Source organism: Diuraphis noxia, unplaced genomic scaffold (genome assembly GCF_037042655.1).
Source record: "Diuraphis noxia isolate RWA-SAM2 unplaced genomic scaffold, SU_Dnox_SAM2 contig0002, whole genome shotgun sequence".
Lineage (NCBI taxonomy): Eukaryota > Metazoa > Arthropoda > Insecta > Hemiptera > Aphididae > Diuraphis > Diuraphis noxia.
The window spans coordinates 1,157,398-1,301,576 of record NW_028301712.1 but is presented as its reverse complement, the minus strand read 5'-3'; positions in this window follow the sequence as shown (position 1 = coordinate 1,301,576).

The following is a 144,179-nucleotide window of genomic DNA, read 5'->3' as shown; positions in this document are numbered from 1 at the left end:
CATCTAAAACACGTCTTTACAATACATTTGGGTGAATATAAAAGGTCGTAAAAAAATTTTGAAATACAGGTGATGAATCCGCTAAATATCGTCTTAAGTCATTTCTATTAAACTAATCATACTTTTTATATTTTTAATGTTAAGTTCACATTATTTTACATCTAAAACACGTGTTTACAATACATTTGGGTGAATACAAAAAATAGAAAAAAAATTTGGTAAAAAATGGTGATAATTCCGCTAAATATCGTTTAAAGTCATTTGTATTGAACTAATCATACTTTTTATATTTTTTTCGTTAAGTTCACATTATTTTACATCTAAAACACGTATTTACAATACATTTGGGTGAATACAAAAAATAGAAAAAAAATTTGGTAAAAAATGGTGATAATTCCGCTAAATATCGTTTAAAGTCATTTGTATTGAACTAATCATACTTTTTATATTTTTATCGTTAAATTCACATAATTTTACATCTAAAACACGTCTTTACAATACATTTGGGTGAATATAAAAGGTCGTAAAAAAATTTTGAAATACAGGTGATGAATCCGCTAAATATCGTCTTAAGTCATTTCTATTAAACTAATCATACTTTTTATATTTTTAACGTTAAGTTCACATTATTTTACATCTAAAACACGTCTTTACAATACATTTGGGTGAATACAAAAAATAGAAAAAAAATTTGGGAAAAAATTGGGTAAAAAATGGTGATAATTCCGCTAAATATCGTTTAAAGTCATTTGTATTGAACTAATCATACTTTTTATATTTTTATCGTTAAGTTCACATAATTTTACATCTAAAACACGTCTTTACAATACATTTGGGTGAATATAAAAGGTCGTAAAAAAATTTTGAAATACAGGTGATGAATCCGCTAAATATCATCTTAAGTCATTTCTATTAAACTAATCATACTTTATATATTTTTAACGTTAAGTTCACATTATTTTACATCTAAAACACGTGTTTACAATACATTTGGGTGAATACAAAAAATAGAAAAAAAATTTGGGAAAAAATTGGGTAAAAAATGCTGATAATTCCGCTAAATATCGTTTAAAGTCATTTGTATTGAACTAATCATACTTTTTATATTTTTATCGTTAAGTTCACATAATTTTACATCTAAAACACGTCTTTACAATACATTTGGGTGAATATAAAAGGTCGTAAAAAAATTTTGAAATACAGGTGATGAATCCGCTAAATATCGTCTTAAGTCATTTCTATTAAACTAATCATACTTTTTATATTTTTAACGTTAAGTTCACATTATTTTACATCTAAAACACGTGTTTACAATACATTTGGGTGAATACAAAAAATAGAAAAAAAAATTTGGGAAAAAATTGGGTAAAAAATGGTGATAATTCCGCTAAATATCGTTTAAAGTCATTTGTATTGAACTAATCATACTTTTTATATTTTTATCGTTAAGTTCACATTATTTTACATCTAAAACACGTATTTACAATACATTTGGTTGAATACAAAAAATAGAAAAAAAATTTGGTAAAAAATGGTGATAATTCCGCTAAATATCGTTTAAAGTCATTTGTATTGAACTAATCATACTTTTTATATTTTTATCGTTAAGTTCACATTATTTTACATCTAAAACACGTATTTACAATACATTTGGGTGAATACAAAAAATAGAAAAAAAATTTGGGAAAAAATTTGGTAAAAAATGGTGATAATTCCGCTAAATATCGTTTAAAGTCATTTTTATTGAACTAATCATACTTTTTATATTTTTATCGTTAAGTTCACATTATTTTACATCTAAAACACGTGTTTACAATACATTTGGGTGAATACAAAAAATAGAAAAAAAATTTGGGAAAAAATTGGGTAAAAAATGGTGATAATTCCGCTAAATATCGTTTAAAGTCATTTGTATTCAAACTAATCATACTTTTTATATTTTTATCGTTAAGTTCACATAATTTTACATCTAAAACACGTCTTTACAATACATTTGGGTGAATATAAAAGGTCGTAAAAAAATTTTGAAATACAGGTGATGAATCCGCTAAATATCATCTTAAGTCATTTCTATTAAACTAATCATACTTTATATATTTTTAACGTTAAGTTCACATTATTTTACATCTAAAACACGTGTTTACAATACATTTGGGTGAATACAAAAAATAGAAAAAAAATTTGGGAAAAAATTGGGTAAAAAATGCTGATAATTCCGCTAAATATCGTTTAAAGTCATTTGTATTGAACTAATCATACTTTTTATATTTTTATCGTTAAGTTCACATAATTTTACATCTAAAACACGTCTTTACAATACATTTGGGTGAATATAAAAGGTCGTAAAAAAATTTTGAAATACAGGTGATGAATCCGCTAAATATCGTCTTAAGTCATTTCTATTAAACTAATCATACTTTTTATATTTTTAACGTTAAGTTCACATTATTTTACATCTAAAACACGTGTTTACAATACATTTGGGTGAATACAAAAAATAGAAAAAAAAATTTGGGAAAAAATTGGGTAAAAAATGGTGATAATTCCGCTAAATATCGTTTAAAGTCATTTGTATTGAACTAATCATACTTTTTATATTTTTATCGTTAAGTTCACATTATTTTACATCTAAAACACGTATTTACAATACATTTGGGTGAATACAAAAAATAGAAAAAAAATTTGGTAAAAAATGGTGATAATTCCGCTAAATATCGTTTAAAGTCATTTGTATTGAACTAATCATACTTTTTATATTTTTATCGTTAAGTTCACATTATTTTACATCTAAAACACGTATTTACAATACATTTGGGTGAATACAAAAAATAGAAAAAAAATTTGGGAAAAAATTTGGTAAAAAATGGTGATAATTCCGCTAAATATCGTTTAAAGTCATTTTTATTGAACTAATCATACTTTTTATATTTTTATCGTTAAGTTCACATTATTTTACATCTAAAACACGTGTTTACAATACATTTGGGTGAATACAAAAAATAGAAAAAAAATTTGGGAAAAAATTGGGTAAAAAATGGTGATAATTCCGCTAAATATCGTTTAAAGTCATTTGTATTGAACTAATCATACTTTTTATATTTTTATCGTTAAGTTCACATAATTTTACATCTAAAACACGTCTTTACAATACATTTGGGTGAATATAAAAGGTCGTAAAAAAATTTTGAAATACAGGTGATGAATCCGCTAAATATCATCTTAAGTCATTTCTATTAAACTAATCATACTTTATATATTTTTAACGTTAAGTTCACATTATTTTACATCTAAAACACGTGTTTACAATACATTTGGGTGAATACAAAAAATAGAAAAAAAATTTGGGAAAAAATTGGGTAAAAAATGGTGATAATTCCGCTAAATATCGTTTAAAGTCATTTGTATTCAAACTAATCATACTTTTTATATTTTTATCGTTAAGTTCACATAATTTTACATCTAAAACACGTCTTTACAATACATTTGGGTGAATATAAAAGGTCGTAAAAAAATTTTGAAATACAGGTGATGAATCCGCTAAATATCATCTTAAGTCATTTCTATTAAACTAATCATACTTTATATATTTTTAACGTTAAGTTCACATTATTTTACATCTAAAACACGTGTTTACAATACATTTGGGTGAATACAAAAAATAGAAAAAAAATTTGGGAAAAAATTGGGTAAAAAATGCTGATAATTCCGCTAAATATCGTTTAAAGTCATTTGTATTGAACTAATCATACTTTTTATATTTTTATCGTTAAGTTCACATAATTTTACATCTAAAACACGTCTTTACAATACATTTGGGTGAATATAAAAGGTCGTAAAAAAATTTTGAAATACAGGTGATGAATCCGCTAAATATCGTCTTAAGTCATTTCTATTAAACTAATCATACTTTTTATATTTTTAACGTTAAGTTCACATTATTTTACATCTAAAACACGTGTTTACAATACATTTGGGTGAATACAAAAAATAGAAAAAAAAATTTGGGAAAAAATTGGGTAAAAAATGGTGATAATTCCGCTAAATATCGTTTAAAGTCATTTGTATTGAACTAATCATACTTTTTATATTTTTATCGTTAAGTTCACATTATTTTACATCTAAAACACGTATTTACAATACATTTGGGTGAATACAAAAAATAGAAAAAAAATTTGGTAAAAAATGGTGATAATTCCGCTAAATATCGTTTAAAGTCATTTGTATTGAACTAATCATACTTTTTATATTTTTATCGTTAAGTTCACATAATTTTACATCTAAAACACGTCTTTACAATACATTTGGGTGAATATAAAAGGTCGTAAAAAAATTTTGAAATACAGGTGATGAATCCGCTAAATATCGTCTTAAGTCATTTCTATTAAACTAATCATACTTTTTATATTTTTAACGTTAAGTTCACATTATATTACATCTAAAACACGTGTTTACAATACATTTGGGTGAATACAAAAAATAGAAAAAAAATTTGGGAAAAAATTGGGTAAAAAATGCTGATAATTCCGCTAAATATCGTTTAAAGTCATTTGTATTGAACTAATCATACTTTTTATATTTTTATCGTTAAGTTCACATAATTTTACATCTAAAACACGTCTTTACAATACATTTGGGTGAATATAAAAGGTCGTAAAAAAATTTTGAAATACAGGTGATGAATCCGCTAAATATCGTCTTAAGTCATTTCTATTAAACTAATCATACTTTTTATATTTTTAATGTTAAGTTCACATTATTTTACATCTAAAACACGTGTTTACAATACATTTGGGTGAATACAAAAAATAGAAAAAAAATTTGGTAAAAAATGGTGATAATTCCGCTAAATATCGTTTAAAGTCATTTGTATTGAACTAATCATACTTTTTATATTTTTTTCGTTAAGTTCACATTATTTTACATCTAAAACACGTATTTACAATACATTTGGGTGAATACAAAAAATAGAAAAAAAATTTGGTAAAAAATGGTGATAATTCCGCTAAATATCGTTTAAAGTCATTTGTATTGAACTAATCATACTTTTTATATTTTTATCGTTAAGTTCACATAATTTTACATCTAAAACACGTCTTTACAATACATTTGGGTGAATATAAAAGGTCGTAAAAAAATTTTGAAATACAGGTGATGAATCCGCTAAATATCGTCTTAAGTCATTTCTATTAAACTAATCATACTTTTTATATTTTTAACGTTAAGTTCACATTATTTTACATCTAAAACACGTGTTTACAATACATTTGGGTGAATACAAAAAATAGAAAAAAAATTTGGGAAAAAATTGGGTAAAAAATGGTGATAATTCCGCTAAATATCGTTTAAAGTCATTTGTATTGAACTAATCATACTTTTTATATTTTTATCGTTAAGTTCACATAATTTTACATCTAAAACACGTCTTTACAATACATTTGGGTGAATATAAAAGGTCGTAAAAAAATTCTGAAATACAGGTGATGAATCCGCTAAATATCATCTTAAGTCATTTCTATTAAACTAATCATACTTTATATATTTTTAACGTTAAGTTCACATTATTTTACATCTAAAACACGTGTTTACAATACATTTGGGTGAATACAAAAAATAGAAAAAAAATTTGGGAAAAAATTGGGTAAAAAATGCTGATAATTCCGCTAAATATCGTTTAAAGTCATTTGTATTGAACTAATCATACTTTTTATATTTTTATCGTTAAGTTCACATAATTTTACATCTAAAACACGTCTTTACAATACATTTGGGTGAATATAAAAGGTCGTAAAAAAATTTTGAAATACAGGTGATGAATCCGCTAAATATCGTCTTAAGTCATTTCTATTAAACTAATCATACTTTTTATATTTTTAACGTTAAGTTCACATTATTTTACATCTAAAACACGTGTTTACAATACATTTGGGTGAATACAAAAAATAGAAAAAAAAATTTGGGAAAAAATTGGGTAAAAAATGGTGATAATTCCGCTAAATATCGTTTAAAGTCATTTGTATTGAACTAATCATACTTTTTATATTTTTATCGTTAAGTTCACATTATTTTACATCTAAAACACGTATTTACAATACATTTGGGTGAATACAAAAAATAGAAAAAAAATTTGGTAAAAAATGGTGATAATTCCGCTAAATATCGTTTAAAGTCATTTGTATTGAACTAATCATACTTTTTATATTTTTATCGTTAAGTTCACATTATTTTACATCTAAAACACGTATTTACAATACATTTGGGTGAATACAAAAAATAGAAAAAAAATTTGGGAAAAAATTTGGTAAAAAATGGTGATAATTCCGCTAAATATCGTTTAAAGTCATTTTTATTGAACTAATCATACTTTTTATATTTTTATCGTTAAGTTCACATTATTTTACATCTAAAACACGTGTTTACAATACATTTGGGTGAATACAAAAAATAGAAAAAAAATTTGGGAAAAAATTGGGTAAAAAATGGTGATAATTCCGCTAAATATCGTTTAAAGTCATTTGTATTGAACTAATCATACTTTTTATATTTTTATCGTTAAGTTCACATAATTTTACATCTAAAACACGTCTTTACAATACATTTGGGTGAATATAAAAGGTCGTAAAAAAATTTTGAAATACAGGTGATGAATCCGCTAAATATCATCTTAAGTCATTTCTATTAAACTAATCATACTTTATATATTTTTAACGTTAAGTTCACATTATTTTACATCTAAAACACGTGTTTACAATACATTTGGGTGAATACAAAAAATAGAAAAAAAAATTTGGGAAAAAATTGGGTAAAAAATGCTGATAATTCCGCTAAATATCGTTTAAAGTCATTTGTATTGAACTAATCATACTTTTTATATTTTTATCGTTAAGTTCACATAATTTTACATCTAAAACACGTCTTTACAATACATTTGGGTGAATATAAAAGGTCGTAAAAAAATTTTGAAATACAGGTGATGAATCCGCTAAATATCGTCTTAAGTCATTTCTATTAAACTAATCATACTTTTTATATTTTTAACGTTAAGTTCACATTATTTTACATCTAAAACACGTGTTTACAATACATTTGGGTGAATACAAAAAATAGAAAAAAAAATTTGGGAAAAAATTGGGTAAAAAATGGTGATAATTCCGCTAAATATCGTTTAAAGTCATTTGTATTGAACTAATCATACTTTTTATATTTTTATCGTTAAGTTCACATTATTTTACATCTAAAACACGTATTTACAATACATTTGGGTGAATACAAAAAATAGAAAAAAAATTTGGTAAAAAATGGTGATAATTCCGCTAAATATCGTTTAAAGTCATTTGTATTGAACTAATCATACTTTTTATATTTTTATCGTTAAGTTCACATTATTTTACATCTAAAACACGTATTTACAATACATTTGGGTGAATACAAAAAATAGAAAAAAAATTTGGGAAAAAATTTGGTAAAAAATGGTGATAATTCCGCTAAATATCGTTTAAAGTCATTTTTATTGAACTAATCATACTTTTTATATTTTTATCGTTAAGTTCACATTATTTTACATCTAAAACACGTGTTTATAATACATTTGGGTGAATACAAAAAATAGAAAAAAAATTTGGGAAAAAATTGGGTAAAAAATGGTGATAATTCCGCTAAATATCGTTTAAAGTCATTTGTATTGAACTAATCATACTTTTTATATTTTTATCGTTAAGTTCACATAATTTTACATCTAAAACACGTCTTTACAATACATTTGGGTGAATATAAAAGGTCGTAAAAAAATTTTGAAATACAGGTGATGAATCCGCTAAATATCATCTTAAGTCATTTCTATTAAACTAATCATACTTTATATATTTTTAACGTTAAGTTCACATTATTTTACATCTAAAACACGTGTTTACAATACATTTGGGTGAATATAAAAGGTCGTAAAAAAGTTTGAAATACAGGTGATGAATCCGCTAAATATCGTCTTAAGTCATTTCTATTGAACTAATCATACTTTTTATATTTTTATCGTTAAGTTCACATTATTTTACATCTAAAACACGTGTTTACAATACATTTGGGTGAATACAAAAAATAGAAAAAAAATTTGGGAAAAAATTTGGTAAAAAATGGTGATAATTCCGCTAAATATCGTTTAAAGTCATTTTTATTGAACTAATCATACTTTTTATATTTTTATCGTTAAGTTCACATTATTTTACATCTAAAACACGTGTTTACAATACATTTGGGTGAATACAAAAAATAGAAAAAAAAATTTGGGAAAAAATTGGGTAAAAAATGGTGATAATTCCGCTAAATATCGTTTAAAGTCATTTGTATTGAACTAATCATACTTTTTATATTTTTATCGTTAAGTTCACCTTATTTTACATCTAAAACACGTATTTACAATACATTTGGGTGAATACAAAAAATAGAAAAAAAATTTGGTAAAAAATGGTGATAATTCCGCTAAATATCGTTTAAAGTCATTTGTATTGAACTAATCATACTTTTTATATTTTTATCGTTAAGTTCACATTATTTTACATCTAAAACACGTATTTACAATACATTTGGGTGAATACAAAAAATAGAAAAAAAATTTGGGAAAAAATTGGGTAAAAAATGGTGATAATTCCGCTAAATATCGTTTAAAGTCATTTGTATTGAACTAATCATACTTTTTATATTTTTATCGTTAAGTTCACATAATTTTACATCTAAAACACGTCTTTACAATACATTTGGGTGAATATAAAAGGTCGTAAAAAAATTTTGAAATACAGGTGATGAATCCGCTAAATATCATCTTAAGTCATTTCTATTAAACTAATCATACTTTATATATTTTTAACGTTAAGTTCACATTATTTTACATCTAAAACACGTGTTTACAATACATTTGGGTGAATACAAAAAATAGAAAAAAAATTTGGGAAAAAATTGGGTAAAAAATGCTGATAATTCCGCTAAATATCGTTTAAAGTCATTTGTATTGAACTAATCATACTTTTTATATTTTTATCGTTAAGTTCACATAATTTTACATCTAAAACACGTCTTTACAATACATTTGGGTGAATATAAAAGGTCGTAAAAAAATTTTGAAATACAGGTGATGAATCCGCTAAATATCGTCTTAAGTCATTTCTATTAAACTAATCATACTTTTTATATTTTTAACGTTAAGTTCACATTATTTTACATCTAAAACACGTGTTTACAATACATTTGGGTGAATACAAAAAATAGAAAAAAAAATTTGGGAAAAAATTGGGTAAAAAATGGTGATAATTCCGCTAAATATCGTTTAAAGTCATTTGTATTGAACTAATCATACTTTTTATATTTTTATCGTTAAGTTCACATTATTTTACATCTAAAACACGTATTTACAATACATTTGGGTGAATACAAAAAATAGAAAAAAAATTTGGTAAAAAATGGTGATAATTCCGCTAAATATCGTTTAAAGTCATTTGTATTGAACTAATCATACTTTTTATATTTTTATCGTTAAGTTCACATTATTTTACATCTAAAACACGTATTTACAATACATTTGGGTGAATACAAAAAATAGAAAAAAAATTTGGGAAAAAATTTGGTAAAAAATGGTGATAATTCCGCTAAATATCGTTTAAAGTCATTTTTATTGAACTAATCATACTTTTTATATTTTTATCGTTAAGTTCACATTATTTTACATCTAAAACACGTGTTTACAATACATTTGGGTGAATACAAAAAATAGAAAAAAAATTTGGGAAAAAATTGGGTAAAAAATGTTGATAATTCCGCTAAATATCGTTTAAAGTCATTTGTATTGAACTAATCATACTTTTTATATTTTTATCGTTAAGTTCACATAATTTTACATCTAAAACACGTCTTTACAATACATTTGGGTGAATATAAAAGGTCGTAAAAAAATTTTGAAATACAGGTGATGAATCCGCTAAATATCATCTTAAGTCATTTCTATTAAACTAATCATACTTTATATATTTTTAACGTTAAGTTCACATTATTTTACATCTAAAACACGTGTTTACAATACATTTGGGTGAATATAAAAGGTCGTAAAAAAGTTTGAAATACAGGTGATGAATCCGCTAAATATCGTCTTAAGTCATTTCTATTGAACTAATCATACTTTTTATATTTTTATCGTTAAGTTCACATTATTTTACATATCTAAAACACGTGTTTACAATACATTTGGGTGAATACAAAAAATAGAAAAAAAATTTGGGAAAAAATTTGGTAAAAAATGGTGATAATTCCGCTAAATATCGTTTAAAGTCATTTTTATTGAACTAATCATACTTTTTATATTTTTATCGTTAAGTTCACATTATTTTACATCTAAAACACGTGTTTACAATACATTTGGGTGAATACAAAAAATAGAAAAAAAAATTTGGGAAAAAATTGGGTAAAAAATGGTGATAATTCCGCTAAATATCGTTTAAAGTCATTTGTATTGAACTAATCATACTTTTTATATTTTTATCGTTAAGTTCACATTATTTTACATCTAAAACACGTATTTACAATACATTTGGGTGAATACAAAAAATAGAAAAAAAATTTGGTAAAAAATGGTGATAATTCCGCTAAATATCGTTTAAAGTCATTTGTATTGAACTAATCATACTTTTTATATTTTTATCGTTAAGTTCACATTATTTTACATCTAAAACACGTATTTACAATACATTTGGGTGAATACAAAAAATAGAAAAAAAATTTGGGAAAAAATTGGGTAAAAAATGGTGATAATTCCGCTAAATATCGTTTAAAGTCATTTGTATTGAACTAATCATACTTTTTATATTTTTATCGTTAAGTTCACATAATTTTACATCTAAAACACGTCTTTACAATACATTTGGGTGAATATAAAAGGTCGTAAAAAAATTTTGAAATACAGGTGATGAATCCGCTAAATATCATCTTAAGTCATTTCTATTAAACTAATCATACTTTATATATTTTTAACGTTAAGTTCACATTATTTTACATCTAAAACACGTGTTTACAATACATTTGGGTGAATACAAAAAATAGAAAAAAAATTTGGGAAAAAATTGGGTAAAAAATGCTGATAATTCCGCTAAATATCGTTTAAAGTCATTTGTATTGAACTAATCATACTTTTTATATTTTTATCGTTAAGTTCACATAATTTTACATCTAAAACACGTCTTTACAATACATTTGGGTGAATATAAAAGGTCGTAAAAAAATTTTGAAATACAGGTGATGAATCCGCTAAATATCGTCTTTAGTCATTTCTATTAAACTAATCATACTTTTTATATTTTTAACGTTAAGTTCACATTATTTTACATCTAAAACACGTGTTTACAATACATTTGGGTGAATACAAAAAATAGAAAAAAAAATTTGGGAAAAAATTGGGTAAAAAATGGTGATAATTCCGCTAAATATCGTTTAAAGTCATTTGTATTGAACTAATCATACTTTTTATATTTTTATCGTTAAGTTCACATTATTTTACATCTAAAACACGTATTTACAATACATTTGGGTGAATACAAAAAATAGAAAAAAAATTTGGTAAAAAATGGTGATAATTCCGCTAAATATCGTTTAAAGTCATTTGTATTGAACTAATCATACTTTTTATATTTTTATCGTTAAGTTCACATTATTTTACATCTAAAACACGTATTTACAATACATTTGGGTGAATACAAAAAATAGAAAAAAAATTTGGGAAAAAATTTGGTAAAAAATGGTGATAATTCCGCTAAATATCGTTTAAAGTCATTTTTATTGAACTAATCATACTTTTTATATTTTTATCGTTAAGTTCACATTATTTTACATCTAAAACACGTATTTACAATACATTTGGGTGAATACAAAAAATAGAAAAAAAATTTGGTAAAAAATGGTGATAATTCCGCTAAATATCGTTTAAAGTCATTTGTATTGAACTAATCATACTTTTTATATTTTTATCGTTAAGTTCACATAATTTTACATCTAAAACACGTCTTTACAATACATTTGGGTGAATATAAAAGGTCGTAAAAAAATTTTGAAATACAGGTGATGAATCCGCTAAATATCGTCTTAAGTCATTTCTATTAAACTAATCATACTTTTTATATTTTTAACGTTAAGTTCACATTATTTTACATCTAAAACACGTGTTTACAATACATTTGGGTGAATACAAAAAATAGAAAAAAAATTTGGGAAAAAATTGGGTAAAAAATGCTGATAATTCCGCTAAATATCGTTTAAAGTCATTTGTATTGAACTAATCATACTTTTTATATTTTTATCGTTAAGTTCACATAATTTTACATCTAAAACACGTCTTTACAATACATTTGGGTGAATATAAAAGGTCGAAAAAAATTTTGAAATACAGGTCATAATTCCGCTAAATATCGTTTAAAGTCATTTGTATTGAACTAATCATACTTTTTATATTTTTATCGTTAAGTGTACATTATTTTACATCTAAAACACGTATTTACAATACATTTGGGTGAATACAAAAAATAGAAAAAAAATTTGGTAAAAAATGGTGATAATTCCGCTAAATATCGTTTAAAGTCATTTGTATTGAACTAATCATACTTTTTATATTTTTATCGTTAAGTTCACATTATTTTACATCTAAAACACGTGTTTACAATACATTTGGGTGAATACAAAAAATAGAAAAAAAAATTTGGGAAAAAATTGGGTAAAAAATGGTGATAATTCCGCTAAATATCGTTTAAAGTCATTTGTATTGAACTAATCATACTTTTTATATTTTTATCGTTAAGTTCACATTATTTTACATCTAAAACACGTATTTACAATACATTTGGGTGAATACAAAAAATAGAAAAAAAATTTGGGAAAAAATTGGGTAAAAAATGGTGATAATTCCGCTAAATATCGTTTAAAGTCATTTGTATTGAACTAATCATACTTTTTATATTTTTATCGTTAAGTTCACATAATTTTACATCTAAAACACGTCTTTACAATACATTTGGGTGAATATAAAAGGTCGTAAAAAAATTTTGAAATACAGGTGATGAATCCGCTAAATATCATCTTAAGTCATTTCTATTAAACTAATCATACTTTATATATTTTTAACGTTAAGTTCACATTATTTTACATCTAAAACACGTGTTTACAATACATTTGGGTGAATACAAAAAATAGAAAAAAAATTTGGGAAAAAATTGGGTAAAAAATGCTGATAATTCCGCTAAATATCGTTTAAAGTCATTTGTATTGAACTAATCATACTTTTTATATTTTTATCGTTAAGTTCACATAATTTTACATCTAAAACACGTCTTTACAATACATTTGGGTGAATATAAAAGGTCGTAAAAAAATTTTGAAATACAGGTGATGAATCCGCTAAATATCGTCTTTAGTCATTTCTATTAAACTAATCATACTTTTTATATTTTTAACGTTAAGTTCACATTATTTTACATCTAAAACACGTGTTTACAATACATTTGGGTGAATACAAAAAATAGAAAAAAAAATTTGGGAAAAAATTGGGTAAAAAATGGTGATAATTCCGCTAAATATCGTTTAAAGTCATTTGTATTGAACTAATCATACTTTTTATATTTTTATCGTTAAGTTCACATTATTTTACATCTAAAACACGTATTTACAATACATTTGGGTGAATACAAAAAATAGAAAAAAAATTTGGTAAAAAATGGTGATAATTCCGCTAAATATCGTTTAAAGTCATTTTTATTGAACTAATCATACTTTTTATATTTTTATCGTAAGTTCACATTATTTTACATCTAAAACACGTATTTACAATACATTTGGGTGAATACAAAAAATAGAAAAAAAATTTGGTAAAAAATGGTGATAATTCCGCTAAATATCGTTTAAAGTCATTTGTATTGAACTAATCATACTTTTTATATTTTTATCGTTAAGTTCACATAATTTTACATCTAAAACACGTCTTTACAATACATTTGGGTGAATATAAAAGGTCGTAAAAAAATTTTGAAATACAGGTGATAATTCCGCTAAATATCGTTTAAAGTCATTTGTATTGAACTAATCATACTTTTTATATTTTTATCGTTAAGTGTACATTATTTTACATCTAAAACACGTATTTACAATACATTTGGGTGAATACAAAAAATAGAAAAAAAATTTGGTAAAAAATGGTGATAATTCCGCTAAATATCGTTTAAAGTCATTTGTATTGAACTAATCATACTTTTTATATTTTTATCGTTAAGTTCACATTATTTTACATCTAAAACACGTATTTACAATACATTTGGGTGAATACAAAAAATAGAAAAAAAATTTGGGAAAAAATTTGGTAAAAAATGTTGATAATTCCGCTAAATATCGTTTAAAGTCATTTGTATTGAACTAATCATACTTTTTATATTTTTATCGTTAAGTTCACATTATTTTACATCTAAAACACGTCTTTACAATACATTTGGGTGAATATAAAAGGTCGTAAAAAAATTTTGAAATACAGGTGATGAATCCGCTAAATATCGTCTTAAGTCATTTCTATTAAACTAATCATACTTTTTATATTTTTAACGTTAAGTTCACATTATTTTACATCTAAAACACGTGTTTACAATACATTTGGGTGAATACAAAAAATAGAAAAAAAATTTGGGAAAAAATTGGGTAAAAAATGGTGATAATTCCGCTAAATATCGTTTAAAGTCATTTGTATTGAACTAATCATACTTTTTATATTTTTATCGTTAAGTTCTCATTATTTTACATCTAAAACACGTATTTACAATACATTTGGGTGAATACAAAAAATAGAAAAAAAATTTGGGAAAAAATTTGGTAAAAAATGGTGATAGTTCCGCTAAATATCGTTTAAAGTCATTTGTATTGAACTAATCATACTTTTTATATTTTTATCGTTAAGTTCACATTATTTTACATCTAAAACACGTATTTACAATACATTTGGGTGAATATAAAAGGTCGTAAAAAAATTTTGAAATACAGGTGATGAATCCGCTAAATATCGTCTTAAGTCATTTCTATTAAACTAATCATACTTTTTATATTTTTAACGTGAAGTTCACATTATTTTACATCTAAAACACGTGTTTACAATACATTTGGGTGAATACAAAAAATAGAAAAAAAATTTGGGAAAAAATTGTGTAAAAAATGGTGATAATTCCGCTAAATATCGTTTAAAGTCATTTGTATTGAACTAATCATACTTTTTATATATTTATCATTAAGTTCACATTATTTTACAGTCTAAAACACGTATTTACAATACATTTGGGTGAATACAAAAAATAGAAAAAAAATTTGGGAAAAAATTTGGTAAAAAATGGTGATAATTCCGCTAAATATCGTTTAAAGTCATTTGTATTGAACTAATCATATTTTTTATATTTTTATCGTTAAGTTCACATTATTTTACATCTAAAACACGTCTTTACAATACATTTGGGTGAATATAAAAGGTCGTAAAAAAATTTTGAAATACAGGTGATGAATCCGCTAAATATGGTCTTAAGTCATTTCTATTAAACTAATCATACTTTTTATATTTTTAACGTTAAGTTCACATTATTTTACATCTAAAACACGTATTTACAATACATTTGGGTGAATACAAAAAATAGAAAAAAAATTTGGGAAAAAATTTGGTAAAAAATGGTGATAATTCCGCTAAATATCGTTTAAAGTCATTTGTATTGAACTAATCATACTTTTTATATTTTTATCGTTAAGTTCACATAATTTTACATCTAAAACACGTCTTTACAATACATTTGGGTGAATATAAAAGGTCGTAAAAAAATTTTGAAATACAGGTGATGAATCCGCTAAATATCGTCTTAAGTCATTTCTATTAAACTAATCATACTTTTTATATTTTTAACGTTAAGTTCACATTATTTTACATCTAAAACACGTGTTTACAATACATTTGGGTGAATACAAAGAATAGAAAAAAAATTTGGGAAAAAATTGGGTAAAAAATGGTGATAATTCCGCTAAATATCGTTTAAAGTCATTTGTATTGAACTAATCATACTTTTTATATTTTTATCGTTAAGTTCACATTATTTTACATCTAAAACACGTATTTACAATACATTTGGGTGAATACAAAAAATAGAAAAAAAATTTGGTAAAAAATGGTGATAATTCCGCTAAATATCGTTTAAAGTCATTTGTATTGAACTAATCATACTTTTTATATTTTTATCGTTAAGTTCACATAATTTTACATCTAAAACACGTCTTTACAATACATTTGGGTGAATATAAAAGGTCGTAAAAAAATTTTGAAATACAGGTGATGAATCCGCTAAATATCGTCTTAAGTCATTTCTATTAAACTAATCATACTTTTTATATTTTTAACGTTAAGTTCACATTATTTTACATCTAAAACACGTGTTTACAATACATTTGGGTGAATACAAAAAATAGCAAAAAAATTTGGGAAAAAATTGGGTAAAAAATGCTGATAATTCCGCTAAATATCGTTTAAAGTCATTTGTATTGAACTAATCATACTTTTTATATTTTTATCGTTAAGTTCACATTATTTTACATCTAAAACACGTCTTTACAATACATTTGGGTGAATATAAAAGGTCGTAAAAAAATTTTGAAATACAGGTGATGAATCCGCTAAATATCGTCTTAAGTCATTTCTATTAAACTAATCATACTTTTTATATTTTTAACGTTAAGTTCACATTATTTTACATCTAAAACACGTGTTTACAATACATTTGGGTGAAAACAAAAAATAGAAAAAAAATTTGGTAAAAAATGGTGATAATTCCGCTAAATATCGTTTAAAGTCATTTGTATTGAACTAATCATACTTTTTATATTTTTATCGTTAAGTTCACATAATTTTACATCTAAAACACGTCTTTACAATACATTTGGGTGAATATAAAAGGTCGTAAAAAAATTTTGAAATACAGGTGATAATTCCGCTAAATATCGTTTAAAGTCATTTGTATTGAACTAATCATACTTTTTATATTTTTATCGTTAAGTTCACATTATTTTACATCTAAAACACGTATTTACAATACATTTGGGTGAATATAAAAGGTCGTAAAAAAATTTTGAAATACAGGTGATGAATCCGCTAAATATCGTCTTAAGTCATTTCTATTAAACTAATCATACTTTTTATATTTTTAACGTTAAGTTCACATTATTTTACATCTAAAACACGTATTTACAATACATTTGGGTGAATACAAAAAATAGAAAAAAAATTTGGGAAAAAATTGGGTAAAAAATGCTGATAATTCCGCTAAATATCGTTTAAAGTCATTTGTATTGAACTAATCATACTTTTTATATTTTTATCGTTAAGTTCACATTATTTTACATTTAAAACACGTCTTTACAATACATTTGGGTGAATATAAAAGGTCGTAAAAAAATTTTGAAATACAGGTGATGAATCCGCTAAATATGGTCTTAAGTCATTTCTATTAAACTAATCATACTTTTTATATTTTTAACGTTAAGTTCACATTATTTTACATCTAAAACACGTATTTACAATACATTTGGGTGAATACAAAAAATAGAAAAAAAATTTGGGAAAAAATTTGGTAAAAAATGGTGATAATTCCGCTAAATATCGTTTAAAGTCATTTGTATTGAACTAATCATACTTTTTATATTTTTATCGTTAAGTTCACATAATTTTACATCTAAAACACGTCTTTACAATACATTTGGGTGAATATAAAAGGTCGTAAAAAAATTTTGAAATACAGGTGATGAATCCGCTAAATATCGTCTTAAGTCATTTCTATTAAACTAATCATACTTTTTATATTTTTAACGTTAAGTTCACATTATTTTACATCTAAAACACGTGTTTACAATACATTTGGGTGAATACAAAGAATAGAAAAAAAATTTGGGAAAAAATTGGGTAAAAAATGGTGATAATTCCGCTAAATATCGTTTAAAGTCATTTGTATTGAACTAATCATACTTTTTATATTTTTATCGTTAAGTTCACATTATTTTACATCTAAAACACGTATTTACAATACATTTGGGTGAATACAAAAAATAGAAAAAAAATTTGGTAAAAAATGGTGATAATTCCGCTAAATATCGTTTAAAGTCATTTGTATTGAACTAATCATACTTTTTATATTTTTATCGTTAAGTTCACATAATTTTACATCTAAAACACGTCTTTACAATACATTTGGGTGAATATAAAAGGTCGTAAAAAAATTTTGAAATACAGGTGATGAATCCGCTAAATATCGTCTTAAGTCATTTCTATTAAACTAATCATACTTTTTATATTTTTAACGTTAAGTTCACATTATTTTACATCTAAAACACGTGTTTACAATACATTTGGGTGAATACAAAAAATAGAAAAAAAATTTGGGAAAAAATTGGGTAAAAAATGCTGATAATTCCGCTAAATATCGTTTAAAGTCATTTGTATTGAACTAATCATACTTTTTATATTTTTATCGTTAAGTTCACATTATTTGACATCTAAAACACGTCTTTACAATACATTTGGGTGAATATAAAAGGTCGTAAAAAAATTTTGAAATACAGGTGATGAATCCGCTAAATATCGTCTTAAGTCATTTCTATTAAACTAATCATACTTTTTATATTTTTAACGTTAAGTTCACATTATTTTACATCTAAAACACGTGTTTACAATACATTTGGGTGAAAACAAAAAATAGAAAAAAAATTTGGTAAAAAATGGTGATAATTCCGCTAAATATCGTTTAAAGTCATTTGTATTGAACTAATCATACTTTTTATATTTTTATCGTTAAGTTCACATAATTTTACATCTAAAACACGTCTTTACAATACATTTGGGTGAATATAAAAGGTCGTAAAAAAATTTTGAAATACAGGTGATAATTCCGCTAAATATCGTTTAAAGTCATTTGTATTGAACTAATCATACTTTTTATATTTTTATCGTTAAGTTCACATTATTTTACATCTAAAACACGTATTTACAATACATTTGGGTGAATATAAAAGGTCGTAAAAAAATTTTGAAATACAGGTGATGAATCCGCTAAATATCGTCTTAAGTCATTTCTATTAAACTAATCATACTTTTTATATTTTTAACGTTAAGTTCACATTATTTTACATCTAAAACACGTGTTTACAATACATTTGGGTGAATACAAAAAATAGAAAAAAAATTTGGGAAAAAATTGGGTAAAAAATGGTGATAATTCCGCTAAATATCGTTTAAAATCATTTGTATTGAACTAATCATACTTTTTATATTTTTATCGTTAAGTTCACATTATTTTACATCTAAAACACGTATTTACAATACATTTGGGTGAATACAAAAAATAGAAAAAAAATTTGGGAAAAAATTTGGTAAAAAATGGTGATAATTCCGCTAAATATCGTTTAAAGTCATTTGTATTTAACTAATCATACTTTTTATATTTTTATCGTTAAGTTCACATTATTTTACATCTAAAACACGTATTTACAATACATTTGGGTGAATATAAAAGGTCGTAAAAAAATTTTGAAATACAGGTGATGAATCCGCTAAATATTGTCTTAAGTCATTTCTATTAAACTAATCATACTTTTTATATTTTTAACGTTAAGTTCACATTATTTTACATCTAAAACACGTATTTACAATACATTTGGGTGAATACAAAAAATAGAAAAAAAATTTGGGAAAAAATTGGGTAAAAAATGCTGATAATTCCGCTAAATATCGTTTAAAGTCATTTGTATTGAACTAATCATACTTTTTATATTTTTATCGTTAAGTTCACATTATTTTACATCTAAAACACGTCTTTACAATACATTTGGGTGAATATAAAAGGTCGTAAAAAAATTTTGAAATACAGGTGATAATTCCGCTAAATATCGTTTAAAGTCATTTGTATTGAACTAATCATACTTTTTATATTTTTATCGTTAAGTTCACATTATTTTACATCTAAAACACGTCTTTACAATACATTTGGGTGAATATAAAAGGTCGTAAAAAAATTTTGAAATACAGGTGATGAATCCGCTAAATATTGTCTTAAGTCATTTCTATTAAACTAATCATACTTTTTATATTTTTAACGTTAAGTTCACATTATTTTACATCTAAAACACGTATTTACAATACATTTGGGTGAATACAAAAAATAGAAAAAAAATTTGGGAAAAAATTGGGTAAAAAATGCTGATAATTCCGCTAAATATCGTTTAAAGTCATTTGTATTGAACTAATCATACTTTTTATATTTTTATCGTTAAGTTCACATTATTTTACATCTAAAACACGTCTTTACAATACATTTGGGTGAATATAAAAGGTCGTAAAAAAATTTTGAAATACAGGTGATAATTCCGCTAAATATCGTTTAAAGTCATTTGTATTGAACTAATCATACTTTTTATATTTTTATCGTTAAGTGTACATTATTTTACATCTAACACACGTATTTACAATACATTTGGGTGAATACAAAAAATAGAAAAAAAATTTGGGAAAAAATTGGGTAAAAAATGGTGATAATTCCGCTAAATATCGTTTAAAGTCATTTGTATTGAACTAATCATACTTTTTATATTTTTATCGTTAAGTTCACATTATTTTACATCTAAAACACGTATTTACAATACATTTGGGTGAATACAAAAAATAGAAAAAAAATTTGGTAAAAAATGGTGATAATTCCGCTTAATATCGTTTAAAGTCATTTGTATTGAACTAATCATACTTTTTATATTTTTATCGTTAAGTTCACATTATTTTACATCTAAAACACGTATTTACAATACATTTGGGTGAATATAAAAGGTCGTAAAAAAATTTTGAAATACAGGTGATGAATCCGCTAAATATTGTCTTAAGTCATTTCTATTAAACTAATCATACTTTTTATATTTTTAACGTTAAGTTCACATTATTTTACATCTAAAACACGTATTTACAATACATTTGGGTGAATACAAAAAATAGAAAAAAAATTTGGGAAAAAATTGGGTAAAAAATGCTGATAATTCCGCTAAATATCGTTTAAAGTCATTTGTATTGAACTAATCATACTTTTTATATTTTTATCGTTAAGTTCACATTATTTTACATCTAAAACACGTCTTTACAATACATTTGGGTGAATATAAAAGGTCGTAAAAAAATTTTGAAATACAGGTGATAATTCCGCTAAATATCGTTTAAAGTCATTTGTATTGAACTAATCATACTTTTTATATTTTTATCGTTAAGTTCACATTATTTTACATCTAAAACACGTCTTTACAATACATTTGGGTGAATATAAAAGGTCGTAAAAAAATTTTGAAATACAGGTGATGAATCCGCTAAATATTGTCTTAAGTCATTTCTATTAAACTAATCATACTTTTTATATTTTTAACGTTAAGTTCACATTATTTTACATCTAAAACACGTATTTACAATACATTTGGGTGAATACAAAAAATAGAAAAAAAATTTGGGAAAAAATTGGGTAAAAAATGCTGATAATTCCGCTAAATATCGTTTAAAGTCATTTGTATTGAACTAATCATACTTTTTATATTTTTATCGTTAAGTTCACATTATTTTACATCTAAAACACGTCTTTACAATACATTTGGGTGAATATAAAAGGTCGTAAAAAAATTTTGAAATACAGGTGATAATTCCGCTAAATATCGTTTAAAGTCATTTGTATTGAACTAATCATACTTTTTATATTTTTATCGTTAAGTTCACATTATTTTACATCTAAAACACGTATTTACAATACATTTGGGTGAATACAAAAAATAGAAAAAAAATTTGGGAAAAAATTTGGTAAAAAATGGTGATAATTCCGCTAAATATCGTTTAAAGTCATTTGTATTTAACTAATCATACTTTTTATATTTTTATCGTTAAGTTCACATTATTTTACATCTAAAACACGTATTTACAATACATTTGGGTGAATATAAAAGGTCGTAAAAAAATTTTGAAATACAGGTGATGAATCCGCTAAATATTGTCTTAAGTCATTTCTATTAAACTAATCATACTTTTTATATTTTTAACGTTAAGTTCACATTATTTTACATCTAAAACACGTATTTACAATACATTTGGGTGAATACAAAAAATAGAAAAAAAATTTGGGAAAAAATTGGGTAAAAAATGCTGATAATTCCGCTAAATATCGTTTAAAGTCATTTGTATTGAACTAATCATACTTTTTATATTTTTATCGTTAAGTTCACATTATTTTACATCTAAAACACGTCTTTACAATACATTTGGGTGAATATAAAAGGTCGTAAAAAAATTTTGAAATACAGGTGATAATTCCGCTAAATATCGTTTAAAGTCATTTGTATTGAACTAATCATACTTTTTATATTTTTATCGTTAAGTTCACATTATTTTACATCTAAAACACGTCTTTACAATACATTTGGGTGAATATAAAAGGTCGTAAAAAAATTTTGAAATACAGGTGATGAATCCGCTAAATATTGTCTTAAGTCATTTCTATTAAACTAATCATACTTTTTATATTTTTAACGTTAAGTTCACATTATTTTACATCTAAAACACGTATTTACAATACATTTGGGTGAATACAAAAAATAGAAAAAAAATTTGGGAAAAAATTGGGTAAAAAATGCTGATAATTCCGCTAAATATCGTTTAAAGTCATTTGTATTGAACTAATCATACTTTTTATATTTTTATCGTTAAGTTCACATTATTTTACATCTAAAACACGTCTTTACAATACATTTGGGTGAATATAAAAGGTCGTAAAAAAATTTTGAAATACAGGTGATAATTCCGCTAAATATCGTTTAAAGTCATTTGTATTGAACTAATCATACTTTTTATATTTTTATCGTTAAGTTCACATTATTTTACATCTAAAACACGTATTTACAATACATTTGGGTGAATACAAAAAATAGAAAAAAAATTTGGGAAAAAATTTGGTAAAAAATGGTGATAATTCCGCTAAATATCGTTTAAAGTCATTTGTATTGAACTAATCATACTTTTTATATTTTTATCGTTAAGTTCACATAATTTTACATCTAAAACACGTCTTTACAATACATTTGGGTGAATATAAAAGGTCGTAAAAAAATTTTGAAATACAGGTGATGAATCCGCTAAATATCGTCTTAAGTCATTTCTATTAAACTAATCATACTTTTTATATTTTTAACGTTAAGTTCACATTATTTTACATCTAAAACACGTGTTTACAATACATTTGGGTGAATACAAAAAATAGAAAAAAAATTTGGGAAAAAATTGGGTAAAAAATGGTGATAATTCCGCTAAATATCGTTTAAAGTCATTTGTATTGAACTAATCATACTTTTTATATTTTTATCGTTAAGTTCACATTATTTTACATCTAAAACACGTATTTACAATACATTTGGGTGAATACAAAAAATAGAAAAAAAATTTGGTAAAAAATGGTGATAATTCCGCTTAATATCGTTTAAAGTCATTTGTATTGAACTAATCATACTTTTTATATTTTTATCGTTAAGTTCACATTATTTTACATCTAAAACACGTCTTTACAATACATTTGGGTGAATATAAAAGGTCGTAAAAAAATTTTGAAATACAGGTGATGAATCCGCTAAATATGGTCTTAAGTCATTTCTATTAAACTAATCATACTTTTTATATTATTAACGATAAGTTCACATTATTTTACATCTAAAACACGTGTTTACAATACATTTGGGTGAATACAAAAAATAGAAAAAAAATTTGGGAAAAAATTGGGTAAAAAATGGTGATAATTCCGCTAAATATCGTTTAAAATCATTTGTATTGAACTAATCATACTTTTTATATTTTTATCGTTAAGTTCACATTATTTTACATCTAAAACACGTATTTACAATACATTTGGGTGAATACAAAAAATAGAAAAAAAATTTGGGAAAAAATTTGGTAAAAAATGGTGATAATTCCGCTAAATATCGTTTAAAGTCATTTGTATTGAACTAATCATACTTTTTATATTTTTATCGTTAAGTTCACATAATTTTACATCTAAAACACGTCTTTACAATACATTTGGGTGAATATAAAAGGTCGTAAAAAAATTTTGAAATACAGGTGATGAATCCGCTAAATATCGTCTTAAGTCATTTCTATTAAACTAATCATACTTTTTATATTTTTAACGTTAAGTTCACATTATTTTACATCTAAAACACGTGTTTACAATACATTTGGGTGAATACAAAAAATAGAAAAAAAATTTGGGAAAAAATTGGGTAAAAAATGGTGATAATTCCGCTAAATATCGTTTAAAGTCATTTGTATTGAACTAATCATACTTTTTATATTTTTATCGTTAAGTTCACATTATTTTACATCTAAAACACGTATTTACAATACATTTGGGTGAATACAAAAAATAGAAAAAAAATTTGGTAAAAAATGGTGATAATTCCGCTAAATATCGTTTAAAGTCATTTGTATTGAACTAATCATACTTTTTATATTTTTATCGTTAAGTTCACATAATTTTACATCTAAAACACGTCTTTACAATACATTTGGGTGAATATAAAAGGTCGTAAAAAAATTTTGAAATACAGGTGATGAATCCGCTAAATATCGTCTTAAGTCATTTCTATTAAACTAATCATACTTTTTATATTTTTAACGTTAAGTTCACATTATTTTACATCTAAAACACGTGTTTACAATACATTTGGGTGGATACAAAAAATAGAAAAAAAATTTGGGAAAAAATTGGGTAAAAAATGCTGATAATTCCGCTAAATATCGTTTAAAGTCATTTGTATTGAACTAATCATACTTTTTATATTTTTATCGTTAAGTTCACATTATTTTACATCTAAAACACGTCTTTACAATACATTTGGGTGAATATAAAAGGTCGTAAAAAAATTTTGAAATACAGGTGATGAATCCGCTAAATATCGTCTTAAGTCATTTCTATTAAACTAATCATACTTTTTATATTTTTAACGTTAAGTTCACATTATTTTACATCTAAAACACGTGTTTACAATACATTTGGGTGAATACAAAAAATAGAAAAAAAATTTGGTAAAAAATGATGATAATTCCGCTAAATATCGTTTAAAGTCATTTGTATTGAACTAATCATACTTTTTATATTTTTTTCGTTAAGTTCACATTATTTTACATCTAAAACACGTATTTACAATACATTTGGGTGAATACAAAAAATAGAAAAAAAATTTGGGAAAAAATTTGGTAAAAAATGGTGATAATTCCGCTAAATATCGTTTAAAGTCATTTGTATTGAACTAATCATACTTTTTATATTTTGATCGTTAAGTTCACATTATTTTACATCTAAAACACGTATTTACAATACATTTGGGTGAATATAAAAGGTCGTAAAAAAATTTTGAAATACAGGTGATGAATCCGCTAAATATGGTCTTAAGTCATTTCTATTAAACTAATCATACTTTTTATATTTTTAACGTTAAGTTCACATTATTTTACATCTAAAACACGTGTTTACAATACATTTGGGTGAATACAAAAAATAGAAAAAAAATTTGGGAAAAAATTGGGTAAAAAATGGTGATAATTCCGCTAAATATCGTTTAAAGTCATTTGTATTGAACTAATCATACTTTTTATATTTTTATCGTTAAGTTCACATTATTTTACATCTAAAACACGTATTTACAATACATTTGGGTGAATACAAAAAATAGAAAAAAAATTTGGGAAAAAATTTGGTAAAAAATGGTGATAATTCCGCTAAATATCGTTTAAAGTCATTTGTATTGAACTAATCATACTTTTTATATTTTTATCGTTAAGTTCACATTATTTTACATCTAAAACACGTATTTACAATACATTTGGGTGAATATAAAAGGTCGTAAAAAAATTTTGAAATACAGGTGATGAATCCGCTAAATATTGTCTTAAGTCATTTCTATTAAACTAATCATACTTTTTATATTTTTAACGTTAAGTTCACATTATTTTACATCTAAAACACGTATTTACAATACATTTGGGTGAATACAAAAAATAGAAAAAAAATTTGGGAAAAAATTGGGTAAAAAATGGTGATAATTCCGCTAAATATCGTTTAAAGTCATTTGTATTGAACTAATCATACTTTTTATATTTTTATCGTTAAGTTCACATTATTTTACATCTAAAACACGTCTTTACAATACATTTGGGTGAATACAAAAAATAGAAAAAAAATTTGGGAAAAAATTTGGTAAAAAATGGTGATAATTCCGCTAAATATCGTTTAAAGTCATTTGTATTGAACTAATCATACTTTTTATATTTTTATCGTTAAGTTCACATTATTTTACATCTAAAACACGTATTTACAATACATTTGGGTGAATACAAAAAATAGAAAAAAAATTTGGTAAAAAATGGTGATAATTCCGCTAAATATCGTTTAAAGTCATTTGTATTGAACTAATCATACTTTTTATATTTTGATCGTTAAGTTCACATTATTTTACATCTAAAACACGTATTTACAATACATTTGGGTGAATATAAAAGGTCGTAAAAAAATTTTGAAATACAGGTGATGAATCCGCTAAATATGGTCTTAAGTCATTTCTATTAAACTAATCATACTTTTTATATTTTTAACGTTAAGTTCACATTATTTTACATCTAAAACACGTGTTTACAATACATTTGGGTGAATACAAAAAATAGAAAAAAAATTTGGGAAAAAATTGGGTAAAAAATGGTGATAATTCCGCTAAATATCGTTTAAAGTCATTTGTATTGAACTAATCATACTTTTTATATTTTTATCGTTAAGTTCACATTATTTTACATCTAAAACACGTATTTACAATACATTTGGGTGAATACAAAAAATAGAAAAAAAATTTGGGAAAAAATTTGGTAAAAAATGGTGATAATTCCGCTAAATATCGTTTAAAGTCATTTGTATTGAACTAATCATACTTTTTATATTTTTATCGTTAAGTTCACATTATTTTACATCTAAAACACGTATTTACAATACATTTGGGTGAATATAAAAGGTCGTAAAAAAATTTTGAAATACAGGTGATGAATCCGCTAAATATTGTCTTAAGTCATTTCTATTAAACTAATCATACTTTTTATATTTTTAACGTTAAGTTCACATTATTTTACATCTAAAACACGTATTTACAATACATTTGGGTGAATACAAAAAATAGAAAAAAAATTTGGGAAAAAATTGGGTAAAAAATGGTGATAATTCCGCTAAATATCGTTTAAAGTCATTTGTATTGAACTAATCATACTTTTTATATTTTTATCGTTAAGTTCACATTATTTTACATCTAAAACACGTCTTTACAATACATTTGGGTGAATACAAAAAATAGAAAAAAAATTTGGGAAAAAATTTGGTAAAAAATGGTGATAATTCCGCTAAATATCGTTTAAAGTCATTTGTATTGAACTAATCATACTTTTTATATTTTTATCGTTAAGTTCACATTATTTTACATCTAAAACACGTATTTACAATACATTTGGGTGAATACAAAAAATAGAAAAAAAATTTGGTAAAAAATGGTGATAATTCCGCTAAATATCGTTTAAAGTCATTTGTATTGAACTAATCATACTTTTTATATTTTTTTCGTTAAGTTCACATTATTTTACATCTAAAACACGTATTTACAATACATTTGGGTGAATACAAAAAATAGAAAAAAAATTTGGGAAAAAATTTGGTAAAAAATGGTGATAATTCCGCTAAATATCGTTTAAAGTCATTTGTATTGAACTAATCATACTTTTTATATTTTGATCGTTAAGTTCACATTATTTTACATCTAAAACACGTATTTACAATACATTTGGGTGAATATAAAAGGTCGTAAAAAAATTTTGAAATACAGGTGATGAATCCGCTAAATATGGTCTTAAGTCATTTCTATTAAACTAATCATACTTTTTATATTTTTAACGTTAAGTTCACATTATTTTACATCTAAAACACGTGTTTACAATACATTTGGGTGAATACAAAAAATAGAAAAAAAATTTGGGAAAAAATTGGGTAAAAAATGGTGATAATTCCGCTAAATATCGTTTAAAGTCATTTGTATTGAACTAATCATACTTTTTATATTTTTATCGTTAAGTTCACATTATTTTACATCTAAAACACGTATTTACAATACATTTGGGTGAATACAAAAAATAGAAAAAAAATTTGGGAAAAAATTTGGTAAAAAATGGTGATAATTCCGCTAAATATCGTTTAAAGTCATTTGTATTGAACTAATCATACTTTTTATATTTTTATCGTTAAGTTCACATTATTTTACATCTAAAACACGTATTTACAATACATTTGGGTGAATATAAAAGGTCGTAAAAAAATTTTGAAATACAGGTGATGAATCCGCTAAATATTGTCTTAAGTCATTTCTATTAAACTAATCATACTTTTTATATTTTTAACGTTAAGTTCACATTATTTTACATCTAAAACACGTATTTACAATACATTTGGGTGAATACAAAAAATAGAAAAAAAATTTGGGAAAAAATTGGGTAAAAAATGGTGATAATTCCGCTAAATATCGTTTAAAGTCATTTGTATTGAACTAATCATACTTTTTATATTTTTATCGTTAAGTTCACATTATTTTACATCTAAAACACGTCTTTACAATACATTTGGGTGAATACAAAAAATAGAAAAAAAATTTGGGAAAAAATTTGGTAAAAAATGGTGATAATTCCGCTAAATATCGTTTAAAGTCATTTGTATTGAACTAATCATACTTTTTATATTTTTATCGTTAAGTTCACATTATTTTACATCTAAAACACGTATTTACAATACATTTGGGTGAATACAAAAAATAGAAAAAAAATTTGGTAAAAAATGGTGATAATTCCGCTAAATATCGTTTAAAGTCATTTGTATTGAACTAATCATACTTTTTATATTTTTATCGTTAAGTTCACATAATTTTACATCTAAAACACGTCTTTACAATACATTTGGGTGAATATAAAAGGTCGTAAAAAAATTTTGAAATACAGGTGATGAATCCGCTAAATATCGTCTTAAGTCATTTCTATTAAACTAATCATACTTTTTATATTTTTAACGTTAAGTTCACATTATTTTACATCTAAAACACGTGTTTACAATACATTTGGGTGAATACAAAGAATAGAAAAAAAATTTGGGAAAAAATTGGGTAAAAAATGGTGATAATTCCGCTAAATATCGTTTAAAGTCATTTGTATTGAACTAATCATACTTTTTATATTTTTATCGTTAAGTTCACATAATTTTACATCTAAAACACGTCTTTACAATACATTTGGGTGAATATAAAAGGTCGTAAAAAAATTTTGAAATACAGGTGATGAATCCGCTAAATATCGTCTTAAGTCATTTCTATTAAACTAATCATACTTTTTATATTTTTAACGTTAAGTTCACATTATTTTACATCTAAAACACGTGTTTACAATACATTTGGGTGAATACAAAAAATAGAAAAAAAATTTGGTAAAAAATGGTGATAATTCCGCTAAATATCGTTTAAAGTCATTTGTATTGAACTAATCATACTTTTTATATTTTTATCGTTAAGTTCACATTATTTTACATCTAAAACACGTATTTACAATACATTTGGGTGAATACAAAAAATAGAAAAAAAATTTGGGAAAAAATTTGGTAAAAAATGTTGATAATTCCGCTAAATATCGTTTAAAGTCATTTGTATTGAACTAATCATACTTTTTATATTTTTATCGTTAAGTTCACATTATTTTACATCTAAAACACGTCTTTACAATACATTTGGGTGAATATAAAAGGTCGTAAAAAAATTTTGAAATACAGGTGATGAATCCGCTAAATATCGTCTTAAGTCATTTCTATTAAACTAATCATACTTTTTATATTTTTAACGTTAAGTTCACATTATTTTACATCTAAAACACGTGTTTACAATACATTTGGGTGAATACAAAAAATAGAAAAAAAATTTGGGAAAAAATTGGGTAAAAAATGGTGATAATTCCGCTAAATATCGTTTAAAGTCATTTGTATTGAACTAATCATACTTTTTATATTTTTATCGTTAAGTTCTCATTATTTTACATCTAAAACACGTATTTACAATACATTTGGGTGAATACAAAAAATAGAAAAAAAATTTGGGAAAAAATTTGGTAAAAAATGGTGATAGTTCCGCTAAATATCGTTTAAAGTCATTTGTATTGAACTAATCATACTTTTTATATTTTTATCGTTAAGTTCACATTATTTTACATCTAAAACACGTCTTTACAATACATTTGGGTGAATATAAAAGGTCGTAAAAAAATTTTGAAATACAGGTGATGAATCCGCTAAATATCGTCTTAAGTCATTTCTATTAAACTAATCATACTTTTTATATTTTTAACGTTAAGTTCACATTATTTTACATCTAAAACACGTGTTTATAATACATTTGGGTGAATACAAAAAATAGAAAAAAAATTTGGGAAAAAATTGGGTAAAAAATGGTGATAATTCCGCTAAATATCGTTTAAAGTCATTTGTATTGAACTAATCATACTTTTTATATATTTATCATTAAGTTCACATTATTTTACAGTCTAAAACACGTATTTACAATACATTTGGGTGAATACAAAAAATAGAAAAAAAATTTGGGAAAAAATTTGGTAAAAAATGGTGATAATTCCGCTAAATATCGTTTAAAGTCATTTGTATTGAACTAATCATACTTTTTATATTTTTATCGTTAAGTTCACAGTATTTTACATCTAAAACACGTCTTTACAATACATTTGGGTGAATATAAAAGGTCGTAAAAAAATTTTGAAATACAGGTGATGAATCCGCTAAATATTGTCTTAAGTCATTTCTATTAAACTAATCATACTTTTTATATTTTTAACGTTAAGTTCACATTATTTTACATCTAAAACACGTATTTACAATACATTTGGGTGAATACAAAAAATAGAAAAAAAATTTGGGAAAAAATTGGGTAAAAAATGCTGATAATTCCGCTAAATATCGTTTAAAGTCATTTGTATTGAACTAATCATACTTTTTATATTTTTATCGTTAAGTTCACATTATTTTACATCTAAAACACGTCTTTACAATACATTTGGGTGAATATAAAAGGTCGTAAAAAAATTTTGAAATACAGGTGATAATTCCGCTAAATATCGTTTAAAGTCATTTGTATTGAACTAATCATACTTTTTATATTTTTATCGTTAAGTGTACATTATTTTACATCTAAAACACGTATTTACAATACATTTGGGTGAATACAAAAAATAGAAAAAAAATTTGGTAAAAAATGGTGATAATTCCGCTAAATATCGTTTAAAGTCATTTGTATTGAACTAATCATACTTTTTATATTTTTATCGTTAAGTTCACATTATTTTACATCTAAAACACGTATTTACAATACATTTGGGTGAATACAAAAAATAGAAAAAAAATTTGGGAAAAAATTTGGTAAAAAATGTTGATAATTCCGCTAAATATCGTTTAAAGTCATTTGTATTGAACTAATCATACTTTTTATATTTTTATCGTTAAGTTCACATTATTTTACATCTAAAACACGTATTTACAATACATTTGGGTGAATATAAAAGGTCGTAAAAAAATTTTGAAATACAGGTGATGAATCCGCTAAATATTGTCTTAAGTCATTTCTATTAAACTAATCATACTTTTTATATTTTTAACGTTAAGTTCACATTATTTTACATCTAAAACACGTGTTTACAATACATTTGGGTGAATATAAAAGGTCGTAAAAAAATTTTGAAATACAGGTGATAATTCCGCTAAATATCGTTTAAAGTCATTTGTATTGAACTAATCATACTTTTTATATTTTTATCGTTAAGTGTACATTATTTTACATCTAAAACACGTATTTACAATACATTTGGGTGAATACAAAAAATAGAAAAAAAATTTGGTAAAAAATGGTGATAATTCCGCTAAATATCGTTTAAAGTCATTTGTATTGAACTAATCATACTTTTTATATTTTTATCGTTAAGTTCACATTATTTTACATCTAAAACACGTATTTACAATACATTTGGGTGAATACAAAAAATAGAAAAAAAATTTGGGAAAAAATTTGGTAAAAAATGGTGATAATTCCGCTAAATATCGTTTAAAGTCATTTGTATTGAACTAATCATACTTTTTATATTTTTATCGTTAAGTTCACATTATTTTACATCTAAAACACGTCTTTACAATACATTTGGGTGAATATAAAAGGTCGTAAAAAAATTTTGAAATACAGGTGATGAATCCGCTAAATATCGTCTTAAGTCATTTCTATTAAACTAATCATACTTTTTATATTTTTAACGTTAAGTTCACATTATTTTACATCTAAAACACGTGTTTATAATACATTTGGTGAATACAAAAAATAGAAAAAAAATTTGGGAAAAAATTGGGTAAAAAATGCTGATAATTCCGCTAAATATCGTTTAAAGTCATTTGTATTGAACTAATCATACTTTTTATATATTTATCATTAAGTTCACATTATTTTACAGTCTAAAACACGTATTTACAATACATTTGGGTGAATACAAAAAATAGAAAAAAAATTTGGGAAAAAATTTGGTAAAAAATGGTGATAATTCCGCTAAATATCGTTTAAAGTCATTTGTATTGAACTAATCATACTTTTTATATTTTTATCGTTAAGTTCACATTATTTTACATCTAAAACACGTCTTTACAATACATTTGGGTGAATATAAAAGGTCGTAAAAAAATTTTGAAATACAGGTGATGAATCCGCTAAATATTGTCTTAAGTCATTTCTATTAAACTAATCATACTTTTTATATTTTTAACGTTAAGTTCACATTATTTTACATCTAAAACACGTATTTACAATACATTTGGGTGAATACAAAAAATAGAAAAAAAATTTGGGAAAAAATTGGGTAAAAAATGCTGATAATTCCGCTAAATATCGTTTAAAGTCATTTGTATTGAACTAATCATACTTTTTATATTTTTATCGTTAAGTTCACATTATTTTACATCTAAAACACGTCTTTACAATACATTTGGGTGAATATAAAAGGTCGTAAAAAAATTTTGAAATACAGGTGATAATTCCGCTAAATATCGTTTAAAGTCATTTGTATTGAACTAATCATACTTTTTATATTTTTATCGTTAAGTGTACATTATTTTACATCTAAAACACGTATTTACAATACATTTGGGTGAATACAAAAAATAGAAAAAAAATTTGGTAAAAAATGGTGATAATTCCGCTAAATATCGTTTAAAGTCATTTGTATTGAACTAATCATACTTTTTATATTTTTATCGTTAAGTTCACATTATTTTACATCTAAAACACGTATTTACAATACATTTGGGTGAATACAAAAAATAGAAAAAAAATTTGGGAAAAAATTTGGTAAAAAATGTTGATAATTCCGCTAAATATCGTTTAAAGTCATTTGTATTGAACTAATCATACTTTTTATATTTTTATCGTTAAGTTCACATTATTTTACATCTAAAACACGTCTTTACAATACATTTGGGTGAATATAAAAGGTCGTAAAAAAATTTTGAAATACAGGTGATGAATCCGCTAAATATCGTCTTAAGTCATTTCTATTAAACTAATCATACTTTTTATATTTTTAACGTTAAGTTCACATTATTTTACATCTAAAACACGTATTTACAATACATTTGGGTGAATACAAAAAATAGAAAAAAAATTTGGGAAAAAATTGGGTAAAAAATGCTGATAATTCCGCTAAATATCGTTTAAAGTCATTTGTATTGAACTAATCATACTTTTTATATTTTTATCGTTAAGTTCACATTATTTTACATCTAAAACACGTCTTTACAATACATTTGGGTGAATACAAAAAATAGAAAAAAAATTTTGAAATACAGGTGATGAATCCGCTAAATATGGTCTTAAGTCATTTCTATTAAACTAATCATACTTTTTATATTTTTAACGTTAAGTTCACATTATTTTACATCTAAAACACGTGTTTACAATACATTTGGGTGAATACAAAAAATAGAAAAAAAATTTGGGAAAAAATTTGGTAAAAAATGGTGATAATTCCGCTAAATATCGTTTAAAGTCATTTGTATTGAACTAATCATACTTTTTATATTTTTATCGTTAAGTTCACATTATTTTACATCTAAAACACGTCTTTACAATACATTTGGGTGAATATAAAAGGTCGTAAAAAAATTTTGAAATACAGGTGATGAATCCGCTAAATATGGTCTTAAGTCATTTCTATTAAACTAATCATACTTTTTATATTTTTAACGTTAAGTTCACATTATTTTACATCTAAAACACGTGTTTACAATACATTTGGGTGAATACAAAAAATAGAAAAAAAATTTGGGAAAAAATTTGGTAAAAAATGGTGATAATTCCGCTAAATATCGTTTAAAGTCATTTGTATTGAACTAATCATACTTTTTATATTTTTATCGTTAAGTTCACATTATTTTACATCTAAAACACGTATTTACAATACATTTGGGTGAATACAAAAAATAGAAAAAAAATTTGGGAAAAAATTTGGTAAAAAATGGTGATAATTCCGCTAAATATCGTTTAAAGTCATTTGTATTGAACTAATCATACTTTTTATATTTTTATCGTTAAGTTCACATTATTTTACATCTAAAACACGTATTTACAATACATTTGGGTGAATATAAAAGGTCGTAAAAAAATTTTGAAATACAGGTGATGAATCCGCTAAATATTGTCTTAAGTCATTTCTATTAAACTAATCATACTTTTTATATTTTTAACGTTAAGTTCACATTATTTTACATCTAAAACACGTATTTACAATACATTTGGGTGAATACAAAAAATAGAAAAAAAATTTGGGAAAAAATTGGGTAAAAAATGCTGATAATTCCGCTAAATATCGTTTAAAGTCATTTGTATTGAACTAATCATACTTTTTATATTTTTATCGTTAAGTTCACATTATTTTACATCTAAAACACGTCTTTACAATACATTTGGGTGAATATAAAAGGTCGTAAAAAAATTTTGAAATACAGGTGATAATTCCGCTAAATATCGTTTTAAGTCATTTGTATTGAACTAATCATACTTTTTATATTTTTATCGTTAAGTTCACATTATTTTACATCTAAAACACGTCTTTACAATACATTTGGGTGAATATAAAAGGTCGTAAAAAAATTTTGAAATACAGGTGATGAATCCGCTAAATATTGTCTTAAGTCATTTCTATTAAACTAATCATACTTTTTATATTTTTAACGTTAAGTTCACATTATTTTACATCTAAAACACGTATTTACAATACATTTGGGTGAATACAAAAAATAGAAAAAAAATTTGGGAAAAAATTGGGTAAAAAATGCTGATAATTCCGCTAAATATCGTTTAAAGTCATTTGTATTGAACTAATCATACTTTTTATATTTTTATCGTTAAGTTCACATTATTTTACATCTAAAACACGTCTTTACAATACATTTGGGTGAATATAAAAGGTCGTAAAAAAATTTTGAAATACAGGTGATAATTCCGCTAAATATCGTTTAAAGTCATTTGTATTGAACTAATCATACTTTTTATATTTTTATCGTTAAGTGTACATTATTTTACATCTAAAACACGTATTTACAATACATTTGGGTGAATACAAAAAATAGAAAAAAAATTTGGGAAAAAATTTGGTAAAAAATGTTGATAATTCCGCTAAATATCGTTTAAAGTCATTTGTATCGAACTAATCATACTTTTTATATTTTTATCGTTAAGTTCACATAATTTTACATCTAAAACACGTCTTTACAATACATTTGGGTGAATATAAAAGGTCGTAAAAAAATTTTGAAATACAGGTGATGAATCCGCTAAATATGGTCTTAAGTCATTTCTATTAAACTAATCATACTTTTTATATTTTTAACGTTAAGTTCACATTATTTTACATCTAAAACACGTGTTTACAATACATTTGGGTGAATACAAAAAATAGAAAAAAAATTTGGTAAAAAATGGTGATAATTCCGCTAAATATCGTTTAAAGTCATTTGTATTGAACTAATCATACTTTTTATATTTTTTTCGTTAAGTTCACATTATTTTACATCTAAAACACGTATTTACAATACATTTGGGTGAATACAAAAAATAGAAAAAAAATTTGGTAAAAAATGGTGATAATTCCGCTAAATATCGTTTAAAGTCATTTGTTTTGAACTAATCATACTTTTTATATTTTTATCGTTAAGTTCACATTATTTTACATCTAAAACACGTATTTACAATACATTTGGGTGAATATAAAAGGTCGTAAAAAAATTTTGAAATACAGGTGATGAATCCGCTAAATATTGTCTTAAGTCATTTCTATTAAACTAATCATACTTTTTATATTTTTAACGTTAAGTTCACATTATTTTACATCTAAAACACGTATTTACAATACATTTGGGTGAATACAAAAAATAGAAAAAAATTTGGGAAAAAATTGGGTAAAAAATGCTGATAATTCCGCTAAATATCGTTTAAAGTCATTTGTATTGAACTAATCATACTTTTTATATTTTTATCGTTAAGTTCACATTATTTTACATCTAAAACACGTCTTTACAATACATTTGGGTGAATATAAAAGGTCGTAAAAAAATTTTGAAATACAAGTGATAATTCCGCTAAATATCGTTTTAAGTCATTTGTATTGAACTAATCATACTTTTTATATTTTTATCGTTAAGTTCACATTATTTTACATCTAAAACACGTCTTTACAATACATTTGGGTGAATATAAAAGGTCGTAAAAAAATTTTGAAATACAGGTGATGAATCCGCTAAATATTGTCTTAAGTCATTTCTATTAAACTAATCATACTTTTTATATTTTTAACGTTAAGTTCACATTATTTTACATCTAAAACACGTATTTACAATACATTTGGGTGAATACAAAAAATAGAAAAAAAATTTGGGAAAAAATTGGGTAAAAAATGCTGATAATTCCGCTAAATATCGTTTAAAGTCATTTGTATTGAACTAATCATACTTTTTATATTTTTATCGTTAAGTTCACATTATTTTACATCTAAAACACGTCTTTACAATACATTTGGGTGAATATAAAAGGTCGTAAAAAAATTTTGAAATACAGGTGATAATTCCGCTAAATATCGTTTAAAGTCATTTGTATTGAACTAATCATACTTTTTATATTTTTATCGTTAAGTTCACATAATTTTACATCTAAAACACGTCTTTACAATACATTTGGGTGAATATAAAAGGTCGTAAAAAAATTTTGAAATACAGGTGATGAATCCGCTAAATATGGTCTTAAGTCATTTCTATTAAACTAATCATACTTTTTATATTTTTAACGTTAAGTTCACATTATTTTACATCTAAAACACGTGTTTACAATACATTTGGGTGAATACAAAAAATAGAAAAAAAATTTGGGAAAAAATTGGGTAAAAAATGGTGATAATTCCGCTAAATATCGTTTAAAGTCATTTGTATTGAACTAATCATACTTTTTATATTTTTATCGTTAAGTTCACATTATTTTACATCTAAAACACGTATTTACAATACATTTGGGTGAATACAAAAAATAGAAAAAAAATTTGGGAAAAAATTTGGTAAAAAATGTTGATAATTCCGCTAAATATCGTTTAAAGTCATTTGTATTGAACTAATCATACTTTTTATATTTTTATCGTTAAGTTCACATTATTTTACATCTAAAACACGTCTTTACAATACATTTGGGTGAATATAAAAGGTCGTAAAAAAATTTTGAAATACAGGTGATAATTCCGCTAAATATCGTTTTAAGTCATTTGTATTGAACTAATCATACTTTTTATATTTTTATCGTTAAGTTCACATTATTTTACATCTAAAACACGTCTTTACAATACATTTGGGTGAATATAAAAGGTCGTAAAAAAATTTTGAAATACAGGTGATGAATCCGCTAAATATTGTCTTAAGTCATTTCTATTAAACTAATCATACTTTTTATATTTTTAACGTTAAGTTCACATTATTTTACATCTAAAACACGTATTTACAATACATTTGGGTGAATACAAAAAATAGAAAAAAAATTTGGGAAAAAATTGGGTAAAAAATGCTGATAATTCCGCTAAATATCGTTTAAAGTCATTTGTATTGAACTAATCATACTTTTTATATTTTTATCGTTAAGTTCACATTATTTTACATCTAAAACACGTCTTTACAATACATTTGGGTGAATATAAAAGGTCGTAAAAAAATTTTGAAATACAGGTGATAATTCCGCTAAATATCGTTTAAAGTCATTTGTATTGAACTAATCATACTTTTTATATTTTTATCGTTAAGTGTACATTATTTTACATCTAAAACACGTATTTACAATACATTTGGGTGAATACAAAAAATAGAAAAAAAATTTGGTAAAAAATGTTGATAATTCCGCTAAATATCGTTTAAAGTCATTTGTATTGAACTAATCATACTTTTTATATTTTTATCGTTAAGTTCACATAATTTTACATCTAAAACACGTCTTTACAATACATTTGGGTGAATATAAAAGGTCGTAAAAAAATTTTGAAATACAGGTGATGAATCCGCTAAATATGGTCTTAAGTCATTTCTATTAAACTAATCATACTTTTTATATTTTTAACGTTAAGTTCACATTATTTTACATCTAAAACACGTGTTTACAATACATTTGGGTGAATACAAAAAATAGAAAAAAAATTTGGTAAAAAATGGTGATAATTCCGCTAAATATCGTTTAAAGTCATTTGTATTGAACTAATCATACTTTTTATATTTTTATCGTTAAGTTCACATTATTTTACATCTAAAACACGTCTTTACAATACATTTGGGTGAATATAAAAGGTCGTAAAAAAATTTTGAAATACAGGTGATAATTCCGCTAAATATCGTTTAAAGTCATTTGTATTGAACTAATCATACTTTTTATATTTTTATCGTTAAGTGTACATTATTTTACATCTAAAACACGTATTTACAATACATTTGGGTGAATACAAAAAATAGAAAAAAAATTTGGGAAAAAATTTGGTAAAAAATGTTGATAATTCCGCTAAATATCGTTTAAAGTCATTTGTATTGAACTAATCATACTTTTTATATTTTTATCGTTAAGTTCACATAATTTTACATCTAAAACACGTCTTTACAATACATTTGGGTGAATATAAAAGGTCGTAAAAAAATTTTGAAATACAGGTGATGAATCCGCTAAATATGGTCTTAAGTCATTTCTATTAAACTAATCATACTTTTTATATTTTTAACGTTAAGTTCACATTATTTTACATCTAAAACACGTGTTTACAATACATTTGGGTGAATACAAAAAATAGAAAAAAAATTTGGTAAAAAATGGTGATAATTCCGCTAAATATCGTTTAAAGTCATTTGTATTGAACTAATCATACTTTTTATATTTTTTTCGTTAAGTTCACATTATTTTACATCTAAAACACGTATTTACAATACATTTGGGTGAATACAAAAAATAGAAAAAAAATTTGGGAAAAAATTTGGTAAAAAATGGTGATAATTCCGCTAAATATCGTTTAAAGTCATTTGTATTGAACTAATCATACTTTTTATATTTTTATCGTTAAGTTCACATTATTTTACATCTAAAACACGTATTTACAATACATTTGGGTGAATATAAAAGGTCGTAAAAAAATTTTGAAATACAGGTGATAATTCCGCTAAATATCGTTTAAAGTCATTTGTATTGAACTAATCATACTTTTTATATTTTTATCGTTAAGTGTACATTATTTTACATCTAAAACACGTATTTACAATACATTTGGGTGAATACAAAAAATAGAAAAAAAATTTGGGAAAAAATTTGGTAAAAAATGTTGATAATTCCGCTAAATATCGTTTAAAGTCATTTGTATTGAACTAATCATACTTTTTATATTTTTATCGTTAAGTTCACATAAATTTACATCTAAAACACGTCTTTACAATACATTTTGGTGAATATAAAAGGTCGTAAAAAAATTTTGAAATACAGGTGATAATTCCGCTAAATATCGTTTAAAGTCATTTGTATTGAACTAATCATACTTTTTATATTTTTATCGTTAAGTTCACATTATTTTACATCTAAAACACGTCTTTACAATACATTTGGGTGAATATAAAAGGTCGTAAAAAAATTTTGAAATACAGGTGATAATTCCGCTAAATATCGTTTAAAGTCATTTGTATTGAACTAATCATACTTTTTATATTTTTAACGTTAAGTTCACATTATTTTACATCTAAAACACGTGTTTACAATACATTTGGGTGAATACAAAAAATAGAAAAAAAATTTGGGAAAAAATTGGGTAAAAAATGGTGATAATTCCGCTAAATATCGTTTAAAGTCATTTGTATTGAACTAATCATACTTTTTATATTTTTATCGTTAAGTGTACATTATTTTACATCTAAAACACGTATTTACAATACATTTGGGTGAATACAAAAAATAGAAAAAAAATTTGGGAAAAAATTTGGTAAAAAATGTTGATAATTCCGCTAAATATCGTTTAAAGTCATTTGTATTGAACTAATCATACTTTTTATATTTTTATCGTTAAGTTCACATTATTATACATCTAAAACACGTCTTTACAATACATTTGGGTGAATATAAAAGGTCGTAAAAAAATTTTGAAATACAGGTGATGAATCCGCTAAATATCGTCTTAAGTCATTTCTATTAAACTAATCATACTTTTTATATTTTTAACGTTAAGTTCACATTATTTTACATCTAAAACACGTGTTTACAATACATTTGGGTGAATACAAAAAATAGAAAAAAAATTTGGGAAAAAATTGGGTAAAAAATGGTGATAATTCCGCTAAATATCGTTTAAAGTCATTTGTATTGAACTAATCATACTTTTTATATTTTTATCGTTAAGTACTCATTATTTTACATCTAAAACACGTATTTACAATACATTTGGGTGAATACAAAAAATAGAAAAAAAATTTGGGAAAAAATTGGGTAAAAAGTGTTGATAATTCCGCTAAATATCGTTTAAAGTCATTTGTATTGAACTAATCATACTTTTTATATTTTTATCGTTAAGTTCACATTATTTTACATCTAAAACACGTCTTTACAATACATTTGGGTGAATGTAAAAGGTCGTAAAAAAATTTTGAAATACAGGTGATGAATCCGCTAAATATCGTCTTAAGTCATTTCTATTAAACTAATCATACTTTTTATATTTTTAACGTTAAGTTCACATTATTTTACATCTAAAACACGTGTTTACAATACATTTGGGTGAATACAAAAAATAGAAAAAAAATTTGGGAAAAAATTGGGTAAAAAATGGTGATAATTCCGCTAAATATCGTTTAAAGTCATTTGTATTGAACTAATCATACTTTTTATATTTTTATCGTTAAGTGTACATTATTTTACATCTAAAACACGTATTTACAATACATTTGGGTGAATACAAAAAATAGAAAAAAAATTTGGGAAAAAATTTGGTAAAAAATGTTGATAATTCCGCTAAATATCGTTTAAAGTCATTTGTATTGAACTAATCATACTTTTTATATTTTTATCGTTAAGTTCACATAATTTTACATCTAAAACACGTCTTTACAATACATTTGGGTGAATATAAAAGGTCGTTAAAAAATTTTGAAATACAGGTGATGAATCCGCTAAATATGGTCTTAAGTCATTTCTATTAAACTAATCATACTTTTTATATTTTTAACGTTAAGTGTACATTATTTTACATCTAAAACACGTATTTACAATACATTTGGGTGAATACAAAAAATAGAAAAAAAATTTGGTAAAAAATGGTGATAATTCCGCTAAATATCGTTTAAAGTCATTTGTATTGAACTAATCATACTTTTTATATTTTTTTCGTTAAGTTCACATTATTTTACATCTAAAACACGTATTTACAATACATTTGGGTGAATACAAAAAATAGAAAAAAAATTTGGGAAAAAATTTGGTAAAAAATGGTGATAATTCCGCTAAATATCGTTTAAAGTCATTTGTATTGAACTAATCATACTTTTTATATTTTTATCGTTAAGTTCACATTATTTTACATCTAAAACACGTATTTACAATACATTTGGGTGAATATAAAAGGTCGTAAAAAAATTTTGAAATACAGGTGATAATTCCGCTAAATATCGTTTAAAGTCATTTGTATTGAACTAATCATACTTTTTATATTTTTATCGTTAAGTGTACATTATTTTACATCTAAAACACGTATTTACAATACATTTGGGTGAATACAAAAAATAGAAAAAAAATTTGGGAAAAAATTTGGTAAAAAATGTTGATAATTCCGCTAAATATCGTTTAAAGTCATTTGTATTGAACTAATCATACTTTTTATATTTTTATCGTTAAGTTCACATAAATTTACATCTAAAACACGTCTTTACAATACATTTTGGTGAATATAAAAGGTCGTAAAAAAATTTTGAAATACAGGTGATAATTCCGCTAAATATCGTTTAAAGTCATTTGTATTGAACTAATCATACTTTTTATATTTTTATCGTTAAGTTCACATTATTTTACATCTAAAACACGTCTTTACAATACATTTGGGTGAATATAAAAGGTCGTAAAAAAATTTTGAAATACAGGTGATAATTCCGCTAAATATCGTTTAAAGTCATTTGTATTGAACTAATCATACTTTTTATATTTTTAACGTTAAGTTCACATTATTTTACATCTAAAACACGTGTTTACAATACATTTGGGTGAATACAAAAAATAGAAAAAAAATTTGGGAAAAAATTGGGTAAAAAATGGTGATAATTCCGCTAAATATCGTTTAAAGTCATTTGTATTGAACTAATCATACTTTTTATATTTTTATCGTTAAGTTCACATTATTTTACATCTAAAACACGTATTTACAATACATTTGGGTGAATACAAAAAATAGAAAAAAAATTTGGGAAAAAATTTGGTAAAAAATGGTGATAATTCCGCTAAATATCGTTTAAAGTCATTTGTATTGAACTAATCATACTTTTTATATTTTTATCGTTAAGTTCACATTATTTTACATCTAAAACACGTATTTACAATACATTTGGGTGAATATAAAAGGTCGTAAAAAAATTTTGAAATACAGGTGATGAATCCGCTAAATATTGTCTTAAGTCATTTCTATTAAACTAATCATACTTTTTATATTTTTAACGTTAAGTTCACATTATTTTACATCTAAAACACGTATTTACAATACATTTGGGTGAATACAAAAAATAGAAAAAAAATTTGGGAAAAAATTGGGTAAAAAATGCTGATAATTCCGCTAAATATCGTTTAAAGTCATTTGTATTGAACTAATCATACTTTTTATATTTTTATCGTTAAGTTCACATTATTTTACATCTAAAACACGTCTTTACAATACATTTGGGTGAATATAAAAGGTCGTAAAAAAATTTTGAAATACAGGTGATAATTCCGCTAAATATCGTTTAAAGTCATTTGTATTGAACTAATCATACTTTTTATATTTTTATCGTTAAGTGTACATTATTTTACATCTAAAACACGTATTTACAATACATTTGGGTGAATACAAAAAATAGAAAAAAAATTTGGGAAAAAATTTGGTAAAAAATGTTGATAATTCCGCTAAATATCGTTTAAAGTCATTTGTATTGAACTAATCATACTTTTTATATTTTTATCGTTAAGTTCACATTATTATACATCTAAAACACGTCTTTACAATACATTTGGGTGAATATAAAAGGTCGTAAAAAAATTTTGAAATACAGGTGATGAATCCGCTAAATATCGTCTTAAGTCATTTCTATTAAACTAATCATACTTTTTATATTTTTAACGTTAAGTTCACATTATTTTACATCTAAAACACGTGTTTACAATACATTTGGGTGAATACAAAAAATAGAAAAAAAATTTGGGAAAAAATTGGGTAAAAAATGGTGATAATTCCGCTAAATATCGTTTAAAGTCATTTGTATTGAACTAATCATACTTTTTATATTTTTATCGTTAAGTGTACATTATTTTACATCTAAAACACGTATTTACAATACATTTGGGTGAATACAAAAAATAGAAAAAAAATTTGGGAAAAAATTTGGTAAAAAATGTTGATAATTCCGCTAAATATCGTTTAAAGTCATTTGTATTGAACTAATCATACTTTTTATATTTTTATCGTTAAGTTCACATAATTTTACATCTAAAACACGTCTTTACAATACATTTGGGTGAATATAAAAGGTCGTAAAAAAATTTTGAAATACAGGTGATGAATCCGCTAAATATGGTCTTAAGTCATTTCTATTAAACTAATCATACTTTTTATATTTTTAACGTTAAGTGTACATTATTTTACATCTAAAACACGTATTTACAATACATTTGGGTGAATACAAAAAATAGAAAAAAAATTTGGTAAAAAATGGTGATAATTCCGCTAAATATCGTTTAAAGTCATTTGTATTGAACTAATCATACTTTTTATATTTTTATCGTTAAGTTCACATTATTTTACATCTAAAACACGTATTTACAATACATTTGGGTGAATACAAAAAATAGAAAAAAAATTTGGGAAAAAATTTGGTAAAAAATGGTGATAATTCCGCTAAATATCGTTTAAAGTCATTTGTATTGAACTAATCATACTTTTTATATTTTTATCGTTAAGTTCACATTATTTTACATCTAAAACACGTATTTACAATACATTTGGGTGAATATAAAAGGTCGTAAAAAAATTTTGAAATACAGGTGATGAATCCGCTAAATATTGTCTTAAGTCATTTCTATTAAACTAATCATACTTTTTATATTTTTAACGTTAAGTTCACATTATTTTACATCTAAAACACGTATTTACAATACATTTGGGTGAATACAAAAAATAGAAAAAAAATTTGGGAAAAAATTGGGTAAAAAATGCTGATAATTCCGCTAAATATCGTTTAAAGTCATTTGTATTGAACTAATCATACTTTTTATATTTTTATCGTTAAGTTCACATTATTTTACATCTAAAACACGTCTTTACAATACATTTGGGTGAATATAAAAGGTCGTAAAAAAATTTTGAAATACAGGTGATAATTCCGCTAAATATCGTTTAAAGTCATTTGTATTGAACTAATCATACTTTTTATATTTTTATCGTTAAGTGTACATTATTTTACATCTAAAACACGTATTTACAATACATTTGGGTGAATACAAAAAATAGAAAAAAAATTTGGGAAAAAATTTGGTAAAAAATGTTGATAATTCCGCTAAATATCGTTTAAAGTCATTTGTATTGAACTAATCATACTTTTTATATTTTTATCGTTAAGTTCACATTATTATACATCTAAAACACGTCTTTACAATACATTTGGGTGAATATAAAAGGTCGTAAAAAAATTTTGAAATACAGGTGATGAATCCGCTAAATATCGTCTTAAGTCATTTCTATTAAACTAATCATACTTTTTATATTTTTAACGTTAAGTTCACATTATTTTACATCTAAAACACGTGTTTACAATACATTTGGGTGAATACAAAAAATAGAAAAAAAATTTGGGAAAAAATTGGGTAAAAAATGGTGATAATTCCGCTAAATATCGTTTAAAGTCATTTGTATTGAACTAATCATACTTTTTATATTTTTATCGTTAAGTGTACATTATTTTACATCTAAAACACGTATTTACAATACATTTGGGTGAATACAAAAAATAGAAAAAAAATTTGGGAAAAAATTTGGTAAAAAATGTTGATAATTCCGCTAAATATCGTTTAAAGTCATTTGTATTGAACTAATCATACTTTTTATATTTTTATCGTTAAGTTCACATAATTTTACATCTAAAACACGTCTTTACAATACATTTGGGTGAATATAAAAGGTCGTAAAAAAATTTTGAAATACAGGTGATGAATCCGCTAAATATGGTCTTAAGTCATTTCTATTAAACTAATCATACTTTTTATATTTTTAACGTTAAGTGTACATTATTTTACATCTAAAACACGTATTTACAATACATTTGGGTGAATACAAAAAATAGAAAAAAAATTTGGTAAAAAATGGTGATAATTCCGCTAAATATCGTTTAAAGTCATTTGTATTGAACTAATCATACTTTTTATATTTTTTTCGTTAAGTTCACATTATTTTACATCTAAAACACGTATTTACAATACATTTGGGTGAATACAAAAAATAGAAAAAAAATTTGGGAAAAAATTTGGTAAAAAATGGTGATAATTCCGCTAAATATCGTTTAAAGTCATTTGTATTGAACTAATCATACTTTTTATATTTTTATCGTTAAGTTCACATTATTTTACATCTAAAACACGTATTTACAATACATTTGGGTGAATATAAAAGGTCGTAAAAAAATTTTGAAATACAGGTGATAATTCCGCTAAATATCGTTTAAAGTCATTTGTATTGAACTAATCATACTTTTTATATTTTTATCGTTAAGTGTACATTATTTTACATCTAAAACACGTATTTACAATACATTTGGGTGAATACAAAAAATAGAAAAAAAATTTGGGAAAAAATTTGGTAAAAAATGTTGATAATTCCGCTAAATATCGTTTAAAGTCATTTGTATTGAACTAATCATACTTTTTATATTTTTATCGTTAAGTTCACATTATTATACATCTAAAACACGTCTTTACAATACATTTGGGTGAATATAAAAGGTCGTAAAAAAATTTTGAAATACAGGTGATAATTCCGCTAAATATCGTTTAAAGTCATTTGTATTGAACTAATCATACTTTTTATATTTTTATCGTTAAGTTCACATTATTTTACATCTAAAACACGTCTTTACAATACATTTGGGTGAATATAAAAGGTCGTAAAAAAATTTTGAAATACAGGTGATAATTCCGCTAAATATCGTTTAAAGTCATTTGTATTGAACTAATCATACTTTTTATATTTTTATCGTTAAGTGTACATTATTTTACATCTAAAACACGTATTTACAATACATTTGGGTGAATACAAAAAATAGAAAAAAAATTTGGGAAAAAATTTGGTAAAAAATGGTGATAATTCCGCTAAATATCGTTTAAAGTCATTTGTATTGAACTAATCATACTTTTTATATTTTTATCGTTAAGTTCACATAATTTTACATCTAAAACACGTCTTTACAATACATTTGGGTGAATATAAAAGGTCGTAAAAAAATTTTGAAATACAGGTGATGAATCCGCTAAATATGGTCTTAAGTCATTTCTATTAAACTAATCATACTTTTTATATTTTTAACGTTAAGTGTACATTATTTTACATCTAAAACACGTATTTACAATACATTTGGGTGAATACAAAAAATAGAAAAAAAATTTGGTAAAAAATGGTGATAATTCCGCTAAATATCGTTTAAAGTCATTTGTATTGAACTAATCATACTTTTTATATTTTTTTCGTTAAGTTCACATTATTTTACATCTAAAACACGTATTTACAATACATTTGGGTGAATACAAAAAATAGAAAAAAAATTTGGGAAAAAATTTGGTAAAAAATGGTGATAATTCCGCTAAATATCGTTTAAAGTCATTTGTATTGAACTAATCATACTTTTTATATTTTTATCGTTAAGTTCACATTATTTTACATCTAAAACACGTATTTACAATACATTTGGGTGAATATAAAAGGTCGTAAAAAAATTTTGAAATACAGGTGATAATTCCGCTAAATATCGTTTAAAGTCATTTGTATTGAACTAATCATACTTTTTATATTTTTATCGTTAAGTTCACATTATTTTACATCTAAAACACGTATTTACAATACATTTGGGTGAATATAAAAGGTCGTAAAAAAATTTTGAAATACAGGTGATGAATCCGCTAAATATTGTCTTAAGTCATTTCTATTAAACTAATCATACTTTTTATATTTTTAACGTTAAGTTCACATTATTTTACATCTAAAACACGTATTTACAATACATTTGGGTGAATACAAAAAATAGAAAAAAAATTTGGGAAAAAATTGGGTAAAAAATGCTGATAATTCCGCTAAATATCGTTTAAAGTCATTTGTATTGAACTAATCATACTTTTTATATTTTTATCGTTAAGTTCACATTATTTTACATCTAAAACACGTCTTTACAATACATTTGGGTGAATATAAAAGGTCGTAAAAAAATTTTGAAATACAGGTGATAATTCCGCTAAATATCGTTTAAAGTCATTTGTATTGAACTAATCATACTTTTTATATTTTTATCGTTAAGTGTACATTATTTTACATCTAAAACACGTATTTACAATACATTTGGGTGAATACAAAAAATAGAAAAAAAATTTGGGAAAAAATTGGGTAAAAAATGGTGATAATTCCGCTAAATATCGTTTAAAGTCATTTGTATTGAACTAATCATACTTTTTATATTTTTATCGTTAAGTACTCATTATTTTACATCTAAAACACGTATTTACAATACATTTGGGTGAATACAAAAAATAGAAAAAAAATTTGGGAAAAAATTGGGTAAAAAGTGTTGATAATTCCGCTAAATATCGTTTAAAGTCATTTGTATTGAACTAATCATACTTTTTATATTTTTATCGTTTAGTTCACATTATTTTACATCTAAAACACGTCTTTACAATACATTTGGGTGAATGTAAAAGGTCGTAAAAAAATTTTGAAATACAGGTGATGAATCCGCTAAATATCGTCTTAAGTCATTTCTATTAAACTAATCATACTTTTTATATTTTTAACGTTAATTTCACATTATTTTACATCTAAAACACGTGTTTACAATACATTTGGGTGAATACAAAAAATAGAAAAAAAATTTGGGAAAAAATTGGGTAAAAAATGGTGATAACTCCGCTAAATATCGTTTAAAGTCATTTGTATTGAACTAATCATACTTTTTATATTTTTATCGTTAAGTTCACATTATTTTACATCTAAAACACGTATTTACAATACATTTGGGTGAATACAAAAAATAGAAAAAAAATTTGGTAAAAAATGGTGATAATTCCGCTAAATATCGTTTAAAGTCATTTGTATTGAACTAATCATACTTTTTATATTTTTATCGTTAAGTTCACATTATTTTACATCTAAAACACGTATTTACAATACATTTGGGTGAATATAAAAGGTCGTAAAAAAATTTTGAAATACAGGTGATGAATCCGCTAAATATTGTCTTAAGTCATTTCTATTAAACTAATCATACTTTTTATATTTTTAACGTTAATTTCACATTATTTTACATCTAAAACACGTGTTTACAATACATTTGGGTGAATACAAAAAATAGAAAAAAAATTTGGGAAAAAATTGGGTAAAAAATGGTGATAACTCCGCTAAATATCGTTTAAAGTCATTTGTATTGAACTAATCATACTTTTTATATTTTTAACGTTAAGTGTACATTATTTTACATCTAAAACACGTATTTACAATACATTTGGGTGAATACAAAAAATAGAAAAAAAATTTGGTAAAAAATGGTGATAATACCCGCTAAATATCGTTTAAAGTCATTTGTATTGAACTAATCATACTTTTTATATTTTTTTCGTTAAGTTCACATTATTTTACATCTAAAACACGTATTTACAATACATTTGGGTGAATACAAAAAATAGAAAAAAAATTTGGGAAAAAATTTGGTAAAAAATGGTGATAATTCCGCTAAATATCGTTTAAAGTCATTTGTATTGAACTAATCATACTTTTTATATTTTTATCGTTAAGTTCACATTATTTTACATCTAAAACACGTCTTTACAATACATTTGGGTGAATATAAAAGGTCGTAAAAAAATTTTGAAATACAGGTGATAATTCCGCTAAATATCGTTTAAAGTCATTTGTATTGAACTAATCATACTTTTTATATTTTTATCGTTAAGTGTACATTATTTTACATCTAAAACACGTATTTACAATACATTTGGGTGAATACAAAAAATAGAAAAAAAATTTGGGAAAAAATTTGGTAAAAAATGTTGATAATTCCGCTAAATATCGTTTAAAGTCATTTGTATTGAACTAATCATACTTTTTATATTTTTATCGTTAAGTTCACATTATTATACATCTAAAACACGTCTTTACAATACATTTGGGTGAATATAAAAGGTCGTAAAAAAATTTTGAAATACAGGTGATGAATCCGCTAAATATCGTCTTAAGTCATTTCTATTAAACTAATCATACTTTTTATATTTTTAACGTTAAGTTCACATTATTTTACATCTAAAACACGTGTTTACAATACATTTGGGTGAATACAAAAAATAGAAAAAAAATTTGGGAAAAAATTGGGTAAAAAATGGTGATAATTCCGCTAAATATCGTTTAAAGTCATTTGTATTGAACTAATCATACTTTTTATATTTTTATCGTTAAGTGTACATTATTTTACATCTAAAACACGTATTTACAATACATTTGGGTGAATACAAAAAATAGAAAAAAAATTTGGGAAAAAATTTGGTAAAAAATGTTGATAATTCCGCTAAATATCGTTTAAAGTCATTTGTATTGAACTAATCATACTTTTTATATTTTTATCGTTAAGTTCACATAATTTTACATCTAAAACACGTCTTTACAATACATTTGGGTGAATATAAAAGGTCGTAAAAAAATTTTGAAATACAGGTGATGAATCCGCTAAATATGGTCTTAAGTCATTTCTATTAAACTAATCATACTTTTTATATTTTTAACGTTAAGTGTACATTATTTTACATCTAAAACACGTATTTACAATACATTTGGGTGAATACAAAAAATAGAAAAAAAATTTGGTAAAAAATGGTGATAATTCCGCTAAATATCGTTTAAAGTCATTTGTATTGAACTAATCATACTTTTTATATTTTTTTCGTTAAGTTCACATTATTTTACATCTAAAACACGTATTTACAATACATTTGGGTGAATACAAAAAATAGAAAAAAAATTTGGGAAAAAATTTGGTAAAAAATGGTGATAATTCCGCTAAATATCGTTTAAAGTCATTTGTATTGAACTAATCATACTTTTTATATTTTTATCGTTAAGTTCACATTATTTTACATCTAAAACACGTATTTACAATACATTTGGGTGAATATAAAAGGTCGTAAAAAAATTTTGAAATACAGGTGATAATTCCGCTAAATATCGTTTAAAGTCATTTGTATTGAACTAATCATACTTTTTATATTTTTATCGTTAAGTGTACATTATTTTACATCTAAAACACGTATTTACAATACATTTGGGTGAATACAAAAAATAGAAAAAAAATTTGGGAAAAAATTTGGTAAAAAATGTTGATAATTCCGCTAAATATCGTTTAAAGTCATTTGTATTGAACTAATCATACTTTTTATATTTTTATCGTTAAGTTCACATTATTATACATCTAAAACACGTCTTTACAATACATTTGGGTGAATATAAAAGGTCGTAAAAAAATTTTGAAATACAGGTGATGAATCCGCTAAATATCGTCTTAAGTCATTTCTATTAAACTAATCATACTTTTTATATTTTTAACGTTAAGTTCACATTATTTTACATCTAAAACACGTGTTTACAATACATTTGGGTGAATACAAAAAATAGAAAAAAAATTTGGGAAAAAATTGGGTAAAAAATGGTGATAATTCCGCTAAATATCGTTTAAAGTCATTTGTATTGAACTAATCATACTTTTTATATTTTTATCGTTAAGTGTACATTATTTTACATCTAAAACACGTATTTACAATACATTTGGGTGAATACAAAAAATAGAAAAAAAATTTGGGAAAAAATTTGGTAAAAAATGTTGATAATTCCGCTAAATATCGTTTAAAGTCATTTGTATTGAACTAATCATACTTTTTATATTTTTATCGTTAAGTTCACATAATTTTACATCTAAAACACGTCTTTACAATACATTTGGGTGAATATAAAAGGTCGTAAAAAAATTTTGAAATACAGGTGATGAATCCGCTAAATATGGTCTTAAGTCATTTCTATTAAACTAATCATACTTTTTATATTTTTAACGTTAAGTGTACATTATTTTACATCTAAAACACGTATTTACAATACATTTGGGTGAATACAAAAAATAGAAAAAAAATTTGGTAAAAAATGGTGATAATTCCGCTAAATATCGTTTAAAGTCATTTGTATTGAACTAATCATACTTTTTATATTTTTTTCGTTAAGTTCACATTATTTTACATCTAAAACACGTATTTACAATACATTTGGGTGAATACAAAAAATAGAAAAAAAATTTGGGAAAAAATTTGGTAAAAAATGGTGATAATTCCGCTAAATATCGTTTAAAGTCATTTGTATTGAACTAATCATACTTTTTATATTTTTATCGTTAAGTTCACATTATTTTACATCTAAAACACGTATTTACAATACATTTGGGTGAATATAAAAGGTCGTAAAAAAATTTTGAAATACAGGTGATAATTCCGCTAAATATCGTTTAAAGTCATTTGTATTGAACTAATCATACTTTTTATATTTTTATCGTTAAGTTCACATTATTTTACATCTAAAACACGTATTTACAATACATTTGGGTGAATATAAAAGGTCGTAAAAAAATTTTGAAATACAGGTGATGAATCCGCTAAATATTGTCTTAAGTCATTTCTATTAAACTAATCATACTTTTTATATTTTTAACGTTAAGTTCACATTATTTTACATCTAAAACACGTATTTACAATACATTTGGGTGAATACAAAAAATAGAAAAAAAATTTGGGAAAAAATTGGGTAAAAAATGCTGATAATTCCGCTAAATATCGTTTAAAGTCATTTGTATTGAACTAATCATACTTTTTATATTTTTATCGTTAAGTTCACATTATTTTACATCTAAAACACGTCTTTACAATACATTTGGGTGAATATAAAAGGTCGTAAAAAAATTTTGAAATACAGGTGATAATTCCGCTAAATATCGTTTAAAGTCATTTGTATTGAACTAATCATACTTTTTATATTTTTATCGTTAAGTGTACATTATTTTACATCTAAAACACGTATTTACAATACATTTGGGTGAATACAAAAAATAGAAAAAAAATTTGGGAAAAAATTGGGTAAAAAATGGTGATAATTCCGCTAAATATCGTTTAAAGTCATTTGTATTGAACTAATCATACTTTTTATATTTTTATCGTTAAGTACTCATTATTTTACATCTAAAACACGTATTTACAATACATTTGGGTGAATACAAAAAATAGAAAAAAAATTTGGGAAAAAATTGGGTAAAAAGTGTTGATAATTCCGCTAAATATCGTTTAAAGTCATTTGTATTGAACTAATCATACTTTTTATATTTTTATCGTTTAGTTCACATTATTTTACATCTAAAACACGTCTTTACAATACATTTGGGTGAATGTAAAAGGTCGTAAAAAAATTTTGAAATACAGGTGATGAATCCGCTAAATATCGTCTTAAGTCATTTCTATTAAACTAATCATACTTTTTATATTTTTAACGTTAATTTCACATTATTTTACATCTAAAACACGTGTTTACAATACATTTGGGTGAATACAAAAAATAGAAAAAAAATTTGGGAAAAAATTGGGTAAAAAATGGTGATAACTCCGCTAAATATCGTTTAAAGTCATTTGTATTGAACTAATCATACTTTTTATATTTTTATCGTTAAGTTCACATTATTTTACATCTAAAACACGTATTTACAATACATTTGGGTGAATACAAAAAATAGAAAAAAAATTTGGTAAAAAATGGTGATAATTCCGCTAAATATCGTTTAAAGTCATTTGTATTGAACTAATCATACTTTTTATATTTTTATCGTTAAGTTCACATTATTTTACATCTAAAACACGTATTTACAATACATTTGGGTGAATATAAAAGGTCGTAAAAAAATTTTGAAATACAGGTGATGAATCCGCTAAATATTGTCTTAAGTCATTTCTATTAAACTAATCATACTTTTTATATTTTTAACGTTAATTTCACATTATTTTACATCTAAAACACGTGTTTACAATACATTTGGGTGAATACAAAAAATAGAAAAAAAATTTGGGAAAAAATTGGGTAAAAAATGGTGATAACTCCGCTAAATATCGTTTAAAGTCATTTGTATTGAACTAATCATACTTTTTATATTTTTAACGTTAAGTGTACATTATTTTACATCTAAAACACGTATTTACAATACATTTGGGTGAATACAAAAAATAGAAAAAAAATTTGGTAAAAAATGGTGATAATTCCGCTAAATATCGTTTAAAGTCATTTGTATTGAACTAATCATACTTTTTATATTTTTTTCGTTAAGTTCACATTATTTTACATCTAAAACACGTATTTACAATACATTTGGGTGAATACAAAAAATAGAAAAAAAATTTGGGAAAAAATTTGGTAAAAAATGGTGATAATTCCGCTAAATATCGTTTAAAGTCATTTGTATTGAACTAATCATACTTTTTATATTTTTATCGTTAAGTTCACATTATTTTACATCTAAAACACGTATTTACAATACATTTGGGTGAATATAAAAGGTCGTAAAAAAATTTTGAAATACAGGTGATAATTCCGCTAAATATCGTTTAAAGTCATTTGTATTGAACTAATCATACTTTTTATATTTTTATCGTTAAGTGTACATTATTTTACATCTAAAACACGTATTTACAATACATTTGGGTGAATACAAAAAATAGAAAAAAAATTTGGGAAAAAATTTGGTAAAAAATGTTGATAATTCCGCTAAATATCGTTTAAAGTCATTTGTATTGAACTAATCATACTTTTTATATTTTTATCGTTAAGTTCACATTATTATACATCTAAAACACGTCTTTACAATACATTTGGGTGAATATAAAAGGTCGTAAAAAAATTTTGAAATACAGGTGATGAATCCGCTAAATATCGTCTTAAGTCATTTCTATTAAACTAATCATACTTTTTATATTTTTAACGTTAAGTTCACATTATTTTACATCTAAAACACGTGTTTACAATACATTTGGGTGAATACAAAAAATAGAAAAAAAATTTGGGAAAAAATTGGGTAAAAAATGGTGATAATTCCGCTAAATATCGTTTAAAGTCATTTGTATTGAACTAATCATACTTTTTATATTTTTATCGTTAAGTGTACATTATTTTACATCTAAAACACGTATTTACAATACATTTGGATGAATACAAAAAATAGAAAAAAAATTTGGGAAAAAATTTGGTAAAAAATGTTGATAATTCCGCTAAATATCGTTTAAAGTCATTTGTATTGAACTAATCATACTTTTTATATTTTTATCGTTAAGTTCACATAATTTTACATCTAAAACACGTCTTTACAATACATTTGGGTGAATATAAAAGGTCGTAAAAAAATTTTGAAATACAGGTGATGAATCCGCTAAATATGGTCTTAAGTCATTTCTATTAAACTAATCATACTTTTTATATTTTTAACGTTAAGTGTACATTATTTTACATCTAAAACACGTATTTACAATACATTTGGGTGAATACAAAAAATAGAAAAAAAATTTGGTAAAAAATGGTGATAATTCCGCTAAATATCGTTTAAAGTCATTTGTATTGAACTAATCATACTTTTTATATTTTTTTCGTTAAGTTCACATTATTTTACATCTAAAACACGTATTTACAATACATTTGGGTGAATACAAAAAATAGAAAAAAAATTTGGGAAAAAATTTGGTAAAAAATGGTGATAATTCCGCTAAATATCGTTTAAAGTCATTTGTATTGAACTAATCATACTTTTTATATTTTTATCGTTAAGTTCACATTATTTTACATCTAAAACACGTATTTACAATACATTTGGGTGAATATAAAAGGTCGTAAAAAAATTTTGAAATACAGGTGATAATTCCGCTAAATATCGTTTAAAGTCATTTGTATTGAACTAATCATACTTTTTATATTTTTATCGTTAAGTTCACATTATTTTACATCTAAAACACGTATTTACAATACATTTGGGTGAATATAAAAGGTCGTAAAAAAATTTTGAAATACAGGTGATGAATCCGCTAAATATTGTCTTAAGTCATTTCTATTAAACTAATCATACTTTTTATATTTTTAACGTTAAGTTCACATTATTTTACATCTAAAACACGTATTTACAATACATTTGGGTGAATACAAAAAATAGAAAAAAAATTTGGGAAAAAATTGGGTAAAAAATGCTGATAATTCCGCTAAATATCGTTTAAAGTCATTTGTATTGAACTAATCATACTTTTTATATTTTTATCGTTAAGTTCACATTATTTTACATCTAAAACACGTCTTTACAATACATTTGGGTGAATATAAAAGGTCGTAAAAAAATTTTGAAATACAGGTGATAATTCCGCTAAATATCGTTTAAAGTCATTTGTATTGAACTAATCATACTTTTTATATTTTTATCGTTAAGTGTACATTATTTTACATCTAAAACACGTATTTACAATACATTTGGGTGAATACAAAAAATAGAAAAAAAATTTGGGAAAAAATTGGGTAAAAAATGGTGATAATTCCGCTAAATATCGTTTAAAGTCATTTGTATTGAACTAATCATACTTTTTATATTTTTATCGTTAAGTACTCATTATTTTACATCTAAAACACGTATTTACAATACATTTGGGTGAATACAAAAAATAGAAAAAAAATTTGGGAAAAAATTGGGTAAAAAGTGTTGATAATTCCGCTAAATATCGTTTAAAGTCATTTGTATTGAACTAATCATACTTTTTATATTTTTATCGTTTAGTTCACATTATTTTACATCTAAAACACGTCTTTACAATACATTTGGGTGAATGTAAAAGGTCGTAAAAAAATTTTGAAATACAGGTGATGAATCCGCTAAATATCGTCTTAAGTCATTTCTATTAAACTAATCATACTTTTTATATTTTTAACGTTAATTTCACATTATTTTACATCTAAAACACGTGTTTACAATACATTTGGGTGAATACAAAAAATAGAAAAAAAATTTGGGAAAAAATTGGGTAAAAAATGGTGATAACTCCGCTAAATATCGTTTAAAGTCATTTGTATTGAACTAATCATACTTTTTATATTTTTATCGTTAAGTTCACATTATTTTACATCTAAAACACGTATTTACAATACATTTGGGTGAATACAAAAAATAGAAAAAAAATTTGGTAAAAAATGGTGATAATTCCGCTAAATATCGTTTAAAGTCATTTGTATTGAACTAATCATACTTTTTATATTTTTATCGTTAAGTTCACATTATTTTACATCTAAAACACGTATTTACAATACATTTGGGTGAATATAAAAGGTCGTAAAAAAATTTTGAAATACAGGTGATGAATCCGCTAAATATTGTCTTAAGTCATTTCTATTAAACTAATCATACTTTTTATATTTTTAACGTTAAGTTCACATTATTTTACATCTAAAACACGTATTTACAATACATTTGGGTGAATACAAAAAATAGAAAAAAAATTTGGGAAAAAATTGGGTAAAAAATGCTGATAATTCCGCTAAATATCGTTTAAAGTCATTTGTATTGAACTAATCATACTTTTTATATTTTTATCGTTAAGTTCACATTATTTTACATCTAAAACACGTCTTTACAATACATTTGGGTGAATATAAAAGGTCGTAAAAAAATTTTGAAATACAGGTGATAATTCCGCTAAATATCGTTTAAAGTCATTTGTATTGAACTAATCATACTTTTTATATTTTTATCGTTAAGTGTACATTATTTTACATCTAAAACACGTATTTACAATACATTTGGGTGAATACAAAAAATAGAAAAAAAATTTGGGAAAAAATTTGGTAAAAAATGTTGATAATTCCGCTAAATATCGTTTAAAGTCATTTGTATTGAACTAATCATACTTTTTATATTTTTATCGTTAAGTTCACATTATTATACATCTAAAACACGTCTTTACAATACATTTGGGTGAATATAAAAGGTCGTAAAAAAATTTTGAAATACAGGTGATGAATCCGCTAAATATCGTCTTAAGTCATTTCTATTAAACTAATCATACTTTTTATATTTTTAACGTTAAGTTCACATTATTTTACTTCTTTAACACGTGTTTACAATACATTTGGGTGAATACAAAAAATAGAAAAAAAATTTGGGAAAAAATTGGGTAAAAAATGGTGATAATTCCGCTAAATATCGTTTAAAGTCATTTGTATTGAACTAATCATACTTTTTATATTTTTATCGTTAAGTACTCATTATTTTACATCTAAAACACGTATTTACAATACATTTGGGTGAATACAAAAAATAGAAAAAAAATTTGGGAAAAAATTGGGTAAAAAGTGTTGATAATTCCGCTAAATATCGTTTAAAGTCATTTGTATTGAACTAATCATACTTTTTATATTTTTATCGTTTAGTTCACATTATTTTACATCTAAAACACGTCTTTACAATACATTTGGGTGAATGTAAAAGGTCGTAAAAAAATTTTGAAATACAGGTGATGAATCCGCTAAATATCGTCTTAAGTCATTTCTATTAAACTAATCATACTTTTTATATTTTTAACGTTAATTTCACATTATTTTACATCTAAAACACGTGTTTACAATACATTTGGGTGAATACAAAAAATAGAAAAAAAATTTGGGAAAAAATTGGGTAAAAAATGGTGATAACTCCGCTAAATATCGTTTAAAGTCATTTGTATTGAACTAATCATACTTTTTATATTTTTATCGTTAAGTTCACATTATTTTACATCTAAAACACGTATTTACAATACATTTGGGTGAATACAAAAAATAGAAAAAAAATTTGGTAAAAAATGGTGATAATTCCGCTAAATATCGTTTAAAGTCATTTGTATTGAACTAATCATACTTTTTATATTTTTATCGTTAAGTTCACATTATTTTACATCTAAAACATGTATTTACAATACATTTGGGTGAATATAAAAGGTCGTAAAAAAATTTTGAAATACAGGTGATGAATCCGCTAAATATTGTCTTAAGTCATTTCTATTAAACTAATCATACTTTTTATATTTTTAACGTTAAGTTCACATTATTTTACATCTAAAACACGTATTTACAATACATTTGGGTGAATACAAAAAATAGAAAAAAAATTTGGGAAAAAATTGGGTAAAAAATGCTGATAATTCCGCTAAATATCGTTTAAAGTCATTTGCATTGAACTAATCATACTTTTTATATTTTTATCGTTAAGTTCACATTATTTTACATCTAAAACACGTCTTTACAATACATTTGGGTGAATATAAAAGGTCGTAAAAAAATTTTGAAATACAGGTGATAATTCCGCTAAATATCGTTTAAAGTCATTTGTATTGAACTAATCATACTTTTTATATTTTTATCGTTAAGTGTACATTATTTTACATCTAAAACACGTATTTACAATACATTTGGGTGAATACAAAAACTAGAAAAAAAATTTGGGAAAAAATTTGGTAAAAAATGTTGATAATTCCGCTAAATATCGTTTAAAGTCATTTGTACTGAACTAATCATACTTTTTATATTTTTATCGTTAAGTTCACATTATTTTACATCTAAAACACGTCTTTACAATACATTTGGGTGAATATAAAAGGTCGTAAAAAAATTTTGAAATACAGGTGATGAATCCGCTAAATATTGTCTTAAGTCATTTCTATTAAACTAATCATACTTTTTATATTTTTAACGTTAAGTTCACATTATTTTACATCTAAAACACGTATTTACAATACATTTGGGTGAATACAAAAAATAGAAAAAAAATTTGGGAAAAAATTGGGTAAAAAATGCTGATAATTCCGCTAAATATCGTTTAAAGTCATTTGTATTGAACTAATCATACTTTTTATATTTTTATCGTTAAGTTCACATTATTTTACATCTAAAACACGTCTTTACAATACATTTGGGTGAATATAAAAGGTCGTAAAAAAATTTTGAAATACAGGTGATAATTCCGCTAAATATCGTTTAAAGTCATTTGTATTGAACTAATCATACTTTTTATATTTTTATCGTTAAGTGTACATTATTTTACATCTAAAACACGTATTTACAATACATTTGGGTGAATACAAAAAATAGAAAAAAAATTTGGTAAAAAATGTTGATAATTCCGCTAAATATCGTTTAAAGTCATTTGTATTGAACTAATCATACTTTTTATATTTTTATCGTTAAGTTCACATAATTTTACATCTAAAACACGTCTTTACAATACATTTGGGTGAATATAAAAGGTCGTAAAAAAATTTTGAAATACAGGTGATGAATCCGCTAAATATGGTCTTAAGTCATTTCTATTAAACTAATCATACTTTTTATATTTTTAACGTTAAGTTCACATTATTTTACATCTAAAACACGTGTTTACAATACATTTGGGTGAATACAAAAAATAGAAAAAAAATTTGGTAAAAAATGGTGATAATTCCGCTAAATATCGTTTAAAGTCATTTGTATTGAACTAATCATACTTTTTATATTTTTATCGTTAAGTTCACATTATTTTACATCTAAAACACGTCTTTACAATACATTTGGGTGAATATAAAAGGTCGTAAAAAAATTTTGAAATACAGGTGATAATTCCGCTAAATATCGTTTAAAGTCATTTGTATTGAACTAATCATACTTTTTATATTTTTATCGTTAAGTGTACATTATTTTACATCTAAAACACGTATTTACAATACATTTGGGTGAATACAAAAAATAGAAAAAAAATTTGGGAAAAAATTTGGTAAAAAATGTTGATAATTCCGCTAAATATCGTTTAAAGTCATTTGTATTGAACTAATCATACTTTTTATATTTTTATCGTTAAGTTCACATAATTTTACATCTAAAACACGTCTTTACAATACATTTGGGTGAATATAAAAGGTCGTAAAAAAATTTTGAAATACAGGTGATGAATCCGCTAAATATGGTCTTAAGTCATTTCTATTAAACTAATCATACTTTTTATATTTTTAACGTTAAGTTCACATTATTTTACATCTAAAACACGTGTTTACAATACATTTGGGTGAATACAAAAAATAGAAAAAAAATTTGGTAAAAAATGGTGATAATTCCGCTAAATATCGTTTAAAGTCATTTGTATTGAACTAATCATACTTTTTATATTTTTTTCGTTAAGTTCACATTATTTTACATCTAAAACACGTATTTACAATACATTTGGGTGAATACAAAAAATAGAAAAAAAATTTGGGAAAAAATTTGGTAAAAAATGGTGATAATTCCGCTAAATATCGTTTAAAGTCATTTGTATTGAACTAATCATACTTTTTATATTTTTATCGTTAAGTTCACATTATTTTACATCTAAAACACGTATTTACAATACATTTGGGTGAATATAAAAGGTCGTAAAAAAATTTTGAAATACAGGTGATAATTCCGCTAAATATCGTTTAAAGTCATTTGTATTGAACTAATCATACTTTTTATATTTTTATCGTTAAGTGTACATTATTTTACATCTAAAACACGTATTTACAATACATTTGGGTGAATACAAAAAATAGAAAAAAAATTTGGGAAAAAATTTGGTAAAAAATGTTGATAATTCCGCTAAATATCGTTTAAAGTCATTTGTATTGAACTAATCATACTTTTTATATTTTTATCGTTAAGTTCACATAAATTTACATCTAAAACACGTCTTTACAATACATTTTGGTGAATATAAAAGGTCGTAAAAAAATTTTGAAATACAGGTGATAATTCCGCTAAATATCGTTTAAAGTCATTTGTATTGAACTAATCATACTTTTTATATTTTTATCGTTAAGTTCACATTATTTTACATCTAAAACACGTCTTTACAATACATTTGGGTGAATATAAAAGGTCGTAAAAAAATTTTGAAATACAGGTGATAATTCCGCTAAATATCGTTTAAAGTCATTTGTATTGAACTAATCATACTTTTTATATTTTTAACGTTAAGTTCACATTATTTTACATCTAAAACACGTGTTTACAATACATTTGGGTGAATACAAAAAATAGAAAAAAAATTTGGGAAAAAATTGGGTAAAAAATGGTGATAATTCCGCTAAATATCGTTTAAAGTCATTTGTATTGAACTAATCATACTTTTTATATTTTTATCGTTAAGTGTACATTATTTTACATCTAAAACACGTATTTACAATACATTTGGGTGAATACAAAAAATAGAAAAAAAATTTGGGAAAAAATTTGGTAAAAAATGTTGATAATTCCGCTAAATATCGTTTAAAGTCATTTGTATTGAACTAATCATACTTTTTATATTTTTATCGTTAAGTTCACATTATTATACATCTAAAACACGTCTTTACAATACATTTGGGTGAATATAAAAGGTCGTAAAAAAATTTTGAAATACAGGTGATGAATCCGCTAAATATCGTCTTAAGTCATTTCTATTAAACTAATCATACTTTTTATATTTTTATCGTTAAGTACTCATTATTTTACATCTAAAACACGTATTTACAATACATTTGGGTGAATACAAAAAATAGAAAAAAAATTTGGGAAAAAATTGGGTAAAAAGTGTTGATAATTCCGCTAAATATCGTTTAAAGTCATTTGTATTGAACTAATCATACTTTTTATATTTTTATCGTTAAGTTCACATTATTTTACATCTAAAACACGTCTTTACAATACATTTGGGTGAATGTAAAAGGTCGTAAAAAAATTTTGAAATACAGGTGATGAATCCGCTAAATATCGTCTTAAGTCATTTCTATTAAACTAATCATACTTTTTATATTTTTAACGTTAAGTTCACATTATTTTACATCTAAAACACGTGTTTACAATACATTTGGGTGAATACAAAAAATAGAAAAAAAATTGGGGAAAAAATTGGGTAAAAAATGGTGATAATTCCGCTAAATATCGTTTAAAGTCATTTGTATTGAACTAATCATACTTTTTATATTTTTATCGTTAAGTGTACATTATTTTACATCTAAAACACGTATTTACAATACATTTGGGTGAATACAAAAAATAGAAAAAAATTTGGGAAAAAATTTGGTAAAAAATGTTGATAATTCCGCTAAATATCGTTTAAAGTCATTTGTATTGAACTAATCATACTTTTTATATTTTTATCGTTAAGTTCACATAATTTTACATCTAAAACACGTCTTTACAATACATTTGGGTGAATATAAAAGGTCGTAAAAAAATTTTGAAATACAGGTGATGAATCCGCTAAATATGGTCTTAAGTCATTTCTATTAAACTAATCATACTTTTTATATTTTTAACGTAAAGTGTACATTATTTTACATCTAAAACACGTATTTACAATACATTTGGGTGAATACAAAAAATAGAAAAAAAATTTGGTAAAAAATGGTGATAATTCCGCTAAATATCGTTTAAAGTCATTTGTATTGAACTAATCATACTTTTTATATTTTTTTCGTTAAGTTCACATTATTTCACATCTAAAACACGTATTTACAATACATTTGGGTGAATACAAAAAATAGAAAAAAAATTTGGGAAAAAATTTGGTAAAAAATGGTGATAATTCCGCTAAATATCGTTTAAAGTCATTTGTATTGAACTAATCATACTTTTTATATTTTTATCGTTAAGTTCACATTATTTTACATCTAAAACACGTATTTACAATACATTTGGGTGAATATAAAAGGTCGTAAAAAAATTTTGAAATACAGGTGATAATTCCGCTAAATATCGTTTAAAGTCATTTGTATTGAACTAATCATACTTTTTATATTTTTATCGTTAAGTGTACATTATTTTACATCTAAAACACGTATTTACAATACATTTGGGTGAATACAAAAAATAGAAAAAAAATTTGGGAAAAAATTTGGTAAAAAATGTTGATAATTCCGCTAAATATCGTTTAAAGTCATTTGTATTGAACTAATCATACTTTTTATATTTTTATCGTTAAGTTCACATAAATTTACATCTAAAACACGTCTTTACAATACATTTTGGTGAATATAAAAGGTCGTAAAAAAATTTTGAAATACAGGTGATAATTCCGCTAAATATCGTTTAAAGTCATTTGTATTGAACTAATCATACTTTTTATATTTTTATCGTTAAGTTCACATTATTTTACATCTAAAACACGTCTTTACAATACATTTGGGTGAATATAAAAGGTCGTAAAAAAATTTTGAAATACAGGTGATAATTCCGCTAAATATCGTTTAAAGTCATTTGTATTGAACTAATCATACTTTTTATATTTTTAACGTTAAGTTCACATTATTTTACATCTAAAACACGTGTTTACAATACATTTGGGTGAATACAAAAAATAGAAAAAAAATTTGGGAAAAAATTGGGTAAAAAATGGTGATAATTCCGCTAAATATCGTTTAAAGTCATTTGTATTGAACTAATCATACTTTTTATATTTTTATCGTTAAGTTCACATTATTTTACATCTAAAACACGTATTTACAATACATTTGGGTGAATACAAAAAATAGAAAAAAAATTTGGGAAAAAATTTGGTAAAAAATGGTGATAATTCCGCTAAATATCGTTTAAAGTCATTTGTATTGAACTAATCATACTTTTTATATTTTTATCGTTAAGTTCACATTATTTTACATCTAAAACACGTATTTACAATACATTTGGGTGAATATAAAAGGTCGTAAAAAAATTTTGAAATACAGGTGATGAATCCGCTAAATATTGTCTTAAGTCATTTCTATTAAACTAATCATACTTTTTATATTTTTAACGATAAGTTCACATTATTTTACATCTAAAACACGTATTTACAATACATTTGGGTGAATACAAAAAATAGAAAAAAAATTTGGGAAAAAATTGGGTAAAAAATGCTGATAATTCCGCTAAATATCGTTTAAAGTCATTTGTATTGAACTAATCATACTTTTTATATTTTTATCGTTAAGTTCACATTATTTTACATCTAAAACACGTCTTTACAATACATTTGGGTGAATATAAAAGGTCGTAAAAAAATTTTGAAATACAGGTGATAATTCCGCTAAATATCGTTTAAAGTCATTTGTATTGAACTAATCATACTTTTTATATTTTTATCGTTAAGTGTACATTATTTTACATCTAAAACACGTATTTACAATACATTTGGGTGAATACAAAAAATAGAAAAAAAATTTGGGAAAAAATTTGGTAAAAAATGTTGATAATTCCGCTAAATATCGTTTAAAGTCATTTGTATTGAACTAATCATACTTTTTATATTTTTATCGTTAAGTTCACATTATTATACATCTAAAACACGTCTTTACAATACATTTGGGTGAATATAAAAGGTCGTAAAAAAATTTTGAAATACAGGTGATGAATCCGCTAAATATCGTCTTAAGTCATTTCTATTAAACTAATCATACTTTTTATATTTTTAACGTTAAGTTCACATTATTTTACATCTAAAACACGTGTTTACAATACATTTGGGTGAATACAAAAAATAGAAAAAAAATTTGGGAAAAAATTGGGTAAAAAATGGTGATAATTCCGCTAAATATCGTTTAAAGTCATTTGTATTGAACTAATCATACTTTTTATATTTTTATCGTTAAGTACTCATTATTTTACATCTAAAACACGTATTTACAATACATTTGGGTGAATACAAAAAATAGAAAAAAAATTTGGGAAAAAATTGGGTAAAAAGTGTTGATAATTCCGCTAAATATCGTTTAAAGTCATTTGTATTGAACTAATCATACTTTTTATATTTTTATCGTTAAGTTCACATTATTTTACATCTAAAACACGTCTTTACAATACATTTGGGTGAATGTAAAAGGTCGTAAAAAAATTTTGAAATACAGGTGATGAATCCGCTAAATATCGTCTTAAGTCATTTCTATTAAACTAATCATACTTTTTATATTTTTAACGTTAAGTTCACATTATTTTACATCTAAAACACGTGTTTACAATACATTTGGGTGAATACAAAAAATAGAAAAAAAATTTGGGAAAAAATTGGGTAAAAAATGGTGATAATTCCGCTAAATATCGTTTAAAGTCATTTGTATTGAACTAATCATACTTTTTATATTTTTATCGTTAAGTTCACATTATTTTACATCTAAAACACGTCTTTACAATACATTTGGGTGAATATAAAAGGTCGTAAAAAAATTTTGAAATACAGGTGATGAATCCGCTAAATATGGTCTTAAGTCATTTCTATTAAACTAATCATACTTTTTATATTTTTAACGTTAAGTTCACATTATTTTACATCTAAAACACGTGTTTACAATACATTTGGGTGAATACAAAAAATAGAAAAAAAATTTGGGAAAAAATTGGGTAAAAAATGGTGATAACTCCGCTAAATATCGTTTAAAGTCATTTGTATTGAACTAATCATACTTTTTATATTTTTATCGTTAAGTTCACATTATTTTACATCTAAAACACGTATTTACAATACATTTGGGTGAATACAAAAAATAGAAAAAAAATTTGGTAAAAAATGGTGATAATTCCGCTAAATATCGTTTAAAGTCATTTGTATTGAACTAATCATACTTTTTATATTTTTATCGTTAAGTTCACATTATTTTACATCTAAAACATGTATTTACAATACATTTGGGTGAATATAAAAGGTCGTAAAAAAATTTTGAAATACAGGTGATGAATCCGCTAAATATTGTCTTAAGTCATTTCTATTAAACTAATCATACTTTTTATATTTTTAACGTTAAGTTCACATTATTTTACATCTAAAACACGTATTTACAATACATTTGGGTGAATACAAAAAATAGAAAAAAAATTTGGGAAAAAATTGGGTAAAAAATGCTGATAATTCCGCTAAATATCGTTTAAAGTCATTTGTATTGAACTAATCATACTTTTTATATTTTTATCGTTAAGTTCACATTATTTTACATCTAAAACACGTCTTTACAATACATTTGGGTGAATATAAAAGGTCGTAAAAAAATTTTGAAATACAGGTGATAATTCCGCTAAATATCGTTTAAAGTCATTTGTATTGAACTAATCATACTTTTTATATTTTTATCGTTAAGTGTACATTATTTTACATCTAAAACACGTATTTACAATACATTTGGGTGAATACAAAAACTAGAAAAAAAATTTGGGAAAAAATTTGGTAAAAAATGTTGATAATTCCGCTAAATATCGTTTAAAGTCATTTGTACTGAACTAATCATACTTTTTATATTTTTAACGTTAAGTTCACATTATTTTACATCTAAAACACGTGTTTACAATACATTTGGGTGAATACAAAAAATAGAAAAAAAATTTGGGAAAAAATTGGGTAAAAAATGGTGATAATTCCGCTAAATATCGTTTAAAGTCATTTGTATTGAACTAATCATACTTTTTATATTTTTATCGTTAATTTCTCATTATTTTACATCTAAAACACGTATTTACAATACATTTGGGTGAATACAAAAAATAGAAAAAAAATTTGGGAAAAAATTGGGTAAAAAATGTTGATAATTCCGCTAAATATCGTTTAAAGTCATTTGTATTGAACTAATCATACTTTTTATATTTTTATCGTTAAGTTCACATTATTTTACATCTGAAACACGTCTTTACAATACATTTGGGTGAATATAAAAGGTCGTAAAAAAATTTTGAAATACAGGTGATGAATCCGCTAAATATCGTCTTAAGTCATTTCTATTAAACTAATCATACTTTTTATATTTTTAACGTTAAGTTCACATTATTTTACATCTAAAACACGTATTTACAATACATTTGGGTGAATACAAAAAATAGAAAAAAAATTTGGGAAAAAATTGGGTAAAAAATGCTGATAATTCCGCTAAATATCGTTTAAAGTCATTTGTATTGAACTAATCATACTTTTTATATTTTTATCGTTAAGTTCACATTATTTTACATCTAAAACACGTCTTTACAATACATTTGGGTGAATATAAAAGGTCGTAAAAAAATTTTGAAATACAGGTGATAATTCCGCTAAATATCGTTTAAAGTCATTTGTATTGAACTAATCATACTTTTTATATTTTTATCGTTAAGTGTACATTATTTTACATCTAAAACACGTATTTACAATACATTTGGGTGAATACAAAAAATAGAAAAAAAATTTGGGAAAAAATTTGGTAAAAAATGTTGATAATTCCGCTAAATATCGTTTAAAGTCATTTGTATTGAACTAATCATACTTTTTATATTTTTATCGTTAAGTTCACATTATTTTACATCTAAAACACGTCTTTACAATACATTTGGGTGAATATAAAAGGTCGTAAAAAAATTTTGAAATACAGGTGATGAATCCGCTAAATATCGTCTTAAGTCATTTCTATTAAACTAATCATACTTTTTATATTTTTAACGTTAAGTTCACATTATTTTACATCTAATACACGTGTTTACAATACATTTGGGTGAATACAAAAAATAGAAAAAAAATTTGGGAAAAAATTGGGTAAAAAATGGTGATAATTCCGCTAAATATCGTTTAAAGTCATTTGTATTGAACTAATCATACTTTTTATATTTTTATCGTTAAGTGTACATTATTTTACATCTAAAACACGTATTTACAATACATTTGGGTGAATACAAAAAATAGAAAAAAAATTTGGGAAAAAATTTGGTAAAAAATGTTGATAATTCCGCTAAATATCGTTTAAAGTCATTTGTATTGAACTAATCATACTTTTTATATTTTTATCGTTAAGTTCACATAAATTTACATCTAAAACACGTCTTTACAATACATTTTGGTGAATATAAAAGGTCGTAAAAAAATTTTGAAATACAGGTGATAATTCCGCTAAATATCGTTTAAAGTCATTTGTATTGAACTAATCATACTTTTTATATTTTTATCGTTAAGTTCACATTATTTTACATCTAAAACACGTCTTTACAATACATTTGGGTGAATATAAAAGGTCGTAAAAAAATTTTGAAATACAGGTGATAATTCCGCTAAATATCGTTTAAAGTCATTTGTATTGAACTAATCATACTTTTTATATTTTTAACGTTAAGTTCACATTATTTTACATCTAAAACACGTGTTTACAATACATTTGGGTGAATACAAAAAATAGAAAAAAAATTTGGGAAAAAATTGGGTAAAAAATGGTGATAATTCCGCTAAATATCGTTTAAAGTCATTTGTATTGAACTAATCATACTTTTTATATTTTTATCGTTAAGTGTACATTATTTTACATCTAAAACACGTATTTACAATACATTTGGGTGAATACAAAAAATAGAAAAAAAATTTGGGAAAAAATTTGGTAAAAAATGTTGATAATTCCGCTAAATATCGTTTAAAGTCATTTGTATTGAACTAATCATACTTTTTATATTTTTATCGTTAAGTTCACATTATTATACATCTAAAACACGTCTTTACAATACATTTGGGTGAATATAAAAGGTCGTAAAAAAATTTTGAAATACAGGTGATGAATCCGCTAAATATCGTCTTAAGTCATTTCTATTAAACTAATCATACTTTTTATATTTTTAACGTTAAGTTCACATTATTTTACATCTAAAACACGTGTTTACAATACATTTGGGTGAATACAAAAAATAGAAAAAAAATTTGGGAAAAAATTGGGTAAAAAATGGTGATAATTCCGCTAAATATCGTTTAAAGTCATTTGTATTGAACTAATCATACTTTTTATATTTTTATCGTTAAGTACTCATTATTTTACATCTAAAACACGTATTTACAATACATTTGGGTGAATACAAAAAATAGAAAAAAAATTTGGGAAAAAATTGGGTAAAAAGTGTTGATAATTCCGCTAAATATCGTTTAAAGTCATTTGTATTGAACTAATCATACTTTTTATATTTTTATCGTTAAGTTCACATTATTTTACATCTAAAACACGTCTTTACAATACATTTGGGTGAATGTAAAAGGTCGTAAAAAAATTTTGAAATACAGGTGATGAATCCGCTAAATATCGTCTTAAGTCATTTCTATTAAACTAATCATACTTTTTATATTTTTAACGTTAAGTTCACATTATTTTACATCTAAAACACGTGTTTACAATACATTTGGGTGAATACAAAAAATAGAAAAAAAATTTGGGAAAAAATTGGGTAAAAAATGGTGATAATTCCGCTAAATATCGTTTAAAGTCATTTGTATTGAACTAATCATACTTTTTATATTTTTATCGTTAAGTGTACATTATTTTACATCTAAAACACGTATTTACAATACATTTGGGTGAATACAAAAAATAGAAAAAAAATTTGGGAAAAAATTTGGTAAAAAATGTTGATAATTCCGCTAAATATCGTTTAAAGTCATTTGTATTGAACTAATCATACTTTTTATATTTTTATCGTTAAGTTCACATAATTTTACATCTAAAACACGTCTTTACAATACATTTGGGTGAATATAAAAGGTCGTAAAAAAATTTTGAAATACAGGTGATGAATCCGCTAAATATGGTCTTAAGTCATTTCTATTAAACTAATCATACTTTTTATATTTTTAACGTTAAGTGTACATTATTTTACATCTAAAACACGTATTTACAATACATTTGGGTGAATACAAAAAATAGAAAAAAAATTTGGTAAAAAATGGTGATAATTCCGCTAAATATCGTTTAAAGTCATTTGTATTGAACTAATCATACTTTTTATATTTTTTTCGTTAAGTTCACATTATTTTACATCTAAAACACGTATTTACAATACATTTGGGTGAATACAAAAAATAGAAAAAAAATTTGGGAAAAAATTGGGTAAAAAATGGTGATAATTCCGCTAAATATCGTTTAAAGTCATTTGTATTGAACTAATCATACTTTTTATATTTTTATCGTTAAGTACTCATTATTTTACATCTAAAACACGTGTTTACAATACATTTGGGTGAATACAAAAAATAGAAAAAAAATTTGGTAAAAAATGGTGATAATTCCGCTAAATATCGTTTAAAGTCATTTGTATTGAAGTAATCATACTTTTTATATTTTTATCGTTAAGTTCACATTATTTTACATCTAAAACACGTATTTACAATACATTTGGGTGAATACAAAAACTAGAAAAAAAATTTGGGAAAAAATTTGGTAAAAAATGTTGATAATTCCGCTAAATATCGTTTAAAGTCATTTGTACTGAACTAATCATACTTTTTATATTTTTAACGTTAAGTTCACATTATTTTACATCTAAAACACGTGTTTACAATACATTTGGGTGAATACAAAAAATAGAAAAAAAATTTGGGAAAAAATTGGGTAAAAAATGGTGATAATTCCGCTAAATATCGTTTAAAGTCATTTGTATTGAACTAATCATACTTTTTATATTTTTATCGTTAATTTCTCATTATTTTACATCTAAAACACGTATTTACAATACATTTGGGTGAATACAAAAAATAGAAAAAAAATTTGGGAAAAAATTGGGTAAAAAATGTTGATAATTCCGCTAAATATCGTTTAAAGTCATTTGTATTGAACTAATCATACTTTTTATATTTTTATCGTTAAGTTCACATTATTTTACATCTGAAACACGTCTTTACAATACATTTGGGTGAATATAAAAGGTCGTAAAAAAATTTTGAAATACAGGTGATGAATCCGCTAAATATCGTCTTAAGTCATTTCTATTAAACTAATCATACTTTTTATATTTTTAACGTTAAGTTCACATTATTTTACATCTAAAACACGTGTTTACAATACATTTGGGTGAATACAAAAAATAGAAAAAAAATTTGGGAAAAAATTGGGTAAAAAATGGTGATAATTCCGCTAAATATCGTTTAAAGTCATTTGTATTGAACTAATCATACTTTTTATATTTTTATCGTTAAGTTCACATTATTTTACATCTAAAACACGTATTTACAATACATTTGGGTGAATATAAAAGGTCGTAAAAAAATTTTGAAATACAGGTGATGAATCCGCTAAATATTGTCTTAAGTCATTTCTATTAAACTAATCATACTTTTTATATTTTTAACGTTAAGTTCACATTATTTTACATCTAAAACACGTATTTACAATACATTTGGGTGAATACAAAAAATAGAAAAAAAATTTGGGAAAAAATTGGGTAAAAAATGCTGATAATTCCGCTAAATATCGTTTAAAGTCATTTGTATTGAACTAATCATACTTTTTATATTTTTATCGTTAAGTTCACATTATTTTACATCTAAAACACGTCTTTACAATACATTTGGGTGAATATAAAAGGTCGTAAAAAAATTTTGAAATACAGGTGATAATTCCGCTAAATATCGTTTAAAGTCATTTGTATTGAACTAATCATACTTTTTATATTTTTATCGTTAAGTGTACATTATTTTACATCTAAAACACGTATTTACAATACATTTGGGTGAATACAAAAAATAGAAAAAAAATTTGGGAAAAAATTTGGTAAAAAATGTTGATAATTCCGCTAAATATCGTTTAAAGTCATTTGTATTGAACTAATCATACTTTTTATATTTTTATCGTTAAGTTCACATTATTTTACATCTAAAACACGTCTTTACAATACATTTGGGTGAATATAAAAGGTCGTAAAAAAATTTTGAAATACAGGTGATGAATCCGCTAAATATCGTCTTAAGTCATTTCTATTAAACTAATCATACTTTTTATATTTTTAACGTTAAGTTCACATTATTTTACATCTAAAACACGTGTTTACAATACATTTGGGTGAATACAAAAAATAGAAAAAAAATTTGGGAAAAAATTGGGTAAAAAATGGTGATAATTCCGCTAAATATCGTTTAAAGTCATTTGTATTGAACTAATCATACTTTTTATATTTTTATCGTTAAGTTCTCATTATTTTACATCTAAAATACGTATTTACAATACATTTGGGTGAATACAAAAAATAGAAAAAAAATTTGGGAAAAAATTTGGTAAAAAATGGTGATAATTCCGCTAAATATCGTTTAAAGTCATTTGTATTGAACTAATCATACTTTTTATATTTTTATCGTTAAGTTCACATTATTTTACATCTAAAACACGTATTTACAATACATTTGGGTGAATATAAAAGGTCGTAAAAAAATTTTGAAATACAGGTGATGAATCCGCTAAATATCGTCTTAAGTCATTTCTATTAAACTAATCATACTTTTTATATTTTTAACGTTAAGTTCACATTATTTTACATCTAAAACAAGTATTTACAATACATTTGGGTGAATACAAAAAATAGAAAAAAAATTTGGGAAAAAATTGGGTAAAAAATGTTGATAATTCAGCTAAATATCGTTTAAAGTCATTTGTATTGAACTAATCATACTTTTTATATTTTTATCGTTAAGTTCACATTATTTTACATCTAAAACACGTATTTACAATACATTTGGGTGAATACAAAAAATAGAAAAAAAATTTGGGAAAAAATTTGGTAAAAAATGGTGATAATTCCGCTAAATATCGTTTAAAGTCATTTGTATTGAACTAATCATACTTTTTATAAATTTATCGTTAAGTTCACATTATTTTACATCTAAAACACGTATTTACAATACATTTGGGTGAATATAAAAGGTCGTAAAAAAATTTTGAAATACAGGTGATGAATCCGCTAAATATTGTCTTAAGTCATTTCTATTAAACTAATCATACTTTTTATATTTTTAATGTTAAGTTCACATTATTTTACATCTAAAACACGTATTTACAATACATTTGGGTGAATACAAAAAATAGAAAAAAAATTTGGGAAAAAATTGGGTAAAAAATGCTGATAATTCCGCTAAATATCGTTTAAAGTCATTTGTATTGAACTAATCATACTTTTTATATTTTTATCGTTAAGTTCACATTATTTTACATCTAAAACACGTCTTTACAATACATTTGGGTGAATATAAAAGGTCGTAAAAAAATTTTGAAATACAGGTGATAATTCCGCTAAATATCGTTTAAAGTCATTTGTATTGAACTAATCATACTTTTTATATTTTTATCGTTAAGTGTACATTATTTTACATCTAAAACACGTATTTACAATACATTTGGGTGAATACAAAAAATAGAAAAAAAATTTGGGAAAAAATTTGGTAAAAAATGTTGATAATTCCGCTAAATATCGTTTAAAGTCATTTGTATTGAACTAATCATACTTTTTATATTTTTATCGTTAAGTGTACATTATTTTACATCTAAAACACGTATTTACAATACATTTGGGTGAATACAAAAAATAGAAAAAAAATTTGGGAAAAAATTTGGTAAAAAATGTTGATAATTCCGCTAAATATCGTTTAAAGTCATTTGTATTGAACTAATCATACTTTTTATATTTTTATCGTTAAGTTCACATTATTTTACATCTAAAACACGTCTTTACAATACATTTGGGTGAATATAAAAGGTCGTAAAAAAATTTTGAAATACAGGTGATGAATCCGCTAAATATCGTCTTAAGTCATTTCTATTAAACTAATCATACTTTTTATATTTTTAACGTTAAGTTCACATTATTTTACATCTAAAACACGTGTTTACAATACATTTGGGTGAATACAAAAAATAGAAAAAAAATTTGGGAAAAAATTGGGTAAAAAATGGTGATAATTCCGCTAAATATCGTTTAAAGTCATTTGTATTGAACTAATCATACTTTTTATATTTTTATCGTTAAGTTCTCATTATTTTACATCTAAAATACGTATTTACAATACATTTGGGTGAATACAAAAAATAGAAAAAAAATTTGGGAAAAAATTTGGTAAAAAATGGTGATAATTCCGCTAAATATCGTTTAAAGTCATTTGTATTGAACTAATCATACTTTTTATATTTTTATCGTTAAGTTCACATTATTTTACATCTAAAACACGTATTTACAATACATTTGGGTGAATATAAAAGGTCGTAAAAAAATTTTGAAATACAGGTGATGAATCCGCTAAATATTGTCTTAAGTCATTTCTATTAAACTAATCATACTTTTTATATTTTTAATGTTAAGTTCACATTATTTTACATCTAAAACACGTATTTACAATACATTTGGGTGAATACAAAAAATAGAAAAAAAATTTGGGAAAAAATTGGGTAAAAAATGCTGATAATTCCGCTAAATATCGTTTAAAGTCATTTGTATTGAACTAATCATACTTTTTATATTTTTATCGTTAAGTTCACATTATTTTACATCTAAAACACGTCTTTACAATACATTTGGGTGAATATAAAAGGTCGTAAAAAAATTTTGAAATACAGGTGATAATTCCGCTAAATATCGTTTAAAGTCATTTGTATTGAACTAATCATACTTTTTATATTTTTATCGTTAAGTGTACATTATTTTACATCTAAAACACGTATTTACAATACATTTGGGTGAATACAAAAAATAGAAAAAAAATTTGGGAAAAAATTTGGTAAAAAATGTTGATAATTCCGCTAAATATCGTTTAAAGTCATTTGTATTGAACTAATCATACTTTTTATATTTTTATCGTTAAGTGTACATTATTTTACATCTAAAACACGTATTTACAATACATTTGGGTGAATACAAAAAATAGAAAAAAAATTTGGGAAAAAATTTGGTAAAAAATGTTGATAATTCCGCTAAATATCGTTTAAAGTCATTTGTATTGAACTAATCATACTTTTTATATTTTTATCGTTAAGTTCACATTATTTTACATCTAAAACACGTCTTTACAATACATTTGGGTGAATATAAAAGGTCGTAAAAAAATTTTGAAATACAGGTGATAATTCCGCTAAATATCGTTTAAAGTCATTTGTATTGAACTAATCATACTTTTTATATTTTTATCGTTAAGTGTACATTATTTTACATCTAAAACACGTATTTACAATACATTTGGGTGAATACAAAAAATAGAAAAAAAATTTGGGAAAAAATTTGGTAAAAAATGTTGATAATTCCGCTAAATATCGTTTAAAGTCATTTGTATTGAACTAATCATACTTTTTATATTTTTATCGTTAAGTTCACATTATTTTACATCTAAAACACGTCTTTACAATACATTTGGGTGAATATAAAAGGTCGTAAAAAAATTTTGAAATACAGGTGATGAATCCGCTAAATATCGTCTTAAGTCATTTCTATTAAACTAATCATACTTTTTATATTTTTAACGTTAAGTTCACATTATTTTACATCTAAAACACGTGTTTACAATACATTTGGGTGAATACAAAAAATAGAAAAAAAATTTGGGAAAAAATTGGGTAAAAAATGGTGATAATTCCGCTAAATATCGTTTAAAGTCATTTGTATTGAACTAATCATACTTTTTATATTTTTATCGTTAAGTTCTCATTATTTTACATCTAAAATACGTATTTACAATACATTTGGGTGAATACAAAAAATAGAAAAAAAATTTGGGAAAAAATTTGGTAAAAAATGGTGATAATTCCGCTAAATATCGTTTAAAGTCATTTGTATTGAACTAATCATACTTTTTATATTTTTATCGTTAAGTTCACATTATTTTACATCTAAAACACGTATTTACAATACATTTGGGTGAATATAAAAGGTCGTAAAAAAATTTTGAAATACAGGTGATGAATCCGCTAAATATCGTCTTAAGTCATTTCTATTAAACTAATCATACTTTTTATATTTTTAACGTTAAGTTCACATTATTTTACATCTAAAACAAGTATTTACAATACATTTGGGTGAATACAAAAAATAGAAAAAAAATTTGGGAAAAAATTGGGTAAAAAATGTTGATAATTCAGCTAAATATCGTTTAAAGTCATTTGTATTGAACTAATCATACTTTTTATATTTTTATCGTTAAGTTCACATTATTTTACATCTAAAACACGTATTTACAATACATTTGGGTGAATACAAAAAATAGAAAAAAAATTTGGGAAAAAATTTGGTAAAAAATGGTGATAATTCCGCTAAATATCGTTTAAAGTCATTTGTATTGAACTAATCATACTTTTTATAGTTTTATCGTTAAGTTCACATTATTTTACATCTAAAACACGTATTTACAATACATTTGGGTGAATATAAAAGGTCGTAAAAAAATTTTGAAATACAGGTGATGAATCCGCTAAATATTGTCTTAAGTCATTTCTATTAAACTAATCATACTTTTTATATTTTTAATGTTAAGTTCACATTATTTTACATCTAAAACACGTATTTACAATACATTTGGGTGAATACAAAAAATAGAAAAAAAATTTGGGAAAAAATTGGGTAAAAAATGCTGATAATTCCGCTAAATATCGTTTAAAGTCATTTGTATTGAACTAATCATACTTTTTATATTTTTATCGTTAAGTTCACATTATTTTACATCTAAAACACGTCTTTACAATACATTTGGGTGAATATAAAAGGTCGTAAAAAAATTTTGAAATACAGGTGATAATTCCGCTAAATATCGTTTAAAGTCATTTGTATTGAACTAATCATACTTTTTATATTTTTATCGTTAAGTGTACATTATTTTACATCTAAAACACGTATTTACAATACATTTGGGTGAATACAAAAAATAGAAAAAAAATTTGGGAAAAAATTTGGTAAAAAATGTTGATAATTCCGCTAAATATCGTTTAAAGTCATTTGTATTGAACTAATCATACTTTTTATATTTTTATCGTTAAGTGTACATTATTTTACATCTAAAACACGTATTTACAATACATTTGGGTGAATACAAAAAATAGAAAAAAAATTTGGGAAAAAATTTGGTAAAAAATGTTGATAATTCCGCTAAATATCGTTTAAAGTCATTTGTATTGAACTAATCATACTTTTTATATTTTTATCGTTAAGTTCACATTATTTTACATCTAAAACACGTCTTTACAATACATTTGGGTGAATATAAAAGGTCGTAAAAAAATTTTGAAATACAGGTGATGAATCCGCTAAATATCGTCTTAAGTCATTTCTATTAAACTAATCATACTTTTTATATTTTTAACGTTAAGTTCACATTATTTTACATCTAAAACACGTGTTTACAATACATTTGGGTGAATACAAAAAATAGAAAAAAAATTTGGGAAAAAATTGGGTAAAAAATGGTGATAATTCCGCTAAATATCGTTTAAAGTCATTTGTATTGAACTAATCATACTTTTTATATTTTTATCGTTAAGTTCTCATTATTTTACATCTAAAATACGTATTTACAATACATTTGGGTGAATACAAAAAATAGAAAAAAAATTTGGGAAAAAATTTGGTAAAAAATGGTGATAATTCCGCTAAATATCGTTTAAAGTCATTTGTATTGAACTAATCATACTTTTTATATTTTTATCGTTAAGTTCACATTATTTTACATCTAAAACACGTATTTACAATACATTTGGGTGAATATAAAAGGTCGTAAAAAAATTTTGAAATACAGGTGATGAATCCGCTAAATATCGTCTTAAGTCATTTCTATTAAACTAATCATACTTTTTATATTTTTAACGTTAAGTTCAAATTATTTTACATCTAAAACAAGTATTTACAATACATTTGGGTGAATACAAAAAATAGAAAAAAAATTTGGGAAAAAATTGGGTAAAAAATGTTGATAATTCAGCTAAATATCGTTTAAAGTCATTTGTATTGAACTAATCATACTTTTTATATTTTTATCGTTAAGTTCACATTATTTTACATCTAAAACACGTATTTACAATACATTTGGGTGAATACAAAAAATAGAAAAAAAATTTGGGAAAAAATTTGGTAAAAAATGGTGATAATTCCGCTAAATATCGTTTAAAGTCATTTGTATTGAACTAATCATACTTTTTATAGTTTTATCGTTAAGTTCACATTATTTTACATCTAAAACACGTATTTACAATACATTTGGGTGAATATAAAAGGTCGTAAAAAAATTTTGAAATACAGGTGATGAATCCGCTAAATATTGTCTTAAGTCATTTCTATTAAACTAATCATACTTTTTATATTTTTAATGTTAAGTTCACATTATTTTACATCTAAAACACGTATTTACAATACATTTGGGTGAATACAAAAAATAGAAAAAAAATTTGGGAAAAAATTGGGTAAAAAATGCTGATAATTCCGCTAAATATCGTTTAAAGTCATTTGTATTGAACTAATCATACTTTTTATATTTTTATCGTTAAGTTCACATTATTTTACATCTAAAACACGTCTTTACAATACATTTGGGTGAATATAAAAGGTCATAAAAAAATTTTGAAATACAGGTGATGAATCCGCTAAATATTGTCTTAAGTCATTTCTATTAAACTAATCATACTTTTTATATTTTTAATGTTAAGTTCACATTATTTTACATCTAAAACACGTATTTACAATACATTTGGGTGAATACAAAAAATAGAAAAAAAATTTGGGAAAAAATTGGGTAAAAAATGCTGATAATTCCGCTAAATATCGTTTAAAGTCATTTGTATTGAACTAATCATACTTTTTATATTTTTATCGTTAAGTTCACATTATTTTACATCTAAAACACGTCTTTACAATACATTTGGGTGAATATAAAAGGTCGTAAAAAAATTTTGAAATACAGGTGATGAATCCGCTAAATATCGTCTTAAGTCATTTCTATTAAACTAATCATACTTTTTATATTTTTAACGTTAAGTTCACATTATTTTACATCTAAAACACGTGTTTACAATACATTTGGGTGAATACAAAAAATAGAAAAAAAATTTGGGAAAAAATTGGGTAAAAAATGGTGATAATTCCGCTAAATATCGTTTAAAGTCATTTGTATTGAACTAATCATACTTTTTATATTTTTATCGTTAAGTTCTCATTATTTTACATCTAAAATACGTATTTACAATACATTTGGGTGAATACAAAAAATAGAAAAAAAATTTGGGAAAAAATTTGGTAAAAAATGGTGATAATTCCGCTAAATATCGTTTAAAGTCATTTGTATTGAACTAATCATACTTTTTATATTTTTATCGTTAAGTTCACATTATTTTACATCTAAAACACGTATTTACAATACATTTGGGTGAATATAAAAGGTCGTAAAAAAATTTTGAAATACAGGTGATAATTCCGCTAAATATCGTTTAAAGTCATTTGTATTGAACTAATCATACTTTTTATATTTTTATCGTTAAGTGTACATTATTTTACATCTAAAACACGTATTTACAATACATTTGGGTGAATACAAAAAATAGAAAAAAAATTTGGGAAAAAATTTGGTAAAAAATGTTGATAATTCCGCTAAATATCGTTTAAAGTCATTTGTATTGAACTAATCATACTTTTTATATTTTTATCGTTAAGTGTACATTATTTTACATCTAAAACACGTATTTACAATACATTTGGGTGAATACAAAAAATAGAAAAAAAATTTGGGAAAAAATTTGGTAAAAAATGTTGATAATTCCGCTAAATATCGTTTAAAGTCATTTGTATTGAACTAATCATACTTTTTATATTTTTATCGTTAAGTTCACATTATTTTACATCTAAAACACGTCTTTACAATACATTTGGGTGAATATAAAAGGTCGTAAAAAAATTTTGAAATACAGGTGATGAATCCGCTAAATATCGTCTTAAGTCATTTCTATTAAACTAATCATACTTTTTATATTTTTAACGTTAAGTTCACATTATTTTACATCTAAAACACGTGTTTACAATACATTTGGGTGAATACAAAAAATAGAAAAAAAATTTGGGAAAAAATTGGGTAAAAAATGGTGATAATTCCGCTAAATATCGTTTAAAGTCATTTGTATTGAACTAATCATACTTTTTATATTTTTATCGTTAAGTTCTCATTATTTTACATCTAAAATACGTATTTACAATACATTTGGGTGAATACAAAAAATAGAAAAAAAATTTGGGAAAAAATTTGGTAAAAAATGGTGATAATTCCGCTAAATATCGTTTAAAGTCATTTGTATTGAACTAATCATACTTTTTATATTTTTATCGTTAAGTTCACATTATTTTACATCTAAAACACGTATTTACAATACATTTGGGTGAATATAAAAGGTCGTAAAAAAATTTTGAAATACAGGTGATGAATCCGCTAAATATCGTCTTAAGTCATTTCTATTAAACTAATCATACTTTTTATATTTTTAACGTTAAGTTCACATTATTTTACATCTAAAACAAGTATTTACAATACATTTGGGTGAATACAAAAAATAGAAAAAAAATTTGGGAAAAAATTGGGTAAAAAATGCTGATAATTCCGCTAAATATCGTTTAAAGTCATTTGTATTGAACTAATCATACTTTTTATATTTTTATCGTTAAGTTCACATTATTTTACATCTAAAACACGTCTTTACAATACATTTGGGTGAATATAAAAGGTCGTAAAAAAATTTTGAAATACAGGTGATAATTCCGCTAAATATCGTTTAAAGTCATTTGTATTGAACTAATCATACTTTTTATATTTTTATCGTTAAGTGTACATTATTTTACATCTAAAACACGTATTTACAATACATTTGGGTGAATACAAAAAATAGAAAAAAAATTTGGGAAAAAATTTGGTAAAAAATGTTGATAATTCCGCTAAATATCGTTTAAAGTCATTTGTATTGAACTAATCATACTTTTTATATTTTTATCGTTAAGTTCACATTATTTTACATCTAAAACACGTCTTTACAATACATTTGGGTGAATATAAAAGGTCGTAAAAAAATTTTGAAATACAGGTGATGAATCCGCTAAATATCGTCTTAAGTCATTTCTATTAAACTAATCATACTTTTTATATTTTTAACGTTAAGTTCACATTATTTTACATCTAAAACACGTGTTTACAATACATTTGGGTGAATACAAAAAATAGAAAAAAAATTTGGGAAAAAATTGGGTAAAAAATGGTGATAATTCCGCTAAATATCGTTTAAAGTCATTTGTATTGAACTAATCATACTTTTTATATTTTTATCGTTAAGTTCTCATTATTTTACATCTAAAATACGTATTTACAATACATTTGGGTGAATACAAAAAATAGAAAAAAAATTTGGGAAAAAATTTGGTAAAAAATGGTGATAATTCCGCTAAATATCGTTTAAAGTCATTTGTATTGAACTAATCATACTTTTTATATTTTTATCGTTAAGTTCACATTATTTTACATCTAAAACACGTATTTACAATACATTTGGGTGAATATAAAAGGTCGTAAAAAAATTTTGAAATACAGGTGATGAATCCGCTAAATATCGTCTTAAGTCATTTCTATTAAACTAATCATACTTTTTATATTTTTAACGTTAAGTTCACATTATTTTACATCTAAAACACGTATTTACAATACATTTGGGTGAATACAAAAAATAGAAAAAAAATTTGGGAAAAAATTGGGTAAAAAATGTTGATAATTCAGCTAAATATCGTTTAAAGTCATTTGTATTGAACTAATCATACTTTTTATATTTTTATCGTTAAGTTCACATTATTTTACATCTAAAACACGTATTTACAATACATTTGGGTGAATACAAAAAATAGAAAAAAAATTTGGGAAAAAATTTGGTAAAAAATGGTGATAATTCCGCTAAATATCGTTTAAAGTCATTTGTATTGAACTAATCATACTTTTTATAGTTTTATCGTTAAGTTCACATTATTTTACATCTAAAACACGTATTTACAATACATTTGGGTGAATATAAAAGGTCGTAAAAAAATTTTGAAATACAGGTGATGAATCCGCTAAATATTGTCTTAAGTCATTTCTATTAAACTAATCATACTTTTTATATTTTTAATGTTAAGTTCACATTATTTTACATCTAAAACACGTATTTACAATACATTTGGGTGAATACAAAAAATAGAAAAAAAATTTGGGAAAAAATTGGGTAAAAAATGCTGATAATTCCGCTAAATATCGTTTAAAGTCATTTGTATTGAACTAATCATACTTTTTATATTTTTATCGTTAAGTTCACATTATTTTACATCTAAAACACGTCTTTACAATACATTTGGGTGAATATAAAAGGTCGTAAAAAAATTTTGAAATACAGGTGATGAATCCGCTAAATATCGTCTTAAGTCATTTCTATTAAACTAATCATACTTTTTATATTTTTAACGTTAAGTTCACATTATTTTACATCTAAAACACGTGTTTACAATACATTTGGGTGAATACAAAAAATAGAAAAAAAATTTGGGAAAAAATTGGGTAAAAAATGGTGATAATTCCGCTAAATATCGTTTAAAGTCATTTGTATTGAACTAATCATACTTTTTATATTTTTATCGTTAAGTTCTCATTATTTTACATCTAAAATACGTATTTACAATACATTTGGGTGAATACAAAAAATAGAAAAAAAATTTGGGAAAAAATTTGGTAAAAAATGGTGATAATTCCGCTAAATATCGTTTAAAGTCATTTGTATTGAACTAATCATACTTTTTATATTTTTATCGTTAAGTTCACATTATTTTACATCTAAAACACGTATTTACAATACATTTGGGTGAATATAAAAGGTCGTAAAAAAATTTTGAAATACAGGTGATGAATCCGCTAAATATCGTCTTAAGTCATTTCTATTAAACTAATCATACTTTTTATATTTTTAACGTTAAGTTCACATTATTTTACATCTAAAACAAGTATTTACAATACATTTGGGTGAATACAAAAAATAGAAAAAAAATTTGGGAAAAAATTGGGTAAAAAATGTTGATAATTCAGCTAAATATCGTTTAAAGTCATTTGTATTGAACTAATCATACTTTTTATATTTTTATCGTTAAGTTCACATTATTTTACATCTAAAACACGTATTTACAATACATTTGGGTGAATACAAAAAATAGAAAAAAAATTTGGGAAAAAATTTGGTAAAAAATGGTGATAATTCCGCTAAATATCGTTTAAAGTCATTTGTATTGAACTAATCATACTTTTTATAGTTTTATCGTTAAGTTCACATTATTTTACATCTAAAACACGTATTTACAATACATTTGGGTGAATATAAAAGGTCGTAAAAAAATTTTGAAATACAGGTGATGAATCCGCTAAATATTGTCTTAAGTCATTTCTATTAAACTAATCATACTTTTTATATTTTTAATGTTAAGTTCACATTATTTTACATCTAAAACACGTATTTACAATACATTTGGGTGAATACAAAAAATAGAAAAAAAATTTGGGAAAAAATTGGGTAAAAAATGCTGATAATTCCGCTAAATATCGTTTAAAGTCATTTGTATTGAACTAATCATACTTTTTATATTTTTATCGTTAAGTTCACATTATTTTACATCTAAAACACGTCTTTACAATACATTTGGGTGAATATAAAAGGTCGTAAAAAAATTTTGAAATACAGGTGATAATTCCGCTAAATATCGTTTAAAGTCATTTGTATTGAACTAATCATACTTTTTATATTTTTATCGTTAAGTGTACATTATTTTACATCTAAAACACGTATTTACAATACATTTGGGTGAATACAAAAAATAGAAAAAAAATTTGGGAAAAAATTTGGTAAAAAATGTTGATAATTCCGCTAAATATCGTTTAAAGTCATTTGTATTGAACTAATCATACTTTTTATATTTTTATCGTTAAGTGTACATTATTTTACATCTAAAACACGTATTTACAATACATTTGGGTGAATACAAAAAATAGAAAAAAAATTTGGGAAAAAATTTGGTAAAAAATGTTGATAATTCCGCTAAATATCGTTTAAAGTCATTTGTATTGAACTAATCATACTTTTTATATTTTTATCGTTAAGTTCACATTATTTTACATCTAAAACACGTCTTTACAATACATTTGGGTGAATATAAAAGGTCGTAAAAAAATTTTGAAATACAGGTGATGAATCCGCTAAATATCGTCTTAAGTCATTTCTATTAAACTAATCATACTTTTTATATTTTTAACGTTAAGTTCACATTATTTTACATCTAAAACACGTGTTTACAATACATTTGGGTGAATACAAAAAATAGAAAAAAAATTTGGGAAAAAATTGGGTAAAAAATGGTGATAATTCCGCTAAATATCGTTTAAAGTCATTTGTATTGAACTAATCATACTTTTTATATTTTTATCGTTAAGTTCTCATTATTTTACATCTAAAATACGTATTTACAATACATTTGGGTGAATACAAAAAATAGAAAAAAAATTTGGGAAAAAATTTGGTAAAAAATGGTGATAATTCCGCTAAATATCGTTTAAAGTCATTTGTATTGAACTAATCATACTTTTTATATTTTTATCGTTAAGTTCACATTATTTTACATCTAAAACACGTATTTACAATACATTTGGGTGAATATAAAAGGTCGTAAAAAAATTTTGAAATACAGGTGATGAATCCGCTAAATATCGTCTTAAGTCATTTCTATTAAACTAATCATACTTTTTATATTTTTAACGTTAAGTTCACATTATTTTACATCTAAAACAAGTATTTACAATACATTTGGGTGAATACAAAAAATAGAAAAAAAATTTGGGAAAAAATTGGGTAAAAAATGTTGATAATTCAGCTAAATATCGTTTAAAGTCATTTGTATTGAACTAATCATACTTTTTATATTTTTATCGTTAAGTTCACATTATTTTACATCTAAAACACGTATTTACAATACATTTGGGTGAATACAAAAAATAGAAAAAAAATTTGGGAAAAAATTTGGTAAAAAATGGTGATAATTCCGCTAAATATCGTTTAAAGTCATTTGTATTGAACTAATCATACTTTTTATAGTTTTATCGTTAAGTTCACATTATTTTACATCTAAAACACGTATTTACAATACATTTGGGTGAATATAAAAGGTCGTAAAAAAATTTTGAAATACAGGTGATGAATCCGCTAAATATTGTCTTAAGTCATTTCTATTAAACTAATCATACTTTTTATATTTTTAATGTTAAGTTCACATTATTTTACATCTAAAACACGTATTTACAATACATTTGGGTGAATACAAAAAATAGAAAAAAAATTTGGGAAAAAATTGGGTAAAAAATGCTGATAATTCCGCTAAATATCGTTTAAAGTCATTTGTATTGAACTAATCATACTTTTTATATTTTTATCGTTAAGTTCACATTATTTTACATCTAAAACACGTCTTTACAATACATTTGGGTGAATATAAAAGGTCGTAAAAAAATTTTGAAATACAGGTGATAATTCCGCTAAATATCGTTTAAAGTCATTTGTATTGAACTAATCATACTTTTTATATTTTTATCGTTAAGTGTACATTATTTTACATCTAAAACACGTATTTACAATACATTTGGGTGAATACAAAAAATAGAAAAAAAATTTGGGAAAAAATTTGGTAAAAAATGTTGATAATTCCGCTAAATATCGTTTAAAGTCATTTGTATTGAACTAATCATACTTTTTATATTTTTATCGTTAAGTGTACATTATTTTACATCTAAAACACGTATTTACAATACATTTGGGTGAATACAAAAAATAGAAAAAAAATTTGGGAAAAAATTTGGTAAAAAATGTTGATAATTCCGCTAAATATCGTTTAAAGTCATTTGTATTGAACTAATCATACTTTTTATATTTTTATCGTTAAGTTCACATTATTTTACATCTAAAACACGTCTTTACAATACATTTGGGTGAATATAAAAGGTCGTAAAAAAATTTTGAAATACAGGTGATAATTCCGCTAAATATCGTTTAAAGTCATTTGTATTGAACTAATCATACTTTTTATATTTTTATCGTTAAGTGTACATTATTTTACATCTAAAACACGTATTTACAATACATTTGGGTGAATACAAAAAATAGAAAAAAAATTTGGGAAAAAATTTGGTAAAAAATGTTGATAATTCCGCTAAATATCGTTTAAAGTCATTTGTATTGAACTAATCATACTTTTTATATTTTTATCGTTAAGTTCACATTATTTTACATCTAAAACACGTCTTTACAATACATTTGGGTGAATATAAAAGGTCGTAAAAAAATTTTGAAATACAGGTGATGAATCCGCTAAATATCGTCTTAAGTCATTTCTATTAAACTAATCATACTTTTTATATTTTTAACGTTAAGTTCACATTATTTTACATCTAAAACACGTGTTTACAATACATTTGGGTGAATACAAAAAATAGAAAAAAAATTTGGGAAAAAATTGGGTAAAAAATGGTGATAATTCCGCTAAATATCGTTTAAAGTCATTTGTATTGAACTAATCATACTTTTTATATTTTTATCGTTAAGTTCTCATTATTTTACATCTAAAATACGTATTTACAATACATTTGGGTGAATACAAAAAATAGAAAAAAAATTTGGGAAAAAATTTGGTAAAAAATGGTGATAATTCCGCTAAATATCGTTTAAAGTCATTTGTATTGAACTAATCATACTTTTTATATTTTTATCGTTAAGTTCACATTATTTTACATCTAAAACACGTATTTACAATACATTTGGGTGAATATAAAAGGTCGTAAAAAAATTTTGAAATACAGGTGATGAATCCGCTAAATATCGTCTTAAGTCATTTCTATTAAACTAATCATACTTTTTATATTTTTAACGTTAAGTTCACATTATTTTACATCTAAAACACGTATTTACAATACATTTGGGTGAATACAAAAAATAGAAAAAAAATTTGGGAAAAAATTGGGTAAAAAATGTTGATAATTCAGCTAAATATCGTTTAAAGTCATTTGTATTGAACTAATCATACTTTTTATATTTTTATCGTTAAGTTCACATTATTTTACATCTAAAACACGTATTTACAATACATTTGGGTGAATACAAAAAATAGAAAAAAAATTTGGGAAAAAATTTGGTAAAAAATGGTGATAATTCCGCTAAATATCGTTTAAAGTCATTTGTATTGAACTAATCATACTTTTTATAGTTTTATCGTTAAGTTCACATTATTTTACATCTAAAACACGTATTTACAATACATTTGGGTGAATATAAAAGGTCGTAAAAAAATTTTGAAATACAGGTGATGAATCCGCTAAATATTGTCTTAAGTCATTTCTATTAAACTAATCATACTTTTTATATTTTTAATGTTAAGTTCACATTATTTTACATCTAAAACACGTATTTACAATACATTTGGGTGAATACAAAAAATAGAAAAAAAATTTGGGAAAAAATTGGGTAAAAAATGCTGATAATTCCGCTAAATATCGTTTAAAGTCATTTGTATTGAACTAATCATACTTTTTATATTTTTATCGTTAAGTTCACATTATTTTACATCTAAAACACGTCTTTACAATACATTTGGGTGAATATAAAAGGTCGTAAAAAAATTTTGAAATACAGGTGATAATTCCGCTAAATATCGTTTAAAGTCATTTGTATTGAACTAATCATACTTTTTATATTTTTATCGTTAAGTGTACATTATTTTACATCTAAAACACGTATTTACAATACATTTGGGTGAATACAAAAAATAGAAAAAAAATTTGGGAAAAAATTTGGTAAAAAATGTTGATAATTCCGCTAAATATCGTTTAAAGTCATTTGTATTGAACTAATCATACTTTTTATATTTTTATCGTTAAGTTCACATTATTTTACATCTAAAACACGTCTTTACAATACATTTGGGTGAATATAAAAGGTCGTAAAAAAATTTTGAAATACAGGTGATGAATCCGCTAAATATCGTCTTAAGTCATTTCTATTAAACTAATCATACTTTTTATATTTTTAACGTTAAGTTCTCATTATTTTACATCTAAAACACGTGTTTACAATACATTTGGGTGAATACAAAAAATAGAAAAAAAATTTGGGAAAAAATTTGGTAAAAAATGGTGATAATTCCGCTAAATATCGTTTAAAGTCATTTGTATTGAACTAATCATACTTTTTATATTTTTATCGTTAAGTTCACATTATTTTACATCTAAAACACGTATTTACAATACATTTGGGTGAATATAAAAGGTCGTAAAAAAATTTTGAAATACAGGTGATGAATCCGCTAAATATCGTCTTAAGTCATTTCTATTAAACTAATCATACTTTTTATATTTTTAACGTTAAGTTCACATTATTTTACATCTAAAACACGTATTTACAATACATTTGGGTGAATACAAAAAATAGAAAAAAAATTTGGGAAAAAATTGGGTAAAAAATGTTGATAATTCCGCTAAATATCGTTTAAAGTCATTTGTATTGAACTAATCATACTTTTTATATTTTTATCGTTAAGTTCACATTATTTTACATCTAAAACACGTCTTTACAATACATTTGGGTGAATATAAAAGGTCGTAAAAAAATTTTGAAATACAGGTGATGAATCCGCTAAATATCGTCTTAAGTCATTTCTATTAAACTAATCATACTTTTTATATTTTTAACGTTAAGTTCACATTATTTTACATCTAAAACACGTGTTTACAATACATTTGGGTGAATACAAAAAATAGAAAAAAAATTTGGGAAAAAATTTGGTAAAAAATGTTGATAATTCCGCTAAATATCGTTTAAAGTCATTTGTATTGAACTAATCATACTTTTTATATTTTTATCGTTAAGTTCACATTATTTTACATCTAAAACACGTCTTTACAATACATTTGGGTGAATATAAAAGGTCGTAAAAAAATTTTGAAATACAGGTGATGAATCCGCTAAATATCGTCTTAAGTCATTTCTATTAAACTAATCATACTTTTTATATTTTTATCGTTAAGTTCACATTATTTTACATCTAAAACACGTCTTTACAATACATTTGGGTGAATATAAAAGGTCGTAAAAAAATTTTGAAATACAGGTGATAATTCCGCTAAATATCGTTTAAAGTCATTTGTATTGAACTAATCATACTTTTTATATTTTTATCGTTAAGTGTACATTATTTTACATCTAAAACACGTATTTACAATACATTTGGGTGAATACAAAAAATAGAAAAAAAATTTGGGAAAAAATTTGGTAAAAAATGTTGATAATTCCGCTAAATATCGTTTAAAGTCATTTGTATTGAACTAATCATACTTTTTATATTTTTATCGTTAAGTTCACATTATTTTACATCTAAAACACGTCTTTACAATACATTTGGGTGAATATAAAAGGTCGTAAAAAAATTTTGAAATACAGGTGATGAATCCGCTAAATATCGTCTTAAGTCATTTCTATTAAACTAATCATACTTTTTATATTTTTAACGTTAAGTTCTCATTATTTTACATCTAAAACACGTGTTTACAATACATTTGGGTGAATACAAAAAATAGAAAAAAAATTTGGGAAAAAATTTGGTAAAAAATGGTGATAATTCCGCTAAATATCGTTTAAAGTCATTTGTATTGAACTAATCATACTTTTTATATTTTTATCGTTAAGTTCACATTATTTTACATCTAAAACACGTCTATACAATACATTTGGGTGAATATAAAAGGTCGTAAAAAAATTTTGAAATACAGGTGATAATTCCGCTAAATATCGTTTAAAGTCATTTGTATTGAACTAATCATACTTTTTATATTTTTATCGTTAAGTTCACATTATTTTACATCTAAAACACGTCTTTACAATACATTTGGGTGAATATAAAAGGTCGTAAAAAAATTTTGAAATACAGGTGATGAATCCGCTAAATATCGTCTTAAGTCATTTCTATTAAACTAATCATACTTTTTATATTTTTAACGTTAAGTTCACATTATTTTACATCTAAAACACGTGTTTACAATACATTTGAGTGAATACAAAAAATAGAAAAAAAATTTGGGAAAAAATTGGGTAAAAAATGGTGATAATTCCGCTAAATATCGTTTAAAGTCATTTGTATTGAACTAATCATACTTTTTATATTTTTATCGTTAAGTTCACATTATTTTACATCTAAAACACGTATTTACAATACATTTGGGTGAATACAAAAAATAGAAAAAAAATTTGGGAAAAAATTTGGTAAAAAATGGTGATAATTCCGCTAAATATCGTTTAAAGTCATTTGTATTGAACTAATCATACTTTTTATATTTTTATCGTTAAGTTCACATTATTTTACATCTAAAACACGTATTTACAATACATTTGGGTGAATACAAAAAATAGAAAAAAAATTTGGGAAAAAATTGGGTAAAAAATGCTGATAATTCCGCTAAATATCGTTTAAAGTCATTTGTATTGAACTAATCATACTTTTTATATTTTTATCGTTAAGTTCACATTATTTTACATCTAAAACACGTCTTTACAATACATTTGGGTGAATATAAAAGGTCGTAAAAAAATTTTGAAATACAGGTGATAATTCCGCTAAATATCGTTTAAAGTCATTTGTATTGAACTAATCATACTTTTTATATTTTTATCGTTAAGTGTACATTATTTTACATCTAAAACACGTATTTACAATACATTTGGGTGAATACAAAAAATAGAAAAAAAATTTGGGAAAAAATTTGGTAAAAAATGTTGATAATTCCGCTAAATATCGTTTAAAGTCATTTGTATTGAACTAATCATACTTTTTATATTTTTAACGTTAAGTTCACATTATTTTACATCTAAAACACGTATTTACAATACATTTGGGTGAATACAAAAAATAGAAAAAAAATTTGGGAAAAAATTTGGTAAAAAATGGTGATAATTCCGCTAAATATCGTTTAAAGTCATTTGTATTGAACTAATCATACTTTTTATATTTTTATCGTTAAGTTCACATTATTTTACATCTAAAACACGTATTTACAATACATTTGGGTGAATATAAAAGGTCGTAAAAAAATTTTGAAATACAGGTGATGAATCCGCTAAATATTGTCTTAAGTCATTTCTATTAAACTAATCATACTTTTTAAATTTTTAACGTTAAGTTCACATTATTTTACATCTAAAACACGTATTTACAATACATTTGGGTGAATACAAAAAATAGAAAAAAAATTTGGGAAAAAATTGGGTAAAAAATGCTGATAATTCCGCTAAATATCGTTTAAAGTCATTTGTATTGAACTAATCATACTTTTTATATTTTTATCGTTAAGTTCACATTATTTTACATCTAAAACACGTCTATACAATACATTTGGGTGAATATAAAAGGTCGTAAAAAAATTTTGAAATACAGGTGATAATTCCGCTAAATATCGTTTAAAGTCATTTGTATTGAACTAATCATACTTTTTATATTTTTATCGTTAAGTTCACATTATTTTACATCTAAAACACGTCTTTACAATACATTTGGGTGAATATAAAAGGTCGTAAAAAAATTTTGAAATACAGGTGATGAATCCGCTAAATATCGTCTTAAGTCATTTCTATTAAACTAATCATACTTTTTATATTTTTAACGTTAAGTTCACATTATTTTACATCTAAAACACGTGTTTCCAATACATTTGGGTGAATACAAAAAATAGAAAAAAAATTTGGGAAAAAATTGGGTAAAAAATGGTGATAATTCCGCTAAATATCGTTTAAAGTCATTTGTATTGAACTAATCATACTTTTTATATTTTTATCGTTAAGTTCACATTATTTTACATCTAAAACACGTATTTACAATACATTTGGGTGAATACAAAAAATAGAAAAAAAATTTGGGAAAAAATTTGGTAAAAAATGGTGATAATTCCGCTAAATATCGTTTAAGGTCATTTGTATTGAACTAATCATACTTTTTATATTTTTATCGTTAAGTTCACATTATTTTACATCTAAAACACGTATTTACAATACATTTGGGTGAATATAAAAGGTCGTAAAAAAATTTTGAAATACAGGTGATGAATCCGCTAAATATTGTCTTAAGTCATTTCTATTAAACTAATCATACTTTTTATATTTTTAACGTTAAGTTCACATTATTTTACATCTAAAACACGTATTTACAATACATTTGGGTGAATACAAAAAATAGAAAAAAAATTTGGGAAAAAATTGGGTAAAAAATGCTGATAATTCCGCTAAATATCGTTTAAAGTCATTTGTATTGAACTAATCATACTTTTTATATTTTTATCGTTAAGTTCACATTATTTTACATCTAAAACACGTCTTTACAATACATTTGGGTGAATATAAAAGGTCGTAAAAAAATTTTGAAATACAGGTGATAATTCCGCTAAATATCGTTTAAAGTCATTTGTATTGAACTAATCATACTTTTTATATTTTTATCGTTAAGTGTACATTATTTTACATCTAAAACACGTATTTACAATACATTTGGGTGAATACAAAAAATAGAAAAAAAATTTGGGAAAAAATTTGGTAAAAAATGTTGATAATTCCGCTAAATATCGTTTAAAGTCATTTGTATTGAACTAATCATACTTTTTATATTTTTAACGTTAAGTTCACATTATTTTACATCTAAAACACGTATTTACAATACATTAGGGTGAATACAAAAAATAGAAAAAAAATTTGGGAAAAAATTGGGTAAAAAATGTTGATAATTCCGCTAAATATCGTTTAAAGTCATTTGTATTGAACTAATCATACTTTTTATATTTTTATCGTTAAGTTCACATTATTTTACATCTAAAACACGTCTTTACAATACATTTGGGTGAATATAAAAGGTCGTAAAAAAATTTTGAAATACAGGTGATGAATCCGCTAAATATCGTCTTAAGTCATTTCTATTAAACTAATCATACTTTTTATATTTTTAACGTTAAGTTCACATTATTTTACATCTAAAACACGTGTTTACAATACATTTGGTTGAATACAAAAAATATAAAAAAAAATTTGGGAAAAAATTGGGTAAAAAATGGTGATAATTCCGCTAAATATCGTTTAAAGTCATTTGTATTGAACTAATCATACTTTTTATATTTTTATCGTTAAGTTCACATTATTTTACATCTAAAACACGTATTTACAATACATTTGGGTGAATACAAAAAATAGAAAAAAAATTTGGGAAAAAATTTGGTAAAAAATGGTGATAATTCCGCTAAATATCGTTTAAGGTCATTTGTATTGAACTAATCATACTTTTTATATTTTTATCGTTAAGTTCACATTATTTTACATCTAAAACACGTATTTACAATACATTTGGGTGAATATAAAAGGTCGTAAAAAAATTTTGAAATACAGGTGATGAATCCGCTAAATATTGTCTTAAGTCATTTCTATTAAACTAATCATACTTTTTATATTTTTAACGTTAAGTTCACATTATTTTACATCTAAAACACGTATTTACAATACATTTGGGTGAATACAAAAAATAGAAAAAAAATTTGGAAAAAAATTGGGTAAAAAATGCTGATAATTCCGCTAAATATCGTTTAAAGTCATTTGTATTGAACTAATCATACTTTTTATATTTTTATCGTTAAGTTCACATTATTTTACATCTAAAACACGTCTTTACAATACATTTGGGTGAATATAAAAGGTCGTAAAAAAATTTTGAAATACAGGTGATAATTCCGCTAAATATCGTTTAAAGTCATTTGTATTGAACTAATCATACTTTTTATATTTTTATCGTTAAGTGTACATTATTTTACATCTAAAACACGTATTTACAATACATTTGGGTGAATACAAAAAATAGAAAAAAAATTTGGGAAAAAATTTGGTAAAAAATGTTGATAATTCCGCTAAATATCGTTTAAAGTCATTTGTATTGAACTAATCATACTTTTTATATTTTTAACGTTAAGTTCACATTATTTTACATCTAAAACACGTATTTACAATACATTAGGGTGAATACAAAAAATAGAAAAAAAATATGGGAAAAAATTGGGTAAAAAATGTTGATAATTCCGCTAAATATCGTTTAAAGTCATTTGAATTGAACTAATCATACTTTTTATATTTTTATCGTTAAGTTCACATTATTTTACATCTAAAACACGTCTTTACAATACATTTGGGTGAATATAAAAGGTCGTAAAAAAATTTTGAAATACAGGTGATGAATCCGCTAAATATCGTCTTAAGTCATTTCTATTAAACTAATCATACTTTTTATATTTTTAACGTTAAGTTCACATTATTTTACATCTAAAACACGTGTTTACAATACATTTGGTTGAATACAAAAAATAGAAAAAAAATTTGGGAAAAAATTGGGTAAAAAATGGTGATAATTCCGCTAAATATCGTTTAAAGTCATTTGTATTGAACTAATCATACTTTTTATATTTTTATCGTTAAGTTCACATTATTTTACATCTAAAACACGTATTTACAATACATTTGGGTGAATACAAAAAATAGAAAAAAAATTTGGGAAAAAATTTGGTAAAAAATGGTGATAATTCCGCTAAATATCGTTTAAAGTCATTTGTATTGAACTAATCATACTTTTTATATTTTTATCGTTAAGTTCACATTATTTTACATCTAAAACACGTATTTACAATACATTTGGGTGAATATAAAAGGTCGTAAAAAAATTTTGAAATACAGGTGATGAATCCGCTAAATATTGTCTTAAGTCATTTCTATTAAACTAATCATACTTTTTAAATTTTTAAAGTTAAGTTCACATTATTTTACATCTAAAACACGTATTTACAATACATTTGGGTGAATACAAAAAATAGAAAAAAAATTTGGGAAAAAATTGGGTAAAAAATGCTGATAATTCCGCTAAATATCGTTTAAAGTCATTTGTATTGAACTAATCATACTTTTTATATTTTTATCGTTAAGTTCACATTATTTTACATCTAAAACACGTCTATACAATACATTTGGGTGAATATAAAAGGTCGTAAAAAAATTTTGAAATACAGGTGATAATTCCGCTAAATATCGTTTAAAGTCATTTGTATTGAACTAATCATACTTTTTATATTTTTATCGTTAAGTTCACATTATTTTACATCTAAAAAACGTCTTTACAATACATTTGGGTGAATATAAAAGGTCGTAAAAAAATTTTGAAATACAGGTGATGAATCCGCTAAATATCGTCTTAAGTCATTTCTATTAAACTAATCATACTTTTTATATTTTTAACGTTAAGTTCACATTATTTTACATCTAAAACACGTGTTTACAATACATTTGGGTGAATACAAAAAATAGAAAAAAAATTGGGTAAAAAATGGTGATAATTCCGCTAAATATCGTTTAAAGTCATTTGTATTGAACTAATCATACTTTTTATATTTTTATCGTTAAGTTCACATTATTTTACATCTAAAACACGTATTTACAATACATTTGGGTGAATACAAAAAATAGAAAAAAAATTTGGGAAAAAATTTGGTAAAAAATGGTGATAATTCCGCTAAATATCGTTTAAAGTCATTTGTATTGAACTAATCATACTTTTTATATTTTTATCGTTAAGTGTACATTATTTTACATCTAAAACACGTATTTACAATACATTTGGGTGAATACAAAAAATAGAAAAAAAATTTGGGAAAAAATTTGGTAAAAAATGTTGATAATTCCGCTAAATATCGTTTAAAGTCATTTGTATTGAACTAATCATACTTTTTATATTTTTAACGTTAAGTTCACATTATTTTACATCTAAAACACGTATTTACAATACATTTGGGTGAATACAAAAAATAGAAAAAAAATTTGGGAAAAAATTTGGTAAAAAATGGTGATAATTCCGCTAAATATCGTTTAAAGTCATTTGTATTGAACTAATCATACTTTTTATATTTTTATCGTTAAGTTCACATTATTTTACATCTAAAACACGTATTTACAATACATTTGGGTGAATATAAAAGGTCGTAAAAAAATTTTGAAATACAGGTGATGAATCCGCTAAATATTGTCTTAAGTCATTTCTATTAAACTAATCATACTTTTTAAATTTTTAACGTTAAGTTCACATTATTTTACATCTAAAACACGTATTTACAATACATTTGGGTGAATACAAAAAATAGAAAAAAAATTTGGGAAAAAATTGGGTAAAAAATGCTGATAATTCCGCTAAATATCGTTTAAAGTCATTTGTATTGAACTAATCATACTTTTTATATTTTTATCGTTAAGTTCACATTATTTTACATCTAAAACACGTCTATACAATACATTTGGGTGAATATAAAAGGTCGTAAAAAAATTTTGAAATACAGGTGATAATTCCGCTAAATATCGTTTAAAGTCATTTGTATTGAACTAATCATACTTTTTATATTTTTATCGTTAAGTTCACATTATTTTACATCTAAAACACGTCTTTACAATACATTTGGGTGAATATAAAAGGTCGTAAAAAAATTTTGAAATACAGGTGATGAATCCGCTAAATATCGTCTTAAGTCATTTCTATTAAACTAATCATACTTTTTATATTTTTAACGTTAAGTTCACATTATTTTACATCTAAAACACGTGTTTCCAATACATTTGGGTGAATACAAAAAATAGAAAAAAAATTTGGGAAAAAATTGGGTAAAAAATGGTGATAATTCCGCTAAATATCGTTTAAAGTCATTTGTATTGAACTAATCATACTTTTTATATTTTTATCGTTAAGTTCACATTATTTTACATCTAAAACACGTATTTACAATACATTTGGGTGAATACAAAAAATAGAAAAAAAATTTGGGAAAAAATTTGGTAAAAAATGGTGATAATTCCGCTAAATATCGTTTAAGGTCATTTGTATTGAACTAATCATACTTTTTATATTTTTATCGTTAAGTTCACATTATTTTACATCTAAAACACGTATTTACAATACATTTGGGTGAATATAAAAGGTCGTAAAAAAATTTTGAAATACAGGTGATGAATCCGCTAAATATTGTCTTAAGTCATTTCTATTAAACTAATCATACTTTTTATATTTTTAACGTTAAGTTCACATTATTTTACATCTAAAACACGTATTTACAATACATTTGGGTGAATACAAAAAATAGAAAAAAAATTTGGGAAAAAATTGGGTAAAAAATGGTGATAATTCCGCTAAATATCGTTTAAAGTCATTTGTATTGAACTAATCATACTTTTTATATTTTTAACGTTAAGTTCACATTATTTTACATCTAAAACACGTATTTACAATACATTAGGGTGAATACAAAAAATAGAAAAAAAATTTGGGAAAAAATTGGGTAAAAAATGTTGATAATTCCGCTAAATATCGTTTAAAGTCATTTGTATTGAACTAATCATACTTTTTATATTTTTATCGTTAAGTTCACATTATTTTACATCTAAAACACGTCTTTACAATACATTTGGGTGAATATAAAAGGTCGTAAAAAAATTTTGAAATACAGGTGATGAATCCGCTAAATATCGTCTTAAGTCATTTCTATTAAACTAATCATACTTTTTATATTTTTAACGTTAAGATCACATTATTTTACATCTAAAACACGTGTTTACAATACATTTGGTTGAATACAAAAAATAGAAAAAAAATTTGGGAAAAAATTGGGTAAAAAATGGTGATAATTCCGCTAAATATCGTTTAAAGTCATTTGTATTGAACTAATCATACTTTTTATATTTTTATCGTTAAGTTCACATTATTTTACATCTAAAACACGTATTTACAATACATTTGGGTGAATACAAAAAATAGAAAAAAAATTTGGGAAAAAATTTGGTAAAAAATGGTGATAATTCCGCTAAATATCGTTTAAGGTCATTTGTATTGAACTAATCATACTTTTTATATTTTTATCGTTAAGTTCACATTATTTTACATCTAAAACACGTATTTACAATACATTTGGGTGAATATAAAAGGTCGTAAAAAAATTTTGAAATACAGGTGATGAATCCGCTAAATATTGTCTTAAGTCATTTCTATTAAACTAATCATACTTTTTATATTTTTAACGTTAAGTTCACATTATTTTACATCTAAAACACGTATTTACAATACATTTGGGTGAATACAAAAAATAGAAAAAAAATTTGGAAAAAAATTGGGTAAAAAATGCTGATAATTCCGCTAAATATCGTTTAAAGTCATTTGTATTGAACTAATCATACTTTTTATATTTTTATCGTTAAGTTCACATTATTTTACATCTAAAACACGTCTTTACAATACATTTGGGTGAATATAAAAGGTCGTAAAAAAATTTTGAAATACAGGTGATAATTCCGCTAAATATCGTTTAAAGTCATTTGTATTGAACTAATCATACTTTTTATATTTTTATCGTTAAGTGTACATTATTTTACATCTAAAACACGTATTTACAATACATTTGGGTGAATACAAAAAATAGAAAAAAAATTTGGGAAAAAATTTGATAAAAAATGTTGATAATTCCGCTAAATATCGTTTAAAGTCATTTGTATTGAACTAATCATACTTTTTATATTTTTAACGTTAAGTTCACATTATTTTACATCTAAAACACGTATTTACAATACATTAGGGTGAATACAAAAAATAGAAAAAAAATATGGGAAAAAATTGGGTAAAAAATGTTGATAATTCCGCTAAATATCGTTTAAAGTCATTTGAATTGAACTAATCATACTTTTTATATTTTTATCGTTAAGTTCACATTATTTTACATCTAAAACACGTCTTTACAATACATTTGGGTGAATATAAAAGGTCGTAAAAAAATTTTGAAATACAGGTGATGAATCCGCTAAATATCGTCTTAAGTCATTTCTATTAAACTAATCATACTTTTTATATTTTTAACGTTAAGTTCACATTATTTTACATCTAAAACACGTGTTTACAATACATTTGGTTGAATACAAAAAATAGAAAAAAAATTTGGGAAAAAATTGGGTAAAAAATGGTGATAATTCCGCTAAATATCGTTTAAAGTCATTTGTATTGAACTAATCATACTTTTTATATTTTTATCGTTAAGTTCACATTATTTTACATCTAAAACACGTATTTACAATACATTTGGGTGAATACAAAAAATAGAAAAAAAATTTGGGAAAAAATTTGGTAAAAAATGGTGATAATTCCGCTAAATATCGTTTAAAGTCATTTGTATTGAACTAATCATACTTTTTATATTTTTATCGTTAAGTTCACATTATTTTACATCTAAAACACGTATTTACAATACATTTGGGTGAATATAAAAGGTCGTAAAAAAATTTTGAAATACAGGTGATGAATCCGCTAAATATTGTCTTAAGTCATTTCTATTAAACTAATCATACTTTTTAAATTTTTAAAGTTAAGTTCACATTATTTTACATCTAAAACACGTATTTACAATACATTTGGGTGAATACAAAAAATAGAAAAAAAATTTGGGAAAAAATTGGGTAAAAAATGCTGATAATTCCGCTAAATATCGTTTAAAGTCATTTGTATTGAACTAATCATACTTTTTATATTTTTATCGTTAAGTTCACATTATTTTACATCTAAAACACGTCTATACAATACATTTGGGTGAATATAAAAGGTCGTAAAAAAATTTTGAAATACAGGTGATAATTCCGCTAAATATCGTTTAAAGTCATTTGTATTGAACTAATCATACTTTTTATATTTTTATCGTTAAGTTCACATTATTTTACATCTAAAACACGTCTTTACAATACATTTGGGTGAATATAAAAGGTCGTAAAAAAATTTTGAAATACAGGTGATGAATCCGCTAAATATCGTCTTAAGTCATTTCTATTAAACTAATCATACTTTTTATATTTTTAACGTTAAGTTCACATTATTTTACATCTAAAACACGTGTTTACAATACATTTGGGTGAATACAAAAAATAGAAAAAAAATTGGGTAAAAAATGGTGATAATTCCGCTAAATATCGTTTAAAGTCATTTGTATTGAACTAATCATACTTTTTATATTTTTATCGTTAAGTTCACATTATTTTACATCTAAAACACGTATTTACAATACATTTGGGTGAATACAAAAAATAGAAAAAAAATTTGGGAAAAAATTTGGTAAAAAATGGTGATAATTCCGCTAAATATCGTTTAAGGTCATTTGTATTGAACTAATCATACTTTTTATATTTTTATCGTTAAGTTCACATTATTTTACATCTAAAACACGTATTTACAATACATTTGGGTGAATATAAAAGGTCGTAAAAAAATTTTGAAATACAGGTGATGAATCCGCTAAATATTGTCTTAAGTCATTTCTATTAAACTAATCATACTTTTTATATTTTTAACGTTAAGTTCACATTATTTTACATCTAAAACACGTATTTACAATACATTTGGGTGAATACAAAAAATAGAAAAAAAATTTGGAAAAAAATTGGGTAAAAAATGCTGATAATTCCGCTAAATATCGTTTAAAGTCATTTGTATTGAACTAATCATACTTTTTATATTTTTATCGTTAAGTTCACATTATTTTACATCTAAAACACGTCTTTACAATACATTTGGGTGAATATAAAAGGTCGTAAAAAAATTTTGAAATACAGGTGATAATTCCGCTAAATATCGTTTAAAGTCATTTGTATTGAACTAATCATACTTTTTATATTTTTATCGTTAAGTGTACATTATTTTACATCTAAAACACGTATTTACAATACATTTGGGTGAATACAAAAAATAGAAAAAAAATTTGGGAAAAAATTTGGTAAAAAATGTTGATAATTCCGCTAAATATCGTTTAAAGTCATTTGTATTGAACTAATCATACTTTTTATATTTTTAACGTTAAGTTCACATTATTTTACATCTAAAACACGTATTTACAATACATTAGGGTGAATACAAAAAATAGAAAAAAAATATGGGAAAAAATTGGGTAAAAAATGTTGATAATTCCGCTAAATATCGTTTAAAGTCATTTGAATTGAACTAATCATACTTTTTATATTTTTATCGTTAAGTTCACATTATTTTACATCTAAAACACGTCTTTACAATACATTTGGGTGAATATAAAAGGTCGTAAAAAAATTTTGAAATACAGGTGATGAATCCGCTAAATATCGTCTTAAGTCATTTCTATTAAACTAATCATACTTTTTATATTTTTAACGTTAAGTTCACATTATTTTACATCTAAAACACGTGTTTACAATACATTTGGTTGAATACAAAAAATAGAAAAAAAATTTGGGAAAAAATTGGGTAAAAAATGGTGATAATTCCGCTAAATATCGTTTAAAGTCATTTGTATTGAACTAATCATACTTTTTATATTTTTATCGTTAAGTTCACATTATTTTACATCTAAAACACGTATTTACAATACATTTGGGTGAATACAAAAAATAGAAAAAAAATTTGGGAAAAAATTTGGTAAAAAATGGTGATAATTCCGCTAAATATCGTTTAAAGTCATTTGTATTGAACTAATCATACTTTTTATATTTTTATCGTTAAGTTCACATTATTTTACATCTAAAACACGTATTTACAATACATTTGGGTGAATATAAAAGGTCGTAAAAAAATTTTGAAATACAGGTGATGAATCCGCTAAATATTGTCTTAAGTCATTTCTATTAAACTAATCATACTTTTTAAATTTTTAAAGTTAAGTTCACATTATTTTACATCTAAAACACGTATTTACAATACATTTGGGTGAATACAAAAAATAGAAAAAAAATTTGGGAAAAAATTGGGTAAAAAATGCTGATAATTCCGCTAAATATCGTTTAAAGTCATTTGTATTGAACTAATCATACTTTTTATATTTTTATCGTTAAGTTCACATTATTTTACATCTAAAACACGTCTATACAATACATTTGGGTGAATATAAAAGGTCGTAAAAAAATTTTGAAATACAGGTGATAATTCCGCTAAATATCGTTTAAAGTCATTTGTATTGAACTAATCATACTTTTTATATTTTTATCGTTAAGTTCACATTATTTTACATCTAAAACACGTCTTTACAATACATTTGGGTGAATATAAAAGGTCGTAAAAAAATTTTGAAATACAGGTGATGAATCCGCTAAATATCGTCTTAAGTCATTTCTATTAAACTAATCATACTTTTTATATTTTTAACGTTAAGTTCACATTATTTTACATCTAAAACACGTGTTTACAATACATTTGGGTGAATACAAAAAATAGAAAAAAAATTGGGTAAAAAATGGTGATAATTCCGCTAAATATCGTTTAAAGTCATTTGTATTGAACTAATCATACTTTTTATATTTTTATCGTTAAGTTCACATTATTTTACATCTAAAACACGTATTTACAATACATTTGGGTGAATACAAAAAATAGAAAAAAAATTTGGGAAAAAATTTGGTAAAAAATGGTGATAATTCCGCTAAATATCGTTTAAAGTCATTTGTATTGAACTAATCATACTTTTTATATTTTTATCGTTAAGTTCACATTATTTTACATCTAAAACACGTATTTACAATACATTTGGGTGAATATAAAAGGTCGTAAAAAAATTTTGAAATACAGGTGATGAATCCGCTAAATATTGTCTTAAGTCATTTCTATTAAACTAATCATACTTTTTATATTTTTAACGTTAAGTTCACATTATTTTACATCTAAAACACGTATTTACAATACATTTGGGTGAATACAAAAAATAGAAAAAAAATTTGGGAAAAAATTGGGTAAAAAATGCTGATAATTCCGCTAAATATCGTTTAAAGTCATTTGTATTGAACTAATCATACTTTTTATATTTTTATCGTTAAGTTCACATTATTTTACATCTAAAACACGTCTTTACAATACATTTGGGTGAATATAAAAGGTCGTAAAAAAATTTTGAAATACAGGTGATAATTCCGCTAAATATCGTTTAAAGTCATTTGTATTGAACTAATCATACTTTTTATATTTTTATCGTTAAGTGTACATTATTTTACATCTAAAACACGTATTTACAATACATTTGGGTGAATACAAAAAATAGAAAAAAAATTTGGGAAAAAATTTGGTAAAAAATGTTGATAATTCCGCTAAATATCGTTTAAAGTCATTTGTATTGAACTAATCATACTTTTTATATTTTTATCGTTAAGTTCACATTATTTTACATCTAAAACACGTCTTTACAATACATTTGGGTGAATATAAAAGGTCGTAAAAAAATTTTGAAATACAGGTGATGAATCCGCTAAATATCGTCTTAAGTCATTTATATTAAACTAATCATACTTTTTATATTTTTAACGTTAAGTTCACATTATTTTACATCTAAAACACGTATTTACAATACATTTGGGTGAATACAAAAAATACAAAAAAAATTTGGGAAAAATTTGGGTAAAAAATGTTGATAATTCCGCTAAATATCGTTTAAAGTCATTTGTATTGAACTAATCATACTTTTTATATTTTTATCGTTAAGTTCACATTATTTTACATCTAAAACACGTCTTTACAATACATTTGGGTGAATATAAAAGGTCGTAAAAAAATTTTGAAATACAGGTGATGAATCCGCTAAATATCGTCTTAAGTCATTTCTATTAAACTAATCATACTTTTTATATTTTTAACGTTAAGTTCACATTATTTTACATCTATAACACGTGTTTACAATACATTTGGGTGAATACAAAAAATAGAAAAAAAATTTTGGAAAAAATTGGGTAAAAAATGGTGATAATTCCGCTAAATATCGTTTAAAGTCATTTGTATTGAACTAATCATACTTTTTATATTTTTATCGTTAAGTTCACATTATTTTACATCTAAAACACGTCTATACAATACATTTGGGTGAATATAAAAGGTCGTAAAAAAATTTTGAAATACAGGTGATAATTCCGCTAAATATCGTTTAAAGTCATTTGTATTGAACTAATCATACTTTTTATATTTTTATCGTTAAGTTCACATTATTTTACATCTAAAACACGTCTTTACAATACATTTGGGTGAATATAAAAGGTCGTAAAAAAATTTTGAAATACAGGTGATGAATCCGCTAAATATCGTCTTAAGTCATTTCTATTAAACTAATCATACTTTTTATATTTTTAACGTTAAGTTCACATTATTTTACATCTAAAACACGTGTTTACAATACATTTGGGTGAATACAAAAAATAGAAAAAAAATTTGGGAAAAAATTGGGTAAAAAATGGTGATAATTCCGCTAAATATCGTTTAAAGTCATTTGTATTGAACTAATCATACTTTTTATATTTTTATCGTTAAGTTCACATAATTTTACATCTAAAACACGTATTTACAATACATTTGGGTGAATACAAAAAATAGAAAAAAAATTTGGGAAAAAATTTGGTAAAAAATGTTGATAATTCCGCTAAATATCGTTTAAAGTCATTTGTATTGAACTAATCATACTTTTTATATTTTTATCGTTAAGTTCACATTATTTTACATCTAAAACACGTCTTTACAATACATTTGGGTGAATATAAAAGGTCGTAAAAAAATTTTGAAATACAGGTGATGAATCCGCTAAATATCGTCTTAAGTCATTTCTATTAAACTAATCATACTTTTTAAATTTTTAACGTTAAGTTCACATTATTTTACATCTAAAACACGTATTTACAATACATTTGGGTGAATACAAAAAATAGAAAAAAAATTTGGGAAAAAATTGGGTAAAAAATGCTGATATTTCCGCTAAATATCGTTTAAAGTCATTTGTATTGAACTAATCATACTTTTTATATTTTTATCGTTAAGTTCACATTATTTTACATCTAAAACACGTCTATACAATACATTTGGGTGAATATAAAAGGTCGTAAAAAAATTTTGAAATACAGGTGATAATTCCGCTAAATATCGTTTAAAGTCATTTGTATTGAACTAATCATACTTTTTATATTTTTATCGTTAAGTTCACATTATTTTACATCTAAAACACGTCTTTACAATACATTTGGGTGAATATAAAAGGTCGTAAAAAAATTTTGAAATACAGGTGATGAATCCGGTAAATATCGTCTTAAGTCATTTCTATTAAACTAATCATACTTTTTATATTTTTAACGTTAAGTTCACATTATTTTACATCTAAAACACGTGTTTACAATACATTTGGTTGAATACAAAAAATAGAAAAAAAATTTGGGAAAAAATTGGGTAAAAAATGGTGATAATTCCGCTAAATATCATTTAAAGTCATTTGTATTGAACTAATCATACTTTTTATATTTTTATCGTTAAGTTCACATTATTTTACATCTAAAACACGTATTTACAATACATTTGGGTGAATACAAAAAATAGAAAAAAAATTTGGTAAAAAATGGTGATAATTCCGCTAAATATCGTTTAAAGTCATTTGTATTGAACTAATCATACTTTTTATATTTTTATCGTTAAGTTCACATTATTTTACATCTAAAACACGTATTTACAATACATTTGGGTGAATATAAAAGGTCGTAAAAAAATTTTGAAATACAGGTGATGAATCCGCTAAATATTGTCTTAAGTCATTTCTATTAAACTAATCATACTTTTTATATTTTTAACGTTAAGTTCACATTATTTTACATCTAAAACACGTATTTACAATACATTTGGGTGAATACAAAAAATAGAAAAAAAATTTGGGAAAAAATTGGGTAAAAAATGCTGATAATTCCGCTAAATATCGTTTAAAGTCATTTGTATTGAACTAATCACACTTTTTATATTTTTATCGTTAAGTTCACATTATTTTACATCTAAAACACGTCTTTACAATACATTTGGGTGAATATAAAAGGTCGTAAAAAAATTTTGAAATACAGGTGATAATTCCGCTAAATATCGTTTAAAGTCATTTGTATTGAACTAATCATACTTTTTATATTTTTATCGTTAAGTGTACATTATTTTACATCTAAAACACGTCTTTACAATACATTTGGGTGAATATAAAAGGTCGTAAAAAAATTTTGAAATACAGGTGATGAATCCGCTAAATATCGTCTTAAGTCATTTCTATTAAACTAATCATACTTTTTATATTTTTAACGTTAAGTTCACATTATTTTACATCTAAAACACGTGTTTACAATACATTTGGGTGAATACAAAAAATAGAAAAAAAATTTGGGAAAAAATTGGGTAAAAAATGGTGATAATTCCGCTAAATATCGTTTAAAGTCATTTGTATTGAACTAATCATACTTTTTATATTTTTATCGTTAAGTTCACATTATTTTACATCTAAAACACGTATTTACAATACATTTGGGTGAATACAAAAAATAGAAAAAAAATTTGGGAAAAAATTTGGTAAAAAATGGTGATAATTCCGCTAAATATCGTTTAAAGTCATTTGTATTGAACTAATCATACTTTTTATATTTTTATCGTTAAGTTCACATTATTTTACATCTAAAACACGTATTTACAATACATTTGGGTGAATATAAAAGGTCGTAAAAAAATTTTGAAATACAGGTGATGAATCCGCTAAATATTGTCTTAAGTCATTTATATTAAACTAATCATACTTTTTATATTTTTAACGTTAAGTTCACATTATTTTACATCTAAAACACGTATTTACAATACATTTGGGTGAATACAAAAAATAGAAAAAAAATTTGGGAAAAAATTGGGTAAAAAATGCTGATAATTCCGCTAAATATCGTTTAAAGTCATTTGTATTGAACTAATCATACTTTTTATATTTTTATCGTTAAGTTCACATTATTTTACATCTAAAACACGTCTTTACAATACATTTGGGTGAATATAAAAGGTCGTAAAAAAATTTTGAAATACAGGTGATAATTCCGCTAAATATCGTTTAAAGTCATTTGTATTGAACTAATCATACTTTTTATATTTTTATCGTTAAGTGTACATTATTTTACATCTAAAACACGTATTTACAATACATTTGGATGAATACAAAAAATAGAAAAAAAATTTGGGAAAAAATTTGGTAAAAAATGTTGATAATTCCGCTAAATATCGTTTAAAGTCATTTGTATTGAACTAATCATACTTTTTATATTTTTAACAATAAGTTCACATTATTTTACATCTAAAACACGTATTTACAATACATTTGGGTGAATACAAAAAATAGAAAAAAAATTTGGGAAAAAATTGGGTAAAAAATGTTGATAATTCCGCTAAATATCGTTTAAAGTCATTTGTATTGAACTAATCATACTTTTTATATTTTTATCGTTAAGTTCACATTATTTTACATCTAAAACACGTCTTTACAATACATTTGGGTGAATATAAAAGGTCGTAAAAAAATTTTGAAATACAGGTGATGAATCCGCTAAATATCGTCTTAAGTCATTTCTATTAAACTAATCATACTTTTTATATTTTTAACGTTAAGTTCACATTATTTTACATCTAAAACACGTGTTTACAATACATTTGGGTGAATATAAAAGGTCGTAAAAAAATTTTGAAATACAGGTGATGAATCCGCTAAATATTGTCTTAAGTCATTTATATTAAACTAATCATACTTTTTATATTTTTAACGTTAAGTTCACATTATTTTACATCTAAAACACGTATTTACAATACATTTGGGTGAATACAAAAAATAGAAAAAAAATTTGGGAAAAAATTGGGTAAAAAATGCTGATAATTCCGCTAAATATCGTTTAAAGTCATTTGTATTGAACTAATCATACTTTTTATATTTTTATCGTTAAGTTCACATTATTTTACATCTAAAACACGTCTTTACAATACATTTGGGTGAATATAAAAGGTCGTAAAAAAATTTTGAAATACAGGTGATAATTCCGCTAAATATCGTTTAAAGTCATTTGTATTGAACTAATCATACTTTTTATATTTTTATCGTTAAGTGTACATTATTTTACATCTAAAACACGTATTTACAATACATTTGGGTGAATACAAAAAATAGAAAAAAAATTTTGGAAAAAATTTGGTAAAAAATGTTGATAATTCCGCTAAATATCGTTTAAAGTCATTTGTATTGAACTAATCATACTTTTTATATTTTTAACGTTAAGTTCACATTATTTTACATCTAAAACACGTATTTACAATACATTTGGGTGAATACAAAAAATAGAAAAAAAATTTGGGAAAAAATTGGGTAAAAAATGTTGATAATTCCGCTAAATATCGTTTAAAGTCATTTGTATTGAACTAATCATACTTTTTATATTTTTATCGTTAAGTTCACATTATTTTACATCTAAAACACGTCTTTACAATACATTTGGGTGAATATAAAAGGTCGTAAAAAAATTTTGAAATACAGGTGATGAATCCGCTAAATATCGTCTTAAGTCATTTCTATTAAACTAATCATACTTTTTATATTTTTAACGTTAAGTTCACATTATTTTACATCTAAAACACGTGTTTACAATACATTTGGGTGAATATAAAAGGTCGTAAAAAAATTTTGAAATACAGGTGATGAATCCGCTAAATATTGTCTTAAGTCATTTGTATTGAACTAATCACACTTTTTATATTTTTATCGTTAAGTTCACATTATTTTACATCTAAAACACGTCTATACAATACATTTGGGTGAATATAAAAGGTCGTAAAAAAATTTTGAAATACAGGTGATAATTCCGCTAAATATCGTTTAAAGTCATTTGTATTGAACTAATCATACTTTTTATATTTTTATCGTTAAGTTCACATTATTTTACATCTAAAACACGTCTTTACAATACATTTGGGTGAATATAAAAGGTCGTAAAAAAATTTTGAAATACAGGTGATGAATCCGCTAAATATCGTCTTAAGTCATTTCTATTAAACTAATCATACTTTTTATATTTTTAACGTTAAGTTCACATTATTTTACATCTAAAACACGTGTTTACAATACATTTGGGTGAATACAAAAAATAGAAAAAAAATTGGGTAAAAAATGGTGATAATTCCGCTAAATATCGTTTAAAGTCATTTGTATTGAACTAATCATACTTTTTATATTTTTATCGTTAAGTTCACATTATTTTACATCTAAAACACGTATTTACAATACATTTGGGTGAATACAAAAAATAGAAAAAAAATTTGGGAAAAAATTTGGTAAAAAATGGTGATAATTCCGCTAAATATCGTTTAAAGTCATTTGTATTGAACTAATCATACTTTTTATATTTTTATCGTTAAGTTCACATTATTTTACATCTAAAACACGTATTTACAATACATTTGGGTGAATATAAAAGGTCGTAAAAAAATTTTGAAATACAGGTGATGAATCCGCTAAATATTGTCTTAAGTCATTTCTATTAAACTAATCATACTTTTTATATTTTTAACGTTAAGTTCACATTATTTTACATCTAAAACACGTATTTACAATACATTTGGGTGAATACAAAAAATAGAAAAAAAATTTGGGAAAAAATTGGGTAAAAAATGCTGATAATTCCGCTAAATATCGTTTAAAGTCATTTGTATTGAACTAATCATACTTTTTATATTTTTATCGTTAAGTTCACATTATTTTACATCTAAAACACGTCTTTACAATACATTTGGGTGAATATAAAAGGTCGTAAAAAAATTTTGAAATACAGGTGATAATTCCGCTAAATATCGTTTAAAGTCATTTGTATTGAACTAATCATACTTTTTATATTTTTATCGTTAAGTGTACATTATTTTACATCTAAAACACGTATTTACAATACATTTGGGTGAATACAAAAAATAGAAAAAAAATTTGGGAAAAAATTTGGTAAAAAATGTTGATAATTCCGCTAAATATCGTTTAAAGTCATTTGTATTGAACTAATCATACTTTTTATATTTTTATCGTTAAGTTCACATTATTTTACATCTAAAACACGTCTTTACAATACATTTGGGTGAATATAAAAGGTCGTAAAAAAATTTTGAAATACAGGTGATGAATCCGCTAAATATCGTCTTAAGTCATTTCTATTAAACTAATCATACTTTTTATATTTTTAACGTTAAGTTCACATTATTTTACATCTAAAACACGTATTTACAATACATTTGGGTGAATACAAAAAATAGAAAAAAAATTTGGGAAAAATTTGGGTAAAAAATGTTGATAATTCCGCTAAATATCGTTTAAAGTCATTTGTATTGAACTAATCATACTTTTTATATTTTTATCGTTAAGTTCACATTATTTTACATCTAAAACACGTCTTTACAATACATTTGGGTGAATATAAAAGGTCGTAAAAAAATTTTGAAATACAGGTGATGAATCCGCTAAATATCGTCTTAAGTCATTTCTATTAAACTAATCATACTTTTTATATTTTTAACGTTAAGTTCACATTATTTTACATCTATAACACGTGTTTACAATACATTTGGGTGAATACAAAAAATAGAAAAAAAATTTTGGAAAAAATTGGGTAAAAAATGGTGATAATTCCGCTAAATATCGTTTAAAGTCATTTGTATTGAACTAATCATACTTTTTATATTTTTATCGTTAAGTTCACATTATTTTACATCTAAAACACGTCTATACAATACATTTGGGTGAATATAAAAGGTCGTAAAAAAATTTTGAAATACAGGTGATAATTCCGCTAAATATCGTTTAAAGTCATTTGTATTGAACTAATCATACTTTTTATATTTTTATCGTTAAGTTCACATTATTTTACATCTAAAACACGTCTTTACAATACATTTGGGTGAATATAAAAGGTCGTAAAAAAATTTTGAAATACAGGTGATGAATCCGCTAAATATCGTCTTAAGTCATTTCTATTAAACTAATCATACTTTTTATATTTTTAACGTTAAGTTCACATTATTTTACATCTAAAACACGTGTTTACAATACATTTGGGTGAATACAAAAAATAGAAAAAAAATTTGGGAAAAAATTGGGTAAAAAATGGTGATAATTCCGCTAAATATCGTTTAAAGTCATTTGTATTGAATTAATCATACTTTTTATATTTTTATCGTTAAGTTCACATAATTTTACATCTAAAACACGTATTTACAATACATTTGGGTGAATACAAAAAATAGAAAAAAAATTTGGGAAAAAATTTGGTAAAAAATGTTGATAATTCCGCTAAATATCGTTTAAAGTCATTTGTATTGAACTAATCATACTTTTTATATTTTTATCGTTAAGTTCACATTATTTTACATCTAAAACACGTCTTTACAATACATTTGGGTGAATATAAAAGGTCGTAAAAAAATTTTGAAATACAGGTGATGAATCCGCTAAATATCGTCTTAAGTCATTTCTATTAAACTAATCATACTTTTTAAATTTTTAACGTTAAGTTCACATTATTTTACATCTAAAACACGTATTTACAATACATTTGGGTGAATACAAAAAATAGAAAAAAAATTTGGGAAAAAATTGGGTAAAAAATGCTGATATTTCCGCTAAATATCGTTTAAAGTCATTTGTATTGAACTAATCATACTTTTTATATTTTTATCGTTAAGTTCACATTATTTTACATCTAAAACACGTCTATACAATACATTTGGGTGAATATAAAAGGTCGTAAAAAAATTTTGAAATACAGGTGATAATTCCGCTAAATATCGTTTAAAGTCATTTGTATTGAACTAATCATACTTTTTATATTTTTATCGTTAAGTTCACATTATTTTACATCTAAAACACGTCTTTACAATACATTTGGGTGAATATAAAAGGTCGTAAAAAAATTTTGAAATACAGGTGATGAATCCGGTAAATATCGTCTTAAGTCATTTCTATTAAACTAATCATACTTTTTATATTTTTAACGTTAAGTTCACATTATTTTACATCTAAAACACGTGTTTACAATACATTTGGTTGAATACAAAAAATAGAAAAAAAATTTGGGAAAAAATTGGGTAAAAAATGGTGATAATTCCGCTAAATATCGTTTAAAGTCATTTGTATTGAACTAATCATACTTTTTATATTTTTATCGTTAAGTTCACATTATTTTACATCTAAACCACGTATTTACAATACATTTGGGTGAATACAAAAAATAGAAAAAAAATTTGGTAAAAAATGGTGATAATTCCGCTAAATATCGTTTAAAGTCATTTGTATTGAACTAATCATACTTTTTATATTTTTATCGTTAAGTTCACATTATTTTACATCTAAAACACGTATTTACAATACATTTGGGTGAATATAAAAGGTCGTAAAAAAATTTTGAAATACAGGTGATGAATCCGCTAAATATTGTCTTAAGTCATTTCTATTAAACTAATCATACTTTTTATATTTTTAACGTTAAGTTCACATTATTTTACATCTAAAACACGTATTTACAATACATTTGGGTGAATACAAAAAATAGAAAAAAAATTTGGGAAAAAATTGGGTAAAAATGCTGATAATTCCGCTAAATATCGTTTAAAGTCATTTGTATTGAACTAATCACACTTTTTATATTTTTATCGTTAAGTTCACATTATTTTACATCTAAAACACGTCTTTACAATACATTTGGGTGAATATAAAAGGTCGTAAAAAAATTTTGAAATACAGGTGATAATTCCGCTAAATATCGTTTAAAGTCATTTGTATTGAACTAATCATACTTTTTATATTTTTATCGTTAAGTGTACATTATTTTACATCTAAAACACGTCTTTACAATACATTTGGGTGAATATAAAAGGTCGTAAAAAAATTTTGAAATACAGGTGATGAATCCGCTAAATATCGTCATAAGTCATTTCTATTAAACTAATCATACTTTTTATATTTTTAACGTTAAGTTCACATTATTTTACATCTAAAACACGTGTTTACAATACATTTGGGTGAATACAAAAAATAGAAAAAAAATTTGGGAAAAAATTGGGTAAAAAATGGTGATAATTCCGCTAAATATCGTTTAAAGTCATTTGTATTGAACTAATCATACTTTTTATATTTTTATCGTTAAGTGCAAATTATTTTACATCTAAAACACGTCTTTACAATACATTTGGGTGAATATAAAAGGTCGTAAAAAAATTTTGAAATACAGGTGATGAATCCGCTAAATATCGTCTTAAGTCATTTCTATTAAACTAATCATACTTTTTATATTTTTAACGTTAAGTTCACATTATTTTACATCTAAAACACGTGTTTACAATACATTTGGGTGAATACAAAAAATAGAAAAAAAATTTGGGAAAAAATTGGGTAAAAAATGGTGATAATTCCGCTAAATATCGTTTAAAGTCATTTGTATTGAACTAATCATACTTTGTATATTTTTATCGTTAAGTTCACATTATTTTACATCTAAAACACGTATTTACAATACATTTGGGTGAATACAAAAAATAGAAAAAAAATTTGGGAAAAAATTTGGTAAAAAATGGTGATAATTCCGCTAAATATCGTTTAAAGTCATTTGTATTGAACTAATCATACTTTTTATATTTTTATCGTTAAGTTCACATTATTTTACATCTAAAACACGTATTTACAATACATTTGGGTGAATATAAAAGGTCGTAAAAAAATTTTGAAATACAGGTGATGAATCCGCTAAATATTGTCTTAAGTCATTTATATTAAACTAATCATACTTTTTATATTTTTAACGTTAAGTTCACATTATTTTACATCTAAAACACGTATTTACAATACATTTGGGTGAATACAAAAAATAGAAAAAAAATTTGGGAAAAAATTGGGTAAAAAATGCTGATAATTCCGCTAAATATCGTTTAAAGTCATTTGTATTGAACTAATCATACTTTTTATATTTTTATCGTTAAGTTCACATTATTTTACATCTAAAACACGTCTTTACAATACATTTGGGTGAATATAAAAGGTCGTAAAAAAATTTTGAAATACAGGTGATAATTCCGCTAAATATCGTTTAAAGTCATTTGTATTGAACTAATCATACTTTTTATATTTTTATCGTTAAGTGTACATTATTTTACATCTAAAACACGTATTTACAATACATTTGGATGAATACAAAAAATAGAAAAAAAATTTGGGAAAAAATTTGGTAAAAAATGTTGATAATTCCGCTAAATATCGTTTAAAGTCATTTGTATTGAACTAATCATACTTTTTATATTTTTAACAATAAGTTCACATTATTTTACATCTAAAACACGTATTTACAATACATTTGGGTGAATACAAAAAATAGAAAAAAAATTTGGGAAAAAATTGGGTAAAAAATGTTGATAATTCCGCTAAATATCGTTTAAAGTCATTTGTATTGAACTAATCATACTTTTTATATTTTTATCGTTAAGTTCACATTATTTTACATCTAAAACACGTCTTTACAATACATTTGGGTGAATATAAAAGGTCGTAAAAAAATTTTGAAATACAGGTGATGAATCCGCTAAATATCGTCTTAAGTCATTTCTATTAAACTAATCATACTTTTTATATTTTTAACGTTAAGTTCACATTATTTTACATCTAAAACACGTGTTTACAATACATTTGGGTGAATACAAAAAATAGAAAAAAAATTGGGTAAAAAATGGTGATAATTCCGCTAAATATCGTTTAAAGTCATTTGTATTGAACTAATCATACTTTTTATATTTTTATCGTTAAGTTCACATTATTTTACATCTAAAACACGTATTTACAATACATTTGGGTGAATACAAAAAATAGAAAAAAAATTTGGGAAAAAATTTGGTAAAAAATGGTGATAATTCCGCTAAATATCGTTTAAAGTCATTTGTATTGAACTAATCATACTTTTTATATTTTTATCGTTAAGTTCACATTATTTTACATCTAAAACACGTATTTACAATACATTTGGGTGAATATAAAAGGTCGTAAAAAAATTTTGAAATACAGGTGATGAATCCGCTAAATATTGTCTTAAGTCATTTCTATTAAACTAATCATACTTTTTATATTTTTAACGTTAAGTTCACATTATTTTACATCTAAAACACGTATTTACAATACATTTGGGTGAATACAAAAAATAGAAAAAAAATTTGGGAAAAAATTGGGTAAAAAATGCTGATAATTCCGCTAAATATCGTTTAAAGTCATTTGTATTGAACTAATCATACTTTTTATATTTTTATCGTTAAGTTCACATTATTTTACATCTAAAACACGTCTTTACAATACATTTGGGTGAATATAAAAGGTCGTAAAAAAATTTTGAAATACAGGTGATAATTCCGCTAAATATCGTTTAAAGTCATTTGTATTGAACTAATCATACTTTTTATATTTTTATCGTTAAGTGTACATTATTTTACATCTAAAACACGTATTTACAATACATTTGGGTGAATACAAAAAATAGAAAAAAAATTTGGGAAAAAATTTGGTAAAAAATGTTGATAATTCCGCTAAATATCGTTTAAAGTCATTTGTATTGAACTAATCATACTTTTTATATTTTTATCGTTAAGTTCACATTATTTTACATCTAAAACACGTCTTTACAATACATTTGGGTGAATATAAAAGGTCGTAAAAAAATTTTGAAATACAGGTGATGAATCCGCTAAATATCGTCTTAAGTCATTTCTATTAAACTAATCATACTTTTTATATTTTTAACGTTAAGTTCACATTATTTTACATCTAAAACACGTATTTACAATACATTTGGGTGAATACAAAAAATAGAAAAAAAATTTGGGAAAAATTTGGGTAAAAAATGTTGATAATTCCGCTAAATATCGTTTAAAGTCATTTGTATTGAACTAATCATACTTTTTATATTTTTATCGTTAAGTTCACATTATTTTACATCTAAAACACGTCTTTTCAATACATTTGGGTGAATATAAAAGGTCGTAAAAAAATTTTGAAATACAGGTGATGAATCCGCTAAATATCGTCTTAAGTCATTTCTATTAAACTAATCATACTTTTTATATTTTTAACGTTAAGTTCACATTATTTTACATCTATAACACGTGTTTACAATACATTTGGGTGAATACAAAAAATAGAAAAAAAATTTTGGAAAAAATTGGGTAAAAAATGGTGATAATTCCGCTAAATATCGTTTAAAGTCATTTGTATTGAACTAATCATACTTTTTATATTTTTATCGTTAAGTTCACATTATTTTACATCTAAAACACGTCTATACAATACATTTGGGTGAATATAAAAGGTCGTAAAAAAATTTTGAAATACAGGTGATAATTCCGCTAAATATCGTTTAAAGTCATTTGTATTGAACTAATCATACTTTTTATATTTTTATCGTTAAGTTCACATTATTTTACATCTAAAACACGTCTTTACAATACATTTGGGTGAATATAAAAGGTCGTAAAAAAATTTTGAAATACAGGTGATGAATCCGCTAAATATCGTCTTAAGTCATTTCTATTAAACTAATCATACTTTTTATATTTTTAACGTTAAGTTCACATTATTTTACATCTAAAACACGTGTTTACAATACATTTGGGTGAATACAAAAAATAGAAAAAAAATTTGGGAAAAAATTGGGTAAAAAATGGTGATAATTCCGCTAAATATCGTTTAAAGTCATTTGTATTGAACTAATCATACTTTTTATATTTTTATCGTTAAGTTCACATAATTTTACATCTAAAACACGTATTTACAATACATTTGGGTGAATACAAAAAATAGAAAAAAAATTTGGGAAAAAATTTGGTAAAAAATGTTGATAATTCCGCTAAATATCGTTTAAAGTCATTTGTATTGAACTAATCATACTTTTTATATTTTTATCGTTAAGTTCACATTATTTTACATCTAAAACACGTCTTTACAATACATTTGGGTGAATATAAAAGGTCGTAAAAAAATTTTGAAATACAGGTGATGAATCCGCTAAATATCGTCTTAAGTCATTTCTATTAAACTAATCATACTTTTTAAATTTTTAACGTTAAGTTCACATTATTTTACATCTAAAACACGTATTTACAATACATTTGGGTGAATACAAAAAATAGAAAAAAAATTTGGGAAAAAATTGGGTAAAAAATGCTGATATTTCCGCTAAATATCGTTTAAAGTCATTTGTATTGAACTAATCATACTTTTTATATTTTTATCGTTAAGTTCACATTATTTTACATCTAAAACACGTCTATACAATACATTTGGGTGAATATAAAAGGTCGTAAAAAAATTTTGAAATACAGGTGATAATTCCGCTAAATATCGTTTAAAGTCATTTGTATTGAACTAATCATACTTTTTATATTTTTATCGTTAAGTTCACATTATTTTACATCTAAAACACGTCTTTACAATACATTTGGGTGAATATAAAAGGTCGTAAAAAAATTTTGAAATACAGGTGATGAATCCGGTAAATATCGTCTTAAGTCATTTCTATTAAACTAATCATACTTTTTATATTTTTAACGTTAAGTTCACATTATTTTACATCTAAAACACGTGTTTACAATACATTTGGTTGAATACAAAAAATAGAAAAAAAATTTGGGAAAAAATTGGGTAAAAAATGGTGATAATTCCGCTAAATATCGTTTAAAGTCATTTGTATTGAACTAATCATACTTTTTATATTTTTATCGTTAAGTTCACATTATTTTACATCTAAAACACGTATTGACAATACATTTGGGTGAATACAAAAAATAGAAAAAAAATTTGGTAAAAAATGGTGATAATTCCGCTAAATATCGTTTAAAGTCATTTGTATTGAACTAATCATACTTTTTATATTTTTATCGTTAAGTTCACATTATTTTACATCTAAAACACGTATTTACAATACATTTGGGTGAATATAAAAGGTCGTAAAAAAATTTTGAAATACAGGTGATGAATCCGCTAAATATTGTCTTAAGTCATTTCTATTAAACTAATCATACTTTTTATATTTTTAACGTTAAGTTCACATTATTTTACATCTAAAACACGTATTTACAATACATTTGGGTGAATACAAAAAATAGAAAAAAAATTTGGGAAAAAATTGGGTAAAAAATGCTGATAATTCCGCTAAATATCGTTTAAAGTCATTTGTATTGAACTAATCACACTTTTTATATTTTTATCGTTAAGTTCACATTATTTTACATCTAAAACACGTCTTTACAATACATTTGGGTGAATATAAAAGGTCGTAAAAAAATTTTGAAATACAGGTGATAATTCCGCTAAATATCGTTTAAAGTCATTTGTATTGAACTAATCATACTTTTTATATTTTTATCGTTAAGTGTACATTATTTTACATCTAAAACACGTCTTTACAATACATTTGGGTGAATATAAAAGGTCGTAAAAAAATTTTGAAATACAGGTGATGAATCCGCTAAATATCGTCTTAAGTCATTTCTATTAAACTAATCATACTTTTTATATTTTTAACGTTAAGTTCACATTATTTTACATCTAAAACACGTGTTTACAATACATTTGGGTGAATACAAAAAATAGAAAAAAAATTTGGGAAAAAATTGGGTAAAAAATGGTGATAATTCCGCTAAATATCGTTTAAAGTCATTTGTATTGAACTAATCATACTTTTTATATTTTTATCGTTAAGTTCACATTATTTTACATCTAAAACACGTATTTACAATACATTTGGGTGAATACAAAAAATAGAAAAAAAATTTGGGAAAAAATTTGGTAAAAAATGGTGATAATTCCGCTAAATATCGTTTAAAGTCATTTGTATTGAACTAATCATACTTTTTATATTTTTATCGTTAAGTTCACATTATTTTACATCTAAAACACGTATTTACAATACATTTGGGTGAATATAAAAGGTCGTAAAAAAATTTTGAAATACAGGTGATGAATCCGCTAAATATTGTCTTAAGTCATTTATATTAAACTAATCATACTTTTTATATTTTTAACGTTAAGTTCACATTATTTTACATCTAAAACACGTATTTACAATACATTTGGGTGAATACAAAAAATAGAAAAAAAATTTGGGAAAAAATTGGGTAAAAAATGCTGATAATTCCGCTAAATATCGTTTAAAGTCATTTGTATTGAACTAATCATACTTTTTATATTTTTATCGTTAAGTTCACATTATTTTACATCTAAAACACGTCTTTACAATACATTTGGGTGAATATAAAAGGTCGTAAAAAAATTTTGAAATACAGGTGATAATTCCGCTAAATATCGTTTAAAGTCATTTGTATTGAACTAATCATACTTTTTATATTTTTATCGTTAAGTGTACATTATTTTACATCTAAAACACGTATTTACAATACATTTGGATGAATACAAAAAATAGAAAAAAAATTTGGGAAAAAATTTGGTAAAAAATGTTGATAATTCCGCTAAATATCGTTTAAAGTCATTTGTATTGAACTAATCATACTTTTTATATTTTTAACAATAAGTTCACATTATTTTACATCTAAAACACGTATTTACAATACATTTGGGTGAATACAAAAAATAGAAAAAAAATTTGGGAAAAAATTGGGTAAAAAATGTTGATAATTCCGCTAAATATCGTTTAAAGTCATTTGTATTGAACTAATCATACTTTTTATATTTTTATCGTTAAGTTCACATTATTTTACATCTAAAACACGTCTTTACAATACATTTGGGTGAATATAAAAGGTCGTAAAAAAATTTTGAAATACAGGTGATGAATCCGCTAAATATCGTCTTAAGTCATTTCTATTAAACTAATCATACTTTTTATATTTTTAACGTTAAGTTCACATTATTTTACATCTAAAACACGTGTTTACAATACATTTGGGTGAATATAAAAGGTCGTAAAAAAATTTTGAAATACAGGTGATGAATCCGCTAAATATTGTCTTAAGTCATTTATATTAAACTAATCATAATTTTTATATTTTTAACGTTAAGTTCACATTATTTTACATCTAAAACACGTATTTACAATACATTTGGGTGAATACAAAAAATAGAAAAAAAATTTGGGAAAAAATTGGGTAAAAAATGCTGATAATTCCGCTAAATATCGTTTAAAGTCATTTGTATTGAACTAATCATACTTTTTATATTTTTATCGTTAAGTTCACATTATTTTACATCTAAAACACGTCTTTACAATACATTTGGGTGAATATAAAAGGTCGTAAAAAAATTTTGAAATACAGGTGATAATTCCGCTAAATATCGTTTAAAGTCATTTGTATTGAACTAATCATACTTTTTATATTTTTATCGTTAAGTGTACATTATTTTACATCTAAAACACGTATTTACAATACATTTGGGTGAATACAAAAAATAGAAAAAAAATTTTGGAAAAAATTTGGTAAAAAATGTTGATAATTCCGCTAAATATCGTTTAAAGTCATTTGTATTGAACTAATCATACTTTTTATATTTTTAACGTTAAGTTCACATTATTTTACATCTAAAACACGTATTTACAATACATTTGGGTGAATACAAAAAATAGAAAAAAAATTTGGGAAAAAATTGGGTAAAAAATGTTGATAATTCCGCTAAATATCGTTTAAAGTCATTTGTATTGAACTAATCATACTTTTTATATTTTTATCGTTAAGTTCACATTATTTTACATCTAAAACACGTCTTTACAATACATTTGGGTGAATATAAAAGGTCGTAAAAAAATTTTGAAATACAGGTGATGAATCCGCTAAATATCGTCTTAAGTCATTTCTATTAAACTAATCATACTTTTTATATTTTTAACGTTAAGTTCACATTATTTTACATCTAAAACACGTGTTTACAATACATTTGGGTGAATATAAAAGGTCGTAAAAAAATTTTGAAATACAGGTGATGAATCCGCTAAATATTGTCTTAAGTCATTTGTATTGAACTAATCACACTTTTTATATTTTTATCGTTAAGTTCACATTATTTTACATCTAAAACACGTCTTTACAATACATTTGGGTGAATATAAAAGGTCGTAAAAAAATTTTGAAATACAGGTGATAATTCCGCTAAATATCGTTTAAAGTCATTTGTATTGAACTAATCATACTTTTTATATTTTTATCGTTAAGTTCACATTATTTTACATCTAAAACACGTCTTTACAATACATTTGGGTGAATATAAAAGGTCGTAAAAAAATTTTGAAATACAGGTGATAATTCCGCTAAATATCGTTTAAAGTCATTTGTATTGAACTAATCATACTTTTTATATTTTTATCGTTAAGTGTACATTATTTTACATCTAACACACGTATTTACAATACATTTGGGTGAATACAAAAAATAGAAAAAAAATTTGGGAAAAAATTGGGTAAAAAATGTTGATAATTCCGCTAAATATCGTTTAAAGTCATTTGTATTGAACTAATCATACTTTTTATATTTTTATCGTTAAGTTCACATTATTTTACATCTAAAACACGTATTTACAATACATTTGGGTGAATATAAAAGGTCGTAAAAAAATTTTGAAATACAGGTGATGAATCCGCTAAATATTGTCTTAAGTCATTTATATTAAACTAATCATACTTTTTATATTTTTAACGTTAAGTTCACATTATTTTACATCTAAAACACGTATTTACAATACATTTGGGTGAATACAAAAAATAGAAAAAAAATTTGGGAAAAAATTGGGTAAAAAATGCTGATAATTCCGCTAAATATCGTTTAAAGTCATTTGTATTGAACTAATCATACTTTTTATATTTTTATCGTTAAGTTCACATTATTTTACATCTAAAACACGTCTTTACAATACATTTGGGTGAATATAAAAGGTCGTAAAAAAATTTTGAAATACAGGTGATAATTCCGCTAAATATCGTTTAAAGTCATTTGTATTGAACTAATCATACTTTTTATATTTTTATCGTTAAGTGTACATTATTTTACATCTAAAACACGTATTTACAATACATTTGGATGAATACAAAAAATAGAAAAAAAATTTGGGAAAAAATTTGGTAAAAAATGTTGATAATTCCGCTAAATATCGTTTAAAGTCATTTGTATTGAACTAATCATACTTTTTATATTTTTAACAATAAGTTCACATTATTTTACATCTAAAACACGTATTTACAATACATTTGGGTGAATACAAAAAATAGAAAAAAAATTTGGGAAAAAATTGGGTAAAAAATGTTGATAATTCCGCTAAATATCGTTTAAAGTCATTTGTATTGAACTAATCATACTTTTTATATTTTTATCGTTAAGTTCACATTATTTTACATCTAAAACACGTCTTTACAATACATTTGGGTGAATATAAAAGGTCGTAAAAAAATTTTGAAATACAGGTGATGAATCCGCTAAATATCGTCTTAAGTCATTTCTATTAAACTAATCATACTTTTTATATTTTTAACGTTAAGTTCACATTATTTTACATCTAAAACACGTGTTTACAATACATTTGGGTGAATATAAAAGGTCGTAAAAAAATTTTGAAATACAGGTGATGAATCCGCTAAATATTGTCTTAAGTCATTTATATTAAACTAATCATACTTTTTATATTTTTAACGTTAAGTTCACATTATTTTACATCTAAAACACGTATTTACAATACATTTGGGTGAATACAAAAAATAGAAAAAAAATTTGGGAAAAAATTGGGTAAAAAATGCTGATAATTCCGCTAAATATCGTTTAAAGTCATTTGTATTGAACTAATCATACTTTTTATATTTTTATCGTTAAGTTCACATTATTTTACATCTAAAACACGTCTTTACAATACATTTGGGTGAATATAAAAGGTCGTAAAAAAATTTTGAAATACAGGTGATAATTCCGCTAAATATCGTTTAAAGTCATTTGTATTGAACTAATCATACTTTTTATATTTTTATCGTTAAGTGTACATTATTTTACATCTAAAACACGTATTTACAATACATTTGGGTGAATACAAAAAATAGAAAAAAAATTTTGGAAAAAATTTGGTAAAAAATGTTGATAATTCCGCTAAATATCGTTTAAAGTCATTTGTATTGAACTAATCATACTTTTTATATTTTTAACGTTAAGTTCACATTATTTTACATCTAAAACACGTATTTACAATACATTTGGGTGAATACAAAAAATAGAAAAAAAATTTGGGAAAAAATTGGGTAAAAAATGTTGATAATTCCGCTAAATATCGTTTAAAGTCATTTGTATTGAACTAATCATACTTTTTATATTTTTATCGTTAAGTTCACATTATTTTACATCTAAAACACGTCTTTACAATACATTTGGGTGAATATAAAAGGTCGTAAAAAAATTTTGAAATACAGGTGATGAATCCGCTAAATATCGTCTTAAGTCATTTCTATTAAACTAATCATACTTTTTATATTTTTAACGTTAAGTTCACATTATTTTACATCTAAAACACGTGTTTACAATACATTTGGGTGAATATAAAAGGTCGTAAAAAAATTTTGAAATACAGGTGATGAATCCGCTAAATATTGTCTTAAGTCATTTGTATTGAACTAATCACACTTTTTATATTTTTATCGTTAAGTTCACATTATTTTACATCTAAAACACGTCTTTACAATACATTTGGGTGAATATAAAAGGTCGTAAAAAAATTTTGAAATACAGGTGATAATTCCGCTAAATATCGTTTAAAGTCATTTGTATTGAACTAATCATACTTTTTATATTTTTATCGTTAAGTTCACATTATTTTACATCTAAAACACGTCTTTACAATACATTTGGGTGAATATAAAAGGTCGTAAAAAAATTTTGAAATACAGGTGATAATTCCGCTAAATATCGTTTAAAGTCATTTGTATTGAACTAATCATACTTTTTATATTTTTATCGTTAAGTGTACATTATTTTACATCTAACACACGTATTTACAATACATTTGGGTGAATACAAAAAATAGAAAAAAAATTTGGGAAAAAATTGGGTAAAAAATGTTGATAATTCCGCTAAATATCGTTTAAAGTCATTTGTATTGAACTAATCATACTTTTTATATTTTTATCGTTAAGTTCACATTATTTTACATCTAAAACACGTCTTTACAATACATTTGGGTGAATATAAAAGGTCGTAAAAAAATTTTGAAATACAGGTGATGAATCCGCTAAATATCGTCTTAAGTCATTTCTATTAAACTAATCATACTTTTTATATTTTTAACGTTAAGTTCACATTATTTTACATCTAAAACACGTGTTTACAATACATTTGGGTGAATACAAAAAATAGAAAAAAAATTTGGGAAAAAATTGGGTAAAAAATGGTGATAATTCCGCTAAATATCGTTTAAAGTCATTTGTATTGAACTAATCATACTTTTTATATTTTTATCGTTAAGTTCACATTATTTTACATCTAAAACACGTATTTACAATACATTTGGGTGAATACAAAAAATAGAAAAAAAATTTGGGAAAAAATTTGGTAAAAAATGGTGATAATTCCGCTAAATATCGTTTAAAGTCATTTGTATTGAACTAATCATACTTTTTATATTTTCATCGTTAAGTTCACATTATTTTACATCTAAAACACGTATTTACTATACATTTGGGCGAATATAAAAGGTCGTAAAAAAATTTTGAAATACAGGTGATAATTCCGCTAAATATCGTTTAAAGTCATTTGTATTGAACTAATCATACTTTTTATATTTTTATCGTTAAGTGTACATTATTTTACATCTAAAACACGTATTTACAATACATTTGGGTGAATACAAAAAATAGAAAAAAAATTTGGGAAAAAATTTGGTAAAAAATGTTGATAATTCCGCTAAATATCGTTTAAAGTCATTTGTATTGAACTAATCATACTTTTTATATTTTTATCGTTAAGTGTACATTATTTTACATCTAACACACGTCTTTACAATACATTTGGGTGAATATAAAAGGTCGTAAAAAAATTTTGAAATACAGGTGATAATTCCGCTAAATATCGTTTAAAGTCATTTGTATTGAACTAATCATACTTTTTATATTTTTATCGTTAAGTGTACATTATTTTACATCTAAAACACGTATTTACAATACATTTGGGTGAATACAAAAAATAGAAAAAAAATTTGGGAAAAATTTGGTGATAATTCCGCTAAATATCGTTTAAAATCATTTGTATTGAACTAATCATACTTTTTATATTTTTATCGTTAAGTTCACATTATTTTACATCTAAAACACTTATTTACAATACATTTGGGTGAATACAAAAAATAGAAAAAAAATTTGGGAAAAAATTTGGTAAAAAATGTTGATAATTCCGCTAAATATCGTTTAAAGTCATTTGTATTGAACTAATCATACTTTTTATATTTTTATCGTTAAGTTCACATTATTTTACATCTAAAACACGTCTTTACAATACATTTGGGTGAATATAAAAGGTCGTAAAAAAATTTTGAAATACAGGTGATAATTCCGCTAAATATCGTTTAAAGTCATTTGTATTGAACTAATCATACTTTTTATATTTTTATCGTTAAGTTCACATTATTTTACATCTAAAACACGTCTTTACAATACATTTGGGTGAATATAAAAGGTCGTAAAAAAATTTTGAAATACAGGTGATGAATCCGCTAAATATCGTCTTAAGTCATTTCTATTAAACTAATCATACTTTTTATATTTTTAACGTTAAGTTCACATTATTTTACATCTAAAACACGTGTTTACAATACATTTGGGTGAATACAAAAAATAGAAAAAAAATTTGGGAAAAAATTGGGTAAAAAATGGTGATAATTCCGCTAAATATCGTTTAAAGTCATTTGTATTGAACTAATCATACTTTTTATATTTTTATCGTTAAGTTCTCATTATTTTACATCTAAAACACGTATTTACAATACATTTGGGTGAATACAAAAAATAGAAAAAAAATTTGGGAAAAAATTTGGTAAAAAATGGTGATAATTCCGCTAAATATCGTTTAAAGTCATTTGTATTGAACTAATCATACTTTTTATATTTTTATCGTTAAGTTCACATTATTTTACATCTAAAACACGTCTTTACAATACATTTGGGTGAATATAAAAGGTCGTAAAAAAATTTTGAAATACAGGTGATAATTCCGCTAAATATCGTTTAAAGTCATTTGTATTGAACTAATCATACTTTTTATATTTTTATCGTTAAGTGTACATTATTTTACATCTAACACACGTATTTACAATACATTTGGGTGAATACAAAAAATAGAAAAAAAATTTGGGAAAAAATTGGGTAAAAAATGTTGATAATTCCGCTAAATATCGTTTAAAGTCATTTGTATTGAACTAATCATACTTTTTATATTTTTATCGTTAAGTTCACATTATTTTACATCTAAAACACGTCTTTACAATACATTTGGGTGAATATAAAAGGTCGTAAAAAAATTTTGAAATACAGGTGATGAATCCACTAAATATCGTCTTAAGTCATTTCTATTAAACTAATCATACTTTTTATATTTTTAACGTTAAGTTCACATTATTTAACATCTAAAACACGTGTTTACAATACATTTGGGTGAATACAAAAAATAGAAAAAAAATTTGGGAAAAAATTGGGTAAAAAATGGTGATAATTCCGCTAAATATCGTTTAAAGTCATTTGTATTGAACTAATCATACTTTTTATATTTTTATCGTTAAGTTCACATTATTTTACATCTAAAACACGTATTTACAATACATTTGGGTGAATACAAAAAATAGAAAAAAAATTTGGGAAAAAATTTGGTAAAAAATGGTGATAATTCCGCTAAATATCGTTTAAAGTCATTTGTATTGAACTAATCATACTTTTTATATTTTTATCGTTAAGTTCACATTATTTTACATCTAAAACACGTATTTACTATACATTTGGGCGAATATAAAAGGTCGTAAAAAAATTTTGAAATACAGGTGATGAATCCGCTAAATATTGTCTTAAGTCATTTCTATTAAACTAATCATACTTTTTATATTTTTAACGTTAAGTTCACATTATTTTACATCTAAAACACGTATTTACAATACATTTGGGTGAATACAAAAAATAGAAAAAAAATTTGGGAAAAAATTGGGTAAAAAATGCTGATAATTCCGCTAAATATCGTTTAAAGTCATTTGTATTGAACTAATCACACTTTTTATATTTTTATCGTTAAGTTCACATTATTTTACATCTAAAACACGTCTTTACAATACATTTGGGTGAATATAAAAGGTCGTAAAAAAATTTTGAAATACAGGTGATAATTCCGCTAAATATCGTTTAAAGTCATTTGTATTGAACTAATCATACTTTTTATATTTTTATCGTTAAGTGTACATTATTTTACATCTAAAACACGTATTTACAATACATTTGGGTGAATACAAAAAATAGAAAAAAAATTTGGGAAAAAATTTGGTAAAAAATGTTGATAATTCCGCTAAATATCGTTTAAAGTCATTTGTATTGAACTAATCATACTTTTTATATTTTTATCGTTAAGTTCACATTATTTTACATCTAAAACACGTCTTTACAATACATTTGGGTGAATATAAAAGGTCGTAAAAAAATTTTGAAATACAGGTGATGAATCCGCTAAATATCGTCTTAAGTCATTTCTATTAAACTAATCATACTTTTTATATTTTTAACGTTAAGTTCACATTATTTTACATCTAAAACACGTGTTTACAATACATTTGGGTGAATACAAAAAATAGAAAAAAAATTTGGGAAAAAATTGGGTAAAAAATGGTGATAATTCCGCTAAATATCGTTTAAAGTCATTTGTATTGAACTAATCATACTTTTTATATTTTTATCGTTAAGTTCTCATTATTTTACATCTAAAACACGTATTTACAATACATTTGGGTGAATACAAAAAATAGAAAAAAAATTTGGGAAAAAATTTGGTAAAAAATGGTGATAATTCCGCTAAATATCGTTTAAAGTCATTTGTATTGAACTAATCATACTTTTTATATTTTTATCGTTAAGTTCACATTATTTTACATCTAAAACACGTCTTTACAATACATTTGGGTGAATATAAAAGGTCGTAAAAAAATTTTGAAATACAGGTGATAATTCCGCTAAATATCGTTTAAAGTCATTTGTATTGAACTAATCATACTTTTTATATTTTTATCGTTAAGTGTACATTATTTTACATCTAACACACGTATTTACAATACATTTGGGTGAATACAAAAAATAGAAAAAAAATTTGGGAAAAAATTGGGTAAAAAATGTTGATAATTCCGCTAAATATCGTTTAAAGTCATTTGTATTGAACTAATCATACTTTTTATATTTTTATCGTTAAGTTCACATTATTTTACATCTAAAACACGTCTTTACAATACATTTGGGTGAATATAAAAGGTCGTAAAAAAATTTTGAAATACAGGTGATGAATCCACTAAATATCGTCTTAAGTCATTTCTATTAAACTAATCATACTTTTTATATTTTTAACGTTAAGTTCACATTATTTAACATCTAAAACACGTGTTTACAATACATTTGGGTGAATACAAAAAATAGAAAAAAAATTTGGGAAAAAATTGGGTAAAAAATGGTGATAATTCCGCTAAATATCGTTTAAAGTCATTTGTATTGAACTAATCATACTTTTTATATTTTTATCGTTAAGTTCACATTATTTTACATCTAAAACACGTATTTACAATACATTTGGGTGAATACAAAAAATAGAAAAAAAATTTGGGAAAAAATTTGGTAAAAAATGGTGATAATTCCGCTAAATATCGTTTAAAGTCATTTGTATTGAACTAATCATACTTTTTATATTTTTATCGTTAAGTTCACATTATTTTACATCTAAAACACGTATTTACTATACATTTGGGCGAATATAAAAGGTCGTAAAAAAATTTTGAAATACAGGTGATGAATCCGCTAAATATTGTCTTAAGTCATTTCTATTAAACTAATCATACTTTTTATATTTTTAACGTTAAGTTCACATTATTTTACATCTAAAACACGTATTTACAATACATTTGGGTGAATACAAAAAATAGAAAAAAAATTTGGGAAAAAATTGGGTAAAAAATGCTGATAATTCCGCTAAATATCGTTTAAAGTCATTTGTATTGAACTAATCACACTTTTTATATTTTTATCGTTAAGTTCACATTATTTTACATCTAAAACACGTCTTTACAATACATTTGGGTGAATATAAAAGGTCGTAAAAAAATTTTGAAATACAGGTGATAATTCCGCTAAATATCGTTTAAAGTCATTTGTATTGAACTAATCATACTTTTTATATTTTTATCGTTAAGTGTACATTATTTTACATCTAAAACACGTATTTACAATACATTTGGGTGAATACAAAAAATAGAAAAAAAATTTGGGAAAAAATTTGGTAAAAAATGGTGATAATTCCGCTAAATATCGTTTAAAGTCATTTGTATTGAACTAATCATACTTTTTATATTTTTATCGTTAAGTTCACATTATTTTACATCTAAAACACGTATTTACAATACATTTGGGTGAATATAAAAGGTCGTAAAAAAATTTTGAAATACAGGTGATGAATCCGCTAAATATCGTCTTAAGTCATTTCTATTAAACTAATCATACTTTTTATATTTTTAATGTTAAGTTCACATTATTTTACATCTAAAACACGTATTTACAATACATTTGGGTGAATACAAAAAATAGAAAAAAAATTTGGGAAAAAATTGGGTAAAAAATGCTGATAATTCCGCTAAATATCGTTTAAAGTCATTTGTATTGAACTAATCATACTTTTTATATTTTTATCGTTAAGTTCACATTATTTTACATCTAAAACACGTCTTTACAATACATTTGGGTGAATATAAAAGGTCGTAAAAAAATTTTGAAATACAGGTGATAATTCCGCTAAATATCGTTTAAAGTCATTTGTATTGAACTAATCATACTTTTTATATTTTTATCGTTAAGTGTACATTATTTTACATCTAAAACACGTATTTACAATACATTTGGGTGAATACAAAAAATAGAAAAAAAATTTGGGAAAAAATTGGGTAAAAAATGCTGATAATTCCGCTAAATATCGTTTAAAGTCATTTGTATTGAACTAATCATACTTTTTATATTTTTATCGTTAAGTGTACATTATTTTACATCTAACACACGTCTTTACAATACATTTGGGTGAATATAAAAGGTCGTAAAAAAATTTTGAAATACAGGTGATAATTCCGCTAAATATCGTTTAAAGTCATTTGTATTGAACTAATCATACTTTTTATATTTTTATCGTTAAGTGTACATTATTTTACATCTAAAACACGTATTTACAATACATTTGGGTGAATACAAAAAATAGAAAAAAAATTTGGTAAAAAATGGTGATAATTCCGCTAAATATCGTTTAAAATCATTTGTATTGAACTAATCATACTTTTTATATTTTTATCGTTAAGTTCACATTATTTTACATCTAAAACACGTATTTACAATACATTTGGGTGAATACAAAAAATAGAAAAAAAATTTGGGAAAAAATTTGGTAAAAAATGTTGATAATTCCGCTAAATATCGTTTAAAGTCATTTGTATTGAACTAATCATACTTTTTATATTTTTATCGTTAAGTTCACATTATTTTACATCTAAAACACGTCTTTACAATACATTTGGGTGAATATAAAAGGTCGTAAAAAAATTTTGAAATACAGGTGATGAATCCGCTAAATATCGTCTTAAGTCATTTCTATTAAACTAATCATACTTTTTATATTTTTAACGTTAAGTTCAAATTATTTTACATCTAAAACACGTGTTTACAATACATTTGGGTGAATACAAAAAATAGAAAAAAAATTTGGGAAAAAATTTGGTAAAAAATGGTGATAATTCTGCTAAATATCGTTTAAAGTCATTTGTATTGAACTAATCATACTTTTTATATTTTTATCGTTAAGTTCACATTATTTTACATCTAAAACACGTATTTACAATACATTTGGGTGAATATAAAAGGTCGTAAAAAAATTTTGAAATACAGGTGATGAATCCGCTAAATATTGTCTTAAGTCATTTCTATTAAACTAATCATACTTTTTATATTTTTAACGTTAAGTTCACATTATTTTACATCTAAAACACGTATTTACAATACATTTGGGTGAATACAAAAAATAGAAAAAAAATTTGGGAAAAAATTTGGTAAAAAATGTTGATAATTCCGCTAAATATCGTTTAAAGTCATTTGTATTGAACTAATCATACTTTTTATATTTTTATCGTTAAGTTCACATTATTTTACATCTAAAACACGTCTTTACAATACATTTGGGTGAATATAAAAGGTCGTAAAAAAATTTTGAAATACAGGTGATGAATCCGCTAAATATCGTCTTAAGTCATTTCTATTAAACTAATCATACTTTTTATATTTTTAACGTTAAGTTCAAATTATTTTACATCTAAAACACGTGATTACAATACATTTGGGTGAATACAAATAATAGAAAAAAAATTTGGGAAAAAATTTGGTAAAAAATGGTGATAATTCCGCTAAATATCGTTTAAAGTCATTTGTATTGAACTAATCATACTTTTTATATTTTTATCGTTAAGTTCACATTATTTTACATCTAAAACACGTCTTTACAATACATTTGGGTGAATATAAAAAATAGAAAAAAAATTTGGGAAAAAATTTGGTAAAAAATGGTGATAATTCCGCTAAATATCGTTTAAAGTCATTTGTATTGAACTAATCATACTTTTTATATTTTATCGTTAAGTTCACATTATTTTACATCTAAAACACGTCTTTACAATACATTTGGGTGAATATAAAAGGACGTAAAAAAATTTTGAAATACAGGTGATAATTCCGCTAAATATCGTTTAAAGTCATTTGTATTGAACTAATCATACTTTTTATATTTTTATCGTTAAGTTCACATTATTTTACATCTAAAACACGTATTTACAATACATTTGGGTGAATATAAAAGGTCGTAATAAAATTTTGAAATACAGGTGATGAATCCGCTAAATATTGTCTTAAGTCATTTCTATTAAACTAATCATACTTTTTATATTTTTAACGTTAAGTTCAAATTATTTTACATCTAAAACACGTGTTTACAATACATTTGGGTGAATACAAAAAATAGAAAAAAAATTTGGGAAAAAATTTGGTAAAAAATGGTGATAATTCCGCTAAATATCGTTTAAAGTCATTTGTATTGAACTAATCATACTTTTTATATTTTTATCGTTAAGTTCACATTATTTTACATCTAAAACACGTATTTACAATACATTTGGGTGAATATAAAAGGTCGTAAAAAAATTTTGAAATACAGGTGATAATTCCGCTAAATATCGTTTAAAGTCATTTGTATTGAACTAATCATACTTTTTATATTTTTATCGTTAAGTTCACATTATTTTACATCTAAAACACGTCTTTACAATACATTTGGGTGAATATAAAAAATAGAAAAAAAATTTGGGAAAAAATTTGGTAAAAAATGGTGATAATTCCGCTAAATATCGTTTAAAGTCATTTGTATTGAACTAATCATACTTTTTATATTTTATCGTTAAGTTCACATTATTTTACATCTAAAACACGTCTTTACAATACATTTGGGTGAATATAAAAGGACGTAAAAAAATTTTGAAATACAGGTGATGAATCCGCTAAATATCGTCTTAAGTCATTTCTATTAAACTAATCATACTTTTTATATTTTTAACGTTATGTTCACATTATTTTACATCTAAAACTTGTGTTTACAATACATTTGGGTGAATACAAAAAATAGAAAAAAAATTTGGTAAAAAATTGTGATAATTCCGATAAATATCGTTTAAAGTCATTTGTATTGAACTAATCATACTTTTTATATTTTTATCGTTAAGTTCACATTATTTTACATCTAAAACAAGTATTTACAATACATTTGGGTGAATAAAAAAAATAGAAAAAAAATTTGGGAAAAAATTTGGTAAAAAATGGTGATACTTCCGCTAAATATCGTTTAAAGTCATTTGTATTGAACTAATCATACTTTTTATATTTTTATCGTTAAGTTCACATAATTTTACATCTAAAACACGTCTTTACAATACATTTGGGTGAATATAAAAGGTCGTAAAAAAATTTTGAAATACGGGTGATGAATCTGCTAAATATCGTCTTAAGTCATTTCTATTAAACTAATCATACATTTTATATTTTTATCGTTAAGTTCACACTATTTTACATCTAAAACACGTCTTTACAATACATTTGGGTGAATATAAAAGGTCGTAAAAAAATTTTGAAATACGGGTGATGAATCCGCTAAATATCGTCTTAAGTCATTTCTATTAAACTAATCATACTTTTTATATTTTTAACGTTAAGTTCAAATTATTTTACATCTAAAACACGTGATTACAATACATTTGGGTGAATACAAATAATAGAAAAAAAATTTGGGAAAAAATTTGGTAAAAAATGGTGATAATTCCGCTAAATATCGTTTAAAGTCATTTGTATTGAACTAATCATACTTTTTATATTTTTATCGTTAAGTTCACATTATTTTACATCTAAAACACGTCTTTACAATACATTTGGGTGAATATAAAAAATAGAAAAAAAATTTGGGAAAAAATTTGGTAAAAAATGGTGATAATTCCGCTAAATATCGTTTAAAGTCATTTGTATTGAACTAATCATACTTTTTATATTTTATCGTTAAGTTCACATTATTTTACATCTAAAACACGTCTTTACAATACATTTGGGTGAATATAAAAGGACGTAAAAAAATTTTGAAATACAGGTGATAATTCCGCTAAATATCGTTTAAAGTCATTTGTATTGAACTAATCATACTTTTTATATTTTTATCGTTAAGTTCACATTATTTTACATCTAAAACACGTATTTACAATACATTTGGGTGAATATAAAAGGTCGTAATAAAATTTTGAAATACAGGTGATGAATCCGCTAAATATTGTCTTAAGTCATTTCTATTAAACTAATCATACTTTTTATATTTTTAACGTTAAGTTCAAATTATTTTACATCTAAAACACGTGTTTACAATACATTTGGGTGAATACAAAAAATAGAAAAAAAATTTGGGAAAAAATTTGGTAAAAAATGGTGATAATTCCGCTAAATATCGTTTAAAGTCATTTGTATTGAACTAATCATACTTTTTATATTTTTATCGTTAAGTTCACATTATTTTACATCTAAAACACGTATTTACAATACATTTGGGTGAATATAAAAGGTCGTAAAAAAATTTTGAAATACAGGTGATAATTCCGCTAAATATCGTTTAAAGTCATTTGTATTGAACTAATCATACTTTTTATATTTTTATCGTTAAGTTCACATTATTTTACATCTAAAACACGTCTTTACAATACATTTGGGTGAATATAAAAAATAGAAAAAAAATTTGGGAAAAAATTTGGTAAAAAATGGTGATAATTCCGCTAAATATCGTTTAAAGTCATTTGTATTGAACTAATCATACTTTTTATATTTTATCGTTAAGTTCACATTATTTTACATCTAAAACACGTCTTTACAATACATTTGGGTGAATATAAAAGGACGTAAAAAAATTTTGAAATACAGGTGATGAATCCGCTAAATATCGTCTTAAGTCATTTCTATTAAACTAATCATACTTTTTATATTTTTAACGTTATGTTCACATTATTTTACATCTAAAACTTGTGTTTACAATACATTTGGGTGAATACAAAAAATAGAAAAAAAATTTGGTAAAAAATTGTGATAATTCCGATAAATATCGTTTAAAGTCATTTGTATTGAACTAATCATACTTTTTATATTTTTATCGTTAAGTTCACATTATTTTACATCTAAAACAAGTATTTACAATACATTTGGGTGAATAAAAAAAATAGAAAAAAAATTTGGGAAAAAATTTGGTAAAAAATGGTGATACTTCCGCTAAATATCGTTTAAAGTCATTTGTATTGAACTAATCATACTTTTTATATTTTTATCGTTAAGTTCACATAATTTTACATCTAAAACACGTCTTTACAATACATTTGGGTGAATATAAAAGGTCGTAAAAAAATTTTGAAATACGGGTGATGAATCTGCTAAATATCGTCTTAAGTCATTTCTATTAAACTAATCATACATTTTATATTTTTATCGTTAAGTTCACACTATTTTACATCTAAAACACGTCTTTACAATACATTTGGGTGAATATAAAAGGTCGTAAAAAAATTTTGAAATACGGGTGATGAATCCGCTAAATATCGTCTTAAGTCATTTCTATTAAACTAATCATACTTTTTATATTTTTAACGTTAAGTTCACATTATTTTACATCTAAAACACGTATTTACAATACATTTGGGTGAATACAAAAAATAGAAAAAAAATTTGGGAAAAAATTGGGTAAAAAATGCTGATAATTCCGCTAAATATCGTTTAAAGTCATTTGTATTGAACTAATCATACTTTTTATATTTTTATCGTTAAGTGTACATTATTTTACATCTAACACACGTCTTTACAATACATTTGGGTGAATATAAAAGGTCGTAAAAAAATTTTGAAATACAGGTGATAATTCCGCTAAATATCGTTTAAAGTCATTTGTATTGAACTAATCATACTTTTTATATTTTTATCGTTAAGTGTACATTATTTTACATCTAAAACACGTATTTACAATACATTTGGGTGAATACAAAAAATAGAAAAAAAATTTGGTAAAAAATGGTGATAATTCCGCTAAATATCGTTTAAAATCATTTGTATTGAACTAATCATACTTTTTATATTTTTATCGTTAAGTTCACATTATTTTACATCTAAAACACGTATTTACAATACATTTGGGTGAATACAAAAAATAGAAAAAAAATTTGGGAAAAAATTTGGTAAAAAATGTTGATAATTCCGCTAAATATCGTTTAAAGTCATTTGTATTGAACTAATCATACTTTTTATATTTTTATCGTTAAGTTCACATTATTTTACATCTAAAACACGTCTTTACAATACATTTGGGTGAATATAAAAGGTCGTAAAAAAATTTTGAAATACAGGTGATGAATCCGCTAAATATCGTCTTAAGTCATTTCTATTAAACTAATCATACTTTTTATATTTTTAACGTTAAGTTCAAATTATTTTACATCTAAAACACGTGTTTACAATACATTTGGGTGAATACAAAAAATAGAAAAAAAATTTGGGAAAAAATTTGGTAAAAAATGGTGATAATTCTGCTAAATATCGTTTAAAGTCATTTGTATTGAACTAATCATACTTTTTATATTTTTATCGTTAAGTTCACATTATTTTACATCTAAAACACGTATTTACAATACATTTGGGTGAATATAAAAGGTCGTAAAAAAATTTTGAAATACAGGTGATGAATCCGCTAAATATTGTCTTAAGTCATTTCTATTAAACTAATCATACTTTTTATATTTTTAACGTTAAGTTCACATTATTTTACATCTAAAACACGTATTTACAATACATTTGGGTGAATACAAAAAATAGAAAAAAAATTTGGGAAAAAATTTGGTAAAAAATGTTGATAATTCCGCTAAATATCGTTTAAAGTCATTTGTATTGAACTAATCATACTTTTTATATTTTTATCGTTAAGTTCACATTATTTTACATCTAAAACACGTCTTTACAATACATTTGGGTGAATATAAAAGGTCGTAAAAAAATTTTGAAATACAGGTGATGAATCCGCTAAATATCGTCTTAAGTCATTTCTATTAAACTAATCATACTTTTTATATTTTTAACGTTAAGTTCAAATTATTTTACATCTAAAACACGTGATTACAATACATTTGGGTGAATACAAATAATAGAAAAAAAATTTGGGAAAAAATTTGGTAAAAAATGGTGATAATTCCGCTAAATATCGTTTAAAGTCATTTGTATTGAACTAATCATACTTTTTATATTTTTATCGTTAAGTTCACATTATTTTACATCTAAAACACGTCTTTACAATACATTTGGGTGAATATAAAAAATAGAAAAAAAATTTGGGAAAAAATTTGGTAAAAAATGGTGATAATTCCGCTAAATATCGTTTAAAGTCATTTGTATTGAACTAATCATACTTTTTATATTTTATCGTTAAGTTCACATTATTTTACATCTAAAACACGTCTTTACAATACATTTGGGTGAATATAAAAGGACGTAAAAAAATTTTGAAATACAGGTGATAATTCCGCTAAATATCGTTTAAAGTCATTTGTATTGAACTAATCATACTTTTTATATTTTTATCGTTAAGTTCACATTATTTTACATCTAAAACACGTATTTACAATACATTTGGGTGAATATAAAAGGTCGTAATAAAATTTTGAAATACAGGTGATGAATCCGCTAAATATTGTCTTAAGTCATTTCTATTAAACTAATCATACTTTTTATATTTTTAACGTTAAGTTCAAATTATTTTACATCTAAAACACGTGTTTACAATACATTTGGGTGAATACAAAAAATAGAAAAAAAATTTGGGAAAAAATTTGGTAAAAAATGGTGATAATTCCGCTAAATATCGTTTAAAGTCATTTGTATTGAACTAATCATACTTTTTATATTTTTATCGTTAAGTTCACATTATTTTACATCTAAAACACGTATTTACAATACATTTGGGTGAATATAAAAGGTCGTAAAAAAATTTTGAAATACAGGTGATAATTCCGCTAAATATCGTTTAAAGTCATTTGTATTGAACTAATCATACTTTTTATATTTTTATCGTTAAGTTCACATTATTTTACATCTAAAACACGTCTTTACAATACATTTGGGTGAATATAAAAAATAGAAAAAAAATTTGGGAAAAAATTTGGTAAAAAATGGTGATAATTCCGCTAAATATCGTTTAAAGTCATTTGTATTGAACTAATCATACTTTTTATATTTTATCGTTAAGTTCACATTATTTTACATCTAAAACACGTCTTTACAATACATTTGGGTGAATATAAAAGGACGTAAAAAAATTTTGAAATACAGGTGATAATTCCGCTAAATATCGTTTAAAGTCATTTGTATTGAACTAATCATACTTTTTATATTTTTATCGTTAAGTGTACATTATTTTACATCTAAAACACGTATTTACAATACATTTGGGTGAATACAAAAAATAGAAAAAAAATTTGGTAAAAAATGGTGATAATTCCGCTAAATATCGTTTAAAGTCATTTGTATTGAACTAATCATACTTTTTATATTTTTATCGTTAAGTTCACATTATTTTACATCTAAAACACGTATTTACAATACATTTGGGTGAATACAAAAAATAGAAAAAAAATTTGGGAAAAAATTTGGTAAAGAATGGTGATAATTCCGCTAAATATCGTTTAAAGTCATTTGTATTGAACTAATCATACTTTTTATATTTTTATCGTTAAGTTCACATTATTTTACATCTAAAACACGTATTTAAAATACATTTGGGTGAATATAAAAGGTCGTAAAAAAATTTGAAATACAGGTGATGAATCCGCTAAATATCGTCTTAAGTCATTTCTATTAAACTAATCATACTTTTTATATTTTTAACGTTAAGTTCAAATTATTTTACATCTAAAACACGTGTTTACAATACATTTGGGTGAATACAAAAAATAGAAAAAAAATTTGGGAAAAAATTTGGTAAAAAATGGTGATAATTCCGCTAAATATCGTTTAAAGTCATTTGTATTGAACTAATCATACTTTTTATATTTTTATCGTTAAGTTCACATTATTTTACATCTAAAACACGTATTTACAATACATTTGGGTGAATATAAAAGGTCGTAAAAAAATTTTGAAATACAGGTGATAATTCCGCTAAATATCGTTTAAAGTCATTTGTATTGAACTAATCATACTTTTTATATTTTTATCGTTAAGTTCACATTATTTTACATCTAAAACACGTCTTTACAATACATTTGGGTGAATATAAAAAATAGAAAAAAAATTTGGGAAAAAATTTGGTAAAAAATGGTGATAATTCCGCTAAATATCGTTTAAAGTCATTTGTATTGAACTAATCATACTTTTTATATTTTATCGTTAAGTTCACATTATTTTACATCTAAAACACGTCTTTACAATACATTTGGGTGAATATAAAAGGACGTAAAAAAATTTTGAAATACAGGTGATAATTCCGCTAAATATCGTTTAAAGTCATTTGTATTGAACTAATCATACTTTTTATATTTTTATCGTTAAGTTCACATTATTTTACATCTAAAACACGTATTTACAATACATTTGGGTGAATATAAAAGGTCGTAATAAAATTTTGAAATACAGGTGATGAATCCGCTAAATATTGTCTTAAGTCATTTCTATTAAACTAATCATACTTTTTATATTTTTAACGTTAAGTTCAAATTATTTTACATCTAAAACACGTGTTTACAATACATTTGGGTGAATACAAAAAATAGAAAAAAAATTTGGGAAAAAATTTGGTAAAAAATGGTGATAATTCCGCTAAATATCGTTTAAAGTCATTTGTATTGAACTAATCATACTTTTTATATTTTTATCGTTAAGTTCACATTATTTTACATCTAAAACACGTATTTACAATACATTTGGGTGAATATAAAAGGTCGTAAAAAAATTTTGAAATACAGGTGATAATTCCGCTAAATATCGTTTAAAGTCATTTGTATTGAACTAATCATACTTTTTATATTTTTATCGTTAAGTTCACATTATTTTACATCTAAAACACGTCTTTACAATACATTTGGGTGAATATAAAAAATAGAAAAAAAATTTGGGAAAAAATTTGGTAAAAAATGGTGATAATTCCGCTAAATATCGTTTAAAGTCATTTGTATTGAACTAATCATACTTTTTATATTTTATCGTTAAGTTCACATTATTTTACATCTAAAACACGTCTTTACAATACATTTGGGTGAATATAAAAGGACGTAAAAAAATTTTGAAATACAGGTGATAATTCCGCTAAATATCGTTTAAAGTCATTTGTATTGAACTAATCATACTTTTTATATTTTTATCGTTAAGTGTACATTATTTTACATCTAAAACACGTATTTACAATACATTTGGGTGAATACAAAAAATAGAAAAAAAATTTGGTAAAAAATGGTGATAATTCCGCTAAATATCGTTTAAAGTCATTTGTATTGAACTAATCATACTTTTTATATTTTTATCGTTAAGTTCACATTATTTTACATCTAAAACACGTATTTACAATACATTTGGGTGAATATAAAAGGTCGTAAAAAAATTTTGAAATACAGGTGATGAATCCGCTAAATATTGTCTTAAGTCATTTCTATTAAACTAATCATACTTTTTATATTTTTAACGTTAAGTTCACATTATTTTACATCTAAAACACGTATTTACAATACATTTGGGTGAATACAAAAAATAAAAAAAAAATTTGGGAAAAAATTGGGTAAAAAATGCTGATAATTCCGCTAAATATCGTTTAAAGTCATTTGTATTGAACTAATCATACTTTTTATATTTTTATCGTTAAGTTCACATTATTTTACATCTAAAACACGTCTTTACAATACATTTGGGTGAATATAAAAGGTCGTAAAAAAATTTTGAAATACAGGTGATAATTCCGCTAAATATCGTATAAAGTCATTTGTATTGAACTAATCATACTTTTTATATTTTTATCGTTAAGTGTACATTATTTTACATCTAAAACACGTATTTACAATACATTTGGGTGAATACAAAAAATAGAAAAAAAATTTGGGGAAAAATTTGGTAAAAAATGTTGATAATTCCGCTAAATATCGTTTAAAGTCATTTGTATTGAACTAATCATACTTTTTATATTTTTATCGTTAAGTTCACATTATTTTACATCTAAAACACGTCTTTACAATACATTTGGGTGAATATAAAAGGTCGTAAAAAATTTTTGAAATACAGGTGATGAATCCGCTAAATATCGTCTTAAGTCATTTCTATTAAACTAATCATACTTTTTATATTTTTAACGTTAAGTTCACATTTTTTTACATCTAAAACACGTGTTTACAATACATTTGGGTGAATACAAAAAATAGAAAAAAAATTAGGGAAAAAATTGGGTAAAAAATGGTGATAATTGCGCTAAATATCGTTTAAAGTCATTTGTATTGAACTAATCATACTTTTTATATTTTTATCGTTAAGTTCACATTATTTTACATCTAAAACACGTTTTTACAATACATTTGGGTGAATACAAAAAATAGAAAAAAAATTTGGGAAAAAATTTGGTAAAAAATGGTGATAATTCCGCTAAATATCGTTTAAAGTCATTTGTATTGAACTAATCATACTTTTTATATTTTTATCGTTAAGTTCACATTATTTTACATCTAAAACACGTCTTTACAATACATTTGGGTGAATATAAAAGGTCGTAAAAAAATTTTGAAATACAGGTAATGAATCCGCTAAATATTGTCTTAAGTCATTTCTATTAAACTAATCATACTTTTTATATTTTTAACGTTAAGTTCACATTATTTTACATCTAAAACACGTATTTACAATACATTTGGGTGAATACAAAAAATAGAAAAAAAATTTGGGAAAAAATTTGGTAAAAAATTGTGATAATTCCGCTAAATATCGTTTAAAGTCATTTGTATTGAACTAATCATACTTTTTATATTTTTATCGTTAAGTTCACATTATTTTACATCTAAAACACGTCTTTACAATACATTTGGGTGAATATAAAAAATAGAAAAAAAATTTGGGAAAAAATTTGGTAAAAAATGGTGATAATTCCGCTAAATATCGTTTAAAGTCATTTGTATTGAACTAATCATACTTTTTATATTTTATCGTTAAGTTCACATTATTTTACATCTAAAACACGTCTTTACAATACATTTGGGTGAATATAAAAGGACGTAAAAAAATTTTGAAATACAGGTGATAATTCCGCTAAATATCGTTTAAAGTCATTTGTATTGAACTAATCATACTTTTTATATTTTTATCGTTAAGTTCACATTATTTTACATCTAAAACACGTATTTACAATACATTTGGGTGAATATAAAAGGTCGTAATAAAATTTTGAAATACAGGTGATGAATCCGCTAAATATTGTCTTAAGTCATTTCTATTAAACTAATCATACTTTTTATATTTTTAACGTTAAGTTCAAATTATTTTACATCTAAAACACGTGTTTACAATACATTTGGGTGAATACAAAAAATAGAAAAAAAATTTGGGAAAAAATTTGGTAAAAAATGGTGATAATTCCGCTAAATATCGTTTAAAGTCATTTGTATTGAACTAATCATACTTTTTATATTTTTATCGTTAAGTTCACATTATTTTACATCTAAAACACGTATTTACAATACATTTGGGTGAATATAAAAGGTCGTAAAAAAATTTTGAAATACAGGTGATAATTCCGCTAAATATCGTTTAAAGTCATTTGTATTGAACTAATCATACTTTTTATATTTTTATCGTTAAGTTCACATTATTTAACATCTAAAACACGTCTTTACAATACATTTGGGTGAATATAAAAAATAGAAAAAAAATTTGGGAAAAAATTTGGTAAAAAATGGTGATAATTCCGCTAAATATCGTTTAAAGTCATTTGTATTGAACTAATCATACTTTTTATATTTTATCGTTAAGTTCACATTATTTTACATCTAAAACACGTCTTTACAATACATTTGGGTGAATATAAAAGGACGTAAAAAAATTTTGAAATACAGGTGATAATTCCGCTAAATATCGTTTAAAGTCATTGGTATTGAACTAATCATACTTTTTATATTTTTATCGTTAAGTGTACATTATTTTACATCTAAAACACGTATTTACAATACATTTGGGTGAATACAAAAAATAGAAAAAAAATTTGGTAAAAAATGGTGATAATTCCGCTAAATATCGTTTAAAGTCATTTGTATTGAACTAAT